Source organism: Pempheris klunzingeri, chromosome 20 (assembly GCF_042242105.1).
Source record: "Pempheris klunzingeri isolate RE-2024b chromosome 20, fPemKlu1.hap1, whole genome shotgun sequence".
Classification (NCBI taxonomy): Eukaryota; Metazoa; Chordata; class Actinopteri; order Acropomatiformes; family Pempheridae; genus Pempheris; species Pempheris klunzingeri.
In genome coordinates, this window is record NC_092031.1 from 3,231,733 (window position 1) to 3,333,845 (window position 102,113).

Sequence of the window (102,113 nt, forward strand, 5' to 3'; positions counted from 1 at the left end):
TGTGTGTTGCACAGGATATTGCAAGAAGTAAGAAAACAAATGAGTTGTGATAAAGTGCAGGAAATGGTCGTGATGTAGAAAACTAAGACAAAGAGTGTGAAGAAAACTGTAGTACAAATAATAATAAATATGAATTACTACCACTTACTGTGAATATTTCTTCTACTTCAGAGGGAAATATTGTATTTTTTTACTGCACTACATTCATTTTAGTGTCATAGATTCTCATCACTTTGCTTTCACACACAAAACGCAGGATCAATGTACTAAATATGATGTATTATTATAGATTAAAGGCCCCTCAGAGCCTCACAGGTGTTTTCCGTTACGTTGCTGATTAGACCGGCTCATGTTGCTGCTGTGTGAAGCTTCACAGGGTTTACAGGAGGTCAGCGTGTACTATATATATTTAAGTTAACATATCATCTTTCAGGACCTTGAAGGCTCCATATTTCAAAACTCTCTGTTCATATATATATATATATATCTGTATATATGTATGTATGTATATAAAACTGTCCACATTGTTTTATTTCATTTCACTTTTATTGTATCTTTTCTAAATTAAATTATTTCTACACGTTTTCTGGAACGTGTAGCATTAAGGAACTACAACCTACATTTTATTGTGCAGCCCTGTGTTGTAAAATGACAAATAAATGACCTTGAAACAACTTATTTCCACAATGCGATTATAACCTGTGATGAGGGATCACACACTGATCTGTTTTAAGTGGCTGCTGGCGAAAGAGGATGGAAACCACTGACCTCTGAGACACATCGTCTTTGGATTTGACATGAGAGCATAAAAAAAACATATATATGCAATAATAGTAATGAAAGCGGTCAGTCCAGGGTCATTTAAAGGACGTTAATTTGCCCAAAAGGAATAAAAAAATGCTTTAATTAATGCCTCCAAATCAGAAGTCATACTACTGACCATTATTTTTTAAAGCTATTATATTAAGCTAATAATTAACTTTTAGCTACCAAACAATGCTTTAAACTGTTGTGACGAACACATCTGGCTGCATCCTCAAGCACACATCTGGATTATTTACTGTTTTACAGGTTTATTACCAATCAATCAATCTCCAGCAGGATTATTTACAGCCCACAGAGAGGAAATGTCAGACTGGAATATTCATGAGGACGTTGGTAATTAGACGTACAGGCTTTACTGCCCATCCAGGTGGATTTCTTTGTGATGGATTTTAAGGGTACAGTTAAGCTCCAGATTAATGTCCCTCATGTAACATATAAACTACAGCTTGATTAAACGTGGTGTTGGTGCAACTGCACCGTTTGTGCAGGTGAATAGCGCCACCTTGTGGCTGTCAGAGTGAAGTAGGAAACTCTGGTGTGACTAAATTTGACCTGCAGAAGGTCTGGACTCACCTGCAGCTTATTATGAGGCAGTACATACACATTAAAGTGCCCCCACCACCCCACCTGCAAAGGAGCAAGAGCCACAGACTCAAACAAACCTGCTTTGTCTTTTTAACCATTTGGCATCACTTTTGTTTCTATTTTTCAAGGACTTGAACTGTCACATAAAAATCAGGAAAAAGGACCCCATCGTCTGCCTTTTCTAAATAAGGAGCAGAAAATGACCTGACCTAATATCAACCATGACCAATTTGAGATTCACTCTTTTTCAAGAATCCTGAAAAGCAAATAATGTTAGAAACAACTTTAAAAAAAACAGATCATGCAAAATGTGGCACACAATCAGAATTAAATGAAAAAAACGATAAGAAATTCTTGGGTAAAATGTCAAAAAATAAATTTTCAAAAAGGCTGCATACATCAGTCTAGAACCAAGAATGAATAAATAAATAAAATACAAAAAACAAAGAATCCATACTAATATTATTATTATTATTATTATTAATAAAATTTTTCTAAATGCTGATACCAATATTTGTTTTTAGACTTCATGATTTCAAACTTTACTTTTTTCCCAACAATTTAACATGTTTCCAAAACTACTCCCAGCACCTTTAAGACCATCATATAGAAAAACTCTTAAATTTTAAATGAGCGATAAATTTTTAAAAAATCAAGGAATTAAACTTAATAAATTCAAATGAATTAATGATATTATTGTAATAATAAATTAACAGTAAATAAATAAAATAAATAATAATTAAATTTAAAAAGTGGAGTTGCAGTTACACGCTGCTGCCACCGGTGGCGCCAATGGGTCGACGCTAAACGTGTTGAGGCGCCACAGAAGAAGAAGTGTTTCCACTGGAGTTTAGTTGTTGAATGACACCAGATCAAAGTTTACAGTCATATTGCAGCTATTTTCTCCGCTCGGGGAGCAACTTCCAGCACTTCGGCGCGGCGTGGCGGCTTTTCTGACACCCGACTCGGCTGCTTCGTCCTTAAAAAATGCGGGACCGGACCAAAGAATTAGGAAACGTGAGTGTAAAAGTAAACGGCTAACGTTAGCATTAGCGCGCTAGCTTGCTAACTTAGCCAAGTTCACCACTTGTGTCGAGCAACGGCAGCTAAACTTCAGCCTCCCTTCAGTGACAACTTTAACCAAGAGAGCAAACTTTAAAAAGTGACAAACACAACTATATTTATCTGTGTGTGTACCTGAGGGTTAACTTTAGCGACGTTTTGCCTCCAACTTCCGTTCCTGCCCTCGCTCCGTGCTGCATTAGTCAGGCCGGGACAGGGCACGGCTGCTGCTGCAGGAGTCTGCAGAGCTGAAGGTGGAAATGTCTCCAGAAAACACTCACTGATTCTCTTTTTGTGTCTCTCACTGCAGAATGCCGAGGCTTCAGATGAGGATGAGGAGGGCAGAGCTCTGATGATCAAACCTGGAACCTCTTCAGCCAAAGAGGAGAAGGAGAATGAAGCCTTCTTTAGAAAGGTGTGTTTCCCCTATCAGTAATGTTAATAATCAGCTAAATGGATTCTTTTGTTTATTTTTTATTTTAGTCATTTCCTGCTTGTACAACTCAAGTGCACATGTAAAATAAATAGGAATAAGTCATTAAAAACAGTGACAAGTCAAATAAAATGAAGTTTATACTGTCTAGGTTGAAGCTTTATCTTATTACACCTCCTCTATTTACTTTAATCATCTCAAAGTAATCCCTTTAGTTTTACACACAGCAAATACACACATCTTTTTATATATGTGTGTGTTTATAACATAAATGCTGCATTTGGTGAAATTCGCTTGTTACAGCAGTTTAATTGTAAGATAAATGTGAAAAGTACAAAACAAGAGCCATAAAAATAAGACACTAATGACATAAATATTCTATAAACATGAATACACTATACACATGCTGCAGATATACAGATATACAAATATATCTATATCTATATATGGGTGTCCTAAAGATATATATCCATCTATCTGTAGGTATATATACACCTAAAGATAAATGGGTATATATAATAATCTTATTTTAATTAAATATTTTTTAAATCAGTCTGTCACACACATTCAAAGCTATTCCATAAATTAATAATTAATAATCTTTGTTTTTGTGAGCATACAAATTCCTCTTAGTCCGTCATCACTCTCTGATTTGAATCAGCTGATGTATAAACTTATTTCTAACCTTGTACATCAGCTCATATCTACATGTCCCTCTTATTTTTAGGTAAACAGGGTTAAAATCCAGCACTGAGGCTTTAAGTAGAAGATGTTTTGTTTTGTCAACATCCTGCTCATCCCAGTGTCCTTCAACTGTGCTGCCATAAATATGGTCCTAGTGTTTTTTTAGCATACTATTAGAGCAAAAAACAAAAAAATCGCTAGTTCTGAAGCCTCAAATTTGTATATTTGTTAGTTTTCTTTGTCCTCTACTGTAGGAGATTACTGGTCAGTAAAAACAAGCAATTTGGAGACGTCACTTTTGGTTTTAGGACAATTTGATAGACACTTTTCACTATTCTCTCAAACATATTAGACCAAATGATTCATAAATCAATTGAGAAAATAATCTGCAGATTGAGTGATGTACATTATGATGACATACTTCACATTTAAGCCTGAAACTAAGATCCACGACCCAAAGATAATCAATTTACCGTGATGTGAAACCAAGAAAAGCAGCAATTCCTCCCATTTGTGAACCTTAAACCAGAGCATGTTTAGCGTAGTAGTTGAATCAAAATATTGATTGAACAGAATTGTTGTGGACTCATTTTCTGTTGGTCACCTTAATGAATAATCAGCTAATACACCTGTTTGATAAACTACAACCTCTTTCCTACACTAAGGTGCAAGAAATTCACGAGGGACTGCACGATCTCAAAAGGATGGTGTCCGACCTTGAGAACAAACAGAAAACTGTGCTGGGCGTGGCGCTGCCGGAGGACAGTAAGTATGTTCATGTCGGCCACCAGCTGAGCACCGATCGTATCGATTAAGTCTGAAACCTGCCTGAAACTGGACAAAGTCAACACGTAATTGAAAAGATATTGTTTAGAAACTGCCAAACACACTTTGAGCTGCTATTGTTGGCACTTTTGAACCAGTTTTATATCATTGCAATGTAAATAATATATACAAATGAACAATGTTTAACTTCCCTCGATCTTTACGTCTGGACTTTTGCCGGCTCTATGGCCGTTGTTCAATTGAATAATTAACATAACAGTAAAATAACAGTAATAGTTTTATTGTTAATTCAGCTATTCAATTGAACAACAGCTGCCCTACAACTAAAACCGTCCCTTTAGTGAATCCCTGGCCTACAGATTCATCTCCAAACATGACCCCACAGAGGGCGCTCACATTGTCGGACATGATTTTAGGTGTTGAATGTGTTGTTTTCGTCTCTGGTCAGGTATGAAGAAAGAGCTCCAGACTCTCCGAGAGGAGATAAAAACGTTGGCGAGTCAGATCCAGAGAAAACTGAAGAGTGAGTATGGACGGATAACATGTGAACGCAGTGTTTGTTTTCTTGCTTTGTTTACTAGAATTACTCCCAGCGATTATCGTTTCACAGGTATTGAACACAAGAAGGGAGACGAGGATGGAAAATATATACCGATAAACGTTCGGATGCAGCGGACTCAGGTTGGTACCATCCTCATCTCATGTTGCGGTACCTTTTCAAGGACATAACTTTCGGCAGCTGTATCTAAAAGTCCCATATCCTGCTGCTTCATACTTCCTACTAGATGGCTTTTCATGATTTAATGGTTAAAAAACACATTATTTTTCTTGGAGCAGATGTGGCTGAAATCTGAAACAAACCTCGGTAGCTTCAGCTGCTTGAAGCCATTTTCTTCCACTAATAAGCACAGTGAGAAGTCAAACAGGAAACAAACGCCTTATGGAAACTCAAACAGAGAAAACGGATCATTGTGAAATAAATTCAGTGTGAAATAGCTGTTTTAGTCTTTCTGCTGAGTTAACTGTCATGTAAACGCTCCCTCCTTATCCTGCTGACGCTCGCCTGATGAATATTTAGCTCAGAAACAGGACATCTTAAACAATATATATGATGTAAACAATGTCACAACAGCTGTTGATACTGGGGTTCGTACAAGAGTTTGGAGAATGCTTGATTTTGCCCGTCATGTTTTGGAAAAAGCTTGAATTCTCCTTGAAAAGTGCTTGGTTTTCAACATAATGTGATGTTTAATTTACACATTGGCTCATGTAAAACCTAAGAAGCACTAAAGTTTTTTTTATTTATAATCTTTAGTCTTTTAGGAATTTATTTTTCTCAGTTGCAGTTATAATAACAGTTTAGATGCGATGATAAAGGCTTTTGAGAGTCTGGAAAGTTTTTGGTAGCCTGAAAATGTCTGGAATTTCACAGTAAAACAGCTGTAGGAGCCTTGTGATGGTTAAATATGTCTGAGACCGCTTTGTGTTGCATCAATGTGATAAAATACTTAATTTGTCAGGTATTTAATTCACCAGAGGAGCCAAAAAACACACACTTGTGTTGCTTTTTTTTAATCTATAAACAAAAATATACACTCAGCTGGAAGTTTAAGAGCTGAATCTGATGCAGTTTATACAATAACTCTGCTGTGAATCCTTTATTTAAAGTAAAGTGACCAGAATGGTTCTGTATTTGCAGCACGGCGTCTTGTCCAAGGAGTTTGTGGAGCTGATGGGTCACTGTAACACCATCCAGGCCCAGTACAGAGACCGCAACGTGGAGAGGATACATCGGCAGCTCAAGATCAGTGAGTGCCGGACGCCAGGCTCCGATTCTGTGTTTTACTTTTCTGTTTGCGGTCTGCGTTCTCCTTCAAGGAACTCACGGCCGTACCGTTCGCTTACCCCCCCCCCCTTGGCCGTAGGTTGCATCATCACGAGTTTCAGTGTGTCTCATGATGTTTGTCACATGTCATCTCCTCTTTCTGTCTTTCATCTTCAATCACACACACTTCACTTTTCAGCCCTCAGGTTCAGCCTTTAAAAACACCATCAAGTGTTTGAAATGGTTTCTAACTCTATAATCTAGTTTATATTTTCATTCATTTTCCGTTTATACAGCAGAGCCCATTAATGTTTTATACTGCGTTTCAAAACTAAAGTGCAGTCGTCATAGTAGATGGAATATTTTGGGGGGTTTTGGACATTTAGACACGTCTGTGATTAATCAAGCAGAATAACGTCCAGATGAATCAGCGAAAGTTGCTTTTACACAGAAGTGGGAAGACGGAGGCTTCTCTCTTTTTCAACTCAAAGGGAAATTCTTTATTTTCATTTTCAGTTTTCTCCAAACACCAACATCCTGTATCCAAAAACACCGGATCTAACGTTATGTGCTTCTCACTTTTTTTCAGCTGGGACCGATGTGACAGACGAACAGCTGGACACGATGCTCGAAAGCGGGCAGACGGATGTTTTCACCCAAAATGTGAGTACGCACTAAAGCAGAGACGGTTCAGAGGAGAGAGAGCTTCCTGTACCTGTGTCACATGACTTTGGCCTCTGTCCCGCCCCCTCAGGAGACCAGCAGCAGGTCCTGAGTGTCCCCAGATACATACCTGCTTAACAGTTTTAAACATAAATGTTTCAGACAAACAAATCAGGAGAGAATTAACTTTGTTTGAGAGCTCAGCAGCACAGATATGCTCTCTGAACCGTCTCCGGCCGGGAGGCTGTTGAAGCCTTTACTAACTGTAAAAAGCACCATCACGTGTTTTAATGTTGACCAAGAATGAGAAGATGTCCTGAAGCTGCTTCTAACAGAACGCTGTCACTCTGCACCTGCTCAAACAGCTTATGTCGTCCAACGCTAGTTAGCATGTGAGCTAACTGCAGCAACAGTCATTTCTCCACAGCTAACTACGACCTACAGTGAGCTAAAGTCTGACTTAAATTTAAACTACCGGTGCTCGGTGCTGATCATAGTTAGTCGATAGATTATTGATGCTCCAGACGAGGCATCCACGCCCACTCAGGAGACAGGAAGTGGAGACATTTTGTGCCACCGGCTCAGCCTGAAATGCAGCATCTTGACTTATAGAGGATCTTTGGTGTTAGCGGTGTAAAACCACAAGTGGAGAGCACCTGCTGCAGCGAAAACACGGCCTCACAGCCGCAGGTGTTCTCCATCAGTGAGAGTTGGAGCAGTCGAAGTGTCGTGTGAGTGTGAAATGACGACAGGTTTGCTCTGTTGTAGCCTCTCAGTTGGCTCAAACTGGACGACAGATCTGGTAAGCATGTGAACCGACAGCCATGTGCAGCCCCTAGAGACGTTTGTAGAGCTTCAGTAGCTCGTAGTGTGAACAGTCCCGCTGGCTTTTGATGTCGGAGATCAGTGGTGGAGAGTAACTAAGTTACTCAAGTACTTTATTCAGCTCTGTCGGCCCTCGTGCTGCAGATAATAAAGCTACACATTAAAACACATGATAAATGACCTGGTTAATGATTAAACTGATAAAAGCTCAAGTGATTGTTAAACTCTTTAAGTTTAATTCCTGTTCGGTAGTTAAGTTCGGGGAAAGTTAAAGGTTCAGTGTGAAGGATTTAAGGGGATCAGTCACCAAAACTTGTATGTAGTTTGTTGTCACTAGTGTATAATTACCTTAAAGTAAGACTGTTTTTGTTAGCTTAGAATGAGCCTTTTATATCTAACCACCATGTTTTTACGGAAGCCCAGAACAGACAAATAAGGGCCTTTTGCATTTTTACGTTGAAGTCGCAGCTTGAATTTGGACAAATTGGAAGATGAAAACAAAGAAAAAGAAGCAAAACCAGAGGATCAGACTTATTAATTAGCACAAGAGGTCACTGCTAGGTGCCACTAAATCCTACGTACTGGTCCTTTAACAGAAATTGCTTGGCGACAGTCTTCTGTTTTTTTTTTTTGTCTTTGTTTTGCACCACTTCCTGTTGTGAAAACTTGTTCGACATTTCCATACTTCTCTCTGAAATCCACCCTCACATCTAAGAAAACCTTTATTCTGTTTGTGAAGATGCAAAAAAGGGAGATTTCACTGTTTTGTTTCACTTCTTTTATTTAAAAGTGGGTGTTAATGTTTTACCTGAAATGTCTGACATGCTTTCACAACAGTAAGAGGTGCAAAAAAACGGGAGGATGGGTTGCTTAGCAGTTTTAAGTTTCCCTTAACTTTCCCCTTAACTGCCCAATCAGAAGCCAACTTCAGCGGCGTCTCAAACAGGTAAAAGTTTTTAGTATTTCACAAAAAGAAACAACCAAATCTGGAGAAAAGTCCTGAAAATATCTTATAAATCAGTGTAGATGAACTTTTTTTTCTTGCTTCCTCTCACATTAATCATCTCATGACCCTTTAGAAGCGACACCCTTATGAAAAATGAGAAATTTGAAGCAGCTACAACAGTAAAATTCTGCTCTGACGTTGATGCATCAGTAACAACAATCAATAATAACCATAATAATGTCACAGATGATATTTTACGGCTGAACAAGTACTTTTACTTTTAATACTTGAAGTATTTTTCGCTCATGTGCTGAATTACAAGATGATTCGAAGACTTTTGCTTGTAATTTGGTTCAGTTACTTAATCAGAGGATCTGAGTATTTCTTCCACCACTGGTCACAGATGAGATGTTTGCAGGTTTTTCTATCTGTAGCTAATAAATGTGTGCACTGCGGTATTCAGATCCTGGTTGATGCTAAAGCTACGAAGCAGGCTCTGAATGAGATCGAGTCCCGACACGATGAGATCATGAAGCTGGAGAGGAGCATCAAAGACCTGCACGACATGTTCCAGTACCTCGCCATGGAGGTGGAGGCTCAGGTCGGGGAAGCAGTGATTTTAAAAAAAGTCTCTCTCAGGCCTGTTTGAGCTACGATGAGTCTGATTGTCATGTTTTTGCCTCCTGCAGGGGGAGACGGTGAACCGGATTGAAACCAACATCAAACAGTCCACTAACTATGTGGAGAAAGCGAAGGACAACACAGAGAAAGCCGTCACGTATCAGCAGAAAGCACGCAAGGTACGACGTGGTCTCACACACAAAACCTTTAAAGGAATAGTTCAGATTATTTGAAGTGGGGCTTGTTTGAGGCACTTACCCATAGTGACACAGAAGCTAAACAATGTAGTGCTGTGGACAGGGGCAGGAGGTGCTTCAAAACCACCAGACTCCATTGACAAAAACACTCATTTTACTTTGCGGAATACTGGAGTTTGCTGCGCCACCTTTGCCTCAATCGCATGTTAGTTCAGATCTGAAATAACTGTTTTAGACGCCAAAGTCACACAACAACAAACAAACTAACCGTTTGAGGCGGCGGCAGACCAGCAACTCAGTCGTTCTGCGGCGTAAAATTGCTGTTTTTGTGAATGGAGTTTGGTGGCTTTGACGCACACAAAGATAAAGAAGGAATAGCTCAAGTTCCCTTTCAGAGAGGATTATAAAGCCATGAAAATACACTTCAAATAATCCAAACTGTCCCTTTAAGGTCGCTCCTGATTAATTTTCCTTGCATGTCAACTCACCTCTTTGTCTCTCCTCCGATGCAGAAGAAGATCTGGATCGCCATCTGCTTGGCCATCCTCATCCTCATCCTCGTCCTGTCGTTGGTCACCACCTTCAGCACCTAACGCCAGGCAGCGTGAGTTGGTCTCTACATCAGTTTGGCAGAAGCACATTCTGGTTTCCTGTAAATAGTTTCATCCCACAGGACATACGGGTGGATTTAAATCAGTGGATTTTGGCCGTTACGCCCCCCCCCTCCCCCCCGCATTTCGTCTCACATCGTCCTCTAACCCTCCTAACGGCCCTTCTGTCAAATTTTTTTTTTTTATTTCTTAAAGAAGAGATGTGCTCTCTGTTGTCTTTTCTCCCACAAACTACAATCTCACCTGCATTTCCACTTCCGCTCAAGAGGCAGTGCTGCCGGTTTGTGGGGACCCTCCCTCCCTCCCTCCCCCCTTCCTTCTTGTCAACACGGACAATTTGTGAACTGTTACGTCAGCGCCCCTTCCCCTCCGACCTCGCAGAAAGAGGAAATAAGTGGCCTTGAGCAAAGCACAATGCAGTATTGAAACCCAACACTGGCGCTGATCATGCTGTACTCAGGAAAACTGTGCGTTGATTCTTGTTACGTCGTCGTTTCAGGACGAATCGGAGGCGTAAACAACAATTGTGATAGATGAGGGCTTTCTTTTATAGGCATATATAGTAAATAGACTAATATAATTGTACATAACCTATATTGCTGGTGATAGACATTCTTTATGCGGATGATTTTTTTAAAACTTGAAAGTTGTTTCAAACTGCCTGCATGTAACAAGTGTAAATACAGATTTTTTTTTGTGTGAAATAACAGCCCCCCCTTTCCTTTTTTTAAAAAAAATTTTATTCCACAGTTGTCTCAGCACTGCAATAAAAGGCCGGAGGCTCCTTTTTATGTCCTACCAAGTTTGTATTTATGATTTGAACGTTGTTGTGGACGCTGCTACGAGAAAACTCAACAACACATGATGAAACCTTTTTTTTTTTTTCTTCTTCCTCAAAATGGTGCCTTCTCCTTTATTTCCTCGAGAACAGCTCGAGTTGAGAACGTGATGTTGTGCACTAACATTGTCAAGAAGGGACAGTGAGTTTTTATTCTGTTTGTATGTTTCAGCTGTGGCTCAGCCCGACACGTGTCTATACTCTCATTAGACTTTAAATCTGTTTTTCTTCTCTTTTTACAAAGTCTCCTCCACTTTTGTTGCTAGTTTTAGTAACTTTTTGTTGGACTTCCGCGGGGAAGCGATGGGTCCGCTAACCAGACCACTCATTTACAGTATGGTTTAAAATAAAATACTGCCATGTTCTATTAGTTTCTGTTTCTTGTATCATTAATTGTAGGTTTGTTTAGTTCACACAGCAGCTGTTACACACAACGGTTGAATTTTCTTTTTGCATTTTTCCACACAAAGTGACATAAATAATCTGTTTCACCTGCAATTAAACAAAATCTTCAACACAATGAAAAATGGCAACTAATTTTTGGTCTTTTTATTCAACTGTAATTGTCTTAATTTTTCAAGTAAAACAATGTGGAATTACAAGGGATCAAAGGAATGCAACAAACGAAGAGACAAATCAAGACCGTCACCATAAACTACCCCTTCCCCCCCCCCCCAAATATCACCTTTGCTCAAAGTAGCGTAGACAAGTCCAAAAGGAAATCGACAATTTACAGTCATCTGGAACTGTACCAGTAATTTTATTCACATATTTTGTCCAAGTATTTTATTTTTTTTTTTTACATGAACGAAGAGCAATGAAGTGATGGTGACAAATTCAGGTGAAAAATAAAACATTAATTTGGGAGCACTGATGCACAGGGTGCTTCTGACTTTTTCCAGGGGAGGTGTTTCTTTTTCTTGACTAGTTTGGCTTTTTTTTTTTTTTTGTTTGTTTTTTAGTTTTAAATAACGAGAGAAGCTCAACACCCCTGCTTCAGGTGCTTCACAAGGCAATCGGAGGTTCAAACCCATTTGGCCAAAAGAGGCACTCTTAAATTTCAATAACATTTTTTGCCCTTTCAGTGTGAATTCGTGACAAAGTGGACCGCAACAGTAACTGCCTTTGGGAAGATTAGGAAGAAGAAAATCTGATTATTCCCGCTCCAGGTCCGTGGTGAGGAGCGAGAAGTCTTCAAGACAATCTGCAACTTCAATTAATGCGTTTTTCGAGCTGTGGAGATACATCGTGAGGTACCAGGGAACCAATTAATTGACTGAAGTTGATGTAAAAACTTATCACTACACCACAATGTACTGAAAAGCCGAGGGCCACGTTATCAGATGTGCAAATGAGAAATGCAAGGCTGGATTTAAAAATGAATCCAATGAACAGAAATTATGAAAAAAAAAAAAAAAAAAAAAAGGGGCCCAAGCAAAGACAAGCTCCAGCATAGTGCAGCAAAGATCACATTGACAGATCAGTTCTCTTCCTAATACCCTGGAAGAAATAATAAAATATGCATAACTTATCAACTGACTACAAAGAAACAGTCAGGACAGCTGACGAAATTTTCAAAACCAAACTTTCTAAAACCTCCAACTTACAATACAACTGGTCACTCAAAGGTTTTTATGTCACACGAATGACTTTTCATTGATAACCCTAATAAGAGGGTGCTGTATAATCCCGTCTTAACACATAAGAGCTGAGTGTTCCAGTCTTTAATGATTACAGTACATAATGTGAACTAACAACTTTCCTTTATTACCACCTGTGTCCCCCTCAAGTCCCAGTGGTGAATTCGCCCACTGCACCATCCCTCGGTCTGCTCACGGACGCACAAATAATGGCGCCGCATTTTTTTTTTTTTTTTTTTTCTCTTTTAAACTCTCAGTCCGGCATCCCTGAGCCTTCCCCCCCCCTGCTGAGCTGGTGAGCGGACCAGCTCCAGGTGGAAAGGGAGAGGGCCCGAGAGGCAGGGAGGTCCCTGACTTGTGCAGCACTCAGTTCCCCTGAATTCTTCGGAGTGCAGACAAAGCAGCAACCTTGGAGGTCGTGACATGCTCTTGATATCGTGCTCTGCGACAACACTCTCGCTTCCGTTTTTGTTCCCTTTCGGCGCTCCGATCATGTTTTGTTGTGACGATGCTGGCCAGAAGAGGAGCGGGTGCTTGCGGCCGGTGAGCGGGCCTGCACCGCTGCGAGCGCCGCGACGCTACGCAGCACCCTGTCCGGCGTCCCCTCTGTCCCCGAACTGCTGGTCACCTCCTGCGGGAGCTTTTGAGACCTCCTGCTGTCCTGCCGACTCTCCCTCTGCTGGCCCTGCTTGTCTCTTTTGTCCCGACTCTTTGTCCGCTCGGAGCTGCGCTCGCTGCCGGAGGAGGCGGCCCGGGAATCCCTGTGCTCTGCGTTCTGGGAGCTGAGGCTGCGGGTACGTTGGCTGCTGTTGCTGCTGCTGCGGCTCCTGCTGCTGCGTCCTCCAGCGTCGCCCTCGCCGTCGCTGCTCATGCTGCTGCAGGCGCTGTGGCCCCTGGAGGACGACTGCGTCTCGGCCTCGCCTTCCTTCCCCCCCGACGACTTCCTACTCCCTCTCTCCTTTTCCTCCCCTTTAGACCTCTTGTACTCAATTTCTAGGGGTGGGACCAGAGAACCGGGGCACTGTCTGGTGGAGCGGGACGCAGGGCGGCTTGTCTGATTGGGTGTTGAGGGTTTGCTGCCACTGCTTTTACTATTAGTAAGGTTTACTGAGTTACTCTGAGGGGAGGCTGGCACACTTTTGCTTTTAGGCTTTTGGTTCTTGTCAGAAGAGGAAGCGGGGGAAGTTGCAGCGACTTTAGACCCTGAGTCTTTCCGAGTGGTGTGGCCTGGCGTATCCACCCTGCCTTTCATCGCGAGGAGCTTGGCTGCTGCGTTGAGCGCCGAGCACCTCTTCCCCAGGACTTCGGGCTCAGGAGGCAAAGGGGGCGCGCTGTTGGTCTGAGCTTTACTCTCCTGTGAAGGCTGAGATCCTGTAGACTTCCTGGTGATCCTAACAGACGACGTATCGCTGCCAGACTCGCCCCCCGTGGACGTGTTGGCGTTGTTTGAGGCATTTCTGTCAGAGCTGTGCGCAGGTTTCTTTGCTGGCCGGCTGTTGCCCTTTTCCCCGTCCTGATCTTGTAGCCTGCGCTTGGCCGAGCGAGTCAACCGGTGCTCCTTCCTGCTCTCATTGTTGTCAGAGTCCTCGGAGGAGGAAGAGGGAGATCTGGAACGGCGTCTCCGAGAGGCAGCAGCGGTGGCGGGCTCTTTCTTGCCGCCTTCGTCTTTCTTCTCCGCGCCCTCTTCCTTTCTCCCCTCCTTCCCTTCTTCTGAGGTGACGTCCATTCGCTTCCTCTTGGAGGGATGTCTGTTCTCGTACGTCCTCTTGTGGTGAGCATGACGAGTGAGGGTTGATGTCGAGCAGCCAGATGACGGCGAAGAGGAGCGAGTGGACTCCTGGCTACTCTGACGACTAAGAGGCCTTTTCTGGATTGGAGATTTCTGATCTTCTGTTGTTTGATCCGCTGCTTGTTGCGTCGCTGCTTCTTTCTGAGAGGAATTTGCCGACTGTGCTTCTCCACCTGCTCCTTCCCTTCCAGACTCCAAGTCTTTGGTCTCAGAGGAACTCTCCACCTTCTTCCTTGTAGGCTGAGACTTACACGTATCCAGATTTTTGTCCTCCTCCTCCTCCTTGCTGTTCCTCGCTTCAGCCTCCACAGCATCTGTTTCCATTTCTGTCACCCTGTCTGGGTCACTTTTAGGTGCAGATACTCTCTGTGTTGTCTCTGAACACTGCTTTTCAGACGAAATGGAAGGAGCACATGCAGGAGCTTGGGCTGTCTGGGCTGACGTGGACACCTCCGGGGAAACATCCGAGGACGAACAGCCTTGTACTGCAGAGGTTTGTATGGCGGACGTGGGAGGAACCGTTTTGGTTGCTGCTACCGACACAGGAGTGGCCGTGGTGGTGGATACAGGGGTTGTTGTGACGTTTGTGGTAGCAACTGTGATGGACTTTTCAGGGGATGGCGTAGTTGTGGTAACTGCTGGTGCTGCACATGTGGAAGTTGAAACAGGGGCGGGGATCTTGGCAGTCTTTTCTGCAGTTGTGGCAGGGGTAGTTGTTTCTACTTTTGAAGGGGCTGCTGCTGCTACGGGGGTTGTCTCTGTTGTGGGTGATGCAGTTACTGTAACCGTCTTCGCCTTGGCGGTGGTTGTTACACTGGCAGATGTTGCAGGTGGGGAAGGAGTGCAGACTGGAGTAGGTGCAGCAGGAGGTTTGGCTGACGACGTGTTAGCCACTGGGGCAGTTGTTACCTGTGGCTGCGTGGTCACCTGAATTGCTGTTGTTGGTGGTGATGAGGTTGAGACTGGTTTGGTCGGGACTTTGGTAGTTGTCACATCAGTCTTTGCTTGGGCTGAAGAAGGTGGAGCTGCAGCAGAAGGTGGAGCTGCAGCAGACGGCGAGGCCGTTACTGGTGGTGTTGTAGAGGCGGTGGTAGACGTGGGCCGTCTTGCTGAGGGAACTATGCTTGGACTTGAGTTTGATGGACCAGCTTGGACTGTTTTTACCGTTGTTGTTGCTGTAGAGGGGGAAGGCGTTGAGGTTGGTTTTGGTGAAGATGCTGCTGAAACCGTCTGGGTGGCAGCTGGGGCGGAGGTTGCAGTAACTGGGGTAGATGTCGTAGATGACAGCAGGTCCTTTGCAGCAGCAGTTTTAGTTGTTGTAGTGGTGACTGTGTTTGATATTGCATTCGTGGCTGATGTGAGCGTTGTGGCAGGGACCGATGCTTTAACAGCCAGAGCAGAAGATGATGCAGAGGATGGAGTCTTAGCAGCTGGTGTGGCAACTGTAGAAGTTTTGGCTGAGTCTGGTCCCGCTGTTTTGTCAGTTGAAGACACTGAAGGTTTTGTCTCTACGGGAGCTGTGGAAACCACCAGTGTTGAGTTTGCAGCTGAAAGAGTTGATGTGACGGTGCAGGAAGGCGGCAGCGGCGTTGCGGTAGTGGGGGGAGCAGTGAGTGGGACAGCGGTGGAGGAAACATGGGTCGATGTCGGGTCTGAGCTTTGAGCTGTCGCTGGAGCTGAACTGATGATTTGGGCTGAGTCTGATGTGGAGGCAGCCACTGGGAGCGGTGCTGCCACCTGGGCTGCAGGTGTAGTGGATGCTTGAACTGAAGCTGAAGCCGATGACGAAGCTTGATCTGTTGTTGGTGCAGAAGCTTGAGCTGGATTCTGATTAGAGGCTGAAATTGAGGCTAAAACCTCAGTCTTAGTGTCCATTTCCTCAGACTGGGAAACCTGACTTGTAGGGACAACATCAGCTGTCTGAGTGTTCGACTCGTTGGGAGACGGGACTGGTGGCTCTGTGCTAGCATCAGTTTTTGATATATCAGATACACCAGCAGTGGTGGTCTCGTTTTTAGAGTTCTGTCCTTCACCAACAGTTTCTGGCGTGGTTGTCGAGTCTTTGCGAGGACGACCCCTCTTACGTTTTGGGGAGAGAGGGGGGTTCCCTTCCTCACTCGGCGAGGTGGGCTGTGGGGAAGGGGTCACTGCGTTTTCAGGCTCAGGTATCCTAGGGGGCGTCTTAGGGGGCCGGCCCCTCTTTCTTTTCAAAGGTGTCATAAGAGAATTCACGCTGGACTCTGAAGAGGCTGAGGAGGCGTCTTTGCCTGGTGGTGTGTCAGTTTTTTTGGACTGGTTTCCTCCTCTTCCTCTACCCAGTTGCTGCTGCTGCTGCTGCTGTTGTTGTTGCTCCACCAGCTGAGCAGCCATGCGAGATTCAGTTTCCAACCTGCGGCGAACAGGAAGATTTCTCAGCACAGGCATGTCAGGAGAAAGATGAGGAGGGGAATATGGAGGATAACCCCTGACAGGCTGTGGCTGCACAGACGGACTCGGAGTGGAGTCTTGGTCCTGAGGAGATTTGGGAACAGTCTCTTTTGTTTTGCCGTCAGGGCTCGGTGAGGTGCCGTCTTTGTTTGGTTCGTCGACAGATCCAGCAGAGTTCTCCTCCGTAGTCGCCTCCTCTGAAGAAGCTCCACCTCCAGTGCCGCTTCCTCGCCGCCGCCTCCTTCTCGGCTCCTTCTCCTCCACCACCGTGACCAGCCTCCCGGGGAGCTTCCGCAGGACTTTGGCTGAGGGGGAGTCTTCAACCAGGCCCCGCAGGACTTCGCCATCTGCTGACTGGCGCTTGCGAGGCGATCGGGAGCTGGAGGACGGCGGAGACATGGCACTCTGGTCTTTGCCGTCATCGTCTTTTGGCTGATGGTCCACCGGGCAGCTGGATTCCAGCGATGACTCAGACACCCTCCTCTCACTCTCCCCTTCTTTCTCCTCTCTGCCTGCTTTGGAGTTCTTGCCGTCAGTCTCCACAACGGACTGCTGTTTCCCACCAGGGGGGGAGGGCGTAGGAGGGGAAGGCACTGGACTGGGGTGGGAGCGGTTTGGTAGAGTCCTGGTTTTGACGGTCTGCTGGTCTCGGGCAGGAGATGAGGCTTTTGAGGATTTGGAGGAATCCTGAAGCCTGGCTGATGAGGAGGTTTTGTGATGGTCTGTGCGAGACGGGGTGGTAGACACAGCACCCGTGTCTTTGGCAGCTCCTCGTCCTCTCAGACCAAAGCGGAGTCTTTCAGGCACTTCTCTAGTGGTCGTAGGCTCGGGCTCCGTCTCGGGCGAGGCCCCTCGCAGCCGACCACTAGTCCTCGTAGAGGTGACGATCTTGTCTTTGTCCTTGTCTTTAGGTTTACGGCCACGGCGGGCTGGGGCCGGCTGAGCAGGCTCTACAGAGGCTGGTGCAGACAAAAAGTCATCGCTGTCGTCATCTGATGAGGCGTGAAGCTTCAGGCCCTCCTCCTTGGCCTGGTCCAGGCCCTTCCTGGCAGCCTCCACTTGCTCCTAAACAGACAGAGCAGATTTTTAGAAATTTGGTTTTACCGCACTGATAAAATGTCTTTAGGTTATGGTTCTGTAGGACAACAGGGTTAAAACAAGTTCTTACAAACCTTCTAACTCAGCAAAACTTTAATACTTTTAAGTCTATTTGTGACAAGTCAAGTTGGTTAAACACTTCAGTTAAACCGAAATGATTTGAGCCAATTAACAGAGTAACTTTGGGTTTTGGACTTGCAGACTTCTTTACTATTTTCTGATATTTCGTGAACTAATTGACTTATTGAAAAATAATAAAAAATAACCACCAGTTTATTTTTCTTACCTCAGCCTGCTTCAGCTCTTCTTTGCATACGTCTTCTAACGAGGCCTCCAGGAAGTTCATGGCGTAGCGTTCAATGGGAGTGAGCTAAAGGTGGGCAGAGAATATGGTGAGTTAATGGAGCGTAACTCTGAAGGTATAATGCAGATATACAGCTGTTTCTAGTACTGCTAAAAAAAAAAAATCTTCACCAACAAGTGGTAGAGTTGTAAAATCCAGACATTCATGAGCTCAAACCAATGTTTTACTTTCATTGAATGATGAATAATTCATGATAACGCACCTGCTCCACCAGAGCGGCTATTTCCTGCTCGGCCTTGGAGAGCTCCTCCACTTCCTCTTGTTCCCCTCCGTCATCCAATGGTATGTTCTCGTTGAACTCGGCCAGTTCTGCCACCTGCTCTGCTTTGGCCTGAGACGCTGCTACTATGTCCTCCTCATCCTCGGCACGACACAGAGCCTGCGAGAGTCAATTCAACATTGATCAGGTTATCTGTAGACGTACCGCCAGACTGATCAGATAAGCTTGTTTGATATGTTTAAGTTAAATCAGCAAGCCCCCAAAAAATACAGCAGTGACACTACATTTTGATGCTACTACTTCCTTCTACAAATAAATCCTATATTTTTAAAAGGATTAAAAAATAACTAGGAGCTATGTAGATGATATAAGTGGGTGTTTGGCCTGTGCGGTGCATCTAACCTGCTCCAGGATGGTGGTGCTCTGTTTGTTGACAGCCTCCTCTTCCTCAGCTTGGGGCACCGATAGCTCCACCGCCACGTCTCTCTTCTCCCCGTCATTCATGTCAAACAGCTCTCGGATGGTTTGCTGAGCAACACAAAAAGGGATAACGAGACACATTCAGCGCAGGAAAATGGTTCTCTGTACTTGACAAACAAACATAAGAGGCACTTGAACTCGCTTTAATGTCGTCACAATATACTCAAAACGAGCGCTTATGCTAATGGTGCAATTTATTCAGCGCATTAATTAGATTATGCTGCAATGTCGGCATACTTCAAACACCACCAGTGGTTCGGTGGAAACCACTCATAGTGAGCACGTCTGTACGGGTCAAACTGATCACTGCAAGCAGATGATTAAATAAAAGATTGTTTTTCATTATATTTCTCATGCAGATTACCGTTTAACTGACATCTGTACAGTTATTTGGTGAATATATAGTAAAGAAATGGACACGGATATGTGACTGGGCCTCGTCTATCCACTCTAAGATGGCGGCTTTAGCTGCAGGTGTTTTCCCCGTGTGTTTGTTTCTCCATCAGCAGCCGGAGTGTTTCTCATTGTCTGAGTCGACTACACGAGGGCGCCTGAGGAAACCAAGTTTGGCTGCTGCATCTCTTCCGCTTGTTTTTTGGCAATTTGTCACAAACTTCCAGGAGATGACGCATTTCATGGAGAGGAAATTACTTCTTTTTTTTCCCCCCTGACATTATTTCAATGTGCTCGCAGCAGCAGCAGCCTCAGGTAGCAGGCCTGAGGCAGACAGGTTACCGCAACGCAAAGTATCATGGGAGTAAAGTTAAAAAAAAAAGGATACGGATTTTTTCCCCTCTGATCAATAACTGATCCTCACTTACCGATTTGTAACTGTTAACTGACAAGATTAAATGTCCTATTTAGAATGGATGGATGTCTGTAACCCATTAGAAAAATACTTTTACCACTTTACATTGTATTACAGGCTTCTTTGTACAACAAATATAATAAAAACAACACTAATATTTTCTAACTAACTGATTTTTGTTGGTTAAACGTTTAACCATTCAAATATATGAATCAACAAATAGCACAGCCTGCGTTTCTGTATGTGCGACCATCACGTGATGAAGAATCATTGGTTTAACGGGCCACTTTATGTGAGGAAGCCATAAGACAGAAGACTACAAAGAAATTAATGTACCTGAACTGCATTTTAATTAATTCTCTGCTCTTTTATATAATGAGCCACTGGTGTTATCTTGCATCCCAGATGAATTGTATAATTCAAGGGAACCCTCCAGTGTATTTTAACAAAGTATTATGCTAAGAAAAGAGACCTTTGTTGGTAAAATAAGTAAAGTCTCACCTGTTTGAAGAAGGCAGTAGTAAAGTTTCCTCCTTCAATAGCCATATCACCCAGCATCCTCTTCTGATTGGCTTTCTTTAAGATGTTCTCCTCCACCGTACGCTCGCTAATCAGCCTGAAGAACATAAAAAAAAAAAACATTAAAATGTTGTCTTTGTTCTGAAGAATTGTGTTTAATCAGAACTATGAAGGAAATGAAAACAACTCATCTAAAGATATCACGATAATAACGTAAGGATCCGATATCGTCTTGTGTAAGTGGGCTGTTATTCAGTTACCTGTAGATGTGGACGTCTCTGGTCTGGCCGATTCGGTGGCAGCGATCCTGCGCCTGAGCGTCCATGGTGGGGTTCCAGTCGCTGTCGTAGAAAACTACCGTGTCGGCCCCGGTCAGGTTCACCCCTACACCTCCGCTGCGCGTTGACAAAATGAAGCAGAAAATACGGCGATCTGCATTGAAGCGCTCCATGAGGGCCTGAAGGAGTAAGAGGATGTGCAGAGAATAAGAATTAGAGACAGAAGACCAATTAGATATTGTGGTGTGGTGCACGTCGGGCAAATAAAATCAGAAAATTTCTATTTTAAAAAATACCGTCAGCACTAACCTGTCTCTGCTCCACGCGGGTGCTGCCGTCCAGGCGGAGGTAAATGTGTCCGTGGTAGTTGAGGAACTGCTCCAGCACGTCCAACATACGCGTCATCTGAGTGAAGATCAACACTCTGTGGCCTCCCGTCTTCAGCTTCCGCAGCAAAGTGTGGAGAGTCTGCAGCTTACCTGCACAGGTTTTGGTGACATTACATGTTAATTTATGAGACTAAAAGGTGAAACTTTAGAGCAGAACTGATCTAAGGAGGCAATAACTCTGTTTAAACTAACATAATATTCTGTTAATCACGTTATCATATTGATTATAATTAATATAATACAAGTTGGATTAACCTGATTAACCCGTCAGCATTGGTTGCTGATGTAGGCGTCTTTTCAATTTGCCAGATTGTCTCATAATGACAAAAAAATGACAGCCATAAAATGACCCAACCCTACTAAACAGGCAGTTGTCTGCTATCAAAAGCTAAAAAGCATCTCGCCACCTTACCACAATCATACTGTATGAGCCTCAGGTCCGGGAACTGGGTCCTCATGTTACACTGGATACGATGGAGGCTGCAGGTGCGCGGAGTCACTTGAGTTGACAGCATGGAGGAGAAGGCTGCCTGCTGGTGGCTCAGAGAGGGAGGAGGATGGCAGCAGTGCATGGAGATTGGAGGAGCCTCCACTGGAGGAATTGCAAATGTAAACCTAAAACAGACAAAATAAATCAGTCAAATCACAAATCTTCCCCCTCCTGCATCAGAGGATAAGTATGCAAGAAAACGGATCGTTTATGTACCGGTCTATCATATCTTTGAGCAGCTCCAGCCTCTCCTCAATGCTGTGGAGGGCCTTTCTCACAGCGCGACTCTGAAACCAGTGGTCGTGTTTGTTTTGCCACTGTGCGAACAGGCCGCTGCTGTGGCCCGAGCGGCCCCACTCCCCCTGAGAGCTCAGGGCGGCTGGCGAGGGACGAGGACCCGGGAGAAAAGTCAGGAAGTCTAAAACCTCTCGGCCATACATGGGCTTTGCCCCGCAGTGGCTCTCGTTGACTCGAATGATGAAGTCCAGCCGGCTGTCGCGCTGCTGTTTATGGCTATCTGCCAGCCACGACTGTTGAGTAAGAGGGTAAACATTAGCGGGGGGAACAGAACTGGGAAAACTAAAACTGAGCTGATACGAAGATCAGTGTCGGCATCACAAGGAGCTTACCACGTAGAAAGGAGAGCGAGGGGGTGGACGAGGCACTTTCCTGGGTGGAGGGGAGGCTTTTGCCCCCGTGCTGGGCCTCAACTTTGTGGTAACGGGCGTCTGGCTGCTGCTGCCCTCACGTGGTGCTGCTGAAGACTTGGACACAGAGGACGAGGAGGTCACCTGAACGGGAGCTGAGGGGAGGACAGGAGAGAGCAGAGCGAGTGAATAACTAAAATTCTGCAGTACAAGTGGAAACATGCATTTGAATAGAGTCAATTTCAGGCTATTTAAAGCGCCCTTCCAGCCAAAAATGTTTTATTTTTGTGACATCTCAACTGGTTTGAAAGCCAATCATGGTCGAATATGCAACTTAAACAAGTGTGACATAAAAAAGTGAAGCCTCCAGTGCACATGCACATTTCCTCCTTTCCCCTGATTATATTTTAGAACCAAGCTTTCTTACTTTAACTGTATTAGTGTTAGAAGATGCTGTGTCTCCCCCCCTCACAGCTCGAATGTGTCTGAATTAAACAAACAGTGAAAGCTTAATTCTGCCTCACATTAGCTTCAGTCTGACTTTTGATGGAGCTGTTGTAAATTCAAGGATGCACCTTTCTGTGTCATTATATCTCCTTCCACTTGCTGTTAGTTTGCCTGTCTGCAGTCCTTTGTCATGGCAGATGAGGACTTATTGAAAGCTAAATAGAAACTTGTGTATTAGGGGTGTAGCTGTACAGTTTGGTATGAATGTCTGGTTTGGTACGAGTATGTTTAATTACTGTCAAAATACTTTAAATTTATCGTTCTGCTCGTCCATGTGATGGATTACTGGAGCCTGCACACCACTCAGCCTGGTTACTCTGTACTGCCGCTGCCATCTGAATCACAAAGGAGGCTCCCATAGCATTGATTGAGTGCAGTACTATTATTAAAATGTGCTCTGATCACAGTAGTGAAATCATCTCTCTCTCTCTGTGACCGCCGGCTTTTCACTCCACCTTTGAGTGAAAATTAACAATGCATATATTTATTGCGCTCAAACAGCACAGTGCCAGAACCAGTTCTGAGGGGGGGAATGTACGGTAGTAAGAGTCGTGGTTTGGCCTCTCTGACTGAGATATCATTATATAAAGACATGATTAGATTATTAACACTGAGGCGTCAGTGTGTAAGCGACAGGTTACTGTTGTATCTGCTCAAGATGTTTACATTTTTCTAAATAAAAAGACCAAAATGTTATTTTATACGTTTCTTTTTTCTCTCCGCTGTAACCATACAGAGGAACATACCAAACTGAATTTTGTGTAGCGTTACACCCCTACTGTGTATGTATGGCAGAGCAGAAAATGGGCACCTTTGTGGAGAAATCTACCTGAGTTTCATTAACGCCACCATGTCCCAATTACAGAAGGAGTCGTCGGTGTAATTTTAAGATTTTTTTTAAGGGGTAATTCAACTTTCTTTAAATAGAAAAACCATATCAGAGACAAATTATTATTGAAAGCAGAATATTTTCATATCTTAACATGTCTAGAGGGGATCTCTAAATATACTAAACTGCATATTTCAGCTTAAATCACACACACAGCACACATGTGGTACTAAGCAGATTAAAAAAATTGGAGTGGGACGGTGGAAAAAAAAAAAATTACTAAAGATTAGTTGCTATAACTATGTGACCCAGTTCTGCTTGCCATGCATGCAGCCAGCCTTATGAATTATAGCTTGAGCTCGTTCTCTCACCTGGCTGCTCTGTGCTCGATGGAGGAGGCTGCACTACTTTGAGGACAGGGCGAGGGGGGTGGGGCTGGTTCGGGGTTGAGCTAGGGTTTCCAGGAGGAGCTATGGTGTAGTGGGCAGTGGCAGGGCCGGGGGTGCGCTGAGCAATTTGCAGTGGAGCGGTGTTTCTGACAGGGTTTGTGTTGGCGTGGGGGTGCAGGGAAGGGGAGGCCTGAGGAGCAACACGAGGGGAAGGGGCCACTGCGAGTGTGGGCACAGGCCCGCCCTCCTTGCCTGCTGACTGACGCACAACGATCTTCACGACGCCGGGGCTGCTCACCATGGAAGGGGGCACTGAGGAAACACACAACATATCAGCAGTGAGAAACAAGGCTGTCAGTGGATAACCTCAAAAAAGGATGCGGTTCAACAGATTGGACCAAGACGTGATGGGATCTTCCCAAAAAGTACTTAAATCTATACATGAACATTTTTACTTCTTTCATAGGCTGTATTTTACACCTGGCGGCAGCTCACACCTTTGTTATAACTGTACAATACACACAGGCACGCTTTTGGTCATGTAACCGTACACAGACGTATATACTTCTGTGATCCAAATCTTTGTTAATAATTCTTGTATTCCGAATAAGAAGTGACTCCTGCTACGATGGTCCACCCCCGCAGGACCCCACAGTCAGCATGCACGCATCACAGATATCAGCTCTTCTTCCTCTGGAGAAGTTGACCCATGACCTCCATCCTAAATCGGGGAACTCTAGGAACCTTTACAGTCTTTCTTATAAAAACTCTGCTCATCCTTGGAAGCTGTTGGCCGCTTCTCCGTCTTTTCATACTTTTATTAATGCATTTCCTGTCGTAGTTTGGTATTATTTAGTCTTGTATATGTAATTCATTTTTAATACACTGCAGCATTTGATGTTGTTTTGGGTGGGATTTTTTTTCTGGTACTGATGCTGTTTGTGGCATCTAGAAATCTATTAAAAAAATAAAAGGATGAGGAAAAACTTCCCACGTTTTTGCTTTAAAACAACTTTTTAGACTAATACAGACGTTCAGTTAAGCTTCGTGTCAACATGAAAGACAGCGGAAGAGAAAGAAGGGTTAAAAACCTTGCGAGGAGACATTGTGAGGCAGCCGATTTGCAGCGAGGGCAGCAGCGGAGGAGCCTGCCGGATGCGTGTTGGCTGCGCTCTGGACGGTCACCTGGGCCGGCTGGCTGATGAGGTGGTGCTGCACACCGCTGGACACCAGGTGCATCACATTACCTGCAGTGTGAGAGCGAGTCAGAAAGGTAATCATGGACTCTTCCCTTCAGATTCTCCAGTTACCACATTAATCACACACACCGTACCCGATAACCTCAAACATTCTGTTAAGGTTTAAATAAATATAACAGATAAAATGTTGAGCTGCACAATTTTAGACTTTAAACTCTTTTTGTATATGTTGAAGAAACAGCAAATACAATTTAAACTTTGTACAAATAAACAAATAAACTTTTTCTTTGCCTTGGTTAAACATATTTTTGACTAACATTTGTGGAAGGCATGTCTTCTCTTAAAATGTTGTTTAAACAGACTAAACTGTTTAGTGGTTTCTTACTACATAAATACATTTTTTCCAGTGATGGTCTGTGGAAAGTTACTGGAAAAATAGTTAGTTCTTTATTGTATTTTATTTTGGTAGATAGATGTTCATTAGTGGGTTACTACGCATAAATTATGCACCTGATGACTCTACAGCTTTATTTGTAATTAAAAAGGGAATTTAAAAGCAGCTAAATCTCTGTAGGAAAATAACCAACCACTTCAGTTAATTCATTCACCAATAAGAAGTACAAGTTCGTCAGACACACACCTTGAACGGGGCGTGCAGGAGCTGCTGGGACTTGGTGGATCTGGGCTCCAGACAGAGTCAGCTTGTTGCCCTGAAGCTGGAAGGTAACCGGTTTACTGCCCTGACATGACGACACAGGCCGCCCTGCCAAGGAGGCGAGCTGGGCTATGCTCACCACTTCCCCAGCTTAGGAAGGACGACAGAAAGAAGAAACAGAAGAAGAAACAGTTTATAACAGAGTCGGCTATTCTTTGTCTTTACGACAGATTAGCACAAGTTTATGAGCAAAGTCTTTGATTTAAAAGCTGAATCGACTTAAAACAACTTGAGTTGAAAGATGATAATGTTAGTAGGCTTTATTAAAAAAAAAAGACACCTACAAGGCAACCTAGCCTGCATATCTGGACTGAGCAGAACCCTCTGGGGCATGACGTTGGTGGGGTTTGGACTTGGATGAGTTGGGATGCTGGCTGCGCAGGAAGCAGTGGGAGGCCGCACGGTGAGCACCGGCTTTGGAGCAGTGGATCTCACTGCAGTCTGAGCAGTAAGATGCACGGCCTGGCGTGGAGGGGCCGTGGTTGCAACTGAACACACCACTAAAAGGAAAAGGAGAAATAAGCAAAAAAGTAAAAATAAAAAAATCTGCAGTGACAAAATCATTTTTTGTGATAAATCTTTTTAAGTAGTGCTGCTGAAATCATGTTCAGGCTTTTTGTTAGCAAGTAGTTTTCCCTCCCTTCACTTGCCTTGTTGAACTACGGGAGCAGGTGCAGGAGCTGCAGTGACTTCGGTTGCTGGAGGAGGTTTGGGGGTCTGTGCTGCAGGGGGCACAGAGCAGGTGGGTTTGTTCATCAGTAGGACCGGTCGATTATCACCTTTAGGAGGTGGCTGGAACATCCTAAAATACAGACATACCAACATACAATCAATCAAACACTGTATTCATTTGTTTCATACAACACACTTTACACTTCTGGGTTAATTACTCACTGGCTATGAATCGAGTGCCAATACAGAATTGAATTTTTGATGGATAAATCTGGTAATTTTAAACCTGGACCCTATTTTTACATAATTTGGTGTCTAAATGACTAAGAAGCATTTGGAAATAGTCCATTAGATCGTCGGCCAGCAGCCAAGAACGGGCTACAATGGCTGTAATGTGATCCTTCAGCTGCACCAGATCAAAGTACGTCCACGAAAAGTGCTTGACAGGCTATTTGACTACATCACAGACAGGATCCCTTCAGAGATAGACATGTAAGATCCTTTTTTATTTAACTAGAAACAGTAGTTACATTACCCGGTTTGACCACCAGACTCCATTGACAAAAACACTAATTTTACACGAGTGTTGCTGGTCTACCGTGGTCTCGATCGGTTTCTTTGTTGGTGTTATCGTGTGAATTCTGGTGCTTTAAGGGGCTAGTTTGTATTCATAACCATATTTGTGTAACACACAATAGCAAAGACAAACTAACTAACTGAGGAAGTGGTAGTCCAGCCATTTCCACATTCTGCGAGGTAAAATCGTGTTTTTTCCAATTGTATCTGGTAGGGTTGAGTAGCATGATACAACAGCGTTCAGGTCTATCCCTGTAGGGATCCTGTCTGTAATGCTGTCAGAAACTTGGAACAACAATCTGAGCCTCTCAGTGGCAAAACAAGCACTTTTAGTGGACGTACTGTACTTTGATTGGGCACAATTCCCCCGTAGGATTACACTGCAGCCATTACAAGCTCATTTACCTCCCTTTCTTGGCTGCTAGCAAGAGAGGTGATCTACTGGACTAATTCCAAAAAAGTTTATATACCAAATATACAAATAGGGCACAGGTTCAAAAACACCTGAGTAATCCTTTAATATATGAAATGAAGGTTTGCTTCTTAAAATTATTGTTGCCAATACAATGTCGCTTTGATACTTGATACAAAAATGTTTAGCGAATCAACATAAATCTTGGAACATAGAGGATATAATCCTGACAGTCAAGAAAAGGTGAACAGCATTTGGCAGCCAATGATCCTCTGACACTTTGAGCTTTTAATTGCATTGATGGCAGCCTGAACACACTGAGGGGACCTTTAGCAAAGCACTTAAGCCAAGTTGCTCCAGCAGGGAAATACACAGCAGTTACAGATGAGAGCATGTCAGAGTCTTAAAACCTGACATGTATTGTTGTTGTACTTCTTATTGCGTTAGTAGTAACTGCACTTTGTACCTGTTGACCTTCATGCGGACTGGTTTGGGTCTCGGAGGGGGTTCAGGCGAGTCTGTGATCTCCTGAATTAGTTGGCGGCTGACCTTGTAGCGTGGCAGGAAAACATCTGCCTGATACCGGGACACGCGACTCTCCATACCGACAAGGTCGAACATAGAAAGGTCACATCGCTGCGGACAGCAGAACAAACTTGTTAATCAGAATCAAGTTCTCAGTAAAGCTCAATACATGAAAATGTGATTTTCTGACCAAATCAAAGCTTTTTTTTTTTTTAAAGATTTCCTCTGATGCGAACCTTCAAAGGAGAGACCTCCAGGGCGTCCTGCACCAGGGAGGCTGTATGGAAAACAATGGGCTGGGTGATGAAGGGAGACTGGATGGGTCGAGGGTCAAACAGGTTGGGGTGGTTGCACACTTTGCGGAGCTGCATTAGGATGTTGATCACAGACATGAAGTGACCGCTGGCCAGCGTTTCCCGAGTCCTGTGAATAAAAAAAAAAAAGAAAGAAGGTGATGAACGGTGAGAAATACTAGTAATATTAAGATTACAAGAAATAATAGTAATAAAAGGGGAATAATTGAGATGAGGGTAGAAACCAAACCCCAATTTCTGTAAAAATAAATTCAAAAGAAAGCTTCATATTGCCGTCACAGTTTATTAGGCACTGAATCATTTCTGCTTTTGAACAAAACTGTGCGGTAACTTACGAGGCCTGTGCCATGAAGTCGTCGTAGAGGAATCGTTGTCTCTTGGAGAGGCGACAGCGCACCACGTGCTCATACTTCTTGGGCATCTGCTTCTCCACGTCAATCTTGATCCTCCTGAGCAGGAACGGCCTCAGCACCTTGTGGAGCCTCTTGACCAGGCCTTCGTTGTACTCCTGACTGCCCTCGATCATTCCCGTCAGCGGGTTGGAGAACCATTCTTTGAACTCGCGGTGGGACTGGAAGACGTGGGGCATGAGGAAGTGCATGAGAGACCACAGCTCCATCAGGCTGTTCTGGAGAGGAGTTCCTGTCAGCAGCAGTCGCCGGTGGCTGAAATTGGGAGACATCAGAGCAGACGTTTACATAAATGTGCCAAGATTTATATCGTTAGGATGACAGATGACAGATGAGAAGAACAGGAGTAGTTTAGATTAAATGCAATCTCAGTCAAATGGATTTCAAAGCAGATGCTTCGGACTCATTAAACCTGCACTGACTGATTATTTTTGGCCGCCGGGTGCAACAAGCTGTAAACACAACACTGACATTTTATCATCTAATAAAGTTTATATGGCAAAAACAACAAACAGCTGCACATTCACACATCCAGAAAACACAGAGAACCATAAATATTCATTTGGAGTCACATTCTTGAACTCCTAAACAACCAAAAGTTCACTCTCTGCCTAATTTTGGTCTCCAACAACTCCTCTTTTAGCTGCTATATGCTCCACTATGTTCACTGGCTAGTCGCCAACTGTGTCTGCCTGCTGTCTGGTGCTGAGCAGGTAGTGTACCATGGATTAGTAAGAGCTTCTTTTATCTTAAAGCAGTAAAGTTATGGGCAAGAAAACCCAAACGATGAGCAGAGGAGAACAGTGAACCAGGCGATAATCCCCTTTGGCGTTATCTCGTTATCTCCTCATGAAACTACTATGATTAAAATATTGATCACAGCAACTTTGGCATGAAAACAAATCTTTAAAAAGTAATCCAACAGTATAACATGACATATTTACTAGTAGTGCGTTACTACCACCACAAGTACACACTGTAGTGCATTGAGAGGGCGCCCCTATTAATTGTTACACCGCCAAACGGCATGCTGGGTACAGCTCCCTCGTCAGTACATTCAAGAATAGATAAAAGATAAGAGAGATACTGCAGATGTTAAACTTACAAGCATCAGAGATGTAACTTTTTGAAATTAATATTTTGTTCAAGGCCATTTTTTTCGCTTTTATTGCTGAAACACTTTTTACTGGCGGCAGAATTACACGTTTGAATTAAAGCAGACGCTCATTTGATCGCTGCCCTCGACATCTTTCATCCTCGCGGACCAAGCGCCACAGCGGGAGGGGCGATCTCCCCTGGAGGAGAAGAGAGAGAGCCGGGATCAGAGCTAAGCTCACCCAGCTGAATCCTCGGGCTGCTTCTATCTAATGTTCGGTGACTGGAAGATGGGCTGCATGAAATGAGACTCCGGCTGCCCAAACAACAAAAAAATCAGAGACTGATCCGGGGTTTTGAGATGAATCCAGGTCTCTGTAGATGTGGGCACAAAGAATCTACTGCTCCTGACGGGTGTACTACTGAGGAAAATACACTTCTTAAAAAAGACGATTCGATTATTAATAATTACACGAATATTTGAAAATCACAGTCCATCCCTAATATGTACACTCTCTCATTCTCCATGTACCCTGTATGCATGAGGAAGATCTACGACCAAAAGCTTGTTTGTAATAAAACAGTGTGTGTCCGTGTGTGTGTGTGTGTGTGTGTGTGTGTGTGTGTGTGTCCGTCCTTCTGTGCAGAGGCTTCTTTCAACATGAAGCTCAGTGCAACAGCGAGACATTAACACCAGCTGGAACAGGCCAGCAGCCAAATAATGGCAAGTTAGTTTGATTACGACCACTTTGATGAGGAAATAAACACTTCAAATTGTAAGATGGAAGAAGATAGCTGGTTGAACACACACACACACACACACACACACACACACACACACACAGTGGATAAACAGTTCAGTGCTCTGCTGTATTCTGCAGATGCATTCAAAGCCAAACATGGCTAATACAAAATGACGGCGTGTCTTTTACAGCTCAATGCACTCAAGACTTTCTGTGACAAGCAACTGCTTACAGATGAGGCAGAGGCATTATTGGATGTGCTTAGACGTACTACAGAGGCCGGTGGGTTTGTTTTTTTCTTTTCTTCAATGAACATTACTTGTTTATACAAAACTACTTGGTACATAATGCTTTTCTTATGACAGCGGTTCAGATTTTCCACACACAAGCCTGATTTCCTAAAAGAACGCTGGAACCTGGATCATCTCAGTGTGGTCTAATGGGTTATTATCTCATACAGAGAGCAAGATATAATATCAGCACAGTGATTTTGGGGAAAAACTGGATACATTAATGTAAAAACATGAAAGTAAAACAGAAACTGATCTGGAAAACCATGAACATTTGCGTCAAAGCCCATCTAAAATGTTCTTCTCTTCACATTTCCAACCATTTTCAGTGATTCCAACCAGTCTGCCATGAAAACAAAAAGTGAAACTGCCTCTACACTGCATGCTTTACTGACATCTGTGCAGGATCCCTCACTGTGTGTCACACAGTACAACATGTGTGTTTCAAAACACCAGAGGGCAGCACTGGAGGTGCTTGAAGCTTAATATGTGGATGTGTTTTTGTTGTTTATGGAACTTTTTTCCCCACTACACACTTAAAGAGTGAGTTGGAGTTCAGTATGTCGCTCAAGGACGCATCGACATACAAACAGGAGTTTCTGGGGATCAAACCACCAAACACTGACCCCTGCTATGAGCTACTGCCACCAGACGTCTCTTTCAACCACTATGAGACGATGCGATGCCTGTGCTTTAAAACTGACCTAATATTTCAGTTTCATCAGTGAGGGACAGCAGACTTTAATACATGTGGTTGTAAAAGACACCAAGAGACCTTTTGGATTGTATGAGCATCAGGTGTACTCGTCTCCTGCATATAGCAACATTTTTTTTGTGCCAGACTGTCAGAATTTCTGCCTCAGCACTATCCTGTTTAATATGCAAGGTCAAAGCACACAGAGTACATAGACTGCGCTGGTTTGACAGCTCAATTATGTCTGCAGAGGCAAGGATGTGTGCTAAGGCATGTTTGAGTCTTAAGCAACAACCCACCGACACAAGACAGGGACCTGACTAGTCCGACTGGGTGTGTACGCATAATGTTCAAAGGGCAGATGAAACTATTTTACATTATTGATGATTTGTCCAAGTTTGTAGATCCACAGATGTTTCTGTTAAAAGCAGCAGTAAAAATACTTCTAACCTTTTAGTGGTTTGAAGCATCACATCAGTTTCTAATTGCAACAGTTTGTACATCAAAAAACACCGAACTCTACTGACCTGTTGAAGTTCAGCAGGCTCTGCCAGCGTTGGGACTTAAAGTTCTTGATGTTTTGTGCCTCGTCTAGGATCAGGTACCGCCAAGACTTGCGTCGGAAGGCCTGGTGATCCTGAAGCACCAGCTTGTACGAAGTGATGCACACGTGGAAAGCATTTGGCTTTGTCCAGCCCTATGAGAGGAAAAAAAACAAACACAATAGACAATCAATATGGTTCAGATTTGTGCTCTTAATGGGCCGTTCACACAGAAAGTGCTTTTACAAGTCTCGATATGCTCATATTTTATTAAAGGTCCCATATGATGCTCATTTAAGTTCGCACTTGTACATGGAGTTACTGCTAGAATAGATTTACATGCTTTTTTGTTCAAACACACACATTTTCTCTGTTTTCCAACTATTTCTGAAATTTGCTTCACTCTCTGCTAATGAGGACAAAACAATGGCGGGCAGCGAGGTGGATTCAGGAGGTTTTCAGTGGGGACAGTCGACCCGCTGAAGGACTCAATTTGGGAGCCAAATCTTAACAGCAGGCTTTCATTTTACTGAAAGATGAAGTTTCCTCGTAGTTTGGCTGTTAGCTTGGTCTCCAGACACAGCAGGGACACAGATTTACATTGACAAGACATTAAAAAACATAATATGTGAATGTTAAAACGAATCAGTCCACACTGAACGTGGATCTATTGTTTTTTTTAATGCTTCAAGTCTATATTTCTAGCGTTTAGCGCACAAACAGCTGTTTAAATCCCACAAATATCCCGCTGTATATGTGTGATTGATCAAGGCTCCCGGCCTGTCAGCGAGCTGTATGTTTCACAAACTTTAAAGGGCGGGGAACTAAAAATCAATGAATCAACAGGCGACATACAAACACCAAGAGCAGGAAGTTACTGAACCACAATGATTTTCATGTCAGCTCTGTGTGAAGAAATCAGCAGTCAGTCTGGTGACGGCAGGTTAGCTCCTCAGGAGCTGCTGCTGACAAACAGCTGTTTAAAACACATCAATAAAACACAAATCTCCTACTATGAGCACTTACAGTGAACCCATCTACAACTACCTCTACTTTCTCCAAGCGGGGATGGAAAGTACAATAAGTAAGTAATGGGTAGGTATTAACAGATGGTGTTCAGTGCAGACTGGACGGGACAGGTGTCGCTTCTTCTGTCGATTCCCAGTTGGAAAAACAACTGTTTTCATTACAGCTAACTACAGTGGAAGGAAAGTGTTGCATCAGGTTCTCAAGGAGCATAAAGCAAGAAAACTACAGCTGCTCATCTTAAATGTAAATCATAGGAAAGCTTTACCCTTCCAGACTAATTACCCGTTATTAGAGGTTAGTGATTACCTGTCTTTTTAGCTTTCTCTCCTTCTGGCTGCCAAAGTAGGTGAGGATTTTAAACCCGGGACACCAGCGTTTTATCTCCATCTCCCAGTTCAACATCACACTGGTGGGGACGATGATAAGGTGAGGCCCCCAGTTACCTGCACACAAGCGGTCACAATACATGGATTAAATTGCTGCATAGAAATTTGAGCAGCGCTCCGAAAAAAGATAATCCCAATAAAGTCAAATGAACCAGTGAACTGCTGTATGTATAAATAGCACTAAAAAGCATCACAACCTTTTTCACAGGCGAGGTGAGCGAGCAGAGCGATGGTCTGGATGGTCTTGCCCAGACCCATCTCATCAGCCAGGATGCCATTGAGCTTCTTCTCGTACATGGTGACCAACCAGTCGAGTCCAATGTGCTGGTACTCTCGTAACGTCCCATGAAGCAGGAATGGGATGGGGGTCTTGACCTTTTATTGCAAAAAATAAAATTATCGAGTTCATAAAAGCGCAGGACTTTGTTTTTGCACTTTAACACACAAAAAGTAACACAGATCTTAGTTCTTAGACTATTTTCTAAGCTACAAAACTGCCCTTTGTCACTAAGAAAACCCTTGAAATAAATTGCTCCAGAATTAAAGACATTTAAGCTTAGAACAAAATATTCATGACTGACCTTTGTAGTAGCCAAAGTGTAGCCTTTAGGCTGCAGACTCTCTGCAGTAGCAGCAATATGGCTGATCTCTTTCTTTGGCCGTGAGCTTGACGAAGGTGGGCTGTTGTCTCCCTCCTTCAGCAAGATCTCCATCCCTTCATCTCCACAGTCGTCACTGTCATCTCCTTCCTCGCTCTCCTCTTCATCCTTCTCGCTGTCATCATCTTCTGCGCTTTCTCCTGGTGAATCTTGAGAAAAAGGGATATCATTTATGGAGAAGGAAACATTTCCCTTTTGAACAGTTTTGACACCTCTGGCTCGTCAGAGTGGGAGCAGATAAACAATTTACATGAGATTATTTTGAGCTGGTTAATACCTGAGGAGGAAGTGTTGCTCTCTGCGTCACTCTCATCTTCTTCAGTCTCCTCCTCCTCGTCCCCTGACACCTCCGAATCAGAGCTTACTTTGGAACCAGACGCAGACGGAGCCTCAAAGTCTGAGGCGTACGCTCCTTTGTACTTCTCCAGCAGCTCCTCAACACTCATGTCACCTACAAGGGGAGCAAAGATGTGTCGGGGTAGAAGTTTACTGCTCCTGGTTTTTAAACAGGGCACTGCTCAAAATGGATGAAATGCTTACTGGCATGCAGCTAACTGGCTCATACAACACACAGCTACTTCAAAACAATTAAAAAGCACAAAAATAGCTGCTGGGAAAGCGCCAAAGTCAATTATTAAGCTAACAATATGCTACAATGTTGATTATTCTACATATTGTGCACCCAACTTTTCAATGCACGTGTCTTCCTTATATTGAGCGACGCTTCAGGGATATGGGGCTTAAAAGGAGTCTAAAAATGGGGACTGTACAGCTATAGAGCTGTACAAAGTTATCTGGGGGTTCATAGATTTGCTTCAGAAATTCAGTAGGACACAGGCTGGATACCAGGGTCAGTGCAAAGAAAATGTTTAATGATCCGACTGCGGAGGACAGAATCAAAAAGGTTTTTCTGTGGTTTAAATCACCGAAGGCAAAAGAGCTTTATTAGATGTTTGAGGGGAGAGATGTGCTGTATATCTGCAGGAGTCATTTGTGCTGCAATGTTAACTTCAAATGTAAGCTTTTAAGTTTGAAAGCCAAAAAGCCTTGTCAAAGCCAAAATTAAGGATATGCATGCCTATTAAAAATAAGTCTGTCCCTGCACCATAGATTATATGTTGTTTCTCTTAAAGTCAAAGATTTGTGGTTGCAAGGTTCTCGTCCTCTGGCCATTAAAAATATTCAAGAGGAAACCAGGTTTTGTGGCTCAACTGAAATATTTTGATGTTCAAATGAGGCCTGTGAAGTTCAGCGGTATAACAAAGGTGATAGATGTGAGAATAGAGCTGAACTTTACTCTGCAGCTACACCAGCTCCAGTGTGTCACTGCTGCTTCTGGGCCAAACGAGGCCAAGGTAGGATTCATTTTTCTACTGTAAACACAGTCAAACAGATTCTGGCTCAAGATGTTATTACAGAAGATTTCCCCAACTAAATTCATAGCGAGTACTTTCTGCTCAGAAAGTTGCTCATATGCGTCTGCTTGAAATTTCCTGAGCTTTTTCCAGAGTAAAACTCAAAAACTTCAGGTCATAACTGTTAACTACTTCAACAACAGTGGAGTATATGTAACACCGACTTTCCAAAACTTCTCCAGGATGAGCTGTGACCCTGTGAGATGGTCTAAACAATTAGCATCAACTCAGATCAACACCTTCAAACACAAACATTAAGGATGAACAAGGTCCATTTTCAAGCTTTTCCAGCACCTTATGGCTCCAATCAAATCCCAAAAAAGACCCTTAACATAACAGAACACTACTATTCATCATCACTATAATCACTTTACTCCATACAATCTATAACTTGAAATTTACATGTTTATTTACACATTTATGGAAATAATTAATCCACACCCATGCCAGTTATTCATATCCTGGGCAATTTAACAATCCATGGGTATAATCTGTATATATGGAGGATGTACAGTGTATTTATGTTTATAGTGTTTGTCATTTATCTCATCTTTTGTGCTCTTTTCAGATTTGTCTTTCTATTGAGCTGCTGTGAATTCTTTTTTCTGATGCCAGATTAATATATTTTATGTTATCAATTAGACTCCCCCGACTTCAGCGAACGATTCACAGTCACATGGTGATTTATTTTATTAATGTAAAGCACTTTATTCAAAATCCAAGCACTTTTGAAACCTTGAAAAATACTACAGTAAAAGTTGAGAACCCCGTCTCTCACCCCCACCTGCTCGCTGCCCTACCAAGCACAAAAACCAGAACGCTGGCTAACTGGAGCCCCAGTTTGGCCTCTCACACGTAGCTGCTGGTAGCATTAGCATCAGCAACACTGATCAGAGCTGGTGGGAAAACAACGTCACACATTAACGAGATTTATTCCTCTTCAGTAGCTGTAAGAACAAAACATGGCCCTGCCGATAACTGCCGCAGTTAGAGCTTAAAATATACTCAGGACCTAAGAACGGTCAATTTTATGGCTATTTACCGACACTCCACCCACAACGAATGGGACAGCCTGTCACAGTAGAGCCGTCAGCACAGGTTCAACACAGAAACTCCATAAATGTGCTTCTAACGGATGGCAAAGCTCCACCGAACACGCCGTCCACCCAGCGGAGAGTCGACCAGCTCTGTCACTTTCCATGCTGCACTGACAGCCAGTCAATTCCCCTCATGTCTGCTAACCCTCTGTGTCGGACGCTATGTAGCAACGAGGCCGTTGCCTCCTGCAGTCGCTGCTCCTCCATTTCTCTGTTTGCATTCTCTAAATACGCTGGAAGGGAGAATTTGAGCAGAGTTTTGAGGGTGTAGTGATTCTTTTGATGCCTCGAGTTTGGTTTGTGTTCACACAGCAGCATTTACAAGCAGACCAAAATTTGTGATGCGTGAAGAAACTGCTCTCTAATTCGTCACAATCTCTACATGGGAAAACTCCCAGAAGTCCTGATGTTCTGTTCCATAAATAGATTAATGCGCCACTTTGCAGTTTCACAATGGGGGAACATCAACGCAGGTTGGTCATCATTTATTACATCATTTGCATTTATTACTTTAGGCAAACGATACTGTTTGAAAATAAGGAGCAGCTGTGGCTGGATAATAATTTGTTGATGCGCTGGAGCCACCGCAGGCGATCATCAATACAAGACTGAATGGAGAATTCAGAGTGCAGCTGATTACAGGAGCTGATTCAATTCAAGCAGACGCAACGCTTCCTGCAGTTGTGTCGGGTCGAGATCGGATCACTTTCTCACCACAAACAAACTGTACCGGAGTGTTTGTTTGTAACCGAACCAAAACCACCTCTTCAACAAGGTTTCAGTCCGGTTGTTTTGGTTCCCACCAAAGTGCGACTGCTGTGTTCACACCTGCTGGAGCTACAGGGCAGGGTTCGACTCAACCGAACTAAACAAGGCAGGGGTGGAAACATCCTGAAACACCTCTGAAGACAAAATAACTACAGACTACACAACATGAGGGATTACACTGCACATTTTATGCATGAATACCTTCTTTGGCCAAGTCATTCAGTTCCTCAGCGTGATCTACATTTCCTTCTATCTTCTCCTGGGCGGCTATGGTGTCCTCCTCATCCTCGGCTGAAAAGAGAAGATTAGATCACTAACGGCAACGGACAACCAAAGAAAACGTCTTATTTCAGTTCATTCAAACCATAACCCCCTTTTTATGTACAAGTATGTTTTTGTTCCACGTCTTACCATCCTCTTCGTTGGCAGTGAATTCGCCGTCTTCCTCCTCCACCGACGACGAGCTTTCATCAGAGCATTCTTCATCTGAGCCCGATTCCTGTGTAATCCAATGATTCAGTGATTAAACGAAATGCAAACATCTGTGGTCCGTGCCAAACACACTCAGCAGTTATTTGTACTTGATGTAACCGTATTCAGTGTTTATTCGTGGCTCTTGTTCGGATTATAATAGAGCACAAACCTTGATGGAAAATTAAAAACAAAAACAGCCGACCTTAAGAGTTATCGCCACTGAAATTAATTGTATTTTTCTTATCTTATTATGATTATTGGTATTTCTAATTCTGCCATTTTATTGAGGCAACAATGAATATTTTTCTGGAAACTAAGAGTCCGTTTTCACATTTTATGTACGATTGCAATATCTGCAATTGCTTGTCGTTCCGGTGATTGTAGCCGCTGTCAGAGGAATTCATGAACACAGCACAACGCTCCCGCCTTCATTTGCAGTTTTATTTTGGTTAACCACAGGGGAGCATGTTTTTACTGGTAAAACTGAGGCAGAGCATCACAAACTGACTGTGAAAGAGCAAATTAATTCTCCACGCTAAAATTCATTTAATAAATTCTCCATTTTTTCCCCTTTATCCGAGGACTGAGTAGTAAAATTAATCGACCGTGTGCTTCATTTTTTAGTTCCTACATTCTATTTTGCACCAATTGTAGTAATTCAATAAAGTTTGATGATCATTGTGATGAGGATATTTTTGGTCACTCCAATTGTAGCATGGACATTTGAAAGCAGCATTTCTCCAATTAATATTTACAACAGACAGTTGTGATGATTTTAATATTAACCTTTGTTTTCACCTGTAAACGAGTGGCTTAAACATTGAATAATGTATAAGAACTCCTGACAACAGTTTAACTGAGAGCTCAGTGTTTTTCCACTTTTAGATAACAGTTCCATCAGGTTTGTGCAGGTACCTGTGGCAGTTTGAGGGTGCTCAGTAGTTGGTCCAGGGGCAACATGCCCTCCTCCTTCAGCAGCTCAATCTCCCTCCGATGGGTCTCAGCATCATTGCCCTCCTGCTGCTCCTCCACCTCTATGGTCTCCTCGTCATCCTCCTCCTCACAGGGAGGCTCGAAGTCTTGGTCTGCAGAAAGAAAACAGTTTTGTAATGGAAAAAAAAATACACATTTCCTGACTACAAAAGAGAAAAGAAAGACCTCTTGAATCTAAAACAGATGAACAAGACTGAATGGGTTCATCAGGTACCACATAAAGACTCAAATGCTGTTTTCAAAGCCAAGAAACGCTTCGGTGGTTATGGCTTCAGGAAGTCATTTGGTTAGAACACATTAAAAGCCCATTAGAGAAAATCTGAGACACTCTTGATAACTAAGCAGTCCGTCATTGCACTTTAGCACCACAAAGCGTTGTCAGACAATAAAATCAAAGTGGGACTTGACTTTTGATCCACAGAAATTAACCACTTTGCCTGACTTAGCAAACCTTTAAACTAAAGACACTATTCACCTCCATCTTTAGGAAATAAACTGCTGATCCACACGGGCAGCAGACTAGTCTGACAAGTCTGAGGCCTGACAGCTGTTGAGCAGCACCCTGGAAACGTTGTACTGCAGTGATGAATATTAGACTTAACGTCGTCTTAGTCCGGCTGAGATGTGTTTGAGCTCAGGTAATCGGGTGGCACACAAACGCAAGAACGCGGTTGTTTCTCTTACAGATGCAATAACCTTGACAATGAGAAACTGCTTTTTGTTTCCATGAAATATTTCATCTCTGTGGATGCTAAAGAAGATTCAGTCATTGGTGTGTAGCTATGACAACGTCCCTCTCTGAACCAATGATTCAGCTCTGAAAGCGATGTCAGGACTGAAACATGGAGACAGTAAGCTCTATTTATAAAAGGCAGGTTTTTATTGAAAAACAAGAGAGAAAAATCTCTCACCATCCTCGTCAGCGGGAGGTGGCTGAGATTTTTGGGGTGTCAGAGGGACAGTTTCCGCAGGCCTGGTGGGCGCGAGTGACTTGCTGAGGAGGTCTGAATATTTCTCCGTCTGTCCAACGATGAAGTCCAGCTGAAGATCCAGAGCCTTCTTCCTCTTCTCCTCCAGTCTGGACTGCTGCTTGTACTGCACCACCTTCAGAAACAAAAGACAAGACACCGCCACTATCAACACTGGGTGAATTTAACTCTCAGCAGAAGCTACAATAAAAACCTAAATGACATTAGATTAAATTTAAAATGATGATTCTTGATAGTTTCACCTGTTGAGTCAGTATATATGTAGTTTAATGACTGAAAAGTAAAGTGTGTTTTATTTCCGTCATAAAAAACAATGAAACGCAGACTGTGATCCTCCCAAATCCCACAGCTGAACGTTGAACCAGAATGTTTTGTTTGCTTGGTTTCTGGGAATCATCTGTACCTTCTCAACACTGCTCCAGAAAGCCCGGACTTCCTTTGCGATAGAAGAGGCGACTCTTCTGATTTTGGCGTGCTCGTCTCTCTTGGCTTTTTCTTCCTTTTGCCTCAGGTCCTCATGGTGTCGCATCACCATTCGCACCACCTAAAAACATATAAACAGAGCACATTTAGAACAGACATACATAAATATTCCTAGTCTTTTAAGTAAGCTAGTGCAAATATGAGCTTGAATTACATTTACACGTTTCTGGATACAAATTTTGATAGTTAGCTTAAAGTACCTTTCTGGCCACCCCTCTCTTCCACCGCCTCTCTTGAGCGAAGTCAGCAGAGAGCCACTGCATCTCCTCACACAAGTAGTCCCAGTGAACCTTTGGTCGCGGCGGCTCCGTCAGGCGGGTGAGACGCTTCATTGACCAGAAGCCCTCTCGCTTCAGTGCCTGGGTCCGATGCTCGATGTCTGCTTCCTGCGGGACACAACGGCCAAACCACTCAGTGAATCCTGCAGACATATTAGTGAGCTACAACAACAGCGTTTCCGAACTGAGGGTAGGGGTGGGTGAACAATCAATAAGTCACTTAAGAAGCACAGCTCTTATCTTCAATCTTTCAGATTCAATTCCACAAACGGCAAAAACCAAACATCATGTTGGCAGGACGAAAAAGATGGAAGTCAGTCATGACACAGTGCACACAGCACACACACACACACACACACACACACACACACACTAGAGTTACCTTGTAGTTTGGTATAAAAGATAAGCACATTTTGGATTAAATAACTTAAATAACTGACTTTAAAAGACAAGAGAGTTATTTTGTGAACACTTTGTGCACTGAACTCCAGCATTATAAGCTAGCACACAACCTCTCACTGCAACACTTCACAGAACTTCAGTCTGTTTAGTTTCAACCTTCAACTATTCAGTTATTTGGACAACAATGACTTTCTTGGTACTAATGTTGCAGCAGAAGCTGCTCTCCTCTACTGGAGATGTAACTTAACAGTTGAGTGCTTCGTGTTTTATTTTCCTCTTTTCTCCAGAACACACACCAGCTTCTGTTAACACAAAAATAATTTAACCAGCGAGGCAATTACACTTTTATCTCATTGTTCTCATTGTGCAGGCTGAACACTGTAACATGCCTCCAAACTAATGCAGGTAACTAAAAATGAAGATAAAGAGAAAAAAAGCTGAGGAAAGTCTAACTTTCATCAAGACCCTTTAGTGTAATGTTTCATCCTGAATGTCAGTGGACTAAAGGAACAAGTGAAGGGCTCAGCACACAGTGACCTGGAGTAAGAGCCTAAAAATAGTGCCCTCTTTTCTATTTATTGAAACAAGATTTCATTTTGATTAGAAAATCAATTCCGAAATAAATTGTAAGATTCCCAAGGATTCCCACCCCCTCTGTGAGTTGTTGTTGGTACTATAATTAAGTGTAGACATGCTCTCCAGTATAATTCAGCCAGGCAGAGTAAAAAACACCAAAGTCAAAAGGTTATCAGTGGTTAAATCAGGAATTACCCACCGAGGCATTCAAAACTACAACTTTAGGAGAGTTTAGGTTTTTCCCATGAAGCTATAACACTCTTTAATAACTGAAAGTGGACATAAAATAATTACTAAAGACAACCGGTCCAAATTAATAATCTAACCATGATTTCATTATACTATAAAAGGCTTATTAATAGAGTTCTTAAAATAATAACTCTTTAATTTTAATCTATCGCGCTCCGTGAAGGCCCTCGGCCTCATACGTCACTACTAAGCATACAGACGCATGCTCGGTCCAGTGGATGGAAAATTTACATATAAAAATAGCCCAGATGTAACTGATGACAGGAGCACCGTCCTCTGCAGTTTCTTCAGTGAGGAACTTCCAATCCATTTGTGTACTTCAAGCCTGAAATATCACCTCAACGCAGAGCACTGCACAGTTTGCTCGGAGGTCAGACCCAGCACAGCCCCTGAGCAACCAAAGTCATCGGGCCACAGTCCAACAGGGGCTCACACACAAACTACCTGTGGCAGGTTAATCAACTGGGTCACTAAGTGGATTGCGATGGACTGCAGGCTAATTTTGTGATTATATGGTGACAGTAAATCAGGTTTTAGGGTTACAGTTGACAGGGCGAGTGGGTCTAGCCTAAAGTCATTTTTCCCCCACTTGCTTCATACAAGTTGGTTTATTTATTAGTGTTTATCAAATAACAACAATGACCAAAGTTAATTATCGTGGTGCCATGTGGGAGAAGTGACAGCAGCAACCTCAGCAGAATTATTTCATGTTTACTTTCAAGAAACAAAAATTAACTAACATCCTAAATCAGATGTGCTGTGAAAACATCTGAGATTTCACTTTAAGCCCATATTTTCATTTGAACCACTTTCACATTTCTGGCATTTAACGAACACGTGTTGTTGTTGAACCATGTAAAGTATTTTCAGATGCTGCTCACAGCAAATGTTAATATAGGCGATTAATTTAGCGCAATTAACGTCCTGTTTCAGGACATTTAAATTCTCAGTTGCAAAACAGGAATTTTTGCGATTCAGACCAATTTCTTCAGATTTAAATTTGGGACTCGTTCCTTATTTGAGGAATCAGGTTTGAGGCAATTAAAATGTGAAAGGCTGAAGGAGTCCAATAAAACACAGAGTTCAGCTTACAATTGTCAGTCACGCTTGTTTTTTAAACTGCATCAGAGGGCTCACTCACATGTTTAGCCAGCTCTGCCATGTCCGTGTGACGCTCTCCACGGGGTCGCTGAGGGGTGGCATGGTCGGGTGGGGAAGAGGAGGAACCGTAGCAACCGACAGATGAGGGAGAAACAAACTTCCCATGAGGACCCCGGAGAGGTGAGGACTTCTCTCGTCGTGGGGTGGACCAATCACTGGTGTGTGAGGGACCCGGGTAGGAGGAGGAGGAGGTGGAGGGTGAGACAGGAGAGGAATTCACGGTAACCCTGTCTGCTATCCACTGCCGTACCTGAAGGCCAAGGGAGAAACATGGAAGAGTGAATTCTCTTTAATGCGAGTACTGCTTTCACTTTGCTAAGATAAAAGCCACATGCATGAATTAGGTTAGAGGAAGCGTTTATAACAAAGCAAACCCGGACATGCTCTAGACTTGGAAAAACACTGATGGCCAGTTTGTGTCAGCTTTGGTCTCATGCAGAACTACACTGATAAAATAGTGGAAGTCAAAATGCTCCAGCAGTGACAGCGCCTGACAAGAACGTGCTTGTGAATATCCTGTTCAAAGGGAACCTATCTGGGTGTCTGACAGCCACCACTTACCTTAAGGAACAGTGCCTGTCTGTCTGTCCTGCTCTGTCCATGCTGGAAAACACACATGGCTTAGCATGCGGCCAACTTAAAAAGGAATTAATCTCCAATAATAAATAATAAAAACTCCGTTCACACGGCTGACATCAGGTGGATAGTAAGAACGATGCCGTATTTAGACAGTGAAAACATGCTGATAAGAATCACAGCAGCATCGTGGTTCATATTATGGTGTGATGAGAAATGCTGCTTTTGTCTCCAGCCAAGATAAATATTCTCAATTTATCTTTTGATGTTCAGTGCTGATTTAAAGCTTACAAACTTACACTAAAATACGAGTAACTCCGGAGTGTGGCAGCCTAAAAAGGTTTTGTTGTAGCCAGTTAATAAAACTTGTTCCTCCGGAAGCTCAGTATGAACTCATTTACTTTTGTGTGACATTTAATATATCTGTCAGCTTTGTCTGAGACCGTAAGATGCACCAGGGATGAGCTAATAATCACATTTAGCATCGTTTTAAACAGCTGACAAGATGCCCGGAGTGACATATTACATTTATCAACATTGTTTTCGCTTCAGTTACGGCCTTGTTTTTTTCGTGGAGTTTGATGGAACTGCTTAATTTGGGTGTTTAAGGACAAAACACTTTAATGTTAGGATGCCCAATGCCTCAAAGCCTCATGTTTAGCTTCACTTCTGATCATTTTCCAAACTCAAATCAACCGTCTTCCTGCTTCTAGACACACAACTCTTTCCTCTGCAACTTCCTAAATCTCTGATGATGATGATGATAATAATAATAATAAATCGAACTCTTCATGGAAATACCTTGTGCGATGAGCTGGGGGCGGACATCTCGCTTTCCGTTTTGTCGGCGTCAGGCTCCTCATCGCTGCCTTCCTCTGGACTGCTAACCTGCCCCGAAGCGGCCTCCTGAGCCTCGGTTTCTCCCGTTGGTTCGTCCGGCTCCATGTCCTCACTCTCGTCCTCCGTGTAGAGGGAGTCCGGTCGTCCGATGGGGTCATTAAGACTGGCAGATGCCACGACTGCACCTTCCCTTCCCACTGATGCTGTGAGCATGTAAAGGGTGTTAGCCGTGGGAACATCTTGGGACGCGGTTGAAGTTTTAGTAACAGTTAAGGCCTCTTTGTCAGATTTGCTTGTTGACGCTGTGGGGGTGACCGATGCAGTCGGGTCAAGCTGAAGCGAGAGGTTGCCGCTCATCGTAGGCTGCTGCACCTTCACAGGCGGCACCACAGTCAAAGATGTTTTACTGACAGAGCACTGCGCTTGATCTTTCTGGCCGCCAAGAGCCACAGACGCACATAAAGAGTCTGCTGCTGGGACAGTTTGGGGAAGGCACTCCTCAGACACTGTGCCAGACCAAGAGCTGTGGGCATTGGCCAACTTGCCGGCTGCATTCTGTTGCTTGGACACCTGTGCCAAGAGGGAGGGTGGGCTATTCAAGAGAGGAGTTTCTCCTGGTTTGAGAAGGAGCAGCTTTGGATTTATAACACCAGAGGAGTGAGTGGTGCAGAAAGCCTCTGGTTTGGTTTCTGTGGGCACAGAAACATTCTGAATACTCTGGGACGGAGTCTCTGTCAAAGCAGGCTTTGTGGCACTTACAACAGTGACTCTTGAGGGCTGATTTTCTACATGAGAAACGTGTACTGAGACGGCAACAGACGATTTCATCCCCGTGTCCTCACCAGCACCCACTGGGGATATGAGCGATAGTGCACCAGCTGTTGCTTCAGCTACCCGTTTTGGGGGAAGTGCTTGAATCACAAGAGAATCGTTCGCCTTTGTTTGGTCTGAAACTGCTGCACTGACCTGTGAGCAAGGCGTCACTATCTGCACACCGGCGTCTGCCCGTTCAACACCGTATGAGTCAGACGCAACAGCAGCTACTTCAACTAAACACACCTCACTTGAGTTAGCCACCTCAACAGCTTGGTCAGCATCTAATACCAAATGCTGTCCAACAGCTGCCACCCTCGTGTTTTGTATAGACAAATTATGACCGTTATTGTTAGAGCATGCTTGTATTTGATTTGAATCATCTGATGAAGGCTGCTGGGAAATAATGACAGTGTCACTTTCATTAATTGTGTGAATAGATGGTTGGAGATGCGACACTAGGTCATCTGAGTTTTCTAGCAACGCGTTGAACAAGTTCACCTCATATCCTGGAGAGTGCGCCACCTGTGCACTACTGCTGGCACACACCGTTTCCTCAGCAACCTCCTCAACCAGCCCGCAAAACTCATACACTTCCACGGGCTGAGAGTGTAACTCAATATCTGCCTGCACACTGTCTTCATACAGCTTTGGTTCTCCAGTAGAGAGTTCAGAACTCAGCTCATTAACAATGGCAGCTTCACAGACGCTGCCGTCCTCTCGCTGTAGGAGGTAACTCTGATTCAGGTGCATGTTAGACCAGTCCCCACTGATATGGGCCTCCTCTCTGACAACCACAATATCTTGAGCATCAGCTGAATGCACAAGCTCAGCAGTCAGTGGTGTCCCTGTTGTGGGTACTTGAGATGTTTCTGCTCCAACAACCTGCTCCGCTTGCAGTGAGACAACTAGGCCTGTGTCAAACAGAGGGGGTGCAGCAGGGGGGTTCGGGGAGCTCTCCTGTGTGGAAGAGCACTCTGGCAGCATTGTGAAGTCAGATGAGGAGATGGTCCTGTCAGTTTGTTCTTCCCTCGTGCTACTCTCCACCTGCTCTCCTTCAGGGGGATCGCAGCTCCTCTGGGTGTCGCTTTCTTCTCTGCCAGCGGCGCTGCCGGACGCCGAGCTTCCTTTTCCAGACGCGTATAATCCAGGAAGCGATTCTCTTGCTTTTGGGGTCCCAAGTATTTCAGATGAAGGGGGTTGTGTTTCTTTGTGAGAAGTGTCAACAAGCTCTTTAACATCCTCAAACATCTCAACTGATTCCAAAGAGTTTGATTTCTGTTTCTCTCTGGCATCATTTGAGACCTCTTTGATTTTAGGTTGCGTTTGTGACAGGTCAGTTTGTTTAATCTCGCTGTTGTCAGATGAGGGTAAAGGGAGCGGAGGCGATTTTGAGTCCTGGTGACCACCTGCCTGCTCCGCAGCACACGGCGGAGGTATATGGCTGCCTTGAGTTGCGTGAACAAGTGGGTCCCTGTCAGACTGCTCCGTAGCCCCATGCTCTGTGGTGTCTTGGACTTTAAAGCCAACACTTGATTGTGGGACAGACGGAGATGAGGCCGTGAAACAGATCTGAGATTGGGGTAGAGGGAGAGTATTTCCGCCTGTGTGCTCTTTTCCACCAAGTTCCATGTTTGTTCCAGTCTCTGATTTGTATTCCAATGTGATGGACTGTTTCTCCGTTGTCCCTGTGACAACCACGAGTTCAGCACCTTCCCTAGGTGGCTGAATCTGGTTTGTCTTACTATTTGAGTGGCTTTTCTCTTTATCAGTTTGTGACCCGTATTGCAACTCTTGCACTGTGCTGTCAATCTGTGTATCTGGGGCGAGGGGAGGGCAAAGGGGAGCTGGAGGCCTTTGCCTCTCAGCAGAGGAACTACAGTCCTCATTGAGGGATGTTGGCAAAGATCTCGAAACGCCGACACCTTCGGCAACGCCCTCCTCAGCGGGGACTTCTTTTGAGATGCTGTCCTTAGCGTCGCTGCTGATCGGGAGAGTCTCAGGCAAGTTGGTCGGAGGGGCGGTCTCCATGCTGAGGAATGCTGAGTCGTTGCTCTCTGGCAATGGCACGGTGGACGGATTGGTGAACGGAGGGACTGGGCGGGGGGCAGCTGCGACCGGCTGCGGGGCATGCCGAGGTGACACCCCAGCCACATTCTGTGCAGCCTGGGGATTGCCACCCAGCACATCCACAGCCGGAGAGGCACGCTGCCGCACCGCCTCCTCCCCAGAGCTTCCTCCCTCTGTGCTGCCCCGGCTACACACTGCACCTGGGGGCGATACAGATTTTTAACAAAGTGTCTGGACCAAGTGGGTAATTTATCGAGGCTAAAAACATACAGGGTCGTGAAATAAATAACTCAGCAAAAACTGTTCAAATATAAGGTAGGCAGTCACTGTGCTGTTGCTGCTTGCGCGTGTTTTTTTTTTGTTTTTTTTAAGTCAAATACAGGACAGTGTATTCTCCTCACCGCCTACCAGCCACCTGACTCACTGTCTTACAAAAGGCAAGGTGCATGCTTCTATTGTCAAAACAATCAAATGTTTTCATAGGAAATGGTCAGTTTAATGCCTAAGACAGAGGGAAGTGCAAACACCAGCCCTCATCACATATCAGGCATGATGTTACACTCAGAATTCACTGGATAGGATGAAGCAACAACTTCTCACCTGTCTGTGGTGTGAGACACAGATCTTCTGTGCTTTCTACTTCCAGGATGCTGAAATTAGGGTCCCCTCCACATATTCTGATAAATAAAGAGAAACAGATGATAACTTTATTATTGAAATCTGCAACAGCATCCCTCCTCCACTCCACCAAAAACTCCACTGCAGCCCAGACATTCGTGCATGCAAGACTCCAACAAAAACTGTACTTGGCTAACAGAGGGCTTTGCAAACACAAAGAGGAGCTAAGTGCATTTTTATTAGATGTTGTTTTAGTAAACACAGATGCCACAATGTGTGGGATGATGAGTAAGAAGTCACGCCAGGAGAGCAGCAGCAGCAGCACTCGGATAGCTAGGCTAGCCAACAACTGCTAGGACCACACTGGGATATCTGGCTGTGTTTTACTGGAGTATCTGCAGCAGTAATAAAAAAATAAAAAAAAATACCCCGTGAGGCAGCAGTGGAGGAGCAGCTACCTCCAAGTTGCATTTTGCTGCAGTCGCCCACAGGAAGGTGTTAGGTATTCTGCAGCACGCGCTCTCAAGCTAAAAAGCCGGTGACCGAGCGCGCGGGCCTCCAGTCATTCATTTATCAGCTATCGTGAATGTAAATGTTCTCCTATTGATAATGTGGCTAGCTGTAGCCACATGGGCTTGTGGATAAATTGTGCGAACTGTGAGGGAAAAAAAAAAAAAAAGCCCCACACACCTTTACTCGGCGGCTAGATTAGCACTGGATGCGCACATCTAAGATGAAATGATGAAATGTGAAATCGACTTTTTATTCGTGTCCCGAGCGTGGCAGTGGTACCACAAGCTCTGGTTAGCATTCTCGGCAAAAGCCACACAATTTAAATGGTTAACGTTGACGCCTTAACGCTACCGGTTTGGCTAGTGTGGTTAGCTAGCCAGCCAGCTAGCTCGCTAAGCTAACGTTAGCTTTGACAAAAACACTGCTCGGGTGGCACTTATGGGGGAAAAAAGCCTGCTAACTAGCAAGGTAGAAGAGTTAGTAGGGGTGCGTTCATTTGATGCGCAGGCGCCCCATCCCACCCGCAGTTATGTAATAAGCTCCGGCTTCAAAATGAGCCCGTTTGTGCCCGACACATTTGATAAGTTTCTTGGCGATGAGGGGCACAAAAAAACATGTGAAAAGTCGCATTATAACCCGCTTCTGCATGCACTTACAGAGGGGGACAATCACTCGTGACGTCACTGCGTGGGGTCAAATCTGTTTCTACTAAAAAAAAATTAGTAAACATTATTCACTTTCGAGCACTAACACACATCACTCCCTGTAGAAATGTACAAAAGAGCAAATAACAAATGAAAGAAAGTTCCATATAAATTTTGCAATGATTATACGGGGGATTTAGGGGGGCCCCACTCTGCCCCACGGCTGGCTCTTTCGAAGCGACGTTGAGGAAATGAGGGTTTAATTGTTGTTTATTTCGTGAAGCGCGGTTTGAATTAGTTTTTAGTGGTAATGCGGCTCTTTATTTCGCCGCCCTGATTTCTTCCATACAGAAAGTCTACACATTTCACCGCAGTCCGTTCAAAAAACACCATCAAGTAAAATGCAGTCTGATTGTGCCCTTTCGTTAGTCCGAGCCCCCCTTCAATCCCCCCATTACTTCCTCCTCGCCCCCCCTCCCTGTCAAGGCCGCCATCTTAAGTTCCCACCTACCTGAAATTTCCGACCAATTTTCTTTTACTAAATTCTCGCTGAAGGAGTCGTCATCCGCGTAAAATCGCACTCAATCCGTGATGCCAGTAATCCAAACTGTCTCCCGGTACCCAACGAGGTACCCCTAGGTCTGTGGGAAGAAGTTAAAATACGGACCGGGAGAGACTGGGTTTCGGCGCAGAATGTAGCGGTCGCGGGGAGGAGACTTTACGCAGCGAAATGGTGGAGGAGCGCTGCTGCTGACAAAGTACTGAACACACGGAAATATCGCGAGATTTCGTCAAGCGCGCCACTTGAAAATTCGATATTTTCTCTCTCTGCGGTTCGCTTGTGGAAATATTATAATTTATCTCGTTTATTTCTACTTAAAGACAACAAGTCGCTTAATAAGAGTTAGAATTAGATAGTTTGATAGTAAGGGGAGGTGTAATTGGTCACGTTGTGCGTTCAGATCTAAGAATAGTTTTTGTTGTAGTTTCTTTTTATTGCCAAAGAACAAATAAATGATGAAGCTACAGGTTATTTTTTATTTTTTTTGTGGGTAAATTCATGATCAAAAGACTTAGATGATGTGTAAGACTTTTGTTTTATCTATAAACCCTTGAGAAAAGAGTGTTTTTTCCTGCTCGCTCCCTTTAAATATATACTATGTTATTATGACAGTCCCTTCAGGGGGTCTTTTGGATAGTAAATACTCAATAAATCCCAAGAGAAATACAAGTGTCAATGATAATCTGCCAGATTATATGTGAAGAGATATTAAGAATGAAAATATTAAACAATTTGTCAATTATTTTAGCAAAAAAGGGACTTTTTGTGGCTTTTAAAATGTAAATATGTGCTGGTTTCTTTGTCTTCTTTAATACACAGAGTATTTCAGGGCTTTTTAGGAAAAAAAACAATGATTTTTGATGCATCAACTTTGGCCCATATCTTTTTCATGATCAATGAATCAAGAAAATAATTGATAACTGGCTCTGTAATGAAAATAATAGTTCTTAAGACTCAGAACAAAAGACCCACACAACAGAGTAAACAACAATTCATTTAATAATTAATCTTTGTGGTCTCTAGGGGAGGGGTTTGAAAGGTATAAAATGGTCATATTAAAATAATCGACCCAGTCTTTTCCCTCTCATGATAGCCACTGTCTAGTTGTCTTTTGACACAAGTACATATATTTTTTTTTTTTTAGCTCTTCAGCAGATGTCCCACTTATCCATGTATATAACTTATTTTTGTTGATGAAACAACTGGACAGTTCAATGTACAAGGCTCCCATAAGTCCCAAATGGATATAACACACAACCAACGACACACAGGCAAACCTCCCCTCTCAGCACAACAAAGTCATAGGTGAGATCCGTCGAAGAGGCCAGAGGTCGCAATGGATACGGCTGAATGTTCACAAGCATCAAAATGTTTCCTGTGAGGCAAAAGCCTTCTGCTTTGTCTTTTGCATGATTTGAAACGGATTACTTCCTGGGGAGAGAGTACTGGTTGATACCCAAAACAAAGACAAATAACATAACAGTGAATATATTTATTATTATAGAAGATAATTAATGTTAAGAATAATAATTACAAAGGCAATTTCTCTAGACTACTATAATCTGGTCCTGCACATATAGTCAAGAGGAGACTGGGAAACAGTTACAGGAAGCTCTAAATTACTGTGTTAACTCACACAGTGTAGCACAGTCCATTTCACCATTCATCCGTTGAAAACAAACACAAAAATGAGCCAAAAACAAAAACAAAAAAAAAAAAAAAGAGGTTGAATCTCCTTATCAGTGAGGTTGAGGGTTTGTGTTTAGATTTTTGGGTAAAGCAGGAAACTGAGGCGCGATGCTTACCGCTCTTCATGAAATGGTCTCATCAGTAATCTGTCTTTTCTACACAATGACAAAAAAGACACAAAGACAGAACAGAAAGCACCACTTTACCACGGTTTTTTCTAAAGACCCTCACCCACAATACTTAATCAGGGTTGATTTGTGTAGAGGAGGGCTTTATAATATCCCATGAGTTAACCAAGCTGAGGATGAACCCTTGACATGTTTTCACAGTGTACATCCCTCTGGAAGTCATTTCCAATCCACCCGGACAAGGCTCGCTTAAAAGCATGGATCATGATTCACCTGACAAAATGAAAAGAAGCTGTCCTCTGCCCCTTCGTACAGCTTTCGAAATTGACTACCGTAATAACCAACAGCCAGTAGAAAACAAAAATACACCAAGGATGCACAGAAACCATGTACCTTTAAATTGCACTGATAGAACCATTGCGCTTATTCCGAGTCTTGCATTTCCCTTCCTACCGTCACCTCCAGCCAGTCTTGGTTACCCTTTCTTGGGGGGGGGGGCTGGTTGTGGTGACTGGGAGGGCAGGGTTTAGTAGTCTGCAAGAGGAAAAGGGGGCAGGTTGAGAGCAGCACAGTGATCCTGACATTTCCCTTAATCTCCTCCAGTGTTGTCCCTGTACTATCTGGACTCTCCGTCTTTGTGGGCGCTGTACAGTGCCAGCTCACCTGGCCCTCCGAGTCTAGAACCGCGGGGAGGTGTGGACGACCGGCTGGTGATGGACGGAATGAGTGGAGGTGGTGCCCCCACTGCCAGAGCTCCCACCAGGCCTGCAGGGGTTTTTGTCAGGATGCCGTTGGGCACGTGGTGCGGGTTTAGTTGGCTTAGACGGGCATAGAGGCCAGCGTGGTGCTGGGAAGCAGGGGAGGCTCCGTGGGGGAGCGAGTGGGAGAGAAGGCCAGGGTGGAGCTGCTCCAGGTGAGCGGCAGTAGCAGCATGAGAGGGGCTTGCGAGGTGAGAGCCATGAGGGAGGTGTGGGTGCATCCCAAAGTAGCGAGCCCGCTCATAGTCTTCCCTCAGGATCTGGGCACGCTGCTCCTCATCCATCAGTCCTCCTCCTGGTGGTCCGAGGTGATGAGGGCGTTCAAAGTGATGGGCCATTAGGCCGAACTCCTGGCGGATAGCAGAGGTGGAGGCAGAAGAGGTAGACGACGGAGGGTGGTGAGGGTTGGCTGCTGCGGCTGCAGCTGCTACAGCCGCAACCCTCTCTGCCTCCAGAAGGCGCTGATGCTGGAGCAGTCGGGCCAGATGTGGATCGGACCGCAGGGCTAGGTGAGGGTCTGACCGAAGTGCCAAAGCCTCCCTGCGATGCTGATGTTGCTGCTGAGCCGCCAGCTCCCTCCAAGGGTCCCAGGTGAAGCTATGCGGACCCTGCGGAGGTCCTTGGCCTGGACCGTGGTGGAAACGTTCTCCTCCATGACCCACTACCAACCCTGCAGCACCTGTGCTCCCCAGATATGCTTCAATGGCCCTGGAACGGTCCAGCAGGGAAAGGTGTTGGTGTTGGTGTTGGTGGGATGGTGGTTGGTGGTTTGGAGTGTTTGACATGAGGGGAACACCAGGAGTGGGAGTCAGAGATAAAGAGGAAGAGGAAGGGGTACCAGAATTAGGGTGGTGTGGATGGCTGTTGGGGCGGTCGAAGCTGTGGTTGGGTGCTGGGGGAGGCAGGGTGATGGGGATATGCTCCGGCTCCTCTTTCCGCTCCTCTTTGACTTTAACCGGCGGGAGAAGCAGGGGAGGTTTGGAGACTGGCGTTGTGGTCCGGTCAGACTTCTTGGCCTGAGACAAAGAAGTGACAGAGGCAGATGCTGCGGAGGAAGAGGGCAGGTTGCCGTCTCTTTGTGAGTATAATGGTTCGCTGTGGAGGTTGTGTGCTGTCAGGGGCAGTGAGCGGGGGTAAAGGTCCAAGGGAGATGGGGCTGAGCGGTTGGAGGGTGGGGGAGTAGTGAGCACAGAAGATGAGGAAGACCGTGGTCTGTCCCTGTCTGCTACTAAAGTCGAAGAACCAGGCAGTCCTCGTGAAGACAACGTCGGCAGCGGCCTCTTATCCCCATCTCTGTCTCGCTCGCGGTCTCTGTCTCTATTTAAGCTGCGTGTCAGGTCCTCAATCGGCCCACTGCTCCCCCCCAGGGAACTGCTGTGGCCATTGATGTGGGAGACTGGGGTGCTACTGCGGGGTTTGAAGGAGGGAGCAACCGGAGACATTCTCACAGGTTGTCGGCCATACAGCATATTGTCTCTGCAAAACACAATGTGCACAACAGTTACGTTATGGAAACCATCCACACCAATCCTTACATGTAAAGCTTCAACTAGTTTTTCTGCCATTTTTTCCACTTTCTCACTGTAAAACATCCAAAATAGTCCTTTAAAATTAAAGCTAGCATAAAAATCAGCTGAATGTCACACCTGTCCTTTTCATCCTTGATGTGGGGGATGTCTCTCTTCTCTCCATCCTTCCCTCGATCCCTCTCGTCCCGCTTGTCTGGCCCTTTAGCCCAGCTGGGACCAGCAGGGAACCCAGATGGGCCACCGTGAAGACGGTTCCATGGGTCATGGTGGTTGGGGTTGGGTAGGCCTCCAACCACACTAGCTGGTGAATCTTTAGGGCCAAACACGGAGCTCGCTGCGGACCAAAAACACATCTTTTGTCAGACAGAAAACCAAAACAAAACAGAGCAGTGGTTTATGGGTAGAAGCGATGTAAACACATTTTATCCCTTAAATATTTTTCTTATAAATTGCTATTGCAGTCTTGTGGAAGAGCTCCACATGCTACACACCTGGTTTTGTAATCCAATATTATCCTGGTGAGCATGATCATCAAGTCAGTTATTTCAAGTTAAAACTCTAAACTTGCTTTACTCTATTAAACAACTACTTTGACAGCACATACAAAGGAACTCTTGATCAAAACAAGTTGTTTTCAAATGGCTGACCTCGACAAAATGATCAAACCTCTTGTCACCCTGTAAATGGTTTAGCACTCATTTAACGAACCACTTAGTCTAGTTGACTAGACACAAGTAAACAATGGAAAAACCTTCCAATAACCCATCACTTTTTTTCTGAGTCCAGAGAAAGGAATCTGTGCTTTCATGTTGGACTTTTAGTTGGACGGCTTCCAGCCTTCACAGCTGCTCAAATTGACGCATCCAACCTTGTACTTGTCTATCAATGACAAAGCCCAGTGCTGACAATCACAGCATGACTCTGACAGCGACAGCTGAGCTGTAACTGTGCTATAAGACAGGGGAGAGAAACATGAAGAGAAGAGAAGAGAAGGCTGGATATTGACTCTCAAAACTTTTATCTTACCAATCAACTCATGTCTGAATAACAAAGTAGGCAAAAGTTACTGCACTGAGTGCTTGGTCGGATAATTCAGTCTTGCTAAATTACTAATTAATATGATTCTAAAAAGTAATTTTGTTAATTTTAAACTGTATATATTCAGATGAAGCTCTTGTATGCAACATTTTTGGAGAAAAACATGTTTATATTCTCAATGTAACCATCAAAAAGCATACACAGTATATTGGCTGTAGACTTCACGTCAGTACCAGATCACAGTTCCTCACAAACTGTAGCTGTTACTCCTTCGGAAAAACAAACTGTGCTGTTAACGGTCTCACGAAAAGCTGATTCACATCCTACAATTAAACCATGCATGACAGCACCGTCGCAAGAAACGCCCAATATATAACATCTATTCTCCCTTTTTCTAGTTCGCTGTGAATTATCGGTTAACAATGGGATGACAGGAAGATAACCAGCTACAGTCATAAATTGCTCATGAGAACAGAACAGTGTGAAAGTTCACTTTCACTGGAAGCAGCCATCTCAGTTCCTGTTTTCCACTACAGCTTGCACATGTTAGCAATTAGCTGCTGAATGTAAATATACAGTGGAAGTAACTAATTCATATTTATTCTTAAATACTGATTATGATAAAGGTTTAAGTGCTAAATACACAATAATAAAGTGTTAATTTGACTTCAATGGAACATTTTAAATCAATTTAATTGTTAGAGTTCTATAACAAACATGTCAGATTAGTTGAGGAAACCTTACAGTATGTATTAACTAGCAAAGTGTGACACTACTGAGCTCGTGGTCATGCGCATGAAAATATAACCCTGGTGTTAAATGCATCGCCGTCTGTGCACCACCTGTTTTGAACAGATTAGATCTACCAGGATCGCTGCGACTCGACAAGCCACAACAAGCTCATCATCGTTTTTTTTTTTTTTTTTTTTTTATTAGCAGAGTATGGAAATCTTCTCCGATCACAGTTAATGTGCCAATCTGCATTTTAAATTTAAAAAACATTACATAATGCACTACGTGGGTGAGAGGAATAATTGTTTTACGCCCACACACATTTTATCCTTCGACTAAATCAAAGGAAACCTTTTAAGAGGTTCCAAGTATTTCACACTTATATCAGTGACAAGTTGTAGTCACTGACCCTCTTGTGGTACTTAGACGATACACTTGGATTTTTGAAGTCTGTCGTAATGCTCATATGTCCAGCATATGTTGATTTATTGTTTGCAATAGTTATTCCTCCTGTTCATACTGGCCATGACGTGATACACCTTCCTAGTGTGATTATACTGTAAAAGATGTGGACTCCACAGCGTTCTGTCCAGTCAGCTGACGTTAATGAGGCTTCAGCAGTCTGAGTTACACAAACAGAGTAAGAATCTTTTGATGTTACAGTCTTTAGTACAAAATTCCCTCTCTGTGCTTTCCCAGACAGCATTTCCTTGTCGAGTTGTGGCTAAGAGGTACTTCCTCGTGGTTGCATCCAGCTCTGTACACAACACCATCAACAAATCTACACAAGGCAGAAAAAAATAAATAAAATGTAGCCCTCTCATTAATTTGAATGAGGCCAGTCTTGTGATGCAGCCGGGACGTCAACGCAGGGGGCGCTGTCTGGCAAAAAAGCTGAGACGTGCAAACGTATAGGTAATCCTGGTGAACTGTCGTTTACCACGTGATTATTGTAAAGGAAGATAAAATAACCGCCTCTATGCTGAGTTGTAAAATCCTGTCTCCTGGTATTATAAACCACGGTGCAGTATTTTGCCGTCTGATAAGGTTTAATCTGAGGTCTATCACTCAAACTGGACTTAACTGGATCGCATTTCATTGTCTCGTCAGTACCTGAAGCCACTAACCACCAACGGAGCCCCCTGCAATGTTTTAATGTATTAGGACAGACTTCCGCGTTGAATGTACACCATAGCCGTGTTCCCTCCACCACAGCCTGGCGTGCACCTCGCCAGAAGGGTGACTACGCATCACGGTGACGCAGGCCGCTAAAACTGTGGTTGGTCTGCTTCATAGCAGAGTGTCTGTATCTCTCACTGACCAGGCAAGCCCAGAAAATTAAATGGTCAAACGCACCATCTCCTCCAGTGATTTTTAGCTTTTCTGTACATTATGATAATATGCAATTATCTAACTGTGCAATTCTCTGCGTTCAATAACCCATCTGTGCAATAATCAGCATTTTATATCTTTTTTTATATCATTAAATTTCTTTATTCTTATTTACTGTATATGTTCTGTTTATTGTATGTCCCATATTTTTCTTGCGTTTCTCTGCATCAGCACAACTGTAATGCCCAAATTTCCCCCTGGGGAATAAAGTATTTTATGATTCTGATTCTCTATTGCAGTAATTTCAGTAAGTGTATTTAGCTCCAAATACACTCAGATTCAGCACCACTGTTTGAAATCTATGAAGAAATAGAAAGACAGAAGAGACCAGCAGAGAAAACCCACCGCTAACTACAGTTTTGGCGGTGTGACTGCAAAGCGACTCAGACAAAACCTGCGCACAAGTACAGAAAAGCGTCGGCCGCTTGGCGTAGGCTCGGCACAGATTCAACACAGACGGTTAAATGAAGCTTAAGCCTCATGTTTCAAGAGTAGAGAAGACTGTAAGACTGACCCAGTGTTGGGCTGCCAAGTCCTCCGAAGGCACTAGAACCAAGGGCCCCCAGTGGGGTGAAGGGTGGCGATCGGCCGTATGGATCTAAAATCCAAACGTAGATAAAGATCAGAAATACTGTTGATGCAAACATTTATGGAACAGGCTCTAAGCTACGCTGCTACTACTGAAATGTAAGAATGTGGACACAACGATCAAAGATACTGTGTGATAAAGGTTTTACTGTTGTAACTGTTATGGAAAAACTACCAACAATAAATATACAAGTGACTGTAAAGGTCAGAGTAGGATCTGGAGTGGGTGAATCAAAGTGACAGACATTGGTTGTGCACAAGTGGCATACAGATGTGTCTTTTTTCAAGATGCTCTTACCCAAGTGTGCAGTTGGTGCAAGGAAAGAGGAGTGGGGCGTTGATGGAGAGATGAAAGGAGCTGAGGACGGATTGACTGGCCCTGAGGGACAGAAGTAGTGGTAAAGGGGAAAAAGAAAATGTCACAAGTGATCAAATCAAGTGCATCAAGCCACTCACACACTACATGCTGTGACTCAAGATAGCAAAGCTGTCAGACCTCAGGGACGTGGGGACAGGACGAATCCAAAAGCAAATAATGACAGGTTGTAAGAGGGGGAATTTGAGTTCTTTAAGAAATTAGTCAAAATGATGTGTGCAGAAACACTAAATCTACCCATCTTTCAGTCATGCAGCACATTACTCATTACACAAATGCTTAAATTTGTTCTTGGAAGACGAAAATCGTTTTAGGCAGGCACCTGCAGCTGAGAACAGACTGGGAGGTCTAGTCAGATCATGAGTGGGAGGCAGGGCTCCTCCGATTGGCCCCAGGGGGCCCATTCCCCCAGCTCCAGGAAGACGGGCCAGCAGGTCACTACGGAAGTCCAACTTGTGAGGATCAACCTGCATCAGCTGAGAAGGACGTGCAGAACAGTTAATCAGGCATTTAAAAGGGCTCACAAGACTCACAATATCTCAATGGGACATAACACATTTATTTATTCATGATTTTAGTCTCTCAATATGGCAACAAAGTGGAATTAATTTACAACACGTGATTTCAAGAAGACGCACCTTTACTTTTTTCTGATGGCTTAGAATCATCCAGGCCACGTATACATGCATAGCACACCATTTTCCTGGTTTCTGCACAGCATAAAAATAAAAAAAAAATCACAGGCGTTTACTTAGTTATTCCATGAATCTTGCATGTACAACTTTAAAGCCTTTGCACACAGAGTCAGATGTTCTTCCTGTTCAGAAATATCTTGTCTAGCCTCCACACAAGAATGGGGTTTTCCAGCTGGAGATAAGGTTACTCGCTACAGCTCAGTGTAAGTTTGGGTATAGACAAAAAAGAAAAGTCAGTGAAAAATGCATAAGCAAGGATACAAGAAGATCACGGGGGAAAGAACAACCACAGACATTATACGCTGGGTAATTTCGGGGTCTGAAATATCTAACTGGGTGTGCAAGGGCAGAGAGTAGACCAGTAGCAGTCAGGATTACAAGTGAGATTAGTGCAAAGAGTGATTGAAGCAGTGAGAAAGTAAAAAAAAAGGCTGAAGGTTTTAAGGAGCCAAGGGATTCAGAAACATCTGTTTTTGCTTACATTACTGATTTTCAACGATGTCCCAAATGGATCAGTTAGCTACAAGAGAACAGAAGTGTGACACCACTTTTAATCGACATCTCTCACTCTTTATCAGGAATAGTTTTGCACCCTTTACTGCACTGACTAGGCCCATGTTGCAGCACATCCTAACCTAAATTGGCTGTTGGCATCTAAAGTTTTATGCAAACAAAAGGATCTCCAGGGTAATTATGCTGAACTTCAGGTTCTATGTACGCGTGTTGTCCTTACCCTGGGGTCTTTGGGTTGCAGGTGGTGAGGCACAACCCGAAGTCGCGCAGTTATATCAGGACCCGTTCCCTGAGGGACAAGAGGCTGTCACACACAGCACAAAACATCAGGCACAAGCTACTGATCTACAGGTCTACAGCTGATTAACATCCAACATTAGTCTCTTCTTTTTCATGTGTTCTCACTGTGAATGAAGCTGGTAGGGCAAAGCGCCGACTAGATCACAACAGATTTGTAAAACATTATTTAAGAAGTAAAAGGAGACTCAAGTTTACAAAGGTAGAGTCATTATGAAGCCTTGTGGTGCCCTTGCTGCGAGAGGGTCAGTGCTCCTCAATAAATTACCCTCCAGTGCTTGTAACACTGTCTGTGAAGTCTTAATTGTCCTCAGACATGCCTCATGTTTTCATTTGAGGAACTCATAGTGTGAATGATCTAATGAGTGCTCTCTCTGGTCGGTGTTGACACAATGACACCAGGTAATGTGAGATGTCTTGTGACAAACATGATGTCTAGTGGGCGCCCAGGAATAAGTAATAATGCAAAGATGTAATGAGAGTTTTTCTCACCTTTGGCTGAAATGCTCCTTGCAAGGAGCTGAAAGGCCCAGTGGGAGGAATCACAGGCTGGATACTCGGCACTGAGGGCGGCGGGTATTGTGGGAAGAACTACCACGACACAGACACACATACGTAGATTAGTAACCATTTAACAGAAGAACAACTTAATTAAATCAGTGCCCTTTTGCACATTTTAAATCTTGCTGTTTCAACTGTTTAAGGTCATAAAACAGCAGAAATGTATTCTCAGTTTTATTACGTAATCTGTAAATGACCATCACCCACATAATCAATAAGATTATACAAAGTACTCACAGGGTGTCGGTACAGACCGTCCATTTTGGCCGGATACTTATCGAACTAAAAGACAAAAGCAGTGCACAGGTTAAAACATCTAAAAAAAAAAAAAATTAATATGGTCAGCATTCCAGCCACACTGGAATTTCAAGTACAACACAGATGTTCAGCAAAACAGCAGAGAGCATCTCACCAGAGGCGGTGCGGTAGCTGTGGGGTGCAGGAAGGGCGTGAAGTGTTGGTGTGTGTGCGTGTGTTGGTGCTGGTGGTTGTGCTGATGGAACTGGAAGGCCAGGGGTTGGATGCTCGGCTGGTTCTGAGACGTCCGGCCTGATGAACCCGGTGCGGAGCTCGATGCTGATGGACCGCCCGGAGTGGAGCGGCCCACGGCTGCTGCATTATTTTCAGCCCCTGGGACGCTGCGTCTGCCCTCGCGCTCTTGTGAATTCAAGAAGTGGGAGTTCATTTCCTGGTCTAAAGAGGAAGGTGTCAAAAATAAGGTGACTGATTCGAAATAAAACGTTCAGATCACAATTATACCACTGATTGGCTCTTGAATGCAAGTACAGGAACATCACAGTGCATTCTTTTAACTTGCTAGAATTCATTCAATAGATGCAAAAATAAAACATTTGATCCAATCCAGCACATACAGCACGCACCCTCTGCTTTACACAAGGAATGCAATGCTTGCAGTGCTGATGTGATTATACCTTAATTCATCAAATAAAACTTCCTCAACACACCCAGACGAACCCAGACAACCGCCAGAGGAAGTCTGGGTTTGGTTTATTTTAGTAACATATTAGTCATAGTGTTCCTGTGAACAGCTGAAACAAATGAACAAACTGTAACAGCAGTGAAAAGTAGCAGTCCTGATGACTGTACCTGCTGCTGTTGAGTGGGAAGGACCTTGTAGCAGAGGTGGAGGAGGAGGCAGGCCAGGTGAGGACGTGAACAGGGCCCCAGAGCTGGCTCGGGATGGGGGTCGGAGAGGCCCTGAGGATCCTGAGCTCCTGATGTAGGGCAGCGAAACACTGCTGGAGGGAGTCGGAGGGCACATGGATGAGGAAGACGCAACAGATGAAGCAGATGAGGGAGGTTTGACTGGGGTGTTGCTCCTGAGAGGAAACACAGCAAAGATAATGAATCACTTTGGAATTTATAGAAGCATTCACTGAACAAGTTGTAAGATTAAAGAATAAAGATACTCAAATTTTACATACCTGTTGTAGATGGAGTGAGATCTTCCAGGCAAAGTGAGGAAGGATTTGGGTTTGGAGAGTGGGGGGCTGCCGTTGTGGCGGTTGCCGTTACCGCTGAACGGGCGGGGTACTGTGCCCGAGGTGATGACCGGAGACTCGGAAGGCATGCAGGAGAAGGTGGCAGAAGAGGTAGAAGAAGAAACAGGCTCTGGGAAATGCGGCTCCAAGCTTTTCTCCTGACTTCGCTCCAAGCCAGAGACTCTCGGGGTCACCATCAACCGCGAGACGGCGCCGCAACCGGCCGGTAGAGTCGTGCAGCTTTTGCCCATGGACGTGCCCATGTTTGAGGGGGCAGGCTCCACAACTAAAGAGGAGAACATCAGTCAGCCTGCATAGTGTTAAAGTCAGACACCAGTGACAACTGTTGTTGGACTTCTAGCCCACTGCACTCAGGGCACTTCCCCTTTACGTGCAGCTGTATGTTCTTTTGTGACTTGTACAGTGTCTTGCTAACCAATCACCCTCCAGGGACAAAAATAAATTAAAAACACTATAACAGTACAGAGTGACGTGCAACACATACAGAGAGGGAGAACAAACCCAAAGTGTGAAACAGTGCTTTCAGCTACAGGCCTTAACAAATCTAAATACATTTAGCAAAAAGTGACCAAAACCAAATTCCCAGAAAATGTCGGATCACAAAAAGTTTATTATCAGCTAAACCCCCACCATTGAATACCAAACAACTGATCTTTCATGTCATATCACATCAGTGAACACTGCGTATTCTGATCCTTTAGTATTTGCAGATAATAACTGAATTAAACTGTGATGACACAAGAATGAAGCTCCTTTAATAATTTTCTGTTAAGATCTAAATTTAGGCTTGTGAGGGCCCGTTAGCTGACACATCAGTTCACCGTTTCATGAACACAAAGTGGCAGAAAAAAAGTGGACCAGCAGTATTGATTGTCTCGTACCTTTCCTAGTACTGACTGTGAAGACTGGGTCCATGTCATTGTCGGAGGCCTGGAGGAAGATGCGAAACAAAGATATAATTTCATCTGTACTCGACAAAAGTGAGCACGTAAATCAGCAGATATTATATCATATTAAGATGACATCATGTATGACCGTTTACTACACGGCACAACAAATTAATAGAAACATCCTTGAGAAACTGAGTCAATCTTGTACTATTGATAAGATAACAAATGAGCAGTACACACCTTGTCTCCTGTATCGCTCTCAGTGTCACACTGACAGGGAAAACAAGACAAACATTCAGATTTGCATCAATTAGAATATTTCAGGCAACAGAGCAGTTGGCAGAAATGCTGCACTGTGTTGCAGGACATCAATTCATTCAACTACAATCAGAAAAGAAACTTACAATGTAGCCGGTCTCCAAAGGGTGGCCCTAGAAGAGAAAGGAATTTATAGTATTAGCTCCAGTGGTCTTAAAAACAGGCTAAATGGAAAAAATATGTAAATAATTTACTTTAAAAATGCAAAATATGTTTAAATAAAACTCTTTTTCCTGGTTGTGAGGAGTTACCGTGTACTGTTTCATTAACAAAGATGCCTTTCAATGAGCCGCATGTTGTAAACCAGTTTTACCAAAGTTATTTCAATGGTAGAACACACAGGCCAGCAGCATTACAGACATGTAAACACAACTATTTGATTAAGTATTAGCTCAACGTCTCACATGACAAGATGAAGGTGAATCCAAAAAAAACATTTAAGCGCAGTAGAGTCTGAACTCGGCTAATCACCTCTATCCTTCTTCTCTTATTTCTACTCTTCCAACAGCTGCTGGAGTAGCTGTGCGGGGCTCCTTCCTCCGGCTCCGTCAGCGGCCCTCCGCCATTCTCCTCTGGCCCTCTCTTCCCCTTGTTCCTCCTTCCCAGCATATCAGTGCGCTGACTGGGCTTCATGGAGCAGTCCATCTGATAAGGGGAGAGAGAAGAGAGAAAAAAAATAAAATAAATCAGTGTTTATGGGTCTATCAATAAGCATGAATGTGGATGTCTGCGGGCGAAGACCGTCGGTCTGCTACATGCTGATTAATGTCCTGACAGACCTCATTTCTGCATAGTTTCTAATCTGAGTGATCGCAAAAATAGAAACACCAGAATGATGTAATGCAGCCTGCACGAGACTATTACTTCAGCTGTTTGTGTGTAGACACAATTATATGGTGTGTTTTAAGTTGTATTTTGTGGTGGCGTTGTATTGAACTTGTTTTTAAAAATGTGATTCTAATATTTTGTCCATCTTGTTTAACAATACAGGCCGAACTAACAGCCCAAAACACAAGTGTAGAGTTTAATCAACACACACACATTAGTCTTAGATTTTATTGCAGTGTGTAAAAGGTTCCCATCATTCTGACCACTTATCAGAAGATAAATCTGAGCATTTGTGAGATGATTAAAGAATTAAAAAGGACGGATATAAGCATCTCTGTGACACAAAATATTTTCTTTTTTACAAACAAACACATTAGAATAAAATTAAATAATCAAAAAAGGAAAATCACAATGTCATCTGACTGCTCACAGACATAACCAGTCTGTGATGAGGGGTTGTGGAGTATGCTTTCCCTGGCTATAAAAAGGGTCACAGGCTAAAAAGGTAGGGGAACCAGTGACAAATGCGCAAAGACAGCCTGAGTACAAAGTGGTTCTCCAAACCCCAAGAGAACTGTCGAGAAAAAAAAAGGGCAAGTTAACCATCAGGGAAAAGAGATTGTTTGTATTAGGCAAAACGTTCAGGTGATTCAGATCCAAATAAAGACATTTCCATCTAATGAAATAACACCTGGGAATTACAAAGTGCTGCTGCTGCATTTATTCCACAACTACTCTGTAGAGTTTTAAATCCTGTTGGTAGTGAGACACACAAAAAAAAGACTATGTCCACCTAAAAACTGCCATATATCGCCATAGTACTGATTTCCACATGGGTTTAGCAGGATGCTTCAAAGTTATGAAGTTTATGTTGCTCATTTTAGAAAAATACAGGACCTAATATAGAAACCTGCATTTGGAATAAAGAATAAATGAAAGCAAAGTAACACAACTTTAAGGTTGCCACAGCTCCGCTGTCCAACTGGTGGAACAGATTTTTTTTTAAATTAAATGATCTTTTTACAAAATAACAACAGGCAGCTATTATTGTTAATAATTTCAGGCAGGAAATGTCTAAACTCAGAAAGGAAATTGCCACATTCCTCCAGAATATGCTGTAATTATTTTGTTGTTGGTGTTCTTACTGCTTTTGCATCAGTGGTTTCTGATAGTAACAAGCCATCAATCATGCAATTCACCAGGACATTTGACTGTAAAATCAAGTTACCCAAGAGAATAGGGTGACTGTATGTGTGTGCGTGCTTGTAAATAGACATTTTTGTAACATAACCTGACAAATAACTTGGTTTCCTGTCTTGTTGCAGAAGCTACATGCAAAAAAAACCACATAACATGTGATTACATATTATGTTTCATGTCATAATGCAAATAATCATGTACATATGATGTGTTTAATATCTACAAGCATTGTGGAAACTTCACATCAACTAACCAATGTCCTGCCTGACTTGATAAACAGACCTGAGTGGTTAGTAATCAAAAGTACTGGGTGAGTCCAGGTCCAAGTGTTTAAACAGCACAATCTCTGCTGTTGCATATTCTAATTATACCTATTTTTCTTGTGGATTAGTTTTTACTTTCTTCTGAAGTCATTTAGCAGCTCATCAACACCTCGCAGAGTAGGAAAATGAATAATTAAGGCCTCTCCAGAACCCATTAAGGGGTTGGCCTGAGAGGATTGCTTTCGCCGTGCAAGGAATGGTGTCAGAGTTGAGGAGTTCAATTTTCAGCCTCTTTTTTTTTTCTTTTTTTCTTTCCACACCTTTAGCTGGAGGGAGGAAGGCATGATTTGACGTGATGGAGAAGAGTGAAGGCAACAAGCATTCAAAGTGGTGATTTCAGCCCTTTACTGCTCCACACACACCCAGATCAATTCAAAGAGGAAATGGTTGTGTGCCAAATGCATGTCACGCTGCATTAAAGAGTGACCCACCACCTTGTTCATGGTAATGTGGAAAAATAGATGCTGTTTGATGAATGACAGCTGGTAACTTGGTGTAAAAACGTGGAGCAGGCATTTACCTCCAGTGCCTCCAAGCTGATGAAGCTCGCGATGCTGAAGCCATCGATGATGTCTTCCTCGCAGGACACAGACTCCCTCTTCCTCCGGCGCGGAGGCCTGTGTCTCCCAAAGCCGGGCCGGCACTCTCTCCCACCGGGACCCAGGACACTGTTCGTCCCACAAGCCTCCCTCTCGGAGCCCGAGGACAGGGATGTGGCCCGCTCCTCGGCCAGGTCCACTCGCCGCCTCCGCCGCTCCCTGTCGCGCTGCGAACGGGACCGTCGGCTCTGCCTGAATCCAGTGCTTCGGCTCGGGCCCTCCATGTTCACACAGCACCTCCTTTTGTAACTCCAGTGAGACCAAAGGCACTTTATTTAAGTCCCGGTCCGGTGGAAGGCACCGAACCGCAAATAAAACACCACCACACAGGCCCTCGCAGGGAGCCTCTGTTAAAATGGCGTTAATGGAACCAGTGGCTATTATTTACCGTCCTTTGACAACAGTCTATTGGCATCAGTGCCTTTCTTTCGGCGAAATTTTAGTGTCATTTCAATTAATCTGAACGCAAACTTAGACCCACATGGGAATTTAAAACATCCACGACACTCACAAATGTCAGGACATAGCAGGCTGTGTCTCGCAGACGGCTAACACTAGCTAGCTAGCAGGAAAACCAGCCCGACAACCGCACAAGTTATACGCATGTAAACAAAAAAAGACAAGTCTGGCTGTGTTACTGACAAAGCAGGCCAAGACGCCTCTAGATATAATCCAAAAATGAAAACCACGTCAACGATGGCATTGCTCAATACAGCTCTTACATCCAGGATTTCCCAAAATTCTGCACACGCTGACAAATTTATTTGCCTGTTAGCAAAATTATACGGTTAGCTAGCTAGCAAGGCCAATAACCCAGATATCCGACGTTAACACAGCGGCGGCCGTGACATGATGTCGCGCTAATGTGTATTAAAAGTATTACTGTTGACACCTGCTGTGAATTACTCCCCAATTTAAAGGAGTAAAAGGTCCCGTTGAGCTAAAGTAGTTAATGCTAATGCTAGCTAACGTTAGGTCAGTGTTGACTCCAGCCAATTAGCTTTAGCTAGCATGTACACGGCTAACTCAATACAGTACAATATATCTAGCCAACAACCTAAGAATAAAACTATATTCTTAAAACGTGTCGGTAACGACTGACAAGCCGGACAGTTTACTATGAAGCTAACTAATGTTCCGCATCCAAAAGAGCAGATTTCCTGCTGCCGAAACGTAGATGGCCGATGGTAATGGTTGAATTCGCATCACATCAAAAGAAAGACGTAACGTTAGCACTCGGGCTAGCTAGCGTTAGCCGATCCAGCTGTTAGCCAGCTAAAGCCACAAGCAAGGATTTTTTTTTTTTTTTTTTTTTTTTTTAGGAAACAGGAAGAATACGAGCGCTCTTTTAGCAACCAATCGTCCACAGAATAATAATATCTCGTTTCTTTTACACACAACTCTTGTTTAGTTCCACCTCCATCATAAAGAAAAAAAAAATCAAGGCCCAAATATCAAAGCCTCGGTGTCGATTTCCATAAACGAGGGTGTCGGCCAAGCCCCCGTTGGGCTGGGCAGCTCCTTCATGCAGCCTTCACTGTGTGTAATCCAATGTTTAGGATTAGTTGGACCACTCTCCGACGTTTCCGTTGAACGGGTTCTTATTCTCACTAAATCCACAGTGGATGTCTGTCAGGAGGGAAGGAGAACGGCTCCGCTGCTTCCCCTTCACAAGTTTCCACTGAATTGGAAATTTATCGTGAAAATCTGAGAGACACAACCCTTGTCAGCCGTGCAGTGCATTGTGTGCGCCACTCTTCTTCCTCAGTGTCCACACTGGCCTGTCTGCAGCGCTGCTTGTGCATACTGCCACCAGGTGGATGCAAGAGTGTGTGGAGCTAATTCTCTCCGTGACTGTCGGCTTTCCACGCGACAGACGGCTTTAAAAGTTTAAGACTTAAAAATTCTACATTTATTCTCAGAATTGTGACTTAAAGACAGAACACAGACTTTACTATCACAATTCTGACTTTGAACTCTGAATTCTGATTCTTAGAGTTCTTGGAATTCTGAGTTCAGACTCAGAATTCTGACTTTAAAATCAGAATTCTAATTCTGAGAATTCTGACTGAAAGACAGAATTCTGACGTCATACTCAGAATTCTGACGTCATACTCAGAATTCAGAATCTTACAATTCTGACTTCAAACTCAGAATACAGACTTTATTCTCAGAATACAGACTTTATTCTCAGAATACAGACTTTATTCTCAGAACTCTGACTTCAAACTCAGAATACAGACTTTATTCTCAGAACTCTGACTTCAAACTCAGAATACAGACTTTATTCTCAGAATACAGACTTTATTCTCAGAATACAGACTTTATTCTCAGAACTCTGACTTCAAACTCAGAATACAGACTTTATTCTCAGAAGTCTGACTTCAAACTCAGAATACAGACTTTATTCTCAGAACTCTGACTTCAAACTCAAAAGTCTGACTTTAAACTCAGAATTCTGATTCTCAGAGTTGACAATAAAGTCAGAATTCAAAATTACAGGAACAACCAAGGGCTTTGCGAAATTAGCATTATTGTTTGTCCAACTTGCACTATATCAGATAAGATAAGATAAGATAAACCTTTAAGATAAGATAAAAGTTCGCTCTTATTGCAGCTCAAAGGACAGACATAAAGCACACAGTTAAAGAAAGAGAAAATTAAATAAACACAATATATACAGAAAAACCTTATATATACGAAAAGAAACATTATATACACAAGTAATACAATAATTATAAGAGAAACAACAACAGGGTGGGATGGGATGGAAACATTCTATGGATTATTGCACAGTTGATTGGTTGAGTAATAAGTGATAATAAAGTGCATTCAGTAGTGATTGTAGTTGGTGCAGCAGACTATAATGCAGCATTGTACAGTCTGACTGCAGTCAGAATGAAAGACCTGTGGAAGCGCTCCTTCTTACACCTAGGGTGTATTTATTCATCTCACATTGGGGAAATTTGCAAATCTGCAGCAGCAGAGAACAAGAACAACAGTGCAAAGATAAGTTTAAACAGGTGCGTATATGAGTATAATATAATATAAAATGGAATAAAAAAGCTATGCATTAGGCTGTATACAAATATAACAAAGAGACTGCACTGTAGTAGAATGGCTGATGAGTAATGAATTATTGCACCAGTCAGAAAAACAGTATTGCACAGAAGGAGGATAAGATATTGTACATGAGTTCAGCAGCAGGCAGGAAGGATTTACAAAGTTCCTTCTGAAAAGTGTAGAGGTTGGTTGTGTTGTCAGGAACCTATTTTGGTGTAAAAAAAAAAATCATGCAAAGATCACAACTTCTTTTGTTAACTCAGACAAAAGGTCAAATTGAGGAAGTAACCAGTGATGGAAATCTTCTTGTGCAATAGGTCAAGGTATGTTGTTGCTCCATTCCAACAGTGTGGCAGCAGTTTGAGTTTGTACCTTCTCCTGTTTGAACACGACAACGCTGTCCTGCACAAAGTTTGCTGCATAAATAAATGTTTTTTTCCAGTTTGGCGTGGAACAACCTGACTGGCCAGCACAGATTTGTGACCTCCACCACATCTAATTACTTTGGGATGAACTGGAATGCCAACTGTAGGCAGTGCTGGACCTCACTGAGCGGAATCTGGTCTTCTTTTGGCTGAATGGGAGCAAATCCCTGCAGCCACATTCCAAAATTTGGTGGAAACCTTGAAACCAGAAGAGTGGAGGCTGTTATAGCAGCAGATAAACTCCCACGGCTTTGAAATGGGATGCTGACATGTTCACGCGTCCACATACGTTTAACCTTACCATGTAAATAGCAGAGCTCATGCACAATACACAGACTGAGCAAATCAAAAGACTGCAAACACCCAAAGCCTTAAACCACCCAGTGTTCAGGTTCATATCCAGGATTTTAGAAATGCTGAGCTCATGAATCCTCAATTCACACCCAAACCAAGCTGTTTTTGATTGGCCACAAATAAAATTCACATGCTCTATATTCATTCAACTGTTCAAACATGACTGTTTCAAACCCTCCTCTGCAATGCCAGAAAGTATAATTATGGTGGAGAGATACTAAATCCCAGTTTTTTAATGCATTTTTCTGCAAAACATTAACAATATGGACCATAACATGATGAAAGTCAGCCTTCAAATTCCCCACCATGTGCAATTGTAGAATTTAAAACTGTCCTCAAATTTCCAGAAACAGTACTGAGAACATGAGCTCAGTGTGTCCACAGTGTGCCTGCATGGAGAGAAATACTTTTAACGCAGAACAACAAGACAAAAACAAATAAACATGTGTACAAGAGTCCATATGATCAAATATTATTTTAATCAAAATATAAACACAAACTGTTTGGACCTCCCTGTTAACTCAACCTCAGGCAACCAGAGCAGGTGGGATTTGTTTTTCATACAGAATGGAAAAAAACACACAACCTATAGATACAGGACAAGTGAGCATTGTATTAAAAGATTCTAATATCAAGCGTTGTATGAATTGCATTCAAGGAAAAGCGACTTTATTTACATAACACAAAGCAGACGGATGTGGAGTCACCTTGTGGAATATGTCCAATGCAGATCATTGACATCAGGTCTGGTGTTGTAAGTCATTCAGTGCTACTAAACCTGAGCCCTCATGCAAAATGAAATCATATTGGTGGGAGGCTCCAATCTAATCCAACTCTTACGTGACCATTATCCTAGTGATTATTTCACGGAAAAAGCCAGGCACGCCCCGGCCCCTGAGAGAGAAGAAAAATAACAATGAACAGTTTTTGGAACTGAGCCACAAGATTTGGCTCCTTCCAAAGAGCTCCACGGCACAGAAGGATACAGATCAGGCTGAAGTCAGTGCTGGTTTGGGGCTTTTCTTGGCATTATGTTGAAAATAAGAAAAACAGAGCACATCATCAGCCTCATCTTTTAAAGCCACTTCACATGTGTTTCTGTCGGCCCATTCTCGGCCCCCTCGCATCTCCTTCGTCGTCAGATACTCAGGGTGTTCGTCACCTGGAGGACAGCAGAGAGTGCAGCAGGATGCCAGTAGCGACCGAGACGTTTAGAGACTCTATACCGGGGGACAGCTCCCTGCCAGCCGGGATGGTGAGAAGAGTTTGGCACAGAGAGAGCAGCTGCTGGGACAACCCTTCCCCTTCGCTCCCCATCAACAACAACGTGGGTTTGGTCATCTTGAAGTCTGAACACTGGGTGACAGGAATCTGGGGCGCCCCTGCTTCAGATCCCACTGTGCCAACCACCTGCCAGCCCTGCGCCACCTTCACCTTGACCATATCCTGGAGGTTTTCATACCCGTACACCCCCATCGCCTCCATGACGCCCGAGCTGGCCTTGCTCACCACCGGAGACAACGGGCAGCTGTGGTGGAGACTGCTGGCCACTCTGTCCACGCCGAGGAAATACGCAGAGCGCAGGATGGCACCCAGATTCATCGGGTCCTGAATTTTCTCCAGGACGAGCCAGAGAGGGGCGTTGCTGCCTTTTCGGCTGGGTGCAGAGTCCTCGGTGAGATAGCTCAGAGGACTGGCTTGCAGACACACTCCTTGATGCACTCGCCCGGAGGACATCTTGTCCAGATCTTTCTTAGTGACCCGCTGGACTTGCACTCCTCGCCGATGAGCCTCCTCACACACAGTTAACACAGACGTCCTTTGAGAGGCCTCCTCGTCTTTTACAAACAGTTTACGGGCCTTCCTTCTGCCCTGAGTGAGAGCCAAGAGACAGGGAGACACGCCAAACACAATCTCATAGTCCTCTGCTTTGTGGTCCAGCGCTGGCTTGTGTCTCCCCGGCCTCTCCCTCTCTGCAGGGAAATCCTCCAGACACAGCTTCCTGAGCTCAGACGACACTCTGCTGTTGCCTCCCCTCCACTGATCTGCCGTCTGCAGCACCGGGGGCTCGTTTTTCCACCCTCTAGTCTGAGTTGACCTCTCACCGTGCTGCCGTCCATCAGATACAACAGACTTATGTGGGACACCGGAGGTATTTAACACCCTGCTTCTTCTCTTCGCCCCAGGGGTGATGCTCCTGTCCTCTGGGCGCCGGAGGGCAGCTGAGACACGATAAGAGGCAAACTGGGAGCCCACTCCAGGCAGTGATGCAGGCTTGTGCCATCTTCTAGTCCAAACTAATAGAAGCTTGTGCTGATGTGCAACACTGAATGTCCACATATTTAAATAGCAGGAAATGTGTCCCCAGAGAAACGTGGTTCAGTAATAAATCCACAAGTGTCTGCAGATCTCACTGAGTATCTCCTGTCTGTCCTTTCTTCAAACAGCCACAGCTGCTGTCTCCCTCCATAACCGGTAACTTTGTGGCCTTCACATGAAGTGCGCACATGTGCAACGCAGCTGCGTAAAGCACGTGAGTTCATGACCGGATGTCGAGCGCTTTTACCTATAAAATAAGAGCCTAACCTTTTGTGGAAAACAAAATCAAATCAAATGTATTGTTATTGTCGAGCGCTTTTACCTATAAAATAAGAGCCTAACCTTTTGTGGAAAACAAAATCAAATCAAATGTATTGTTATTGATACACCACATTTTACCTAACAGTGCTGCATATAAAGCAGTTAAGACTCAAATTGACCAGCTACAATTTTAAAATGTCCCATGCTGCGGTTGGAATTTAAGAAATATTGTCCCCCAAATGTGCCCACCACCAACATGTTTTTGGATTTGGTGTATTTGGATTTTATTTACTAAATATTTGGGAATTTTCATTTGTACACATGACTATTCCTTTGTTGTCTATATTCTTATATAAAATAAAATATCATACAACTATGAATCATAATACAATCATGTGGTAGGCATGTTGTGTAGATTTACTTTGTTATTTACTACTTAATTAAAGGATCTATTTCGTCCACCAGTCCAATAAAGACATTAACATGTATAAATGAAGGATTTATTTTGAAATCTGTGGCTCTTCCGGGGTTAAACTTGACGCCTGTGACGTCAGTAAAATGGACGTCTATTTGTGTGTGCGTAATTACGTCATTTCCTGGAAGTGAAACTATCGCAACACGGAAGTCTTGGAAAGAAAACAAATAATCGTTCAATATTAGTGTCGAAGAACGAAGACGCCCTGAACATCGTTTGCTTATTGGATTGCCGCCGTCTTTCGTCGAGCTTTATACACGGTGAGAGTATCAGACACTCTGCGGGGTTCAGTCTGTGGAGGTGGGGCTAACAGCTAACAGCTAGTCGTCTGGGGAGATGTTGAGACAGGTTTGAGGGAACAGCCGAGCAAAAACACGGCTGAAGTGACTTCAGCCTCTCTAACAGGCCTCCAGTCACATAACTAGCTGCTGAGTAATATTTTCCAGGACACACGGGGGTCATTTACAGCACGGACATGGCTGAAACAGTGTTGGAAACTGACTGATATGTGTAAAAAAAATACACTGTCATTGTTTCTTTTTATTTTGGCTCCATTTTTCCTTTTGAACTGAAAAGTTCAAAATCCACTTTTTCACAACTACATAACGTTTTATATTACTTTACACCTCCCTACTGTGGAGTTTAAGTATGTTCAGTGACATGGGCGTGATGTAATGTATTAATTAGAGAGTATTTGTCATTTTTGCTTGTTAAAATACTTAACTACTAAATTAATTGCCAAAACTGTTCAATCGACTAAAACAGGGTCACTAATATTTACATTTTCTATTGTACAAAGAAAAACAATAAGAAGGAAATACATGAAAGCACAACAGTAGCACAATTCAGTCAACTGGCTAAATCATATCAAGAATAATGTAATTTATTCCTCCCAAACTTTCTATATAAAAATTGGAAGACAAACGGGCACAAAAGATTCCACACTGTTTGATAAATCAATAAATTGCTCGTCACTATTCAGCTCAGTATTAGGGCTGCAAATAATATTTTTCTTGAGTTATTTGGTCTATAAAATGCCAGTAATGAGCTGGAAATGTCCATCAGATCATGTTCCCACTCCTCAAGCTCGATGCGGCATCTTCAGAAGTCCAAAGCCCAAAGATTATCTCCTCCAAATCAATATAACATCATGAACTCAGAAAAGCAGCAAACACACCAAGCTATGTTTGACATTCTTGCAGGATAATTTACCTTAAATTTGTTGGCATGCACTTCTGTAGTTTGACTGTATTGATGTTTTCAAACAGATGGAGTTCCTGTTTGGAAGGAGGAAGACTCCGGAGGAGATGCTGAGACAGAATCAGAGGGCGCTGAACCGAGCCATTAGAGATCTGGACAGAGAGCGAATGAAACTGGAGCAACAGGAGAAGAAGATCATCGCTGACATAAAGAAAATGGCCAAACAGGGACAAATGGTGAGACAAAAAAATAAAAGGGGTTTATTGATGAGATGATTGATGAGAGTAGAGAGAGAATCCTGTGACTTGCGTAATTTTAATCTTTACAGGACGCCGTCAAGATCATGGCCAAGGATTTGGTTCGTACGCGGCGCTACGTCAAGAAGTTCATCATGATGAGAGCCAACATTCAGGCCGTCAGTCTAAAGATTCAGACGCTCAAGTCCAACAACAGCATGGCACAGGCTATGAAAGGCGTCACCAAAGCAATGGCCACCATGAACAGACAGGTCTGTTAAAGAATCACTGAAACGCACCATTCGACGGGAATAATCAATGAGCCTCCTGTGTTAAAGACCAACTGTTTATTACATTTCTGCAGCTGAAACTGCCTCAGATTCAGAGGATCATGATGGAGTTTGAAAAACAGAGTGAAATCATGGAAATGAAAGAGGAGATGATGAATGACGCTATCGACGATGCCATGGGCGACGAGGACGACGAGGAGGAGAGGTAAGGCACTGAGACAGGAGACAAAACAGTTATTTCTACTTTGATGCAAAGCTTTTGTTCCAGATTTGTTTCCGATCAGAGAACAAAAGGGGCTGGAGCACACTGATAAATTCACAGGGTGCAAACACAGTAGTTTCAACACTACTGTGAGACATAATGGGCAAAAATATATATAGTCAACCCAGACGAGATCTACAACTGCCACTGGATAACTGGTTGAACAGGGTTTCAAATCTATGTGATGAATGTCAGGTGTGGGAGCTGCAATATTCAGTGTCCCTAATGCCACACCCCCAACACCACGTCAGGAACAAAAGAACAAAAGAAAAACACAGATCTCACTTAAAGTTACAGGCACGATATCAGATTTTCACTACTCTGTTATCACGATGTTAACTCAATATCTATAGTATAAGAAGTAATAATAATAACAATATCTGTCAAATTCATCTTTATTGTGCTTTTTGTCCCTTTTAATTTTTTTTCGCAAATGATTCAATTTCTTTTCACATGCTGAAAATTCCTAACAAATCGAAATGCATCACTACAAACCACATGAAAATGTTAACTCCACTTGATCAGATGTGTCTGAGGTGGGAGCTAGACAGGAGCTAGACTGGAGCTATACAGGAGCTATACAGGAGCTAGACTGGAGCTAGACTGGAGCTAGACAGGAGCTAGACTGGAGCTAGACAGGAGCTAGACTGGAGCTAGACTGGAGCTAGACTGGAGCTAGACAGGAGCTAGACTGGAGCTAGACTGGAGCTAGACTGGAGCTAGACTGGAGCTAGACAGGAGCTAGACTGGAGCTAGACTGGAGCTAGACTGGAGCTAGACTGGAGCTAGACTGGAGCTAGACTGGAGCTAGACCCCTTTAACTTGACCCACCCTCCACAGTCTAACATAACTAACCCAGTGTATGTTTTGACGCTTGTGACTGTGTCCCATGTACAGTGACGCCATCGTGTCCCAGGTGCTGGACGAGCTGGGCCTCAGCCTGTCCGATGAACTGTCAAGTGAGTAACCGTGTAAATCTGCCACGACGTCTTTCGTCTAGTATTCCACGTCCGTCACATGACTGGGTTCCCATTGCGTGTGTTCCCTTCAGATCTTCCGAGCACCGGAGGAAGCTTGTCGGTGGCCGGCGGTAAGAAGGCCGAGCCCCAGGCCGCCCTGGCTGACGCAGACGCTGACCTGGAGGCGCGGCTGAATAACCTGCGGAGAGACTGAACACACGGTGACTGTCGGACACTGTGGCGGGCTCGTCAATACAGACACAAACATACTCGAATCTCTGTGTTTAGATTCTTCTGAAGGTATAACTGGCAGAACACTGGCTGTTTCCGAAAAAACAGTTGTATAAAGGCTTTCTGTTTGAGGTGTTTTCATTATAATACGTGTATGATGTATTTAATCAAACAAAAACCTACAAGGGTCGTTCTCCTTCATAGGTCTAGCAAATTATTGTCTCATTTCAGACATTGCCAAATGACATAATTTCTCAGAGAGTGAAAAATCATTTCACAGTCTGTGTAAATACTAACTCCTAAAGGCATGATGTGTTCAGAAGTTAAATCAACACTAAAAATGTTTAAAAGAACCCAAATGAAGCAGGACAGAAGTGGATATTTTATACGGATGGCTGATCTTTTTGTACATCAGGCTGGTATCCACATCATCGTATAAAATAAACCGTTTTAGCCCAGAATTGAGCTTTTTGATGATTTCTGATTATGTTGGTGATATTTGTCAGGGTCTGGCTGAAGATGGTGTTCAAACAGTGTGTCGTCTCAACATCTTCTCTGTCTGAACGGTTTATCTTACAAACATGTACAGAGGATGAAAGAAAAAGAAAGAAAGGTAAAAGAAAGCACTCCTGTTTACTGCTTGATGACCTGATTGTGAGCTCTGCAGGATTTTCACCAAAATGTTCATAAGGAGTCGGTGTGGTGTTTATTTTTGAGAAACTGTCCTGTTTTGATTTTCTTTATTCAATAAATATGTTTTTTTTCCAGATTTAACTAACTGGCCGTCTGATTTAAGACATTTTACACATGAACACATGAAACCAGACACACACACACAGACGCCACATTGGCCTGTGGATCACACGTCAACTCTGGCCTGTAAACACATATAAGTAAAATGAGGGGCTGTGATTTTCTAAATAAAAAGCACCATAACGGTTTCATCTCTCAACCAATTCCAATGAGTCGTTTTTGTATTTTATTTTATACCTGTTTGCTCCAAAACCACAGCTGTTCCGGTTACTTGTATGTGTTTACATGACCTTCACCAATGAGCGAGTCTGAGAAAATAACCCTGGTGACGTCACAGTGATGTCATTAGGGTTATCTCGGCTTGGGTTTGGAGACTACGGCTTTTAATTTCAATTTCACCCTAAAAAGGCTGTAACTTTGAAATACAACCACTTGATTTTGGCTCACTCATAGTGGTGGAATGTGCATTTATTTTCTATTTATTTTTTCTATTTCACCTTTGCTACAGCTCTGAAAATGCTGCACTTTTCCTCCACTACACATACGTAACATCTATCGTTAATTTACATCCATATTTCACATAAAAAATATAGGATCATGTTGTTAATGTATATTTAACATTAATACAATAGTAATAATATGTAAGTCTTGAAGGGGCTGCATTATAATTACTTTTTATACTTGAAGTACACATTTTTAGTTTAGTGGATTATTATTAAACTGTAGTATTACTGCTCTTACTTTAGTATATGATCAGAAGCCCTTTCCCACCACTGCTAAATGTTGTCAGCTCTTCACAACCAGTGGATGAGGAGGGATGATTAATTCTGTAGATGCTTGTAAAAAACACTAATTTATGCTCTAACTTCTGGCCGCTTGTCAGGCAAGTTGGGAATCAAAAGAAAAAATAAATACTTAATGTCCTAGATTGGTTTTATTTCTTAATACTGCTTTTTTCTTACACCTAAATAAGTATTTCATTCACATCCACTCAGAATTTGGGTCTATATTGGTTCATTGTCTGCCTGAAATTGTGGTTTTGGAAATGCCACATATATTTAAATAGTTTTTTTTATTACATAGCTCATTTAAATTTAAATGGTTCCTATCAAAACGTGTGCAAACTGAGTATCTGGCCTCAAAACTCAAATTCCATTTTAACAAACTTGCACAACCAAACCCAACAAAACATCATAGACATGTTAATTTTATTCCAAAAAAATGTAACTTTCAAAACTGTCAATTTGTCAACATACAATCATAGAACAATATTGAATGTACTCAACACTTCCAACATTAAATAATAAAAAAATAACAGCCATGTTTTATGTACATTTGTTTCTGAAAGCTATGTACAGAAAAAAACAAAAAAAAAAACAAAATCAACTTTTGTATTTCCAAAATCTGCCTACACATACGCCTGGCAGTTGAAGTACTGAAGCTGCAGAAAGCCGTTGCATCATACGTAATAAAACAGGTTGAGCAAACGCAGCGAGGAAGAAAACACCTGGCAGAAATCAAACACTGCGATTGTGACCGAGACGGACTCGGAGAGGGAGAGATTAACTGGCGAACATCGCTAGAACTACAGCTAGGAAGCTTATTTATCGTCTAAAATGGCTCCTTGAATGGATGACAGCTAACAGCATCCTCAAGAGGCCGGTGCATACACATAACTTGCGTAATATTTACTGGATGTAGGCGTACTGTAAAGACTGGAAACACAAAACTGTACGTTGTTATTATCAGGCGGCCTTATGATGAGGCCGGACGCAGCGGTTCTCACCGAACAGAGCAGCCAAAAGTCATGCTTTCAAGAACAATATCGTGTAGTTTCTGCAGCCCGATGAGCAGAGATTATTCTCCATTCTGGGATTAAGCCATGCTACCATCTTCTTTTTTTTGAAAACAGCTAAATAGAGTCCATGCAATTCACATAAACTAAATAAAATAACAGAAACATAACCGGGAACGGATTACTGGGTACCGCGCCATGTTTAACCTCCTCTCGTTTTCTCGTGCCTTTGTCTTAACAAAGCAAACCAGGAACACATAATCATCTGGCTGCTTTTCTATTTTTTCTTGCATTGGATTGTTACTGTAATTCTTTAATATGAAATCATGCTGAGTGTGGCTCAATACTCCCGATATCACACCAAACATTGATAAAACCTTAGTTGACGTTGTGTGCGAACAATATAGGCGATAAACAGCACGACAGTCAGATTTTGACTTGTTTTTTTTTTTTTCCCACGTAGGCAGGGAGAATGAGGGCGGTCGGAGCAGCCACAACAAAAAGTTGTAGTTGTATTGCTCATGACGTACAGTTCAAGCTCTACTAGTCTGTCAAACTGGCAAACAATGTTCCCGCTCCACCCCCACAACATGAAGGTCCAATTTGACTATGAATAAAAAGACAGAAACTCCACTGTTGTCTGATAAAAATCAAATTCGGATGGCACAGCTGCTGCAAACTGGATTTTAAACATGTCACAGAACATGCACATAACTGTTTTGTTTTTTTTAAGATTACAAACTTGCGTGTATTCTTCAGCAGCTGCTAACACGGGGACTGTAATCTTGTGGCATCAGGCTTTTAATCTCCCTTTCAGAAGTGTGAATGAGACCAAAAATATCAAGGACACCCAATGGTGCAGCCAGCTCCCATCCTTTTACATTATTCTGCAGGAGATCAGCTGGCCTGCGGTGACACATTGAGGCTGGAGAGCCGTCGACTCTCCCACAGACTGAAAGCAACAGGAGTTACACATAGCGACTGGGGACGCGTCTTTTCCCCTCCAGACAAGACAAATGTAGCATTTTCTAATCTGGACACGGATTAGCGGCTCCTCTCCGCCGTCAACGCCACGCGGCTTTCACTTCCGACAGGTCCGGTGAGGCGTGTGTTTCTTGGGCACCTCGATGCGACACCGGCTTCGGTCATCCAGCCAAGGCAGCTCGAAGTTCCTGGAGTGAGAACAGACATTTTTACTTCATGGCTTAAGTTTAAAGACTTTATGGTTCTGTCTTTGACTTCAGAAAAACAAAAGTACTGGAAGGCGACACATTGAAGGAAAAATCTGAGCGATGGCGATCATCAAAACACTTAATGAGAGACATTTTTCTGGAAGACAAATATCGGAGCCATGTGTGAAGTGTCGTGTTCCTCCAAAGCTCTGGTGGGTGCAGTTAAGTCCACACCAGTCATCACACAAGTGTTACTAAACAGAGTTTTTCGCCTGATTGTTTTAACTTTGTATTGAAAACTTATAGGACGTTAAAGATTCTGAGCATGAAAATTAGTTTAAAAAAAAACAACAATTATGATATTAAGTATTAAACAGGAGATATTTGACCACATTTAGAGGTCAAATGATTTGGAGCATCACTGACGAGGAGCCTTCTGGACACTTGTTAAGAGACTTCATGTAGGTTTTTACTTTTAATTTATCACCCGTCTGGATCTGATAAATCTTTAAATCCTGTAAGCAGGAATTGATCTTAACACTGTTATCTCATAGATAAGACTTAAAGATCAATAAAGTCTTAAATAAATACTTTTGCCAAACACTTTCACTGACATAGAGCTGCTTTCATCCACTCTCCCTCATTATTCTTTCACAGATTCATTCTTACGACTTTGAAACCATTTTTGAAGAATTTCCTGAGTCACCAAATTAATTAAATGATCAATCTATAACTTCATGGATCACGTCAGTTTGGCCTAATGTGGCATGAAGCAGACTAAAATAAGATAAAATACAAAAAAAAAGAAACAAACCACAAATTCAGCTCCAACTTACTGTTGTGAGAGTTTGGGTAACGGCCGGCCGAATGCAACCACAGGCAAGAAGGGAGTGATCACTATAGTTTCAACTGGCAGAAACAAAAATGATCAAGTTAATCTATTGAATCCCTTTAAAAAAGCATCCGGTAAATGTTGCTGAATTGCCTTTTATTCGTCTACTGGATGTTTAAGTAATGCAGATGTACCATCTTCTGTGTCGGGATAGAAGGACGAGAGCTCTGGCTCGGTCTCCGCGACCACTTTCTTCCTGTTCATGCGCTGCTGCAAACGCTGAAACATGCGCTGTTCTCTGATTCGCTGGATGTCCCACCTGCAAACACAGAGGATCGATTAAAAAAAAAAAAAAAAAAAACACCTGTGCACCTGCCTGAGGAGTACAACAGAGCTGCTGACTCATATTAGCTTTTACTAATAGATGGAGTGACTAATTATCTGCAGCTTACAGACTTCACAGACAGCTGGGGAATTCTGGTGTGATGCAAATAATGAAAATCATCATTCATCCTTGTTTTTTTTAATCAGTTTTCACACTTTGTGATCCATTAAAATCCATTATTGTGTATAGACAATGTAGTAAATATTACAGGCAAGGTCAAAACATTTCACCGTGTCTAAATCTCAAAAGTTAATGTGCTGAGTTGTGGTAAAAGAGTCAAAACTAGAGCCTGATGACACCCTGGTCACTATGATACTCATGTATCATAACGGTTGTACATGATGTGACAGTAAATAGTCGTACAGAAGAGCCATTAAATGTGTTTGAAAGCTTAATTTTGATGAGAGTGGGACCTGCTGACTGAGGAAATCTTGATCTCAATAAAACTATGGTTGGAACAAGTCTTCCTGTAACTTGTGCTGCACTGACAGAAATAAAGCAGCAGTAGACAATAGTTAAAGATGATTCAGTAGCTTGAAACGCACCATTTTAACTGTATTTAATGTTCAACCCTCACCAAGCCTGCTTCATTACACAGTCCATTTTCAAAGTCTGAGCTACGTTATTGCTCTTATGCGTAAAATTTCACATTTCCACACCTTTAATATAAATTTGTTGCATTTGTGTTGACGTTGTGATTTATTTTCTGGTTATATATACTGTTTAAAACGTACTGTTAGAGCCGTTAGTGCTTGTGACGACTGTAAAATGTCCCACTCAGTGCATCTCTTAGTCACAACTCCTAAGTAATCAATTGAAAGGATCCCTAAATCACATTCACCAAACAAATACTAGTAGATAAATGCTGATGTGATTATCAGGCTCCAGTAAACACCCAAGAACAAGGCCATATTTCTTCAAATCTTAGAAATAACTCGAGTGATCGGTACCTTTTCCTCCTCTTCTCATCCAGCTCGAGCTTCAAGTGGCGTTTCAAAAACACGTTATCGTCCAGCGGCTTAACGGGACAAAATTCACACATGTCATTTATGAGTTAGATGTTTCTGGATCTAATGTGAGAGAACTATTTATTTTCTTTAAATTCAGATGTGTCTCACCTCAGGGGGGTTAAAGGAAGGGTCCTCATCCAAGGGCTCTATATGATTTTCCCTCCAAGATGGAACTAGGAGGTAGAGAGGAGGGAGAGGACATCATTCACGGATAATGTGTCGAGTACATTTGATGGATAAAGTGATTAAAGATGGGATATAGGTTAGGCTTACAAACAATCAGCATATCATGTACTACATGAGGAGTCCACTCACTGGCCACCTCTTCCTCTTTTTTAGGGGAAGTCTCCCGCAGAGGAGACAGAGGAGGTTGGTTCCAGCAACAGAGGTACATCTCTGTAGTAGACATGAAGGGCAGATCTTCCATCTGACAGCTCACATCAGGCTCCTCTTTACAAGGGAGCATAATGTCCCTTTCCGCCCCTGATCTCAGAGGAACGGTCTTCTCTGGGGTTTCCTTACTGCGCAGCTCTCTTTGACTGGGAGAGCCGGGCTGAATCTCAGGCTTCTGGGGGCTGAGCTTGGCGCTTTTGCCCCGTGATTTCTGGACTTTTGCATCTCCAAAGCAAGATTTCCTGCAAGTGCACAGAGCAGAATCAAGAATTGGAAAAAAAAAAGTCTGAACTCAATTCTGTTTAGGTTTCTTTTATGCATAATTTTATTATTCTAGCTTGATTTGAAGACAAAGAGCTGCGAGGGATCATTCATTTTACCTCTTTTGACCTTTGCCACCCCGACTAAAAGGGAGCGAAGTGGCTGGGTTAGGCTGAGGACTCTCCTCTACATCCAGATCCCACATGTCCTCTTTGTCAGGGGTCCATGGCTCCAGGGGTTGGAAGAGGCGCTTGTCACGTGGCGGGTCCTTCCTTGTGAGCTGCAGGCGACGCTCCATGCGCTCAATACGTGCAAGCAGCTGCAAAAGAGGAGGATACGGAGAAAAAAAAAAACTTTAAATGCTTATATAAAAAAAACACACATTATACACAACACAAGATTTGCTAAAAAAACAAACTTTTACATACCGTCTCCTTGTCTGCCTTGAGCTCATCTATCTCCTTGTCCTTGGACTGCAGCTGTTGTTGCTGTTGTTCAATGAGGTCCAGTTGGAGGAGGAGAATCTGCCGGAGGCAGTTGGCCTGTGTGTGAGGATTAGCAGGGGTCTTCCTGATGTTCCTCCACTTACCCTCGGAGGAGAGTTCAATGGATGCGGTGCCAAGGACTCCGGGGACAACCCCCTTCACACTGTCGTCGGCTCGGGCATCCTTAGGATTATTGTTCACAGCCATCTGAGGGTTATCCATATTGTCTACAGAGAGGGGTTTACCTTTCACTGGGGTTCCCTCACCCCCCATTTGTCTGACAGGGGACAATATCCCCACAGTTTTACTGTCTCCTTGAACTAGTTCTGCAACCGTGGCACCGAGGGCAACTTTGCTTGTCATGTAATTCTGGTCTAAGTCCCTTGATTTGCTCGGGATCTCGCGCCCGTGCAGGTCGTGCACATCTATAACAAAGTCGCAGGACTCCCTCTTCAGGCTTACAGGGATCACGGTGGCGGCTCCAAAACGCGTTTTGTCAAAGTCGACGGTGTCTGCGTCCTGCTTGAAACCTGTGTTTGGAAACAGTGAGGATCTCAGAGTCATGGCGAACACAACGACTTTTTCATCCTGCAACGCCTCGGCGCTGCAACTCAGCCACAGCTACCTCCCATGAGAAGTTAGCCGCCGCTGCCCTGCGAGACAAAGACAAATAAAGACAAACCTCTGGTTATTGTGGTCTGTTACCCTGCCAGAAGTGGAGGGGTGAATCATATGCAGTTAGTAATAACACTTAAACAAACCGAGGGGAGCTAAAACACCCGGAGTGCGTCTGATCCCGGGGCATCCTTTCCCGAAAATCATTCGCCGGGTTTGAAATTGAAGCTAAGCTAACATTAGCACTGCTGCACAAACATCGAGGCGCTAATTTCCGCACAAACTAGTCCGATTAAAAGGAGATAAACTCGGTCCTGTGACAGGGAGGTGGAGGTTAAAGCGTGCGGGCTTCAAACAAGGACTCGGGAGTGGCTGTGGAGGACGTTGGCAGCAGCCTGCTCCTCCATTTTGGTTCTCGACGAAATCATGAAAAACAATAACAGCTAGCTAGCCGGCTAACGCTAACAGGCTAGTTTAAACAGCAAAACGCGCTCCGGTGTGACAGCGACCGCGTCGAGACCCTCCTAAAAACCCCACGGACGCGTTTTTAGCATCATGTACTCGTGTGTTTCTGGGTTTTTACCTCGACTATGATTCAGTCCCACCTGCAAGTGCCTTCATGTTCCCTCCTCAAGACTTGTTTTAAAGCGCCCTCCACTGCGCATGCGTAATTTGGCTCTGGCCATTTCTTGTGTTTTGAAGGTTTTGATCAGAAAAAGTCCAGCAGGAGGAGACAGAGATCAATATTTCACTCTGGGATTACGTAATGTGCAGAGTGAGGGGGGCAATCAAACACTGAGCTTTATTATTAACGTGTCTGTTGCTTTATACTCTTATTCTGTCATGCTTGTATATACAGTTTTAGACTTTTTCTATTTCTCTTTGTGTTTCTACTCTTATTGTTTCACTCTGTGTGCTTATTTTATCTTTTTTTTTATTATTATTGTTTCAGTCTCAGAACATTTGACTGCACATTATGCTGTGTATATCTGTGTATGTGACAAATAAAGGTTTTATCTTATCACTTCTACGATCACTCTGTTCCCAAATTACATGGGCATTTTGGTAATTCATGAGATAATATGATTAAAGATAAAGACAATTAGATGTATATGAGACAAACACAAGAACAGAAAACAACTATACATGAGCAATTAAACTCAAAATCCTACAAGAGTAATATTATACCTTTTATTAAGCTGCTTTTCCCTCCATACACTGAATGATTTACAGGTTTTAGGACACGATAAGATAAGAAAAGCCTTAATTGATCACTAAAGGAGAAGTTCATGTGTTGCAGCAGAACAAAGACAGAAATATGTTCAGTTAAAGTAAAAATACTTTAAAGAAAAGTGAAAAATAAACAATTAAAAGTAACATAAGAACAGAAAAAATATATACACAAGCAATTAAACTCAAAATTATATGATACCTTTTATCAAAACACACACCAAAATTATATATAATATTCAAATCAATACATGTAGTGTTATATATAGTAGTGAAGAAATATAAAGTAATAGAACAGTATAATATATTATGATAAGATAAGATTACTTGTATGTAGTTTTATTCCGCTGCTGCTTTTGTGGTCAAACTGAGAAATTAAATGAGATAAAATCAGTTTTTAATAACGTGATGTAGATTAATAACCTCTGATACTTTTACTGCAGATACTTTAAGTACATTTTGGTTCCAGTACTTTTACTCTGTGGTATTATGATCATTTTTACCCAAGTAAACACATGAAGCAGGTGTCAGGTCTTCTGATAAACTCCAGTCAAGCATCCTGATACTGAACATTAACACTTTACATCTTTATCCGCGTGTCTTATCAACAAACCATTACTTTTCCACGTGCTGATAAAGTGCCACTTTTTCATTAGCGTAATGGTCTGTGAGTCTTTTCCTGTAAGCTGTTAATTCAGCAGCGTCTCCGCAGGGAAGTCAAATCAATTCACTCTCCGGATTTATTGCGCTGCTGCTTATCAATAGTCACATCTGTGTGTGTGTGTTTCATTAATGCTTTAATGTGCTGGAACTAAAATGTTTTCCTGCTATGACACAAATTGCCTCTGAGAAAAATGTATAAAAGCCCGTTTTCTGACAGCAACACGCCAGAAGACGACGCCTGGACATTTCTCATCACCTGTTTGAGAGATTTCCTCATTTAAAGGTGAGTAAATGTTATTAAAAGTGACATTTATTGTCATTTAAGCTGCTTTTCTGTTTACTCTTCCTCTTGGATGTCTGCTTTCAGACTGCTGTATTAGGAAAGTTAAGACATTTTCTCTCCTTTTTAATTTAAATTTTCTTTCTTTTTGAGAGATTTCCTCATTTAAAGGTTAAGAAATGTTATTAAAAGTGACATTTATTGTCATTTAAGCTGCTTTTCTGTTTACTCTTCTTCTTGAATGTGAGCTTTCAGACTGCTGTATCAGGAAAGTTAAGACATTTTCTCTCATTTTTAATTTAAATTTTCTTTCTTTTTGAGAGATTTACTCATTTACAGGTCAAGAAAGGTTATTAAAAGTGACATTTATTGTCATTTAAGCTGCTTTTCTGTTTACTCCTCTTCTTGAATGTGAGCTTTCAGACTGCTGTATCAGGAAAGTTAAGACATTTTCTCTCCTTTTCTCTCATTTTTTAATATACATTTTCCATCTTTGTGCCTCTGAGTCATCATGAAGATGCTGTGTGAGCTTTTGGTCGTCTGCCTGCTCGGAGCGCTGCATGCAGAAGCAAACAGTCGGCCTGAAGAGATGAGGTTAGTCTCACAAGGCCAAAGTGACCTCTAAACGAGCTGCTTTTCCCTCCATACACTGAAGGATTTACAGGTTTTAGGACACAATAAAATAAGAAAAGCTTTAATTAATCATCAAAGGAGAAGTTAATGTGTAGCAGCAGAACAAAGACAGAAGTATGTTCAGTTAAAGTAAAAATACTTTACTACTTTATAAGAGTAATACCACCAAAATGATATGTGCTATTATAATCAATACATATAGTGTTTGCCTGTATCAATATAGAAATATAGTGCATAAAGTAATAGAACATTATAATATATTAAGATAAAATATAAATATATTTATATATTAAATATAAGTGAATACATATTTTTATACTTATATGTAAATATATTTACTTACTTATAAAGACTTTACTTTGTTCAGAGGAGCTGAAATAACACAGTGACAATACATACTCAGAGCCAAATAATTGATTAATCGACTATTTTGACGACTGATTGATCGTTTTAGTTGTTTTTCAGCTCTTGAAATGCGAGAATTTGCTTTTTTTTGTTTATATTTTTATATTTTTGAGTTTTGAGATGCCACCTCAGGCTTGAATTGTTAAGGCTGTTCCTTCAGATGAATTGATATTGAAAAGAATGAATTCATTCTGATAATAACAATATAGACTAATAGATTTATTGGTAACAGTTGGTTTTATATTTGTGTCTTCACAGTCTCACTGAGGATGAGCAGCGTGTGGGCAGGAGATACGCCGAGTCCACCATCGCCAGCGAAATCAGCAAAATCATGGATTCAATGGTGCAGAAAAACTTTGTGGACTTCCTGCTCAGCCAAAGGCAGAAAAGAAGCAGGTGAGCCGCCGAACGACTGCAGCAGATTTCAGAACAGAAACAGCAGATGTGTGTCAGTGATTCGTGCTCTCACAGGCCGGCCGCCGCTGCAGAGGAGCATCCAGAGCATCAGTGTGCACGAGGAGACAAACTTCCAGGTGAGTTTAACCTCATTTTTTTATTGTATTAACGATCCTGCCGTGTTTAATTCCTCTTGTTCTGTTTTCAGGCTCCAACACGCTGCAGTGATGCTCATCAGACCAGATGCAGATCTTCACTCTTCTGCTGCCTCCTGACAGTTTTAAATCTTTGAATATTTCTTCTGTATAATTCAAATCAACACACAGATAAATAAAGTGACTTAAAGCTAAGTGTAATAACTGGTATTGTATTTGGTTTTCTCAGAAACGTTAGATTCCATATAAACCATATTACAATCTTTAGCTACTTGTATTTTACTTCAGTCGTCTGATTCAAGGCTGCTTCATAGTTTTACTCCACTTAATTTATTCACCATGTTATTTAAACAGTATTTAGGTCTAACAGCTACAATAAGTGCTTTACTTTGGAGATGGAGGAAGTATCCTGGTATTTTACTAAGTAAAAGTACTGCTATGTTCTAAATATTTCTATGTTTTGTGTCCAAAAATCGTAATTTGCAAAATAACTAAAGTTGAGTTTAGTTTAAAAAGAACAATATTTCCATCTGAACTGTTGTGAGGTTGTGGAATGAAGTGGCATAAAAAGATTAAATTCTACCGCAGCACAGAACTTATAACTACTTAGAAAGTCCTGCATTCAAAATGTTGCTCAAGTAAAAGTACAAAAGTACACAGACAACAATATAAGTGTTTCACTTTTATACTATTAGTTTATTGTTATTTTGGTTTAATTTTTAATTCATCAGTTTGACTGTTTAACACACAGTTTAGCATGGATAAATATCAACATTATAGACACATTTATTGAAGCAAATCAAGAGTAAAGATTGACCTAATGTGCTCCTGTCTTAGTGCTACTTTCACATTAGCTTTAAATTCACTTTTGTGGGAAAAAGTGGGAATGAACGGTACATTTTACTTGCACGTAAGGAGAATAAAATCTAATTTTGGTACAGTTCAATAGTCATAGATGTTGAAGATAGTTGTGAGCAGCTACACATATTTGTGTTTAGGAGGAAAATAAACGTTTTGATGTAAACAAGTTATTTTATCTGCATTTTATTTTTAGTTTTTAACTCTTCATTTCTTGTGCAGTGTCTCTTGACTCTTTGCTTTTTATTTATTGATTTATTTTTTTGTCACTGTTGTATTTTCCCAGTTTGAATTTTACATTATTTCTGTGTATTAAGTATTTAAAATATTTCTGGCCTGCAGTTTTTCTCCGAGACGCGAGGGGGCGGTATAACATCAACATCTGACGTCACCAACCAGGAAGTACTTTACTTCCGTGTAATCAAAATGGAAACAGCTGTGCAACTGTAGCTTTATTTATCTCACATGTCAACCTAAGTTTGCCTGAAACTGTACTTTTCTGCCATTTTGGGGTCTAATTTACAACCGTATCTCTCTTTTAAAAGCTAGGGTTAATTAAGAAGAGAGTATCGAGCGGGAAATTGTGAGAACTGGTGAAAAAAAACACGAAGTTTTGTCGCAGCTAGCTTGAGTTTAGCCTCTAGCTACAATTTTAAAATTATATTTCCTGACTTTACTCTGTGATAAAGGCGCTCGTAGTTTAGATTCCCTGCTTACATTTTTGCACCAGGCAGCGAAATGCATCGCAGGGGTGTGGGTGCGGGAGCTATCGCCAAGAAGAAGCTGGCAGAGGTACAGAAAGAGTCACTGAGCATTTGTGTTTCCACATTAACTAACTCATTTAGTTTAAATACTTAAATGTCTCACTTTGGATTTGTTTTTCTTCTGTTCAGGCCAAATATAAGGAGAGAGGAACAGTTCTGGCAGAGGACCAAATTGTCCAAGTGAGTTCTTACCCAAACAGAAATGACTATTATTGGTGTTTTATTGTGACTCGTTAATATTTGCTTTTGTTTTTATCTGCTCGTATTTACAGTCCCTGCCTCCAAATCTGTAGCTGCCACTTATTTATTGTGTCTGTTTGGCTTTAGTCTATTGATTTAATCTATGTTAGATGGTGCTGGATGCTGTACACATTATCAAACTCTATCAAACCTACTTGATTTGAAATATTTCACTCGACCGTTTTTGTTTTTCTGCCAGATGTCTAAGCAGCTGGAGACCTTCAAGTCCAACCTGGAGGAGTTTGCCAGCAAACACAAACAAGAAATCCGAAAGAGCTCACAGTTCAGGGTTCAGTTTCAGGAAATGTGTGCCACCATTGGAGTTGATCCACTTGCTTGTGAGAAATATTTGAAATATAATCTGTGAAGATAAACATATTTTAAGGTCATATGTGTTGTAAAGTTGAAAATAATGTTTAATCTTGTTTTTTCCTCAGCTGGCAAAGGTTTTTGGTCTGAGATGCTCGGCGTAGGTGACTTCTATTACGAGCTCGGTGTACAGATTGTTGAAGTGTGCCTGGCCCTGAAACACAGGAATGGAGGTGTGTATTTGCACCTTCTCTCCCTCCTATTGTGTGTTTTCCCTCTCGTGCTCCTGAGCAGCTGATTATTCGCCGGCCCTGCATCTATTTACAGTGTTTTATGCTTTCTTTTTTTTTTTCTTCTGACGATGGTGGTCTGGTAGTCCAGTTTAGTTTGGTTCGAGCCCAGTGTGTGGTTGGTCCAGATTTCTTCCATTCTTTCTATTCTTTTTGGCCAGGCCCCCCAGACTCCCTCAGTTTTGGTTAATTTTTGTTCCTAAACCTTTTTTTTGTATATTATAGTATAACTCGGGTGTTGAATGACATAAAAAGCAAGTAGACAGTTAATCAAAACAAAAAAACACACAGACAAGTCAAATTACTAATTTAAAAAGCAGCTCGTGTCAGTTTCAGTGGCTCAGATCCACCAGTAACCTGCTGAATTTAGGATATTGATGCACTTTGGGATAAATGACTTTTTGAATATATATTTAGTAGCTGGAGGGACTCTGCAGGAGAGGGGGTGTGAGCTGTCTGCCAGGATCCTTCTCCCTTTCTTCCTGGTCCTCTGTGCAAACAGCTCAGTCAGGGCCTTTTGGGATTTGTCCACTACCTTGTTCACCATGATGATTTATTCTTAGATCTACAGTTTAGGTGACTCTATCAGGCAGGAAGGTGAAAAGTTAACAGGCCTGCTTTTAGTGTTATGTCATCTCTTTGTTACTTTTCTTCTCTTTTAGTTTTTTACAGCTTTAATATTTGAAAGTATTTATATTTGTATGGTTTTGCAGTGTTTTATGTTTCCTCGTTCTTCTGACTTTTCTCTTCTTTGTTTTTGCGTCTTTTGTTTTCTCTCTTTAACTTTTTTATCTTAACTTCTCCATTAAGTCTGCCTCGCTGTTTCTGGTCTCACTGTTGCTTTGTTACTCCTTGAGTATCCTGCTTTGCTTTGTTTGTCAAAGCACTTTGTAAACTCTGTTCTTAAAGAATTATTTATTTTCTTTCAGGCCTTATTACTTTGGATGAACTACATCACAGAGTACTGAAGGGAAGAGGGAAATACGCTCAGGATGTGAGCCAGTGAGTGTCACTAACTGAATAATTCATATATCAGAGAAAATTCAAATGTTCTGTTTCCTCACTTGTCTAAACATCATATTTGGATCATTTAATGGCCGTGTGCTGGTCGTATGACTATTAAAATCATTAACTATGTGCCTCCCAGAGACGACTTGGTGAGAGCCATAAAGAAGCTGAAGGTGATGGGGAACGGCTTTGGGATGATTCCTGTTGGTGGTTCGTACTTGGTCCAGTCAGTCCCAGCGGAGCTCAACATGGACCACACAGTAGTTCTGCAGCTGGCCGAGGTAAGACACAGTTAATTATATATAAGATAAGATGAGATATTCCTTTATTGGTCCCACGATATAACGTGTTTTTACCACAAATCACAATGTGCTCTGATTGTTAACTCTAACTTTTTATATCTCCCCCTTCTTTTTTTTAATATAAGGACTTTAACCTACTTTGTTGAAAAATCAACGTGACAGCATTGATGGCGTTTCTAAATGATCCCAAACCTACTTGGTCGTTTCTCTCCTGTAATTCTTTACAGAACTGATATATCAACCTCATGTCCTGTTATTTTTAACTGTGAATGGATCCAGTAGGGCTGTAAAAGATATTACTAAATACTACAGAAATCTACACTGTAGCTATTAAAAAAAAAATTAAATTTGAATTTTACCATTGATCAGACCAGTAAAAAATCTTCGTTCACAATGATCGTCAGTAAAAGCCAGTGGTTCTCGACCAAAAACTTTTCACTGTACAGAAAAATAAATTAATGATATTAGAAAACTAATGGAAAGTAAAATAGGATAATTAAAAAAAAATATGGTTAATTATAGAAAACTTTAAGAACCACTAAATTGAATAGATAAAATATAATAATAAATAGATGTTGTAGCTGAAGTCTGTCACTTGATGTCACTATTTTCCACCTGGCTGCTGTCCTCCACTTGTTTTGCCGCCATAGTGAGAAGGAAAAGAGGTTTTTGCAGCTCGGTTGTTGATGTTTCTGCCAAGTTTGAATGAAACAATCACAGAGACTTAACTTAAACCGTATGGTTGAATTCCAAACAAAGCATTTTAACAGATGCAGCGACTAATCTTACAGCTCGTCTTGTCTGAAAAAAGGGGCTCGTTATCCCAAAAAGAGAGATCATGTCCGTCTTTCTTTGTTCATGTGTAGAAAAAGGGCTTCGTCACAGTGAGCGAGGTCAAGGAGAGTCTGAAGTGGGAGAAGGAGCGGGCTTGTCACGTCCTGGTAAGTGCACATCGGCTCCTCCTGCTCTAACACATAAAAGACTTTGAATTCAGTATTAAAAGAGTCCTAAATGTTTTCTTTTGCCTGCAGTTGGCAGCAATGTTAGTTGTTATTTAACTGGATGATCCATCGTTATATTTTCTGCTGTTTATCCTGCTCAATGTTGGGTTCATTTAATTGATTATGTCATTGAGAACTGTGTAGAATTAGTCCCTTAATAGATTAGTTAATTGTCTGAAAATGAACCAGCAACTATTTTACTAACTGATTAAACATTTCAGTTTCTTATAGGCAAAAATGCCAAATTTCAGCTTCTCAAATGAGAGGGTTTGCTTCTTTTCTTTGTCATGTATGACAGTAAATACAACATTTAAAACAAAGCATTAAAACTGGCCCAGTGAAAGCTATTTCTTGTTTTGTTTTTCTTACATTTTATAGACTAATAGATTAATAGATTAGTTGATAATGTTGTTTCCCTTGAATTATTGTTCCATACTGCTGGTTAATATCTTTAGGCCGTATAGTCTTTTTCGATCACACTTTTAAAGGATGGATGATACACTCATGAATAAGGTATTTAATCGCACTCTGAGGTTTAGATGTAAGTTTGTCAACCCTTCAGAAAGTCACCTCCACCTCCTCCGTCATGTTTCCAGGATCACCTGTTGAAAGAAGGTTTGGCTTGGCTCGACTCTCAGGCAGCCGGAGAAGCTCAGTACTGGCTCCCCGCTCTCTTCTCTGAGCTGACCTCCCGTGACGTCACGCCAGAGGAGGCCAATCAGATGACACCTTAAGGAGCCGACGGCCGCTCCAGAGGGGTGTTGGTAAACAAAATGTTCCTGGTGGGACGGCTCATGTGACTGAGTTGGCTGGTTCACTGGGGCTGGCAGGCGGGGCGAATTCCCTCTGAGGACATTTTCTGGACACAAGGAGGGAAAACTTTTCTCGTCTGGCTCTCCTCGGTGACATCTATGCACCGAAAGAAGTTTGGTTTCCTCTACACTGCATGTGAAATCCAGTGTGAGAGCTTCTGTCTTCTTGCTGGTGTCACGGTTTGTGTGTGTGTGTGTTTAAGGATAATTCTCCATGTACAGAAAACTGCTTAACTTTTCATGTATAAACAATAACTTTAACAATAACTGCTATTGTTTCAGCACTTACATTTATTCATTTGAAATAACTTTTGGCATAAATTCAATTGTTATATTCCGTAACTTCATATTAGCAATTAATTCCATTTATATACATTTTAAAATCAAGAGGAACTTGCAAAAATAAACAAACTGATATTATCTGGTTATAGTAGAGCTACATTATGAGTAATATATTTTAATTGTGCCAGCTTTATTTCACTTTATCTTCCAAAGCATACCGTAGATAGTTGAGGTGAATATAATCACTGAAACCACACACACACACACACACACACACACACACACACACACTGAGGGACCTTTCAAATGGTCCAGTTGTGTGCTAATCCACTGCAGACCTTTCAAAACCATCTCCACTTTTAAAAGCAACCCCTGTGCAATGATGAGATAACATCTGACCAGAATAAATGAGGACGTGATGTTCGCTCTGGATTACACAACTCAGGTTTCAAGGCTCTGCCAGCTGATTCTTGCTGCATACTGGACGTATGATGGACACTAAAAGGCTGCGTAACAGGTAGGAACCTCCCCCAAAACCTCAGTATGCTTTGGAAAATGATTAACAGTGATGTAAAGTATTTGTAGTAAATAAGTGAAAATATGCAGAAATGTCAATATTGTTCTTTACAACATGTTTAAAGATGAAACCCGCCCGCTCTCACAGCTCGTGGCCGTAGACGTGATCTTCATACACCGACTGCTCCATGTTGTCACAGATCATCGTGCAGAAGGGACAAACTTTGTGACTCTGCTCGTGCTGCTCCAGCTCCTCTCGGGTTATGAAAGGGAAGATCTCCTGGCAGTGACGACACACCAGCGCCTGCTGGGAACAGAAATAGGGACGGCGCATTAGCAGCGGTAACAAAATAGGTATTGGATTATGTTTTAAGTCCGCTTCGAAAATAAACTGTAAACAGATGAGTCACTCTCAGGCTCATGTGTGAATATTTTGAGACCACGCTGGGGAGGAGTTTTCTCGTGAGTGTTTACTCTGGAAGTCCAGTGACAAATCATTGGTGGTCCAATATGCAAGAAAACTAATTTAAGTACCCTCTAGGCCGATCCAATACGCAAGAAAACGTGATAAAGAGCCATCCAGGGTGAATCAATGTGCAAGAAAATGTGATTATGTGCAAGAAAACAAATCTAAGTGCCCTCTAGGGTGGTCCAATGTGCAAGAAGATGCGAAAAACTGCCCTTTAGGATGGACAAATGTGCCAAAAAACATAATGAAGTGCCCTCAAGGGAGGTCCAATGTGCAAGGAAATGCGAAAAAGTGTCATCTTGGGTGCTTTTATAATGGAGAAAACATGAGGCGGTGCTATAAAGTCTGCACTACGTGCTGGAAAAAGGGTTTCACCCTCTAGTCAGTCTGAGTCTGCCACTGTTGGGTCCTGCTGCTTTGAGCTAAATGACTGTTAGTCATCACTTCTACCATTTTTACAGCTTGTTCATAGTGTCACAGACAAATGTGTAAAGGGCTTCTTAGCGAACACAATGACTGGAAAGATTAGAGGAAGAACCTCCAAATAAATGTCCAGCGACAGCTCACTGACAACATATATAAGCGATGGGACAGGTGAGGCTGACTTACCTCTTCCTCTGGGTCTGCAGCGCTCCCTGCAAGAGGAGGGAAATCTATTAATACCACATAATTAAAACAATCTGGATTATTCTCTTTATCAGAGACGCTTGTCCATCTTTGCCGCCGTCTATCGATTATATCAAGTAACCAGACATGTTGCTATTAGTAATTTACATTCCTTTGAGCACGAGCTAATATAGCTAATAGTCTAATATCTCAAAATCAGGTAAGAGAATATAAACATCACAAGGGGAAAGAGGGAAAATGTTTCAGGTTTTATTTTGTGGTTTGAGTGAAAAATATACTGTTATTTACATTGTATGGTTGTTTTCTGCTTTGAAAAGGGGAAAAAGTAGTTCCCACCTGAGGCTGTGACTCACCTATGGTTTCATACAGGTGCTCGGCCTGTTCTGGCGTCTCTTCCTGCTGCTGCTGGGGGTGTGAGGGGTTCATGCCGGCTGGGGGAGCCGCGTGGTACTCGGCATAAAGCGTCCGCAGCCCCTCGATATCACTAACGAGGTTCTGTCGGAGTAAATACACCTGAGCAAAGGAGCGTCTAGAAATCACAGAACCGCCCTTTGAATCTTTGGCCGTGTTCGTGTGAACGCACCTGGTTTTCTCTCAGAAGCTCGTCTTTCTCGTGTCTGGTGAGCGTGATCACGTGGTCCTTCTCCTCTATGGTGCCGTCTTTGTCTGCGATCAGTTCATGTAACTCTCTGAGCTGCAGCTGTAAAAACAAAATAACACAACAAAAGGAAGGAAACCTCAGTTTATTCACCGTGTGGACGCTGGACGTTATGTGTGATTGTTGAATCTAATGATTACTGTTTACTGTTTCTTACCTTCATTACTAGTTTTATCATATTTTTTCTTTGTTTCTGAATTATTTCTTGTTTAAGTTTAAGTTTGGCACTAGGATGTTTAACTTGTTATATAAATTATATTATTACTAGTTTAGTTTTTCTTCTTGAACACAGTGTGTTTATACTATAAAGCGACTGTTTATTTATCTATTGAAGGTTGAAGGGCAAAGCAAGAATTCCATTGTGTGGTGAAACTTGTTTTTATCTGAACATTTGACTATAAAATTATTTAATTAAATATATATATGTATTATATATAATACATATATATATATATATAAACAGACTTCACTCCTCTGGTTTCAAGCTTTTCACCTGATTTTGGAACCTGGCTGCAGGGATTTGCTCCTGATCTTTAAAAACACATTTATTTTCTTCGGCTTTCTCCAGTTTATCTTTTGGGTGGTTCACTTATTTCTGCTTGGGTTTAAATATCATCTTCTCTAACTCACAGGCTCCCTTTTTCTCCTTGTAAAGCTCTTCTGATTTGAAAGTTGCTACCTGACCATGGTTTGCTTTACTTGCTAGTCATGCATGGTGGTATTCTCATCTTGAATCAGGAAGTTGATTTCCACAAACTATTGTCTAAAATACAATTCCAATAGAATTAAGATTTCCCATCATGGAGTTAAAGTGAGTAAATCAAGCCCAGAGCAAAAGTACACAACCTGTCCACATACGTTTGTACGCCTAAACTTGATTTTGTCAGATGCTCAAGTTCACCTCCAGTTTGTTATTTTTCCGTTGTTCCTGCTCAAACGTGGAGACCAAAGTCTCCAGCTGCTGCTTGACTTGCAGCAGCTCTCCCTCCACATGCTCGGCTCGTCTCCTGGCGTTTTTGGACTCCTTCTTCTCGGCCGCCAGCTTCGCCTGAGTGTCCTGCAGCTGGCCGGCAAGAGTCTGACACCGCACCTGACGAGGACATTTTCAAAGGTGCTTGATTGTAAAAGGCACGTTTTCAAGGTTAGAAAAAGGCTTGAATTTGAATCAGACGCCCTGAAAACAAATCTGGTGTTTCAGCTACACAATCAACTATGTAAACCAGAAATCTTTTAATATTTGAAATGAAATAATTATGTGTTACACTTTAGATATGATGATAAAGGCTTTGAGAGTAAGGACACTTAGGTACCTTGAAAGTGCTTGAATGTTCTTCTTGAATGTTTTTAACTCCTTTTACCTTTAGATCGTCATCTGGAGAGGTGTGCGGTGTCTCCTGCTGCGACAGCCTCCTACACAACTCCTGGTTCTCTCTCTTCACGTCGTCCACGCTGTGAGCGAGGCTTTTCAACTGTTGCAGCTCCGCGGAGAGCCTCGCGTTCTCCTTCTCACTGCTCTGAAGGTCAACCTGCCAGAGGTGAGCGCTTTACACATTTGAAATCGGGAACAAAGGTCTCATCTGGACATCTGAGCGTTCATAATGACATGCAGTTCATTCTGGAATGTTATTTATATCTGCTTTATTTTTCTTATCGTCAAGAAATTAATCAAAAGACCAAAACTGACAATGAATAGATCCGACTAACAAGTATCATCTGAGTATCAAAGCCTGATATATCATCTTCCTCTGCGCCACTATATATTTAAACTATTAAACTATATATTTGTTTAGTTTAGTATAGTAAGAGTGTTTTCATGGGACTTGGTATCATTCTTGAGCGTTGCACAGTAAAGTAGACTCACCTGCAGGAGCTGGATGCCGTCTTGTATGTTGAACATCTCTCTTTCGTCTTCTCGGACTTTGGATTTTAGCCTAAAACACAAATATTGACAGCCGTTAATGGCCACAAAGCATCATGCAGCATGTTCTCAAAGCTGTCATCTACTGTAACAACAAGTACAGACTAGAATTACTGACTTGTGATTGTACATCTCTGCCAACCGTTTACATTCACGTCTGTCCAGACTCAAGATTAGTGTTCAGTGAAATATCTCCCCTTATGTTCCTGAGTCATCGTGGCCAGAAAAGTGCTCTTGCAGAATATTATGTCGCCACAGTAAAAAATGAGACCTAAAATGAGTCACAGGGACCTTTTTACCTTTAACCACCAAAATCTAATCAGCTCATCTTTGAGTCCACGTGGATGTTTGTGCCAAATCTGAAGAAATTCTCTGGAGGCGTTCCTCACGAGAGTGGGACAGACAGGTGCATGTTTGGACAACGTGAAAACGGAGGAATAAAAAGTGCAGAACTTGACTCACATGGAAATCTCTGCACTTTGAGCCTCCACCCCCCCCCTCAGCTCCTCCCGCTCTTCTTTCAGCTGCTTGATCTTCATCAAGGCTCGGTCGTACTTCTCCTGCGTGTGCATGAAAAAAAACAAAACAAAACATGTAACAAAGATTTTGTGGGAGCCTTTAACATTTAAAGTGATCTCACCTCCTTGTGTCTTGATGCTAAACATTGTTTCTCCTGCTCAGCTGTATCACGCTGCTGCATCTCCATCTGCTTCGTCATTTGGGTCAACATCTCCTCCTAGCAGTGACATCCAAGTTAGCTTTCAACACGGTAGCAGAGTTCAGGTTTCACACGAGGACTGAACACAAACCTTTAAGTGGTCCTTTTCCTTCAGCTGTTGCTCTAAGGCACTCTTTAAGTTTTCACTTTGTTCCTTGGTTTGTCCCAGTTCTTTGACCAGTTTAAAGATTTCTCTCTCTTTCTGTTCATTCTGCTCCTGTAGAAACGAAACCACACTGTGTCAAATATCAAAGTTCAGTTCCTCTTTGACTGTTTTCTCTATTGTGCAATGAGCGAATGTGTTCAATACCACTCAGATGCTGTGATAAACCAAACAGACCTTCAGGCCAGCGGCTTCTTGCTGTTCCTGCTGTAGAACTTGTTTTAAGGTTTCCTTTTCCTCCATTATCTGATTCAACTGTTTCTGCAGTTCAGCCTTCTCACGGACGCTCAGTTCGACCTGTTCCTGGGTTCAACAAAAGCATTATGTCAACATAAAGCTTTATTTACCTTTGCCTGAACACTGACATCTGTTTTCATTAGATAAACTGAGCTCTAATCACCAGCCAGTAACCCCTCTGCAGGTTTAAAACACATTTACAAGTCATATATTGTCCATTTAAATACCTGTGTTGTAATAACCAGGAGGTCATCGTCCGGGCTGCTCTCCATGCTTTGCTCCGCCGGGTTTCTAAAGCAGAAAGGAGTGCTGGCTCCTCGCACTTGGCCGCTGCTGTCGACGTAGCAGAACTGGTAGAACTCGACCTCGTCCTTGGGCAGGTAGTAATCTGAGGGGGGGGGCAAGAGCAGAGCCGGAAAATCAGAAAGTCAGACAACGGTGAAAAAGTGCACGTAACAATATGTTAAAAACCCAACATAAGGCAGAGAAAAGCATTTCAGGAGAAGAATTTTTGGCATTTTTGCTGAATAAATACTTGTAAAGATGAACTGATAATTAAAAATGTTGCTGGTTTACTTTCTATCAATCCACCAATCAATAAATAACCACTGAGCTCCCGACATTTGTTCATTTTTGGCTAAATCCTAACCTCACGTTCAGGTGTGCAGACACGTGAGAAAGCAGGAATGAAACTGTGTCCTGAAACTAAATGGAATACAGCCATTGTTCATGTTATTAACAGAGCTGCAACATTTGATCGATTAGTTGTCGACTATTAAATCAACCACCAATGATTCTGATCATTTATTAATCGCTTTGAGTCATTTTTGACGGAGAAAAGTCAAAATTATTTGATGCCAGCGTCTTAAATGTGAATATTTTCTGGTTTCTTTCCTCCTTTGTGACAGTTAACTGAATATTTTCGGGTTGTGGAACAAACAAGACGTTTGAGGTTTGAGCTGATCGATTAGTCAATAAAATAATCAACAGATTAAACAGCAATGAACACAAATGCTGGTTGAAACCCTAGTTATTAGTTACACTAGTTATTAATTTGAGTATAATTAGTTGTGACTCTATTTACTGTCCAAGTAGCTGGAAATAACTTCTCTCATTTCTAGTTTTTTACGACACAAGAAAAGTATAAACACTTTGTATGAAAATGTAAAATAGTAGAAAGTGGCATCAATATAGATGATTATAGTTATTTTCTGGCTACAATCTTTGTTTGAAAACAGAGTTACAACTTAGGAAATAGGTGGAAAATCATGTTTTATTGTGCAGCAGGAGAGAAAATAGTATTTAAGTATTAGTGTCGTTAAATGGCTTAATGGGTTTTTTCAGAGATCGACAAAGATGTATATGTATCTCCTAGAAACCTGAGCTGAGGTGGGGTCGGGATAAATAAATAAATATAAAGGTTGCAAGACAATTAAAGGGAAAAATAAGCAAAAATGTGTTTACTTTTTAAGGCTTTTTCGACATCCATGGGGCCTAAAATGTATCTGAGAAGAAAAGCTACTAATTGATTAGTAATAATTAGACAATATTTTACTTTCAGAGGATCAGAAGACAAAAAATGTGGGAAAAATCCACCAAAAAGACTCTGAAACTGTAAATATCTGTGAGTTGTGAGCAACTGGAGAGCAGACGGACCTTGCTCAGCGAGATGTAAAACAACATATGACACCAGATATGACGGCGGTGAGCCAGAGGATCAGATCTATATCATGTCAGCTCATAAAAACAGATTTAAGAGCCTCAACTGTTTACACATTAATCCCTCAGAGATGGTGTCTTACCCTTAAAAGCAGCTTGGCTTGTCACAGACTGCCCTGCAGCATCCTGGCATGACTCCACCCACACAAAGGTATGATAATCCTTTGTTGAGCTCCACCCGACCTGTGCAGGAAAAGTTGGAGACAGAAATTAAATTAGATTAAATTGCACCAAACCTGATGCAAAATCAGGTTTTGATGCCGTTTCCTCACCTTGAATATGCCCACCCAGTCCCTGGAGGTGGGCTGGAGGTCGGCAGTGAGGGTGTAGCTGCAGGTGACGTGGGTTGAAGGTGGGTATGAGTGAGGGATGTCCGTGAACACCACCTGGGAGAAGGTGCGCGCCGGGGCTGCTGGCTCCGTGGAGCTCTCCATGCTGCTCCAGTCTGCCAGTGAACACAGAAAGACTGACGGTGAAACAACATCTCAGGAGTGTGACTGATGACCGCAGGTGCCGTAAGACGACCTGTGCTATGACAGAGAGCAGCACCGGTGTTTTTATTCGCCGCCTGCTTCCTGTTGTTGTCGGTTTTCTGCTTTTAGCGCATTTGCACTCTCGATTTCCAACTCGATTACGCATCCAGAAACAACTCAAAGACACACTTTCTCAAAGCTGACAAGATTTAAATGCTCCATTAAAACGCCTCCCTTCCCCAGGAGATGATATTTAATCTGTTTATGCAAACTTTTAAAGGCACTTGGCTTTAAAATTAAGGCATTAAAATAAAGAAACCGAAAGTAAAAAAAAAAGGCCACACCTAAAACATTATATTGTTTACTTCCAAAGACAGTTGGGTTTTTGCTATAATCTCCTCTAGCAGAGCTAAAACAGATGAAATGTTGGGATAAACACATTAAACTCACATGATTGCTGTCACAGCCTCGACACTGACGTCCGCTTGTCAGACCAGCCGCTGTGATGCCTTCAGGGGCTCCTCAGACTCCCTTGTATCACGAGGCCCGTAAATGCGACACATCACAAATGAGGGGCGGACTCGGGGCTGTCTGAGGGGCAGGGACAGAAAAAAAAATAATAGTAAATAATGATAATGATAAAAAAAAATGTCACCTTTGTACAGAAAGTCGTGATGCATTTAGTTCCAAACCCTGGTTAACATAAAATGGTTAAAATAGTTAATTATGTGACTCTTGATTACTAAAACTCTGTAAAAACACACTGGTAAATATTAACTATTTAGCATTTATGACTGCCTATGTGGTGTTTTCTCCACCCTAAAGGACACTTTATCAGGTTTTATTGCACTCTGGGCCACGTCATGATGTTTTAGGTACCATAGGAGCAGCTTTTCTGGATCCAAACTGATCCTCTTTAACATTGTTTTAAAACCAATTCATCTTATAGGAACAAATTTTACTTTTTTTATTTATCTAAAATCAGTAATCCTTATTTTAGTTTCTGCTATTTCCTGCATTGTTGAAAAAAATGCTACACACTTTTTTTTGTGCCTCTTAGACGTTTTTTCTATATTTTCTATGTACTGGCATTTACAAATAAATAAATAATAAATAACAAAAATAGGTATTCTCAGTTGGCCCACAGGCGGCATGGATACTTAAAATAATTGTGTTGCTGTTTAAAAAACACAAATCAACATCTAATTGATAAAAAGTAAAAAGAAAAGTAGACATGAAGCAGACAATCCCAGCTGGTGTAGGTTCATGTACACTCAAATCGAAGACATGTAGTCTTGTGTCCGATTGTCCATAAAAGCATCACACGTTGCATTGTGGGAAACGTAGTTCGCTTTAACAACTCACTCCTTCTTTTCTTCTGCAGCGTGAAATAAAAACACAAGAGGGAGCCAAACTGTCGTGAAACCGATGCTGTTCTGTAAACCTGCTTTATGAAACTTATTAATCTGTAAATATTGAATATTGGTGAAGTTTAGCCTCAATGTTATGTTGGATTTGTTGGTTGGTCAGATTTTAGCACTTTTACTGAAAAGTGAAAAGATTAAAAAGATTTTAGTAGTGAAATACAAACACACTCCAAATCTAAGAAGGCTGTCCTCCCCTCTCTCTGTTGTTCTCTGCATAAACTAGTAGCATATTGTTAATAAATTATATTTG

General features: G+C 42.6%; 9 protein-coding genes across 17 annotated transcripts; 3 read left to right on the top strand and 6 right to left on the bottom strand.

The window, feature by feature from the left end:
• The first annotated feature begins 2,268 nt into the window (after positions 1-2,268).
• Positions 2,269-11,266, top strand: stx4 (syntaxin 4). The gene is made up of 10 exons (XM_070852382.1): positions 2,269-2,427; positions 2,783-2,887; positions 4,255-4,354; positions 4,824-4,898; positions 4,986-5,056; positions 6,075-6,183; positions 6,790-6,863; positions 9,098-9,235; positions 9,324-9,434; positions 9,965-11,266. Exons 1-10 carry the CDS (start codon positions 2,398-2,400, stop codon positions 10,043-10,045), a joined length of 894 nt encoding a protein of 297 aa, XP_070708483.1. The 5' UTR covers positions 2,269-2,397; the 3' UTR covers positions 10,046-11,266.
• A 376-nt stretch (positions 11,267-11,642) lies between these two features.
• Positions 11,643-45,269, bottom strand: srcap (Snf2-related CREBBP activator protein). The gene is made up of 31 exons (XM_070852230.1): positions 44,299-45,269; positions 42,902-43,171; positions 40,456-40,641; positions 40,176-40,316; positions 39,695-39,887; positions 38,706-38,875; positions 37,728-37,815; positions 37,518-37,607; positions 34,314-34,487; positions 33,959-34,185; positions 33,575-33,752; positions 33,298-33,434; positions 31,948-32,117; positions 28,524-28,853; positions 28,111-28,297; positions 27,816-27,985; positions 26,340-26,491; positions 25,974-26,177; positions 25,615-25,779; positions 24,867-25,022; positions 23,758-24,087; positions 22,033-22,205; positions 21,620-21,933; positions 21,321-21,528; positions 20,834-20,998; positions 20,507-20,703; positions 20,229-20,343; positions 18,842-18,967; positions 18,422-18,598; positions 18,142-18,225; positions 11,643-17,822 (listed from the first exon to the last, which is right to left on the bottom strand). The coding sequence occupies exons 1-31, from the start codon at positions 45,163-45,165 to the stop codon at positions 13,032-13,034; spliced, it is 10,935 nt and encodes a 3,644-aa protein (XP_070708331.1). The 5' UTR covers positions 45,166-45,269; the 3' UTR covers positions 11,643-13,031.
• Positions 45,176-49,688, bottom strand: LOC139220162 (serine-rich adhesin for platelets-like). The gene is made up of 5 exons (XM_070852231.1): positions 49,507-49,688; positions 47,821-47,897; positions 45,259-47,414; positions 45,223-45,227; positions 45,176-45,188 (listed from the first exon to the last, which is right to left on the bottom strand). The coding sequence occupies exons 3-5, from the start codon at positions 47,179-47,181 to the stop codon at positions 45,176-45,178; spliced, it is 1,941 nt and encodes a 646-aa protein (XP_070708332.1). The 5' UTR covers positions 47,182-47,414; positions 47,821-47,897; positions 49,507-49,688.
• An 850-nt stretch (positions 49,689-50,538) lies between these two features.
• On the bottom strand, positions 50,539-67,281 carry fbrs (fibrosin). Of its 7 annotated transcripts, none has more exons than XM_070851492.1 (18): positions 65,456-67,281; positions 63,056-63,229; positions 62,671-62,697; positions 62,507-62,536; positions 62,258-62,306; positions 61,299-61,641; positions 60,961-61,190; positions 60,266-60,546; positions 60,091-60,135; positions 59,785-59,883; positions 59,216-59,299; positions 58,964-59,002; positions 58,426-58,497; positions 58,110-58,263; positions 57,710-57,790; positions 57,338-57,421; positions 53,779-53,995; positions 50,539-53,608 (listed from the first exon to the last, which is right to left on the bottom strand). In XM_070851492.1, the coding sequence occupies exons 1-18, from the start codon at positions 65,756-65,758 to the stop codon at positions 51,991-51,993; spliced, it is 3,930 nt and encodes a 1,309-aa protein (XP_070707593.1). In that variant the 5' UTR covers positions 65,759-67,281; the 3' UTR covers positions 50,539-51,990. The 7 variants fall into 7 exon arrangements, with proteins under 7 accessions (XP_070707593.1, XP_070707596.1, XP_070707595.1 ...); XM_070851495.1 differs by having other exon boundaries at positions 60,266-60,510; positions 60,961-61,193; XM_070851494.1 differs by having other exon boundaries at positions 59,216-59,284; positions 60,961-61,193.
• A 3,250-nt stretch (positions 67,282-70,531) lies between these two features.
• Positions 70,532-71,761, bottom strand: mrm1 (mitochondrial rRNA methyltransferase 1 homolog (S. cerevisiae)). Its single transcript, XM_070852214.1, has one exon. It carries the CDS (start codon positions 71,714-71,716, stop codon positions 70,535-70,537), a length of 1,182 nt encoding a protein of 393 aa, XP_070708315.1. The 5' UTR covers positions 71,717-71,761; the 3' UTR covers positions 70,532-70,534.
• An 802-nt stretch (positions 71,762-72,563) lies between these two features.
• On the top strand, positions 72,564-76,383 carry chmp2a (charged multivesicular body protein 2A). Its single transcript, XM_070851634.1, has 6 exons — positions 72,564-72,691; positions 73,700-73,867; positions 73,960-74,139; positions 74,232-74,362; positions 75,317-75,378; positions 75,471-76,383. Exons 2-6 carry the CDS (start codon positions 73,700-73,702, stop codon positions 75,590-75,592), a joined length of 663 nt encoding a protein of 220 aa, XP_070707735.1. The 5' UTR covers positions 72,564-72,691; the 3' UTR covers positions 75,593-76,383.
• A 1,115-nt stretch (positions 76,384-77,498) lies between these two features.
• Positions 77,499-83,970, bottom strand: msl1b (MSL complex subunit 1b). Of its 2 annotated transcripts, none has more exons than XM_070852007.1 (9): positions 83,894-83,970; positions 82,639-83,348; positions 82,330-82,529; positions 81,872-82,191; positions 81,665-81,729; positions 81,497-81,564; positions 80,356-80,480; positions 80,166-80,238; positions 77,499-79,329 (listed from the first exon to the last, which is right to left on the bottom strand). In XM_070852007.1, exons 2-9 carry the CDS (start codon positions 83,257-83,259, stop codon positions 79,239-79,241), a joined length of 1,563 nt encoding a protein of 520 aa, XP_070708108.1. In that variant the 5' UTR covers positions 83,260-83,348; positions 83,894-83,970; the 3' UTR covers positions 77,499-79,238. The 2 variants fall into 2 exon arrangements, with proteins under 2 accessions (XP_070708108.1, XP_070708107.1); XM_070852006.1 differs by having other exon boundaries at positions 81,830-82,191.
• Positions 83,971-88,507: 4,537 nt separating this feature from the next.
• snf8 (SNF8 subunit of ESCRT-II) lies at positions 88,508-92,923 on the top strand. Its single transcript, XM_070852008.1, has 8 exons — positions 88,508-88,722; positions 88,824-88,874; positions 89,134-89,272; positions 89,372-89,476; positions 90,463-90,535; positions 90,681-90,822; positions 91,710-91,784; positions 92,441-92,923. The coding sequence occupies exons 1-8, from the start codon at positions 88,669-88,671 to the stop codon at positions 92,576-92,578; spliced, it is 777 nt and encodes a 258-aa protein (XP_070708109.1). The 5' UTR covers positions 88,508-88,668; the 3' UTR covers positions 92,579-92,923.
• A 6-nt stretch (positions 92,924-92,929) lies between these two features.
• calcoco2 (calcium binding and coiled-coil domain 2) lies at positions 92,930-100,977 on the bottom strand. Of its 2 annotated transcripts, none has more exons than XM_070852005.1 (15): positions 100,887-100,977; positions 100,236-100,408; positions 100,047-100,146; positions 98,472-98,632; positions 98,185-98,310; positions 97,936-98,061; positions 97,767-97,862; positions 97,589-97,686; positions 97,070-97,139; positions 96,567-96,734; positions 96,110-96,298; positions 95,134-95,250; positions 94,904-95,045; positions 94,533-94,558; positions 92,930-93,758 (listed from the first exon to the last, which is right to left on the bottom strand). In XM_070852005.1, exons 2-15 carry the CDS (start codon positions 100,395-100,397, stop codon positions 93,597-93,599), a joined length of 1,743 nt encoding a protein of 580 aa, XP_070708106.1. In that variant the 5' UTR covers positions 100,398-100,408; positions 100,887-100,977; the 3' UTR covers positions 92,930-93,596. The 2 variants fall into 2 exon arrangements, with proteins under 2 accessions (XP_070708106.1, XP_070708105.1); XM_070852004.1 differs by having other exon boundaries at positions 92,930-93,761.
• Positions 100,978-102,113: the final 1,136 nt, after the last annotated feature.

Coding starts and splice junctions, on each gene's coding strand:
- stx4 (XM_070852382.1), top strand. CDS start 2,398: ATGCGGGACCGGACCAAAGAATTAGGAAAC. Junction 4,899..4,985: donor GATCCAGAGAAAACTGAAGA/GTGAGTATGGAC, acceptor ATCGTTTCACAG/GTATTGAACACAAGAAGGGA. Junction 9,236..9,323: donor CCATGGAGGTGGAGGCTCAG/GTCGGGGAAGCA, acceptor TGCCTCCTGCAG/GGGGAGACGGTGAACCGGAT.
- srcap (XM_070852230.1), bottom strand. CDS start 45,165: ATGAAATCGTCTGTTGCCGTCTCAGTACACGTTTCTCATGTAGAAAAT. Junction 33,753..33,958: donor ACACTTTGGCTACTACAAAG/GTCAGTCATGAA, acceptor TTGCAATAAAAG/GTCAAGACCCCCATCCCATT. Junction 18,968..20,228: donor CTACTGCCTTCTTCAAACAG/GTGAGACTTTAC, acceptor TGTGTTGCTCAG/CAAACCATCCGAGAGCTGTT.
- LOC139220162 (XM_070852231.1), bottom strand. CDS start 47,181: ATGGAGACCGCCCCTCCGACCAACTTGCCTGAGACTCTCCCGATCAGC.
- fbrs (XM_070851490.1), bottom strand. CDS start 65,758: ATGGAGGGCCCGAGCCGAAGCACTGGATTCAGGCAGAGCCGACGGTCC. Junction 59,300..59,784: donor AAGGAGCATTTCAGCCAAAG/GTGAGAAAAACT, acceptor TGTGTGTGACAG/CCTCTTGTCCCTCAGGGAAC. Junction 53,996..57,337: donor ACTTGGCAGCCCAACACTGG/GTCAGTCTTACA, acceptor TTTGGTCCGCAG/CGAGCTCCGTGTTTGGCCCT.
- mrm1 (XM_070852214.1), bottom strand. CDS start 71,716: ATGTGGACATTCAGTGTTGCACATCAGCACAAGCTTCTATTAGTTTGG.
- chmp2a (XM_070851634.1), top strand. CDS start 73,700: ATGGAGTTCCTGTTTGGAAGGAGGAAGACTCCGGAGGAGATGCTGAGA. Junction 74,363..75,316: donor GAGGACGACGAGGAGGAGAG/GTAAGGCACTGA, acceptor TCCCATGTACAG/TGACGCCATCGTGTCCCAGG. Junction 75,379..75,470: donor CCTGTCCGATGAACTGTCAA/GTGAGTAACCGT, acceptor TGTTCCCTTCAG/ATCTTCCGAGCACCGGAGGA.
- msl1b (XM_070852006.1), bottom strand. CDS start 83,259: ATGACTCTGAGATCCTCACTGTTTCCAAACACAGGTTTCAAGCAGGAC. Junction 80,239..80,355: donor CTATCCCGACACAGAAGATG/GTACATCTGCAT, acceptor TGTTTCTGCCAG/TTGAAACTATAGTGATCACT. Junction 79,330..80,165: donor TTACCCAAACTCTCACAACA/GTAAGTTGGAGC, acceptor TTCTCACTCCAG/GAACTTCGAGCTGCCTTGGC.
- snf8 (XM_070852008.1), top strand. CDS start 88,669: ATGCATCGCAGGGGTGTGGGTGCGGGAGCTATCGCCAAGAAGAAGCTG. Junction 89,477..90,462: donor CCTGAAACACAGGAATGGAG/GTGTGTATTTGC, acceptor ATTTTCTTTCAG/GCCTTATTACTTTGGATGAA. Junction 90,536..90,680: donor TACGCTCAGGATGTGAGCCA/GTGAGTGTCACT, acceptor TGTGCCTCCCAG/AGACGACTTGGTGAGAGCCA.
- calcoco2 (XM_070852004.1), bottom strand. CDS start 100,397: ATGGAGAGCTCCACGGAGCCAGCAGCCCCGGCGCGCACCTTCTCCCAG. Junction 95,251..96,109: donor GGAAAAATAACAAACTGGAG/GTGAACTTGAGC, acceptor TTGTTTTTACAG/CTGCAGCTCAGAGAGTTACA. Junction 93,762..94,532: donor CTGCAGACCCAGAGGAAGAG/GTAAGTCAGCCT, acceptor TTCTGTTCCCAG/CAGGCGCTGGTGTGTCGTCA.